The sequence below is a fragment of the Aquila chrysaetos genome, chromosome 1, assembly GCF_900496995.4.
Source record: "Aquila chrysaetos chrysaetos chromosome 1, bAquChr1.4, whole genome shotgun sequence".
NCBI classification, from domain to species: Eukaryota; Metazoa; Chordata; class Aves; order Accipitriformes; family Accipitridae; genus Aquila; species Aquila chrysaetos.
Window position 1 is genome coordinate 23,591,829 of NC_044004.1, and position 144,179 is coordinate 23,736,007.

Sequence of the window (144,179 nt, forward strand, 5' to 3'; positions counted from 1 at the left end):
TGATCATGTTAAAAAGGAAGAGGACCATCAGCCCCCAACTGATGGTGTTAAAGAGGAAAATGACAATCAAAATTAAACAATAACCAGTGAATACTAAAGACGCTGTTGAAACAAACAAGGACTAAACCTGAAAGGCAGCATAAAAGAAATATGAAAAACAGTAATGTGGGAGTAGAGACCATGTAGAGGAAAAAGCAGTAGTGGGAACTACTGATTTGATACTGCCAGAACTTCTGCCTAGGCTAGAGAGAGCAACCTCTCCATCAGATGCTGTGAGAAGCCTGCGCCTGTTCCTGAAGTGACAGGAGTGAGTGCAGCATGTGGAGACCCACAGCCTGGGGGGAGTGGGGGACGCCTTGTGGGGGGCTTTGTCATTGACATTCACATTACCAAGTTATAGGAAGCAGCACAGGTACATCTAAAGTTGGAACATGCACATCTCCAACACAGGTGTGTGCTAGTAGGGGACCCCACAGTGCCAGGAGAGGGATATCAGCTTGTAGTCCGCATGTCCTGTGAGAGCGTGTGCAGCCACATAACTGTGAATGACTATTTAGATAGGTTTAGAATTCACTGGGATTGTTTATAGAAGGCTGTTAAGAAATCTATAGGTGTTTATTAACATTTTGTAGGTGGCTAGTATTGTGGTGTATCTTTTACTGCTGATACTGATCTTTCTCATGTGGTTCACTGATTGCTGGTTAATTATGGATTGTTAATAAATATATAAAATGCTTTGATTTTAATTCGACTTAAACTACCTAAACTGAGCAGTTTTTCTTTGGGACATGAATAAGAAGGATATGGCAAAAATACCAGTGTGTCACCTCCTCATAGGTGAAAGGAAATGGATGGAATTGAAGGTATAGTATAACAGTTTATGGAATTGATTTTCCACTGTAGTGCAAAATTAAAGCAAATAACTGATAGAGTCAGTTCATGCTCCCTGATATTCCCTTTTATTTTCAGCAGAATCAAATTTAATAGTGAAAACTAAGTTAAGGGCAAAATCTTGAAAACTACTGAGGTGCCCAGCCCATTTGAAATTATCAAAGTTTAACAAGCTCCTAAAAGAAATATGTACTTAGATTCATATGGCCCATATAGTTGTTATTTTATTTATGCTCAATATGTTTTTTCTGCAAGACATCTAGCTCAGCAACATGTCTTAAAATACATGCATTCTCAGGATTTCACTTTTGAATGTGTTAACTTCACATCTGCTCTCAAGTTTAAAGACTACTGTCAAACTTCGTGAATTTCCACAATTGTTTTCAGCAAGTTTCTAGATATTTGAAAGTATTTCATCAAATGAGTGGCTGATAACTAAGGGACTTGATGACCCAAAAACTGTACAAAGGTTTTCTGTAGGTTTTTAAATGTAAGTAAGTTTTTGAATACTTGCAACCCAAGATTATAATCAGTTTTCCTGAGTATATTAGTGTTCACTTAAATAGCTACATAACTTCAATTTTTTAACAAGTTTTTGATAACTGGAAACTTCCAGTGCTAGAATAATAACAACATTTTCTAAGGGGATGTTGCATATACTATTGTTCAGTCCCTGTCATGAATTTTCCTAAATATCAGCTATATGATGTAGCATGAGACAGTTTGTCAGTGTCAAATTTTGTGTTTCTTATTGTAAGGGTCTTGAGACGCTTTCTGCCGTGCGCTTGTGTGCCAGGGCTGGGGGCCAGCTCAGCACCAGCATGGCCATGGGCAGCCCCATCCTGCTGATTGTTGAGGGCAGAGGCTCCCAGGTCCCCAAAGGGGTAGGCTGTGGCCAGGACTGACCCCCTGCCGATGGGGGCCAGCCCTGCTCTCTGGCTGGGGCTGTGGGACCAGCCTTGGCTGGTAAGGTCCTGCCCTGCCACCCCTGGGAGCATCCCCCATGGCTCCCAGCACCCTGGCCCCAGGGAACCTCTAGCTCTTGCTGTGCACTGACAACTATTTGCTATATCTTTTCCCAAAAGTCCTCCTTTAAGTGGTGTTCTCAAGAAATTGATGGCAGCAATGCTTCATTCCACAGCTTCCACTTACATTAATATTCATTTTGTGACATGGCTCTGACCTTGTGAAATGCCCTTCAGAAGGTTAATATGAATCTCCAAAGCCTCTTTGGGTTTAAGTCCAAAACCTCAGATTATCCCAGTCTAAATCAAGGCTGTGGATTAATGAACATAATTTAAAGTTATTTGTTTAATTGCAACATTCTGGCATCTGTTCTGTTTGAATTTAAGTTTACTATTTTAAAAAAACTTTTTTTCATTTGGTATATTTAAACTTAAAAAAAAATATACTTTTTGCATTATGAGTACATCATTGAAAACTACCCATGCAAAAGGAAAATAAATAAAGTATGATACATTTAGCTTTTCCTTTCTCCCTCTTTTTTTTTTTTTTTTTCATTTGTGTTTGAACAGCTTGCATGATCTTTCCAGCATTGTTTTCATTCATTTAATGTAATGATGTTTTTAATATAACAAAACTACCATTTTCATATTCTGGTCATCTCAGGAAGAGTTTCACTGCAAATGAAATTTCAGTTCCAATTTACTGTACTCAGCAAATTAGATACTTTCTTGGCCTTTTGAATTCCCATTCTGAAATGCGTGAGGGAATGGGGTGTGGAAGTGGGACACATTGTGTCCTCACTGACATTGCAAGAGATATGCAAAAAATAAACCGAAGGTCAAAGAGGAAACAATGGATCAAAAAAAAAAAAAGCATAATTTTAAATAACTATCTGAAAACGAAATAAGATTATTAAAGAAAAAAGTAGGGGAAAAATTATAAATCTATGATAGCTTTTATCAGCAAACTCTGAAATAATAATAATACTAAATAGCAATACAACTAAGAATACATGTTTCTATTAAGTATTTCCAGAGGAATGGCTTCCAGATGAAGAAAAACTAAAAGTAGTTTAGAATTCTTCACCTTGTAAAAAGGCCAAATAAAGACTAGATGTACCAGAAGTGCATTAAACTGTGAACAGAAAAGGAGGTAAATAAAAACTTTTTCAAGAACTAGTTAAAGAACATTTCTGTTTGGTGAAATTATTAGACATTAGCTTAGAAATAAAATTAAAAAAAATGCAAAGAAATATTCTGATCTGGGAACTGTTTGCCATAGGTAATTTTAAAAAATCTTTGAGAATATTTCATTTAGCAATGGTGAAACACAATAGTCTGATGAAACCTTCAGCTCAGGAAATCCCTAGACCACTGGCTAGTGCACTCTGGGATGTTATCTCTGGGAAAACTATAATCCTATTCGTACTCTTTTTTTTTTTTTTTTTTAATTGTCTTCCTCCAAGCTTTTGTTACTGGCCACAGTCAAGAGTCACTGGGTTAAATGGTCTTTTGAGTAGTATCTGTAGAAACATTAAACTAAGGAGAGTGAGCTTGAGTCTGTAGCCTTAGTGTGAAGGTGTACAGTTTTCTCCCTGATTATAGCACCTATGCTGAGCTGGTGTATTTAAACAAAGTCAGGTACTTTAATAATTTGACTAGCAATCAGTAATGTTCAGCTCAGCTAATATGCAGATACTCAATGAGAAAGGAAATAACTCAGAGGAGAACTGAAAGTGTATACAGGTATACACAAACTTGCTCATGATATAGATCATCCTCCAGAATTCACTGACAGATAACCAGGATATGCTCAAATCCTTCACACAGAAGGAATGCAAAGTGGAGCTACTTCCTCATGGGAAAATAATAGCTTGTGGCATATTGGTTAGAAAGGAGACAGAATCTTGTCAGGCTTCCATTTGTGAGAAAAAGCTAAATGTGGCTAACATTATAAGAACTCAGAGCCCTGATAAAGTTTGGTATTTACCCAAAGTCTAGAGAAAGGCCACTAAGCCTCAAAAAGGGACTGGATTTGAGATGTAGCTTCCTGTTTACGGTTTTCTATTCAATAGCTGAAGCAACACTCCTATATTCCTGCAGGTTTTTTTTGGTGTTCTGCACACACACAATAAGGGGGAAGATCCCTTTAGGTAGTTAGCTGCCTAGAAAGTACAGATTGTGAAGACTGTGGCTCTTAAACACATTTTTTTTTCAATCTAGCCATAACAATTTTGAATATAGACACATAAGAGTAAGCAAATACATTTTTTCATCATCCACAAAACTGTTATTTGATGGTCAAGCAATTGGTATTGCAATAAACGCACATAAAAATAGTACAGGAATCTAGACAAAAAAAGAATAATGTAAACAGAAAAGCTCTTTGAAGACAATTTTTACCCATAATTCATTTTTATAAAGTGTTTATAATGTTTATGAGGATAATGGGATATTTAAAACAATTTCAATAGAAACATTTCTAAAAGTACATTGATACAGTTCTTTCTGTTTTAATGGAATAAAAGGCATATGTCATAAGAAACTAAAAAAAATTAAGCTAATATATAAATGTAGATTTTAATGTAATTCAAAATGCATAATTTTAAAAAGTGATATCAAATACTAATTGTAAATGAGGTTCACTGTGGTTAAAAGCCATCTTTCTCCCAGCTGCAAAATTACTCTATGCACAAGAAATATCTCTTTACCTTCCCCATTTAGAAAGAACAGAGCAACCTTTTTTTTTTTTTTTTTTTTTTTTTTTAAATCACAGAATACCCAGCAGAAAATAAAAGGAGATTGTACTCAGGGAAAATTCAGTATTAGCATAGAATTCTGATTAGGATGTTGAAAACGCGTTATCATGTATACATTGTTGAAATTGTTAAGTCATTAAAGAATAGTCATGATTATTTGCTGATTCAGAATATGTTCTCCAGAGACGTGGAGTCTCCCACCTTGGAGATACTCAAAAGCCATCTGTACGTGGTCCTGGGCAACTGGCTCTACGTGGCTCTGCATGAGCAGAGAGGTTGCACAAGATGACCTGTAGAGGTCCCTTCCAACCTCAACTACTCTGTGATTCAGTGAAAATATAACCTCAGCGAACTCAAAGATTAACAGAATGTATTTAATCCTTGAGAAGACAAATTCAGTTAAAGAAAATCTATGTGCTTGAAGTAGTAAATTTCTGGCTTACATTGAAGCACATCCTAAATGTTTTGCCTAAACATGTCATATATTTCATGTGTTCAGTTCTGTAGTTGGTTGTTTAAATTTATTTAAAACTCCACTCTGTTTTTCCCATGTTGGAAATTAAGTATTTTAGACAAGCTGTGTTATCACAGAGACTACCCTACGAGCACTGTACTTCTGAATAAAATTTCTTAGATTACGTAAGTTTGGTGTCAAGCCATATATATTCTTTTGAACGTTCTTCCTGTTTTACACAGGTGCATGAAATACCCATTCCATTTTAAGCATGTGTTCCTCTCACTTTTCTTTAAGGAAATTTAGGATAAATTTAATGGTGAGCAAGTGCTTAAATACTTCCCTTAATAAAAATAAAATAAAATAAAATAAAATAATAATTTAAAAAATCTACTATGAAAGGTTATGACCAAGTTTCAGCAATCCATCAGTCTGGTGTGGAGAACTTTGTGTTTCCTATTAACTAGCTGAATGCACAGAGAAAAACGGTTTTAGTTTGATTATGTTACAAGTGCCTTCATTTTCACAGCCTCTATGGGCAAAAATTCAAGACAAATTCAGAGGTGATTTCAAGCATTCACCCCTGAACTGTTGGAAGCACATCTGACCTGGTCCGTCACTACACTCTTTAGACTCAATAGAAAGATGATGAGTAAGTGAAAAACCTCAGTATGAAACACTTTTTTTAAACCTTTATTTTCTTTATAGTGAAATTCTATGGTCTGTGGTCTTTATGGTGAATTCTCTATATCTTTTTTTTTTTTCTTTTTGTAGTTGAACAGCCTCAGAGAGATAGGAAAAAGACAACTGTTGTATCCACCCCCCATCCCCCCACCCCTGAGCCTAGTAGCACTGAAACTGGGTTACAGGATACTGTTAAATTAACAGCTAATAGTCTGGAAACTCCAAAATTTGCATTAGTTCCATATTTAATTGGGATTTTTATCATTTTTATCATGGATTTGTTATTAGCTTTGTTCTAGGAGGTCACAGGTCAATGAGATTTCATTGTAATAAAGGATGATTAAGTATATTTTGTAATCTAAGTTTCATTGTGCTAACAGCTATTCAGTACACATTATGTACACCATGGTCTCCATAGAAACATCCATTACCTAGTATATTTGTCATTACTTAGTTTCCAGAATACAACATTCATTATGTGCCCAACAGCACAACAATAATTCAGGATCTGACAGTACTTCCATTATAAAACTCTATTACTAGAGGATTTTTAATACTTCCATAAAATTTCAATCTTGCTGAAATTTACCACAGAATGTTTCAGCCTGAGTATGAATATGTATTCACTGAGTTTGTTAAAATTCCAATAATTAAAAATAAATAATTCAGAAATAATAAAAAAATCTTAGCCCCTTTGTTGGGGAGGAATAATGAAAAATTTCCATTTTGAATAAACTAGTTTTGTGAGAAATTATGAAGGTTGGATAAGAGCAGTTTATGTCAACCACATGTTTCATGACAGTGTTGAATTAATTAGGTTTGATACAGAATCTGAGTCTGCTTTCTTTCTAATCCAGCAGGCAAATCCTTTTTTTTTAACAAGTAAATTTATTTTTCACTAAGCAATTGGTATAATTTCAGCATGTTCTAGTTTTTATTAATTCATGTTTTGCAGTGAAAATGTTTTACATATTTAATTGATACTTTTTATTGGTTGTATACTCAACAATATTTTTGGAGAATTTAGCTTTTTAATTGATGAGATGAAGGAAGGTCAACCACTTTGTCAGCCAGACAAATAAAGTAAACAAAACAGCCAACCAATATAAAAACCCCAATTAAAATAACAAATCACCCTACTTCCCTTTTGCTTTTTTAAAATAGAATTTGAAGGACACAAGCAATCAGCAATTTCAGGTTTTTTGAAGGACAGTAAGAATTAATGGAATCGTTTAAGTTTTCAGCATGATTTGGGATTATGAGACCAAAAGGTGATAAAAGGACCTTTATATTGCAAAAGGACAAAACTGAACTAGGAAGGTGGTGCATTTATATCAGCATTAAGAATGCATCCCATTAGTTCTAAAGTTTGTGAAATCAGTTTCCTCTCAATCTCTCAGGGAAAATTCAGCTAAATTAGCATTAGCTTTAGGAGGGAGCTGTGATCTGAATGCTGCTCTCTTAGTTTACTCGAAGAGAAAAAACTAAATTTAATTTGTTTAGTGACCTTTGTAGATTTCAGACTTGAATGATTTTCTTTCATTTCAGTCCTTGGTAGACTCTAGGCAGGAACTACCACTTGTAAATGGTGATTGCCTTATTCACAGCAATAGACATAGAGCCTTGGGGCTCTTTTGTGCTTCTCTTACAGTGTAAGTATAAGCATAGGATAAAATGTTTAAAAAGATGGTGGTGTTGAAAAATCCAAGTTAGCTAATGATTAGGCTGACTACAATTACACTTAGCCTCTGTTTTTGAAAAAAGGACTAAATTTGGGAGGAGATAAAGGTGGAAAGTCTTTTAAAATAAATCTGTTCTGTGTTAAACAGGTTTGATTTTAGAGAAGCAGGACAGAACATATTTCAAAAAGCGACATGGACACCTAAATTCAAAATGATGATCCCCCAAATTCCAATTTACTTTGGAGATCACCTACATTTACCTTGGGAGCTTCTGTACTGCACAGGGATGTTAATGTGTAAAAAGACTCTAATCACAGAAGGTTCTGCTTGTGAACAGGAGTATTAACACACCTCAGCAACATAATGTTTTACGCATGCCAAATATTCGTTAGATTCTTGAAATAAGTATTCCTCTATCTGTATTTTCTAAAACATTTGATGTAATGAGTGTTCAAGGAAGCTTAATGAGTTGGACCCATGAAAAATGCAATGGTAGCTGTCAAGTTCTTTTAAAATGATTCTGGGAGAGAAGATAATGATGACATTTCCAGTTCTGAAGACCTGTATTTAATTAATTTATTCCTGCTTTAAAGAAAAATGCAGAAATAGTCTTTGGTTTAGAATATTGTTGTCCTCATGCTGCAGGCTAAAGATCCTGTGACTAAGCCTGAAGTTGATCTTTGTTCTCAAGCTTGCTTGTCTCAACAAATTAACCATGAATTCTTTTTATGACAAATGTTTACAAGTGTCAAGTGGTGGATATAATCCTTTCAGAAAGAAACAGGACATATGTCTCTAGTCTTCTTGTAGACTCCCTCTTTAACTTCTGATAATAATGAGTAAAAAGGCAATGCCTTTTCCTGTCAGCCAGGTTAAAAAAGGGTAGAAGAAGGATCTAAAACACAGTACTTCATATTTCCTTACTAGTCAAGACTTACACAACTCATTATTTGCATGATGGCTTGTAAGGCTCTCTTCTTAGTGTTTGTTTGTTTTTATTTTATTTGTCAAGTCCAAACTTTGGTACTAGGCTTTGATAAGGCTTTGATAAAGGCTTTACTCAGATCTGTGAACTATGCTAAAAGATAAACATTTCAGGGCTCAGGATTATGGCACAAAAATCCCCTTTTGGACTGGAATGGAGCAATTAGAAAAAAAATCTAACTAGAGGTGAATTGAACTATAATAAGAAGTCTGGATCCTATAGAGAGGTGTTCTAGAGTTGCAGACATATAAGAGTGTAAGTAGCAAATGACTCAGAAACCCAAGAGAGTATATAATGAACTTACTTTTTTCCTGCATGTAGGATTTGTTAAGCTAATATATATAGATACATGTAATGAGCTGCTAATATAGGAAATAGAACGGAACACAGCTGTAAATATTAATTCTGAATATATGCAATGAAGTGCAACAAGTGTGATGAAACTCAGCACATTTTATTGTATATGAAGTACAGTAACAGAGGGACAACGAAAGCTTTATTTTTTACTCATTTTTCATGATTATAAGTGGATCAAAGTTCTCGTATTTTGATAAATAAATAGCAACTATATAATGAAACAGAAAACCCAGAGATTATACATTAGTAAGGACAAGGAATAAAAACAATCCAAGTTAATTTACTACTAAACAGAAAACTGTATGTTTTAGCCACTTACAGAATATTAAAGACTTCTCACCTGTTAAATCTTGCTTTTTGTTTAATCACAAATTCTCTAATTAAAATTTTATTAAATAGTTCAAATCAAATAGTAAGTCACAAAAAGTAAGAAACAACCCACTGGAGACTTTGTTCAGTAATCAGTTAAAGTTTGTAATTATCAAAAAGTAAGCAATTAACTTATTTTCTATTACCTCAGTTATTGTTCCACAAAACTAGTTTTCTTTGATTTTTCCTTTTTGATTTCTTAAACCAAAGCTTTTTTTAAGATGACAAGATTCTTTAAGTTTAAGATTCCTGTCTCCACTTGATTACCAAATCTGTGTGTGGTTTCTAGATCACATCCTTTCTCTCTTACATCTGAACTCAGTCTGTAAATGGTTTTTTCTGCCTTTCCCCACACCCCACCAACATGATTGGCTTTATCTGCAGTACCAATAAATAAACCTACTTGCTTGAATATGACAATGCCCTTGTTTAGGCAATGCATGTTATATGTGATACACTTAATTGCAACAGTCCAACAATCTTTGGAAAAGTGAGTCTGTCTATGTTTATTTGACAATATGACAATATGATAATGCTATAGTTTTCAATCTTTTCTATATTAGGGAAAGGATTCAGTGAAGGCAAAATACAACTATGGCATCTGAGTTTCAAAAGTCTTTTTCAAATAATTGGCTTTTAGCAAACTTTTGCCCAAGTTTTCTTCAAAAGATTCAGAGTGAACTTCATCAGATTGAATTATTTTACTTTTCATATAGGAGTGTTCTCAAAACTAAATCAAGATTCTTTTGAGTCTGCCTAACTTTCTCTAGTAGATAACAGGAATTATACAAAGATGACACAGAGATAGTAAATGCAATCCAAGAAAAAAAAAGTTTGATGCTTCAATGCCTTGACAAAATGTATTCTGCAGACAGCTGTGTGTGAAACTTCACAGTTTTGTTTCACAGATGTTGGTGTGAATATTTTCTTAGGGTTTGATCCATGTGGGTTGGCACCTTCTATTTCACCCTTTCTTCAAGGTTCACTTTGAGTTTCTGGTTCAGAGAGAAGTAAAAATGTGAAATGAAAATCACTCAAAATCACTGAGTTTCATCTGGTTGCATGGCAAAACTGTGAAGTTTGCATGATGTTTTCCTGCAACCACACATCATCTCACTTTATCTCAAAACTGGAAGTAACAACACATGAAATATCAATGAAATTCAACAAATCCCTAAATAAATAAACCCAATTTACATTTCATACTGCAACCAGATCTAAGATTCTGTTTCCAAATGTTTACATATCCATATGATTGCAGTGGCACCTTAAAGGCCCCAACCATATGTCCTTCAAAAATAACCCTTTAATAACACAGATTCAGAAAGTATGTGATAAACATTCAGCAAGGATTTAAAAAAAAAAAATCTACAAAGAAAAAATCAGCGTCTAATGAATAAATTGTCAGTTGTATACCCAATGCCAGGGGAAAGAGAAGATCTTAACATGCCACTGATCTTAAATCAGTGACTGCTTTGAAATATTCTGTTCTTGCCAAATAACATGGAAAAAGGTGGTTCAGGTTACTAAATAATTTTCTGCTGAACTCTGAAGCCCAACATAGCTTAGATAGACACTGGGATTTTTTTGTTTTGTGTTTGTTTTCGGGAAGTGAGCCTCTTTCTCATTCTACACCCCATCAATGAACTTTTTCCTCGGTCTGATAAATGTTAAGTTTTAATAAATGTATTACAATCCATGGTTTATTACAAAGAAATTCCTCTATAAAACTTATATGTATAAGTAATTATGTAGTATATATAATTGTACTAATAACCTGTAATACTTCAGAGCTTTTAGTTTTTAATTTTAGGTAGTCATTATGATTAAACAATTCCAGATTTTCAAATAGAAGATGAAAATTACAATTATTTTTTTTATAGCAGTCTTTCCCTGTCATTATTATGCTGTGCTAATCTTGTCTGCAATTTCAGTTACCTTCAGTTTATATATACTTGGCTTAAAGAAGTTATTGTTCTTATATCCCAGATAATTTTATGTCAAAGTTAGAATGTTATAGTCTGGATGGGTGGACTGCTAAATGGGTAAAAAATAGTTTAGAGGACTTGGCTCAGAGGATAATGGTTAATGGGTCTCATTCTACCTAAACATCTTAAAAAATTGGAGGGATCTGTCTTTATCAGTGACCTGGAAGAAGTAACAGTGTGCACTCTCATCATTTGCAGATGACACAAAACTGGCAGGGGAAAGGGGAAGGGGAAGGAGAAGGAGGGGAACGAGTCAATAGTCTCTATGGCAGGGCTGCCATGTTGGTGGACCTAGTCAGTCTGAAGGAATGGGCTTCCAGGAACCTCATGAAATTCAGCAAAGACTGCTACTAAGTCCTGCTCCTGGGGAGGCAGAAATTCCCTTGCAATGTCACAAGCAGGGGCCTGACTGGCTGGGGAGCAGCTCTGTTGAGAAGGACCTGGTGATGCTGGGCATGAGCCAGCAGTATGCTCTGGCAGCAAAGGCCAAGAGGTTCCTGGGCTGTACTAACAGCAACACAGTCAGGAGGTCAAGACCAGTGATTACCGCACTTTCCTCTTTGCTCCTTAGGCTGCATCTAGAGTCCTGTGCCCAGTTTTGGGGCACCCCATTCAAGAATGACATTGATAGACTGGGGAAATGTAGCAAAGGGTTATCAGGAGAGGCTGAGAGAGGTGGGTTTGTTTAGCCTGGAGAAGAGACAGCTTTGAGGGGACCTAACAGCAGACCCACAGCACCTATGGAGGGGCCATCAAAAAGACAGAACCAGGCTCCTTCACAGTGATGACAGAAGGATGTGAGGCATTGGCATAAATTGAAACAAGCAGACAGACCAACTGGATACAAGGAAAAACATTTTCCTCAAGAGAACAGGCAAGCAGTTGAACAGGCTGCTCAAAGAGGTTGTTCAGTCTCCATCCTTGGGGGGTTTTGAGATCCAGCTGGACCAAGCCCTGAGTAACACTGTGGGATATAAGAGCTGGTCCTGCTTTATGCTGGAGGCTGAACAAGAGATGTCCTGAGCTCTCTTCCAACCTCAGCTCCCTTCCAACCTTAAGGCCTCATTCTGAAAGCCTTGTTCGGATGGAAACCTCTGCCAAATATTTTATTCAGCAAGCAGGTAATCAAAGTTTTAGGATTGCTAAGACAGGCAGGGTAAAGTATCTAACAGGCATCTTCTACAAGTGATTACTAGATCTTATAAACGGTCCGTAATCAACTGGTGAAGGACACGTTAAATTTGAATATCAAGCACAGTACTTCATTAAGGGTGACAAGAATTAATTTTATTCCCATCACACAAAAGCTCATGACAGATACTGTATATAACAGACTCAATGCTATCTATGTGTAAATGGCATTTAAAAAAAAAAAAAGGTAAGAAAGAGTCTCCTCAACAAGAAGGATGAATACTTGTCACAACAGCTGTCACCAGAGTCCTGAGTTTTGTGATTTTCCCTGAGATTTTCTTTTCATAGCCATGACTTCTGGCATTCTGTGATTTTTGCTTTGGTTTGTGGAATGAGCTAGTATACAGTTGTACACTGCAGGCTTTACAAGGAGCTTTAAGATAACAACCCTTAAGACTGAAATGAAGGTGAGCAGAGAGCAGGGTATCAGCTTCAATGACAAGACAGCAGAGGCATGATGGGTCAGGTCAGTGGTTTCCTGAGACAGGTTCAATATAGTAGACCACTGTGGTAAACAGGAACAACTAGACAATATAAAGGATGTAGGCACATAACACATATTAAAATCCAAAACCACTGTTTACTATTACAAGATTTAAAAAAAAAATCAAAACCATCCTGACTTCATGATTCAGGCTATATAAATGAGTGAAAGAAGTAAAAAACTTGTGAAATCAATAGATTAAACCAGATTTGCAAAGCTGGGTCTGAAGCTGAATTATATATTGAATTATTTCTAATACTTTAGTCATGATTGCCTTGACATTGTTACTTCTGTTCTAAATTGCAGTCATAGACCTTCACTTCAGCATTGTCGTGGTTTAACCCCAGCCAGCAACTAAGCACCACGCAGCTGCTCACTCACTTCCTCCCCCACCCAGTGGGATGGGGGAGAGAATTGGGAAAAAAAAGTAAAAATCCTGTGTTGAGATAAGAACTGTTTAATAGAACAGAAAAGAAGAAACTAATAATGATAATGATAATAATAAAATTACAATAATAATAATAAAACAATAGGAACATACAAGTGATGCACAGTGCAATTGCTCACCACCTGCCTATCAATCCCCCATTAGTCCCTGAGCGGTGATCCCCCAGCCCCCACTCCCCCCAGTTTGTATACTAGACATGACATCACATGGTATGGAATACCCCGTTGGCCACTTTGGGTCAGCTGCCCTGGCTGTGTCCCCTTCCAACTTCTTGTGCCCTTCCAGCCTTCTTGCTAGCTGGGCGTGAGAAGCTGAAAAATCCCTGACTTTAGACTAAACACTACTTAGCAACAACTGAAAACATCAGTGTTACCAACATTCTTCTCATACCGAACTCCAAACATAGCACTATACCAGTTACTAGGGAGACAATTAACTCTATCCCAGCTGAAACCAGGACAAGCATATAACTTATTTTCAGTTTTGCTTGTCTGTATTGATGAATACTCTAGCTCTGTGCACTTTTTAAATTGATAGGTTTGAAGATATATGACCACCTTAAAGTTTTAAAAAATGAACATATTTTATTTTGGAATAAAATAGATTCAAGATCCCAGATCTTGTTTTAAGAAGCCCCTAATATTCAGAGGTTTTTAAAAAGTCTATGTATCACTACATTAAGTAAAACATTAATATTCCAGTACTTCTGGTCACATGTGTAATTTGATTTCCTCAAAGCTGTCTTTATTCAGCTATTCATAAATAAATGCAAAGGTTACGCTTTTAAAATTTTGTTCCACTGTTACAAATAGACTACATCATGAATTTCAAACATTAGCATTATGTTGGCATTAAAACTTATTTCATATTAAGCAGATTAAATGAACTGAAAAGCAGCTATCTTTAATCATTCTTAAAACTAGAATGCTGAACCTCTCACAGAATGCCCAATATTTCAGAGTATACAAATGGTATTGGGATACCTCAAGTACTTTATGTTCAGGAGCTGGAGATAGAGTGGTTTTAATATGCTATTATGTTTAATAACAGATATTAACGAGGAAATTATCTAGCATGTAGCAAAGTTTGAGTTCAGTAGCACACTAAAAGAAGTCTTAAGACTTACACTCAGGCTAGCTGTGACTGAGTTCTGAGCACTAACTTGGGAAAGAAATCCTATTTCTCTCCAAAAGGTTTAAGTATATCAGACATGAAGGATCAGTTTATTTATTTGATGTTTGTGGGCTGATTTATTAAACTTTTATTTAAAAAAAAACTGAGCCAATTTTACAGTGCTGAATAATCTCTGTATTTTTATCATATGTACAGTTTGTCAATGAGTTAAAATCATATTATTGTGCAATTTATTTATTTTTCAAGGGTTATTTGTTTGTTTTTTTAAACTCAGATGCAGTTAACATTTGTAACTTGTTCAATGAGAAACTCCAGTGAACTGTACCAACACACACAATTAATGGTTGATCAGCCTACAATAAATGAAAATGCCATCACGGCTTAGCAATTAATGTATGGATCATCTTCAAAAACTTACGCTCTTTTCTGTCTGCAGCATTTAACTTTGCTCTGTGATTTAAATTGTATTCAAAGTGAATGGCAATATTCAGTTACTGTGGTAGTGTATTATGGGAAATTGTCACAATCATGATTAATAGCCATATGGAAAACAATTAATTTGGTGTCCTGTTGCTAGGTCAAGTATAAAAGCTAATTTCCTGGAGGAAAGAAATATGTTTATCAGCATATGTTTTTTGATGTGTTAATCTGAAACACTAAGTGCTTCATTCACTGTAGAAAGTTTTCTTCCATATATTAAAAATGCATTTATGATATAAAAAAAGAGATAGTAAAGAAAGTTTCATTGACAACATGTGTGAGGAGGACAAGAAGGACCAGTACAACAAAAAGGACGGTTCTCTCAAGTTTTATCACAGGAAACTTTTCATACATGCTTTGGCAGTGACAACACTAGTCAAAACTGGTTGAACTACACTATTTTAGTGAAACAGAAGAACAGTTGAACATACCAATAGTGACACAAACAGCTCATTCTCCCTTCCTTTAAAACACGTGCCAAAATAAAGTTCTTTCCTCTGCCAACAAGCACTAAAATGAAAGGCATTTTTTTCTGTCATTAAGTCCCAAGAGGAAGAAGAAAGAGCATTCATTCTCTACCACCATGCTACACCACTGCTTTGTAGCTTGTTGTCTTTAATTTCTTTCTGTATTCTCATTTTCATTCCTTCTTGAAGAAAGAGGTATTTTGCTGTATTTTTATCCCTAGATTTCATATTAAGCCACTAATCTCTGTTAGCATTTTCAAATGGGTAAGGGGGTGTGTAATATCTCTAAGTTACAATACTCACAGGTTTTTTTGAGACTCATATTACTTTAATACATTACACATTTTGTTTTCTTTAATGTTTATAAATCATTTGTTCTAAAAATATGAAGATGGAGGGTGATATATTTACAGGATGAATATGTTCATGAATATTTGTACAACATAATTCCAGACATCTATGTTATGTGCCTGAGTTAGGAGAAAAATTGCTAAACAAGCCCTTTTTAATCAGTTGAACAGAGCAGGACCTTAACATAAGCATTCTTAATAGCCTCTACATCTCCCTCTCTCCTTTTCCCTCACTGCTGTGTATCTAAGCACTCTAAATGAGCTAGCTTCCTACACCAAATTATATCATTGAAGCTATCAGTCTTAACCATTCAGTCTTTTCTACCTTTTTCCTTAATTGTATTTCTATGAATATTACTTTTATCTTAATTTCAAACACTATTGACAAATAAAAGTAATTATTACTCTTTTATTGATTTTTGCCAACAGCATAAGCATAGAATAATCTTATTTTACCATATTTCAAGTTTCTATTAATAAAATCCCAAACAATGAAGTGAATAATGAAAAATTGTTAATAAAACGCAGCAGATCTCACAAATAATAATAATGTTCATCTATTTAGCCAGAACTATTTTTCACTAAAATTGTTCACAAAAGAAAACAAACAAGCAAACAAACAAACAATGGCATTAGGAAAGGGGGAAAAAAACAACTTCTCTGTTTATAAACTTGCTATTTATAATTAGGGTTATAATGCAGCTATTATAGCTATGGTTATTAAGTTTATACTGTAGTGACTGTTCTGATATATTTTAGAATTATGACATGCTTAAGAAGCGGGTTTTTTTTTCTTTTTTTTTTAATATATTTTTAGAGCAGAATGAAACTCATGAAATTTAATGATAACAGACCATGTCCCTCTGGGACACTCCTGCAAAGGAGAATTTTTTTTAAGACTCTTTCAATGATACAGTGTTAGTAAAATCCAGTTAGTACTATTTATGTAACTCACCCATCCAAAACAGACATTGAAGGAAGGAAAATTACTTCTTTATTTGTTATTTTATGGATATTTTTTGAAATAAACAATGATAAAAACAGTCTTATTTAACAGTCTCAATTTAGCTATTCTAACAACATATACTAAAAACACTTTGCTGCAAGGATATTTGTAATTCTTTTGTGATTTTTTTCCTTTTATCCATTACTGGGCTAATAATACTACCTTAAGACATTTACACATAGCATCCTGGAACTTAGAATGTTAGTAATGAAGACATGTTACCACTAAAGAGTATTCTAAATTGCCCATTAAAATCCAAAGTTATGTCTTTAATAACATCACAGGAAAGTTATCATGTTTGGGAACTAAATTAATGACTACTTCCTCTTCTCTTTCTTTTATTTCTTTTAACTGATTTATAGGAGTATGTAGTAGATAATCACATCAACATGAGCACTGAAAAAATTCTCTAAACAAGAATAGATTGAGAAAAGCCTACTAGAGGTTGGAAATGTATTTAGGCTCTAAGTTATCATTGCTGACTGATAAAAGAGTACTCTCTCTACTTTTGTGTGTGCCTGTCTTCAAGTTCAGTGAGTAAATTCGAAGGAAGAATAAAAAGAGAGATTGTAAAACAAAACATTTTAATGAGAAGACTGTGTTAAAAGAAGTACATTGAAACAAATGTAGGGAGTGAATTGATAATTATTATTTTTATATTGAAAAGTATTTGATATGAGGGCAGAGTTGTCCAAGCATTTGTGACAAAAGCATAACAAAATCCAAAGACTGGAAAGTGAAATTAAATAGTTCAACATTGATATCAAATAATTTCTGGCCCCTAAAAAAATTTCACTACAAAACAGCTTTCCCTGGAGAATGTGGAATCCACATTGTCTGGAGCGCAAACACAATTAGCTATATTTCAAAATACATGACTGACAGCAGCTTCCAGTTAGTGGAAGGCAAGGAAAGACAAAATTATTATCAAATATTATTATCAAATAGTTAAAGTTAGAAAGAGTATTTCTCCCATTTTAAATTACCAGAGGCTGAATGACAGGGAAAATGAGTTTCAATACCTGGATGAAACCCCACAGTTACGACATAACAATGATATTATGATCTGAGATGTTTAGGTCAACCTTAATTTAATGATCTCCTTTCTCCTCAGGATCTTTGAAACTGTAGAATCTATGTTTAGATTCTTTTCTGTTATATGCACGTGTTGTTATAAATTATTTTTGCATTCTTTTAGTTTATTATGACATCTCTTGTTCTAAAATTGTGACACCAAACTTGGTCTGAATGCACAGATATGAGTTTCAGGGACTTGGAGGTCAGACAAGAACTAATCAAAATAGAATTGACAAAATAAACTTATTTATTCTATGATATTTGGCATAACTAAAACAAGAATTAAAGTGACAAGAATTAGTGTCTAGAAGTGGGATCTCTAAATAGAGAGATTCAGCATTTCTATAACCACATTCTTTCTCTTTTGAATTTGACATATTCAAGTTTAACCAATGTAATAAAGCAGTCACTGCCAATATTACCTGGTTTCATTTTCATATGCACCTGCATACTGGGAAATTTGTGCTTATTCTTAAAAGCACATAGAATCCAACTACGTAGGGTCTGCTTGGATGCCTATGGTGTCAGAATTTTATTCTAGAATGGAATGTAAAATGATTTTCATATTTCAAATAGATTTTTCTGTCACTGTTTTTACTGCTAGAATAGACACTTGAAATTGTTATACTGCCAAGGGACACAATATCAAATGTTATTTTGCAACTTTGCCTGCCCATCTTGAAGTTCATCTACGTCCTTTAATGTCCCCTAATCAATATAATAAATGTTTTAAAATAAAAATAAACAATAATAATTATTATTAATAATAGTATCTCATCAAAACTATAAAATGTAATTTTATTTTATTAGTTACATATAATAAAAGTTAACTTTTCTTATTGCTGAGAGGAACTCTTGTTGATTCATAGTATACCATAGGAAAAAAAACCACATTTTTTTCAAAACTGGCCAGCTATGATTCAAGCACAGACTTCATGTGGATTCAGTTTTTCTCTTTGTGGATTAAGGTAACCCAATTTTCTGTTTTCTGTATAACATCATTGCTTCTTGTAAGTTTTACTGAAAGTGCACAATTTTCTAAGCAGAGTTTCCTTTGGCTCCAGAAATTATATGTTTCAGTAAAAAAAAATGTTTGACACTAGAAAGTTCTTTACTTCATGTTTATGGTTTTTTTGGACTATAAATGCTATAACAATCTTTATTGCTATGAATCTGCATTTCTTTTAAAAAGCAGGAATTTATAACAGAAGAGTAGTTAAAATTTAGATGTAATGGTCACATAATCTTTTTGTTCTTCTTCCTCCTAATATATATTTATCCAAAAAGGAAAAAAAATTCCAAAAGCTTTGAATGTGTGTTGTAGAAGAATTGAACTTTAAACAATACATGTTATTCCTTTGAAATATAGGTACTGCAATAAAATTTTGTATCCTGAGTTAGCCTATGTTAGCAGAATAGAAGTGATGAATAATGCATTATTCTTCATGTATAGTATTGTTAGTAAGGCTCAGAAAATATGTAACCATTTTATTATTATTCATTTATGCATACAGTTAATCATAAACTACAAAGGATTGTTAGTTTTGAACCCTTAAGCAAAATTTATGAGGTCAATTTTAAAGAATTATTCCTCTGGGCTGTAATTAGTATTTTGTAGCATATGCAACCTGATGTTATTGTAGGAGGCAATTTGAACATCTGTGTGTATTATTTGAAAGATTTAATCCCGAAGAACCTTCTTACTTTGTGATGTTAGGGTGCACATCAGAGAAAAAATGACTAAAGCAGAAGGACTCATTGCCATAATTTTTGAATGCTGAGAAATATACAATAGCTTTGCTTTTTGCTTTGCTTCTTAACATGTTTGAGCATATAGGGCCATAGATTGAGGCTTTAAATTGAACCCTCATTTACTTCAGAAGCCGATTCATCTATTCCATGAGTTCTGCATAGCTGTGGAAGGATATAATACAGATTTTTTTAAACAGGTACATATATCCCACACATAAATTTGTGCAAAGATACTCATATACGCTTTACATTCAGAATTCAACATATTGTGCATTGCAGCTGTAAAACACTGGAAGTTGATTTATTTTCATCTAAGTGGATTCTGGAATTAAAGAAGATTGAAGAAACTGGGATAGTACATTTCAGTAATTATTCCTTTGAATAAACTGGGGAAAAGTGTTATTCATTTTTTGTTTACCCTAGGAAGTTTAATTAATATTAATGGTAAGAGAATAATAATAACAATAATAATAACAATAATAATAATAATAAAATCATCATCTATTCTACTAAAATTATCAGGGAAGTCCAGCAGCATGAAACTTGTACTCAACCAGAGTGACTCTTTGATATTATCTCACCTGTAAAAGTACAGATCCTCAGAATACACAGTATTAGTGAGAAACAAGTTGTCCTTCATGACCACTTCTGTGACTCCTCAGTAGGAGATTTCATATAGCAAAACAGAACTCAAATATTTGATCCTTGGAGATATAATTCTGGGATTCCATACTTATGTCCCCGCAGAAAAGCAATGTAGTCACAGTCCCTAGTCCTGCACTATCTCTGGTTATCCCAGTTTTTAACAGCTTAAATGTTCCTCTAAGTTATTTTTGTTTAAATTATTTCCTTAAGTTATATAATTACATTTAATTTATATAATCAAGATATTTCTTTGTTTAATTTAAATAATTAACAGCTGTGGTGGGTTAACCCTGGCTGGATGCCAGGTGCCCACCAAAGCCATTCTATCGCCCCCACCCTTCCCCCCGCCTCAGCTGGACAAGGGAGAGAAAATATAACAAAGGGCTCGTGGGTCGAGATAATGACGGGGAGAGATCACTCAACCAATTACCACAATGGGCAAAACAGACTCAACTTGGGGAAAATAAACTTAATTTATTGCCAATTAACCAGAGTAGGGGAATGAGAAATAAAACCAAATCTCAAACCACCTTCCCTCCACCCCTCCTTTCTTCCTGGGCACAGCTTCACTCCTGGATTCTCCACCTAACCCCCCAGCAGCACAGGGAGACAGGTAACAGGGGTTACAGTCAGTTTATCACATGTTGTCTCTGCCGCTTCATCCTCTTCAGGAGCAGGACTCATCACACTCTTCCCCTGCTCCAGCGTGGGGTCCCTCCCACGGGAGACAGTCCTCCACGAACTTCTCCAATGTGGGTGCTTCCCACGGGCTGCAGTTCTTCACGAACTGCTCTAGCATGGGTCCCTTCCATGGGCTGCAGTCCTTCAGACACAGACTGCTCCAGCGCGGGCTTCCCACGGGGTCAGAGCCTCCTTCGGGCATCTACCTGCTCCAGTGTGGGGTCCTCCATGGGCTGCAGCTGGATATCTGCTCCATCATGGTCTTCCCCACGGGCTGCAGGGGGACAGCCTGCCTCACCACGGTCTTCCCCATGGGCTGCAGGGGAATCTCTGCTTTGGCACCTGGAGCACCTCCTCCCCCTCCTTCTTCACTGACCTGGGGGTCTGCAGGGTTGTTTCCCTTATATGTTCTCACTCCGCTCTCCAGCTGCCATTTCTGTGTCCCCTGCAACTTTTTTTCCTTCATAAATACGTTATCATAGAGGCGCTACCACTATCGCTGATGGGCTTGGCCTTGGCCGGCGGCGGGTCCCTCTTAGAGCTGGCTGGTATTGGCTCTGTTGGACACAGGGGAAGCTTCCATCAGCTTCTCACAGAAGCCACCCCTGTAACCCCCCTGCTACCAAAACCTTGCCACGCAAACCCCATACAACAGGTTTTCTATTTTTTTCCATTAAATTCAGAGAAAATATTAAGAGTTGCAGGATGCCTTCTTTCAGTATGCAAATGATAAAATATTAACCAGATTTCATTTTTCATCTATATGTATTTCATTAGAATAATTTTCCAAAGCCCTGGAATCCCTTTACCTCAACAGAGAGGGGAGATAGAAATGAAACTTAACGGACTGTCAGGTGTCTCATGGACTTGATAGAACCAAAAATTGTTGTAGCTGTGAAAAAAGGTACTTAAGGTATTTGCATATGCAATGCCTGCAATTTGAAACAAGTGTCAAATAAATAACAATGGCATGGAATATACTGCTTTTTATTTCATAGTTATTAAAAAAAAAGAGAAGAATTGTTTATTTTGGTTGAGGACTTTTTTAGTGTGTATAACTTTTTAACCAAAGAAACAATGAAAAAATTGAAACCAATATATCACAGGAATAGACTTGTTTTTGTGATAAACACTTCATATTTGGATTAGATATTTTTATAGTAAAAATAAAAAAGTTATTTCATTTATAAAGAGGTGCTTTTTTTGGAACACCTAAACCAGTACAACACTAAGTACTACGGTTTTGCTCCAAAGACAAACAAGAACTTCCATTGCCTTGAAAAAGATTTTTTAAAAAATTTATAGCAGACAGTAATTACAGTAGTTAACTGTAAGGAATAATAATGGATTATAGCATTTAACTAGCAAATTTACAGATTTTGAGAAGAGTATAACTCTAAAATTTTTACATATTATATATGAAGATTAACATACAGATATATTTCATATTTAAACTATTTACACATGACAGGTCATGTTCTACAGAAACTTTAATATCCATCTCATATTTAATATCCTGCAGGATTTAACAATTGGAAGTTTGCAATACTACAGACTAAACTATTCATGTAATTAATCCTTCCGAAGAGAAGTACTTCTGTCTTCAACTTTCCCATGGAATTATTTTAAAATAAGAAATCCATAGATCAGTGTTAGGAGAAATACTCTGAATTCTTCTTTTCTGGGAAAAGCCAATTATCAATGTAGAATAAAAAGGGTTTGGACTTCAAATTGCACTTATCCCATGAAATAGCAGAAAATTTTGTGAAAATTATAGAATTCACAAGCTTTTTTTTTTTTTTTAGAAGCTGTCCCTCTTAATATACTCACTCTTCATACCTGCTTGCAAATACTGTCAGCAGATGGTGAAGTTCCTGGCTGCTGTTGGGACATTTTAAAATTAACTATTTAATGTGACTAACATATGTTGAAAAACTGTTTATTCCAGTACCTCTTCTCCCTTCCTCCTCAACGTTTTTTCCTACTCCCTGCCACAAAGTTAAGAAAACACAATGCTGTCAAAATTCCCACACATCTGAGGCAAGCACTATGGACTGTGTTGTGATGAGAGTGCGTATTTAAACACAAACCTCTGTATACTTATATAGAAGGAGATGTTTGTGTGTGTGACAAATAAAAATCCTTTAAAAGATTGATCAAATATTTGGTACTTGGAAGATAGGCTCCACATGTCCACTTTGTTAGAATGTGTTGATTACTAAGTGGCATATGGCAAAAGCAAGCAGAAAGGTGCTGCTTACACACTGACTTGTATTTCCTAGGCTAGGTTGCAGAGAACAGTTTTATGGCCTAAATCCTTCTAAGGAGCCAAGGTTTACATCCTTCAATGAAAGCTGCTCATCCATGTGTAAAAGAGCTGTGCATTTAAGTTATGTAAGTGAAGTTCTGGTTTAGTTTTGTCTGCTTGCTCTCTTCTTCACTGAGGGAAGAATTCAGTTTGGGGTGAACTGATTGTCTGTGAAAACACATAAACAAAGGGCAAGAGTTCAGGTTTATAAATAAAGAATCTGGGAGCCAGATTTTCCAGAGTATTCATTACTAGCTGCAGTTACTTTTCTCAGAGAGACTTTGAGTAGCCAGTCTCAAAACCTATTCACATGTCTAGCAGAAATTACAAAGAAGTTGTATGTTGAGAGTTCAGATATTTTCTGCCTGGTTGTAGGATATATCAGGACAAGCATATCCTCCCTGTGAACCTAGAAATGAGTTCTAGTTATTTTACTTGCTTTTAATTAGATATATGATTTCATTTGATTCACTCCTGTTTTTTTCCAGTGGAATCTCAGTGGAGCACTGCTGTTAGCTGACATGATTGCCCATAATATCTCTATTGTACCTGTTATATCTTATCATGTCAAAGATTTCCTAGGGAGTCCTTAATTTGTGAATCATTGACAAAATAGTCCATAACAGCACCTTGAAGTGTTGAGCTATTATAGGAGGCAGTAGTCTTTATCCTTAGAAGACAAACCAGAAGACTGAAGGTCAAAAAGCTTTTTCAGATTTCCAGTGAGGAATACAAGTTGTTCTTATTTTTGCCATTAGATGGAAGTCTTCCAAAATATTTAAAATTAAAATAGGAATGAGACTTCATAGTAAGGAATTACCAGGACAATTTAGAAAAGAAAACAAAGCAAAGATATTAATTATTTTAGAAGGCTGGTTGGAAAGTTATTACAATATATCACCTTTAGCAATGACCAATAGCTGTAGAATGAATTTCCTCACTTTGTAAAGTATAATCAAGGGATATGCCTGGGAGAGTGCAAGGTTAGGATGAGAGGAAATCCAGGACTTCCCAATCCACCAAAACATCCTAACCACTAGACTGCGTAATGATATTCTCTCTTGGTAACTCTTGCCTGACATTTAGAATGAATATGGTAAATGGCCACAAAACATGCTATTCAGTGAGTAGCTGGATTACAAATATGTGAATTAGTAAATATTTTAAGAAGTTATTTTACCTGTTATGTTTTGTTGATTTAAAAAGTTCTCATTTGGTTTCATTTCTTCTTCTTTTTATTTTGAAATCGTTTGGGGGGTTATTGCTTTTTTAAATATAAAAATCATAGAAAAGTCAGTTTCTACCTGTTTCTACTATGTTTTATTGAGCTAACTATTTCATTTCCAAGTAGCTAAAGAAAATATTTCCTCACAAAAAACTTTTAAAATTTCTGATGCACTGAAGTAACTTTTCTGAAATAAATCACATATTCATTGGCAATGATGGAAATATCAAAAGCCATGGAAGTATGACAGGGTTCAAGTGAGCGTAAATTGAATGTTCTGTTAAGGTTTTCTGCAAGCCTCAAAACCAAACATTTAATAAATTAGCAAGATAAGAACTGAAAGTACCTTCCAGAAAGGTAGAACAGAAAGTAAATAATAAGCTGAAAACAATGAAAGTAAATTACCTATTTTTCAGGTAGAGGAACTATCCAATATGTTTTATGCAAAAGTGTAGAAAAGCCATCTATACTTTCTGTAAAAGGTTATAGATATATTTGTATTTTGTTCTTAAATACCTCCCTTCAAATTTGTGGGCTAATACAAAGAAGTAGAAATTAGTAACTCTGTTGAATATAACAAAGTCCTTGCACTTTTATACTGGCCATGGAAGACTCCACAACCTCTCTGGGAAACCTGTGCCAGTGCTCGGTAACCCTCACACTAAAAAAGTGTCTCCTGATGTTCAGATGGAACCTCCTATGTTTCAGTTTGAGCCCATTGCCTCTTGCCTTGTCACTGGGCACCACTGAAAAGAGCCTGGCTTCATCTTTACACCCTCCCATCAGGTATTTGCATACATTGATGAGATCTCCCCTGAGCCTTCTCTTCTCTAGGCTAAACAGTCCTGGCTCTCTCAGCCTCTCTTCATACAATAGATGCTCCAGTCCCTTCATCATCTTAGTGGCCCTTTGCTGGACTCCCTCCAGCATGGCCATGTCTCTCTCATTCTGGGGAACCCAGAACTGGACACAGCACTCCAGGTGTGGCCTTACTAGTGCTGAGTAGAGGGGAAGGATCACCCCCCTCGACATGCTGGCAAAAATGCTCCTAAGGCAGCCCAGGATACTGTTAGCCACCTTTGCAGCAAGGGCGGATTGCTGGCCCATGTTCAGCTCAGTGTTCACTAGAATCCCCAGGTACTTTTCTACAAAGTTGCTTTCCAGCTGGTCAGCCCCCAGCATATGTTGGTGCATAGGGTTTTTCCTCTCTGGGTGCAGGACTTTGCACTTCCCCTTACTGAACTTCATGAGGTTCTTGTCAGCCCATTTCTCCAACCTGTCTCTGGATGGCAGCATGACCCTCTGGTGTATCAGCCGCTCACCCCAGTTTCATGTCATGAGCAAATTTGTTCAGGGTACACTCTGCCCCATTATCCAGCTCATTAATGAAAATGTTGAATGGGTTTGCACCCAGTATTTAACTCTGAGGTACACCGCTAGTTACTGGCCTCCAATTAGACTTCACATCACTGATGCCCACCCTCTGCACCTAGCCATTCAGCCAATTTTCAATCCACCTCACTTGTCTGCTCATCCAGCCCATACTTTATCAGCTTCTCTATAACAATGTTATGGGATGCAGTGCTGAAAGCTTTACTGAAATCAAGGTAGACAATATCCACTGCTCTCTCCTCATCTACTGAGCGAAAGATTTCATTGTAGAAGGATACCAGGTTGGTCAAGCATGACTTCCTCTTTCTGAATCCATGCTCACCTTCTTGTCCTTCATGTACCTGGAACTGGTTTCAAGGATTAGTTACACTATCACCTTCACAGGGATTGAGGTGAGGCTGAATAGTCTGTAGTTGCATAGGTCTTCCTTCTTGCCCTTCTTGAAGATAGGTGTGACTTTTGCTTTCCTCCATGTGGTGGATTAACCTTGGCTGAATGCCAGGTGCCCACTAAGCCTATCACTCCCCCTTCTCAGCAGGACAGAGGAGAGAAAATATAACAAAAACTCATGGGTCAAGATAAGGACAGGAGATCACCCACCAATTACCATCATGGGCAAAACAAACTTGGGGAAAATTATTTTAACTTATTGCCAATCAAAAGTCTGAGTATGATAATGAGACATTAAAAAAAATCTTAAAACACCTTCCCCTCACCCTTCTCTTCTTCCTGGGCTCAACTTCACTCCCAGCTTCTCTACCTCCTCCCCTCAAGTGTCACAGGGGTATGGGGAACAGAGGTTGTGGTCAGTTCATCACACATTGTCTCTGCTGCTCCTTCCTCCTCACACTCTTCCCTGGCTCCAGCATGAGGTCCCACCCATGGGAAACGGTCCTCCATGAACTTCTCCAATGTGGGTCCTTCCCATGGGCTGCAGTCACAAGTCCTGCCAGCAAACCTGCTCCAGTGTGCGCTCCTCTCTGCAGGGTCACAGGTCCTGCCAGGAGCCTGCTCCAGCGTAGGTTCTCCACAGAGTCACGGCCTCCTTCAGGGGCATCCACCCACTCCAGCGTGGGGTCCTCCACGGGCTGCAGCTGAATATCTGCTCCACCGTGGACCTCCATGGGCTGCAGGGGGACAGCCTGCCTCACCATGGTCTTCACCACGGGCTGCAGGGGAGTCTCTGCTCCGGTGCTTGGAGCACCTCCTCCCCCTCCTTCTTCACTGACCTGGGGGTCTGCAGGGCTGTTTCTCCCCCATGTTCTTACTCCTTTCTTCCAGCTGCTGTTGTGCAGCAGTTTTTTTCCTCTACTCAAGTATGTTATCACAGAGGTGCTACCACCATCGTTGATTGGCTCAGCTTTGGCCGGTGGCAGGTCCATCTTGGAGCTGGCTGGCATAGGCTTTATTGGACCTGGGGGAAACTTCTGGCATTTTCTCACAGAAGGCACGCCTGTAGTCCGCCTCTCCCCCCCAAACAAAACCTTGCCACGCAAACCCAATACACTTCAGTCCTCAGGCACATCTCCTGACTGCCATGATCATTCAGGGATTATTGAGAATGGCCTCAGAATGACATCAGCCAGCTCTCTGTCTAGCACAGTGGACACATGGCAATCTCTGGTGGAAAGTAATTTTTGCATTAAGAAACCACCAACTTTGTGTAGTAGAAAAAGAGGTGTAACAGTGAATTAATTAGCAGGTCAATGTTTAATAAATGGAAATGCCAGAATGATCGAAGAATGTGTGCTGAAGACTGAAGAGTTCAACTGACACACAGAAACCAGGTATTTGTGATTGCCATGTGTTCATCATGAGATGATCCCTACTACTACCTACTGCATTTTGCTGAAGACTGGATTGATGCTATCTAACATAAGCCTATTCAGTTCAAGTGCTTCTGTACTGTTTTTCTCCTTCTTGACTTAATGGATAATATGAGGGATTCACTTTCTTAAGAAATTGATCTATTTTTTAGTCCCTTGGTTGCACATATTGCTGTATCAGCAACAGAAGGTTGTCTGGGGAAATAAGTAGAAATAAAAGGCAAAGGGAACTTGGGAGATGGGGAAATGGAGAGTGAAAACAAATTACTGCATAAGTGATAGGCATTGACCTGATAATGTGGGTCCCTTGCTGAAACCAGTCTAAAATCCCTGTGACTGTAAGGTGTTCTTAGCTTTAGACAACATGGTAACCTTTACACAGTGTACTTTTTGAAGCCAAAACAATTTGATCTTTGATGTATATACGTGGGAAATTTTGAATTAGGTTGTCCATCATTTGACATGACTCACTGATCAGGAGAGAATGAAAACCACTCCAAATATTAAGTGTCATTTAATGCAGTTAACATAGCTGTGATCATCTCTGAATCACTTGGCAAGTTTATTCAGTCTGCTCAGGACAATCTTTGGGCATCCCAATCCATAAAAATGAAAAAAAAAAAAAACCAAAACCAAAACAACCCAAAGTTGGTTTCTACAGTCTGATGAACACTTTGGCCTAGTTCCTAAACAAGTGTTATTATAGCTGAAATATTGAACAGAAGATAGCAAAACTGCAAATCAGCAATAATTCTGCTCTAGATGAACAATTTCTGTAAAATTTAGTTACCTGAAAGTAATAGCTAATTTAAATAAATATTTTTCCATATTTCTATCAAAAAGTTGCATACAAGTCTTTTTTTGTCTCAGACTAAAAAATGTCAGGATGCTGCAGGTGTAACTCTGCCCTTATGATCTCTCTACATGGACTTCATGAATCCATTACTGGAGTTATATAGTCAAGATTTCAATTAACAGCATCTAACTTGAGAGTAGCCTCAAGGAAACTAAATAGTGTTACAGTGCATATGGCCCAATACATGGCTAAATTTTTGTAGGCAATGACAGTGATATACAAACTTGCTAGAATAAGCCACTAAAGACTAAAAAATAACTTTTGTATTTTTCTTTTAGCTAAAAAAATAGCACTTTCTTAATATATCAGCAACAAATCTTCAACCACTTAACAATTCAGGAGTGTTTTACAGCTTTTCTGTAATGAAGAAATTCTTGCAAATTAAAAAAGAAGTTAATTATGTAGTAAGACTTACAGTACTGAATCTGTTAGCAACATAAATCGTTTATTAGCACATTGATAAACATTAGTTTTGTACTGGATTTTTTAGAGAGAGATTTATTTATATATCAGATTCTTTGTCCAATAGGATTATTTGCACATTGCTAAGGTTTAAGGGGTCATGTGCAAATTGAGCTGATGAATTTGCTCATTTTCTTGAAAAATAAAGGATTTTACAATTTTACTTTGAAGAAAAATATTTTATATTTTATTATTTTATATACTTAGAGAGTTATGTATTCCCATTCTTCTTCCTCAGGGGAAAGTATATTAATTAATGGTATTTACCTACCTTGGATAAATATGAACATCCAACAGTCAAAAAACCAACAACTGAGAAGTAGTGTTACTACATGCATGGTGAATACCATAATTCTTAATGGTCAAAATCTATTATCCTTCTTACTTAGGAGTTTTGTTTGTTTTCTTTTGTAGGGTTTGTTTGGTTTGGTTTTTTTTAATATCAAGCATCACTTTCTGTTCTTCTAATTCCAAGCCATTATTTTTGTAAAGAATTTAAAGCTACAATATCGCACTGATCACACAAGATGAAGAGCTTCATATCACAATACTGCCTTTCTCTAGCTATCACTGGTACTGAGCCCAATAAGGTATGTTTTGCTACAGCTTCCAGAAAAATGCTCACATTTTTTTTAATATATGGAACAATGAAGTTGCTATTCTATTAATATTTGATTTCACTTTATTTTCATTGTTCAGTACTTAAAATGTATGACAAATTTTACACGAAAATTAGTTTGGGTTCTTCCTCCATACGAAGTTTAATGTATTTCAGGTTTTTTTCTGGAGCAAAAGGTATTTAAAGGCCCTGTTCATATCCAAAGTGTTTCTTTTACTGTATAAATAGATTTGTTATCAAACCTTTGATAAGCTAATTTTTTTTTGTCTTTTTAAGTCTTACACATTTTTTTCAGCTCATGAGTCAGTTTTTGTGGGTCTTTTGGGGGTCTGACTTTCAAAATACTATAAAATAGGATAACATAAAAAAACTTTCTTCCTAGCTACTTCCTAACTACTGATTCCCTCAGAGCTCTACTTAAAGCATCCTATTGAGATGTTGTCCCCTATTAATCACTATTTTAAAGGTAAGTCTGTAAACCTGCTATTAATCTGTTTAATATATTTTTAACAACATTAAATAGCATATATTTTAATGAATCTGTCAGGGATTATTACATGTGTGTCTTTTAGTGTATCTATACTTACCATTACCAACTTAGCCTATATAATGAATGTAACATTTGATCAGATTTATTTTCTTCACACATCTTGTTATCCAAATAATCACAATGATTTATGCTTTTTTTTCCTCTCTCTTTTGTCTTTTTTCTCATCAACTTATATTGGAAAAAAACAAAAAAATGCCTTCTCTTCTACATGGGATCAGGACTGATGTTTGACACCGACCATATAGCAGCAGTATGAAATGATTCTGTTATCAAAACTAACTACACAGTTAGTGGCATTTTGTTTATTCTTGATAAATACTATTATGTTAGTTTTGCTGGAAACATATTTATGCATGAATGTGATTTAATGGGCAGATAGGTGACTTCAGATCACAAACTTTTTTTTTTTTCATTTTACAGGGAAGACTGCCTTTATAGAGTTGTAAAATCACCAAAAATATTTTAAATATATGCAGGTGGTTAGGTAACTCTCTGTGGAAGCATCTTAACTTGTACCTCTACCAGTGAGAAGGGGAAAAAAACCCTTGTAATTTTACTTACCTAAATTCTTCGTGAACAGCTTGAGGACCTCCCACAGACAGCCAACTGCAACAGCTTGTAGACCTTCTGCAAGAAATAAAATAAACTAACCAGGGTGCTGTAAAGGAAGACATGTTGTAGGGTTTTTTGAGATATTTTCCTCTATTTCTGCTTTATTTATACTGTTTATAAAAGTAAATTACTTGTCTGGAGTGCTGCTCTTGGAGCAGACTGATTCTCTACAGGGAAGAAGCCTACCAAAGCATTTTACTTTTATAGAAAACAGTTGAGCTTTAACTCAGGGGATGAGATCTGCAAGGTTAAAAAGCTTTGCTTTCTAAAAGGAGAATCAATCTAATTTAAGAATAGTGACAAACAAGCTGAAATAAATCAGACACTGTGGAAATTACCTGGTCTAACACTGACTTGGAATAAATAGGCATACCTAGAGTAGCTGTGGTTTTGTAAACAATGGTAAGCTTCCTTTTTTAAGCTATAACAATCACAGGGGAAAAAAAAAATAAAAAGCAGCTCAAAATTACACCCCTTGGTGAACTGTTCTGTGACATATCAGAGATGTGAAAGGGTGCTGCACTCAGTAAATATTTTCATGTAAACTCTAACTTGTTGCTTCTTTAGGTCCTCAGCTACTACAAGCTCATTACTAATTAGTGAGATAAAGCTTAATTCTTTTTTGGAGGGGGATAAGGGGGTGGTAATAATAAATTACTTAAAGGTTTTGAACAAACATATACATATAATACATTCAATCTCTTCTCCTTTATGCCTCTGGATGTATACAAACAGAATAGTATAATTTATATACTATACCTTGGCTACTAGAGTTATTTTATTCAATATTTAAATTTCCAATTAAATTAATTCTTAAAAAAACCCAAAACATTTTGGATCATGAAAAAAAGTTAAAGTATTTTATTTTTTTATTTTTCAGATTGGAAATCACCCATTCCTCTCAAACTCATATGTTGACACAGATCACTTTTCACAGGGAAATCAACTTTCTTAAATCTAAGTGCTACATTTTAATTACTTGAACAAGTAATTTAATTCTATCTGTACTTGTTTCAAAAATACTATATATATCCCCTCAGTTGCCAAGATGCCCCAGGAAATTGTTGCTTGTAATCATCATACCTTTCTAACTGGTAATATCTATCTGATTGCAGTAAAACTTTTCAACCAAATCCAAGCATTCAATGTCTGAGCATCAGTTTTAGTAATCTAATAAAATCCAATCCAGGAACCCAGCCTACAGACTTCCCTGCCAATCTTAAATGAGAATCTTGACCATTTGTAAGTATGAGACATGAAAGAAAAGTGATAGATATTTTTTGGAGCCTTTCTGACTGTACAATACTCCAGCATAAATTAGGGTTGCTGGAATGATACACTAACATACGCAGTTTTTTTCTCAAACAACATCACATTCTTTTCTCAAATAGCATCACATTAAAGTCAATGCTCAAGGATTTGTTTTCCACCATATCCTTACCTCCCCTTCTGACTGCTAACTATGATCACCTTCACTCTTTCTCTCTACTATATTCATATTATTAATGATTTGCTCCGTAAGGGGAAAATTTCATCTACTTTGCTCACTGGGATCTAGAAGACTGAAAATTTAAACCTAAATTTAGAGAAAATATTGTTCTTGGCATGCTTACTCACTCTTCCGGATTTTGCTGAAAAATATTCAATATGGAGAAGAGATACACAAATCATAGATACTATGAAATAAATCGGCCCCTCTTCCCTTAGATAAAATCTAGTTTTAAAATTTTAAACATTTTTTTTAGTATCAATGGATATTCAGTTTTTTGAAAGACAACGGATATAAGTGAAATTAACAGTAGAAATAATAATGCCATCTGAAAACATACTTTAAAATACAAACTCTTATGGCATAGAATCCAGTGTAAAAACAAAGCAGTGCACATCCTAACTAGCTGAAAATCTTCAGACTAGTACTTGTGTTTCCAACTGTTTTCAAAACTGCTGCTCTTCTAGTTTGTATTCAGGGTGTTCGATGAATAGAACTCAGTTGAAATCCTGAGAGTTAAGCTTGAAAAGGATTGCTAGATAGGGGACTATTTAAACGCAGCGGATGGTAATTTAATCTGCTTAGAATGGGAAAATCTTTGTAAAAAATATATAATGAGTATATTTTTCTTTTAATAACTGAGGATTCCCTGTTTTGTAGCTTGGTTGATGAAAAATCAGTCAGATTGTCACAGCATGTTAGCAGTCGCAAATGCCACAGATGTTTTTCCTTAAACACACTGTCCTGGTTTCGGCTGGAATAAAGTTCATTTTCTTCTTAGTAGCTGGTATAGTGCTGTGGTTTGGATTTAGGATGAGAATAATGTTGATAACACACTGATGTTTTATTTGTTGCTAAGCAGTGTTTATACTAAGTCAAGGACTATTCAGCTTTTCATACTGCCCTGCCAGCGGAGGCTGGGAGTGCACAAGAAACTGGGAGGGAACACAGCCAGGACAGCTGACCCAAATGAGCCAAAGGGATATTCCATACCATATGATGTTATGCCCAGTATATAAACTGAGGGGAGTTGGCCGGGGGGCAGCGCGGCTTGGGGATTGGCTGGGCATCGGTCAGCAGGTGGTGAGCAATTGTATTGTGTATCCCTTGTTTTGTAGTATATTCTATTATTATTCTTTTTTTTTTTCCCCTTCCTTTTCTGTCCTATTAAACTGTCTTTCTCTCAACTCACGAGTTTTACTTTTTTTGCCCGATTCTCTCCCCCATCCCACTGCAGTGTGGGGAGTGAGTGAGCTGCTGCATGGTGATTAATTGCTGGCTGGGGTTAAACCATGACACACTCTATGCCTGCATCTCTATGGAGCAGTAGTACAGCACAGAGTCATTCTGTCATTCCAGGTTTGTTCAAAGGCTCTCAAGGCAATGGTGCACAATCTTTGCTATAACAGATGGCTTTAGCTGTAGTTTCCCACTTTGTGGAGCTGGTACCACACAGCTGAGGATTTGCCTTGATCATGTCTTTACAAGACTTCAATAGCCTACCTGTCAGCCATTCACCATGCTTTTAATGGGCATAAAAAAATCACTTAAAGCATTCATGTTGTTCATCATATGTGCCAGATGTCCACAGCAACAGAGCTGAGCCTGCAGGAACCTTGCTGTAATATTGAGCATTTGATACTGATGTAAGATAACAGTATCTTAGATTCAGAAATTGTTCAAAGACGGAATTTATTAAATATATCATCAACCACTTTTTATCAACAAGATTCATTTAACATTTTAAAATAAGAATATGGATAAATATACCCATACTGAGCTATTGTTACTTTGAAGAAGAAAACATTATTTGTATAAATATTAGATATTCCATACACACTTTTATTCAAATATCAATTTCTAGCAATAGTAAGAGGTAGATAACATTATACATTTGATGCACAGAATACAAGTATAACAGTATTCACTGAAAAATATATTGTATATAATTTTTATACCTGTCTATATTGCCAGATTTTAGGGCATATTTTAGCAATATTACATTTTCCTCTGAATGACCCAGATTAAAAAAATTATATTTTGAGATTCCTACTTAAAACTGAAATTAAAATTCCAATTTTCTTATTCTTTTACTTCTTCTACTTCAGTTGTTAAGCAGTTGTGTTAGCAATTAACAATTTTAGCGACAGTGTACTACCCTATTTCTTTATTACCTATTTCTGATAGTCTTGGGCACCTTAAAGGTTTAAAAACTCAGTGTAGTTGGAAGGAAACAAGTTCTAATTTTAATGACTGATTTAATAAATGGGTGAAACAATTTCTGATTGTGACCATGTGTTCTGCACCAGGACGTTGGGCAGGGTGCAGGGTTCTTTCCAGACCTCAATAAGAAAAGCTTGACAGCAAACAGAAAATCAGAATTGTGTTAATAATAAAATGGAAATAGGAAAAAAAATATAGATAGGGAGTAAATCATGTGCCATCAGTTGCTGGGAGCCCCACTGTTGTGCAGCATCAGACAGAATTTGAATGAATTCCCAGGGCCCACTGCACAAAGCCCATCCATGGAGAGGTTCTATCTCTCTCCTGTGCCATGGTGCCTTTTATCTTATGTGACAAACCAAACTATGTATCTTCTCCTGACAGGTAGGAATGCTATCACTTTCATGTTACCCACTAGAGCGCAGCACAGACCAGTATGGGGCATCCCAGCATGTTCCCTTATAGTGTTGCACACATGGAGTTAAACAGCAGCTACTCACGCTAACATATGGGCTTCTCAAGCCTTAAGTACAGGGCCCAATAGAGCAGACATGACTTGACCAAAGACACTAACTCCTCAAATACAGTGTCTTCTTCAAGGTTCCCAATACGCCATGGATCATAGAATAATCACCTCCCTGTCCTTCGTGAGCCTGGAAATGGGTTATATGAGGACTTCCTCCATAGTCTTCCCAGGTTCTGAGATAAGACTGACCCGCCTACAGATCTCTGGATCCTCCTTCTTGTCTTTCCTTAAGACAGCTGATACATTTGTCTTTTTCTGGACTTTGGAGACCTCTGCCATTCACATAACCTTTCAGAGTTGATATACAGCAACCTTGCCATGATATTGGCCATCTCCTTCAGCACTTTTGGATACATTCCTTTCACCCTCTGGACTGGTGTATGTTCAATTTACATAAGTCATCCCTAATTTAATCCTCTTCTCTCATGAATAGTACTCCTGTCCCTCAAATTTTGTGACCAGGTAAAGAGACTTGGGAGGTCTGAAAGGAGACTTTGCTAGTTAAGACCAGGGCAAAGCAGGCACTGAGAACCTCCAACTTTTCCAGTTCCTTTGTCTTTAGATTACTTGCTCTATCCAGCAATGAGACAACATTTTCCTTGGTCTTCCTTCTGCAGCTGACATATCGGTAAATGCTTTTGTTGTTACAACTAACATACCTCTCCAGTTTCAGCTTCAGCAGACCTTTGGCTGGAATTTCATCCTACATGTTTGAGATTGCATCTGTACTCATCCTAGATAGTTTGCCCCGGCTACTACCTCCTATATGCATAATTTTTGTGTTTGAGTACAGGGAGGACTTCCCTGTTTAGCCAAGCTGGCCTACTCTTCTTCATAGATCAGGGTGAATTGTTCTTGTGCTTGGAGGAACTTGTCTTCAAATACTAACCAATTCTCCTGGCCTCCTTTGTTCTTTAGAGCTGCCATGCACATGATCTTGATTGCCACTTCCCTGAACAAGTGGAAATCCACCCTCATAAAGCCAGGGGTCTTCGCTTAGGGCTTTAGACTACTTGCTCTCTTCACTTCAAGATCTTAAATACTGCAGGATCTCGAACCATCCTGTCTTATGGTAATTGCAGCCAAGGCTCCACCCCCTCTACTTGTCTATTATCCCAATCATTAAGGAAGATGTTGAATGGGATTGGACCCAACATTGGCCTCTGGGGTACACCACTAGTTCTTGGCCTCTGACTAGACTTCGTATCACTGATTAGCACCCTCTGGCCCCAGCCTGGTCTACCTCATTGTCTGCAGATGGGTTTGCTGGCTTTTTTAGGTTTTTTTTGAGTTCTGTGGCAACTGGGGGAAAGAATCTTAGAAGAGTTACAATTCATAATGGGGAAAATATTGCCTATGTTTTGGTTAGCATCTGTATTTATTTTCTTATTCTTCACCAATATCAATGTCAGCTTTTTGTTTGTTAGTCATATTTAATTTGACTTACTGTTCTTCTAACAGAGCATAAATTATCTGTAAAGATTAAAAATTTTTATGGTTAGGACTTAGCCATATATCTTCAGCAAACACCACTTTAGGCTGTTTACAAATTATTCAGAATAAATGTGTAAAATTTATTTTCTTTTGGGACAGAAAAATAACCTTAGTATTTCACTTCCTTTTTCCCCTGAAACTGCCCATGTCAACTGCATAGACTGTCAATTGTGCAGATACATGGGTAACTCCTCTCACTGAAAAACTATGCATTTATACATGGACTGTTTAAAGTAAAATCAAGTTTTTCCAGTTTTGAATTAACAGTAGTTACCTGTGAGCTTTTAAACTGTATTTTAGGAAATTTCTGAGGTGAAGTATATATTCGTTGTATTTATGAATTTTTACCAGTAATAAATGTGGCATTAGTGTTCTTTGGAAACCTTCCCTGCCACCATCAGTTTTTCCATATCTCTAAATACCTAGTTTCACTCTGGCCTTACACATTAAATCTTCCCTCTCAGCTCCTACATGAAAACTTACCAGCTTATCAGATTTGCTTTCTTGCCCTTAAAGTCCCTCTTTAATACACATATCTGCTAATATGGCTAGGAAAAATCCCAAAACTCACAACAGGTATTTGACTATGGAAAAAAAGGACAAAATCATAGTTATACACAAAGAATAAAACATATACATACTGCACAAAATTTTTGCATTTCCTTCTTCCTATGGATGCAAACCTCTCAGCAATTTTTTAATATACTTGTACATTACTATCGGGAAACAATGTTATCAAATGAGTAGACATTAATGTTGCCAACATGTATTTTCTGTTTTATAATTTTAAGTAAGTTTTAAAACAGACTAACCAATTTAAATTTTAAAGGTATTCAGGAACAAATAAAACTTTACAATTAAGAAACGCTAATTCAAACTTGACTGTAATTAGATGTCCCTTGGTTTAAGTAAAGCCATTTTTTTGGAGAAAAAAAAACAACAAAGAACAAAAAGCTATCTTAACAGTCACTGCATTTTCATTTTCAACAATAATGTTATTATTTCAAAAAATTTAGTTACAAGACTGAAAATATTAAATAATTTTTCCTTGGCCTAGACAAACTGGAAATGAGAAAAATATTTAAGACTATTTAAATAAAATTTAATGATAGAAGATTCACAGAGGACACAAAAAAAAAGGGCAAGAAATATTTTTTTTTTAAATGTTTAAAAATTAAAAGGGGTGTTTTCTAAATGAATTCACATTTTTTGAAATATTCATTCAATACTAACCAGTCTTCTGAAGGTTGTTAATATTCATTAACTTAAGCAAACTTCAAAATAAAAGCTGAAAAAGCTAAGTGGTGTGTCTTAACATGCTTAATTTTTACCTACTTTTGAGATGCAATTAAATAAAGATATTGAATAATATTATCAAATATGATCTGAAAGTCTCTTATTTCTCTGCCAAAGAAAGTCTATAATTTAAACCTTGTACTGAAGAATCTGACTAATATATTTTTCAGAAAGAACTGTGACCACATCCACTTAAAGAGAGTCATCTTCTGAAATTCCTTGGGAACATGTATAGCAGTTATTTCATCTTGCAAGAACACTGTTCTTAGGCTTTGGTCTTGCAAGCCAGTGGGGGGCTAGTTACATGAAAAAAACTTGCAGGATCATCTTCAAACTACTTTTATAATTCTGTTACAAACTTAACCTTAAAGAGTGATGTAATTTTGCAGAGAGGAGTGGAAAACTGTGTGTCACACTTTTAAACAGCTGAAGGCTGACTCCTAGCAAGAACTGGGATCAGAAACGTTTGACAGGCTCAGTGGTTAGGGAACATTTGCTAAACTCTGTTTGCTTCCTTCAGTGTTGTGTTTCAGTATTCATGAAGTGACGATGCAGAGGTGGCTGTGGGAGAGTGTCCTGGGTTCAGCTGGGATAGAGTTAATTTTTACAGGAACCTGGGAAGTGGGGGGGCATAGCCGGGGCAGCTGACCTGAACTAGCCAAGGAGCTATTCCATACCATGTGACATCATGCCCAGTATATATATGGGGAGTGGGCCGGGGGGAGGGACCTCCTGCTCTCTCTCTCGACTTTCGGTGGGGGAAGTGGCGGAGCGTCGGCATCTGGGTGGTGAGCAGTTGCACTGTGCATCGCTTTTTTTTTTTTGTGTACTCTTTCATTAGTACCGTTGTTGTTGTTGTAACTTTTTTTTGCGTTGTCCCAGTAAACTGCCCTTATCTCAACCCTCGAGGTTCCAGGTTTTTTTCTCTTTTCTCTCCTCCGTCTCCCCCCTATCCCACCGGAGGGGGGCGGGAGGAGTGAGCGAGCGGCTGCGTGGTCCTTTGTTACCGGCTGGGCTGAAACCACAACAGTCCTTTTTGGCGCCCAACGTGGGGCAGGAAGGGTTGAGATAACGACAGATCTGGCTAGAGCGTGTTGAAACAAATTTGTCATACGCATTCCTTATATTAGATAAATAGATGTTAGTCACAATGTTGATTAATTTGTTTACATGGTGGCATTTTGTAAGTCCTTATATGCTCTATGTATTGCCTGTAGTTACGTTTCTCACCTCTGGGAGAGTGATTGGGATTATCATTTTGCTGTACTGGGCAATGTCGACTTGTGAAATGATTACATCACTGGTCATGAGGTTAAGCTGGTATCTGTATGAGGCAGTGATATCATTTCCATACTTCGGGCACCTTCTATCGGATTTTATTGGTAATTACAGCCAATCCATGGGGAAGTTAGGGGGGGGATACTCCCCCCCGTCCGTTCGCCTCCCTTCTCTCCTTCCGACTAATTACAACAGCTTTTGAGAACTTTGTATATCCTTGGGATGCACAAGCCAGTGTGCTGTTAGTGCTATGCCTCCTGAATATGTTTCAGGTCTTGTTTAGGGCTACAAAAAGGCTCTTTAAGAGTACCACCCAGAGATCTGCCCCGAAGCTGGATATTCATGGGTGGCACGGCATGTGGGAGGATATGGGCAGGTATCTAGAGAACTTCTCACCCCCAGTGGCTTGGAAGTTCACTCCCGAACAACTACAGAACCCTCATGAAGTTGTAGAATATTTGAAAGAAAAATGCTGTGGCTATTCCAAAGACGTACAACTCGCTGCACTGTGCTGTGCCCTGGCCAGTATCTACCAAACACTGCTTGATATTAGGCAGCACCCTCAGGGAGAAAAGGGGGAAAAGATGGAAAACAGGACAGCAGGCACCGTGGCTACCCCAACCCCGGCAACAGGCACCGTGGCTACCCCTACCCCGGCAACAGGCAGCATGGCTACCCCAACCCCGGTGACAGATACTGCAGCTAAACCAGAGAACCAACCTGTGCCAGTATCAGTCGCCCTTGTACAGAAAAAGAAACACACAAAGAAATCAGCTTGCTCAGTGAGAGATGAAGATGAACCAGGGTCATCACGAGAACAGGAGGAAGAGGCAGAACCTGAAATAATCACCCGATCTCTATCCCTGAGTGAATTGCGTGACATGCGAAAAGATTTTAGCCGCCACCCAGGTGAGCACATTGTTACCTGGCTGCTCCGATGCTGGGATAATAGGGCTAGTAGTGTGGAATTAGAGGGTAAGGAAGCCAAACAGTTGGGATCTCTATCTAGGGAAGGGGGCATCGACAAGGCGATTGGGAGAAAAACACAAGTCCTCAGCCTCTGGAGGCGACTTCTGTTAGGTGTAAAGGAAAGATACCCCTTCAAGGATGAATTTACATGTCACCAAGGCAAGTGGACCACCATGGAGAGAGGTATCCAGTACCTGAGGGAATTAGCTGCGCTGGAGGTGATTTATAGTGATCCAGAAAATGCGCAGTCACCCATAGACCCAGATGAAGTCCAATGCACACAACCCATGTGGCGGAAGTTTCTACGAAGTGCACCACCAACCTATGCCAACTCATTGTCAGTAATGTCCTGGAAAGAAGGCCATGGACAAACGGTGGATGAATTGGCTGTCCAACTCCGGCAATACGAAGGAAGTCTCTCTTCCTCCCTATGGGCCTGTGTCTCGGCTGTAGAGGAATTGTCCCGAGAGTTCCAGCAATTCAAAGTGGATATGTCTTCTTCCCCACCTGTACAGGCCCGCATCGCAGCTATTGGGAGTAAGCATTCCTCTGCCCAAGAGAGAGGAGAGAGAAAGTACACACAACAGACTAACCTGTGGTTTTACCTGCGTGACCATGGAGAGGACATGAGGAAGTGGGATGGAAAACCTACCTCAGTCCTGGATGCATGGGTACGGGAGTTGCGAGAAAAAGCAACCAGAAAAGAGGATTCTTCTTGGAAAACTGCTGCTCCAGTTTCCTGTGAGCAGTCCCCCAGATGCAGTAGATGGGCTGATCTCATTTCTGATCCTCTTGAAGGGACTTCTGATTCACGTGTGCAAAAAGTGAGTAACGAATATTCTAACCAGGATTAGAGGGGCCCTGCCTCCAGCCAGGTGGAGGAGAGGGACAACCGAGTCTACTGGACAGTGTGGATTCGATGGCCTGGCACATCAGACCCACAGGAATATAAGGCTCTAGTAGACACTGGTGCACAATGCACCCTAATGCCATCAAGTTATAATATAAAGGGGCAGAACCCGTCTTTATCTCTGGTGTGACAGGGGGATCCCAAGAGCTAACCGTATTGGAAGCTGAAATGAGTCTAACCGGGAATGACTGGCATAAACACCCCATTGCAACTGGCCCAGAGGCCCCGTGCATCGTCGGTATAGATTATCTCAGGAGGGGGTATTTCAAGGACCCAAAAGGGTACCGTTGGGCTTTTGGTATAGCTGCATTGGAGACGGAGGAGATTGAACAGCTGTCTACCCTGCCTGGTCTCTCTCAAGACCCTTCGGTTGTGGGGTTGCTGAAGGTTGAAGAACAACAGGTGCCAATTGCTACCACGATGGTGCACCGGCGGCAATATCGCACCAACCGAGATTCCCTGATCCTCATCCATAAGCTGATTTGCCAATTGGAGAGTCAAGGAGTGATCAGCAAGACTCACTCACCCTTTAATAGTCCCATATGGCCCGTGCGGAAATCTAATGGGGAATGGAGACTAACAGTAGATTATCGTGGGCTGAATGAAGTCACGCCACCGCTGAGCGCTGCTGTGCCAGATATGTTAGAGCTTCAATATGAACTGGAATCAAAGGCAGCTAAGTGGTATGCCACAACTGACATTGCTAATGCATTTTTTTCCATCCCTTTGGCAGCGGAGTGCAGGCCACAGTTTGCCTTCACTTGGAGGGGTGTCCAGTACACCTGGAATCGACTGCCCCAGGGGTAGAAACACAGCCCCACTATTTGCCATGGACTGATCCAGGCTGCACTAGAAAAAGGTGAAGCTCCAGAGCACCTGCAATACATTGATGACATCATCGTATGGGGCAACACAGCAGAAGAAGTTTTTGAGAAAGGGAAAAAATAATCCAAATCCTTTTGAAGGCTGCTTTTGCCATAAAAGAAAGTAAGGTCAAGGGACCTGCAGAGGAGATCCAGTTCTTAGGAGTAAAATGGCAAGACGGGCGTCGTCAGATCCCTATGGATGTGATCAACAAAATAGCAGCTATGTCCCCACCGACTAACAAAAAGGAAACACAGGCTTTCTTAGGTGTTGTGGGCTTTTGGAGAATGCATATTCCAAATTACAGTCAAATTGTAAGTCCTCTCTACCAAGTTACCCGGAAGAAGAATGATTTTAAATGGGGGCCTGAGCAATGACAAGCTTTTGAACAAATTAAGCGGGAGATTGTTCATGCAGTAGCTCTTGGGCCAGTCCGGGCAGGACAAGATGTTAAAAATGTGCTCTATACTGCAGCTGGGGAGAATGGCCCTACCTGGAGCCTCTGGCAGAAAGCACCTGGGGAGACCCGAGGCCGACCCCTGGGGTTTTGGAGTCGGGGATACAGAGGATCCGAGGCTCGCTACACTCCAACTGAAAAAGAGATATTGGCAGCATATGAAGGAGTTCGAGCCGCCTCAGAAGTGGTTGGTACTGAAACACAGCTCCTCTTAGCACCCCTACTGCCAGTGCTGGGCTGGATCTTCAAAGGGAGGGTCTCCTCTACACATCATGCAACTGATGCCACGTGGAGTAAGTGGGCCGCACTGATCACACCACGGGCTCGCATGGGAAGCCCCTGTCACCCAGGAATTGTGGAAGTGATCATGGACTGGCCAGAAGGCAAAAATTTTGGAATGTCGCCAGAGGAGGAGGTGACACGGGCTGAAGAGGCCCCGCTGTATAATAAACTGCCAGAAAATGAGAGGCAATATGCTCTGTTCACTGATGGGTCCTGTCGCATTGTGGGAAAACATCGGAGGTGGAAGGCTGCTGTATGGAGTCCTACACGGCTAGTCGCAGAAACTGCTGAAGGAGAAGGTGAATCGAGTCAGTTTGCAGAGGTGAAAGCCATCCAGCTAGTGTTAGACATTGCTGAAAGAGAGAAGTGGCCAGTGCTCTATCTCTATACCGACTCATGGATGGTGGCAAATGCCCTGTGGGGCAATGGAAGAAGAGCAACTGGCAGCGCAGAGGTAAACTCATCTGGGCTGCCGCACTGTGGCAAGATATTGCTGTTCGGATAGAGAAGCTAGTGGTAAAAGTACATCATGTAGATGCTCATGTACCCAAGAGTCGGGCCACTGAAGAACATCAAAACAACCAGCAGGCAGATCAGGCCGCCAAGATTGAAGTGTCTCAGGTGGACCTGGACTGGCAATGTAGGGGTGAGCTATTTATGGCTCAGTGGGCCCATGATACCTCGGGCCATCAGGGAAGAGATGCAACATATAGATGGGCTCGTGATCGAGGGGTGGACTTAACCATGGACACTATCGCACAGGTTATCCATGAATGTGAAACATGTGCTGCAATTAAGCAAGCCAAGCGGCTGAAACCCCTGTCGTATGGAGGGCGATGGCTGAAATATAAACAGTGGGAGGCCTGGCAGATTGACTATATCACACTCCCACAAACCCGCCAAGGCAAGTCCCATGTGCTTACAATGGTGGAAGCAACCACTGGATGGCTGGAAACATATCCTGTGTCCCACGCCACTGCTCAGAACACTATCCTGGGCCTTGAAGAGAAAGTTTTATGGCAACACGGCACCCCAGAAAGAATCGAGTCAGACAACGGGACCCACTTCCGAAACAACCTCATAGACACCTGGGCCAAAGAACATGGCATTGAGTGGGTATATCACATCCCTTATCACGCACCAGCCTCCGGAAAAATCGAACGATACAATGGACTGCTGAAAACTACATTGAGAGCAATGGGGGGTGGAACTTTCAAACATTGGGATACACATTTAACAAAAGCCACCTGGTTAGTTAATACCAGAGGATCCACCAGTCGGGCGGGCCCCGCCCAACCAAGACTTCCACATACTATAGAAGGGGATAAAGTTCCTGTAGTGCACATGAGGAGTATGTTAGGAAAGACAGTCTGGGTTAGTCCTCCCTCACGCAGAGATAAACCCATCCAAGGGGTTGTTTTTGCTCAGGGACCTGGGTACACCTGGTGGGTGATGCAGAAGGATGGGGAAGTTCGATGTGTACCTCAGGGAGATTTGATTTGGGAGAGAATAGCCAGTGAATTAGGCTGTATGATATTTAACTGCTAAATAACCTGCCAATGTATGTCATTGTATCTATAGTGTCTATATGCCATATCAAGGGTATTACTGTAAGAATTACCCAAATGACTGAAGGATGGACTTTGAAACTGAGCCAAGAACAACAGTGATAGAACTTGAACTGGCACCCAGCAATTTCCTCAAGATCAACATCTTCGACCTGCAGACCAAGGGTGTGGGTTGCATCAAATGTACCAGCCAGAAGTTCCAGAGACAGCATACAACAACCCAACACCTCACACCATCTCTCTTATCCTGAAGAAGTGTTACAACAGATGGAGCCCCAAAGTCATGGACTAAATAAAATTGATGGACACATTGGAGGGATAACCCATTGACTAAGGGAATACTATTTGTATGTGTGTGTGTGGGGGGGTGTCCATATACATATATATATATATATATATATATATAAGACAAGGAAAGTGGTAGTGGTTGATTGGAAAATGTAAGATCTGGGCATGATGTAAATGGTATAGAATAAGGGGTGGATAATGTCCTGGGTTCAGCTGGGATAGAGTTAATTTTTACAGGAACCTAGGAGGTGGGGGGGCATAGCCGGGGCAGCTGACCTGAACTAGCCAAGGAGCTATTCCATACCATGTGACATCATGCCCAGTATATATATGGGGAGTGGACCGGGGGGAGGGACCTCCTGCTCTCTCTCTCGACTTTCGGTGGGGGAAGTGGCGGAGCGTCGGCATCCGGGTGGTGAGCAGTTGCACTGTGCATCGCTCTTTTTTTTTTGTGTACTCTTTCATTAGTACCGTTGTTGTTGTTGTAACTTTTTTTTGCGTTGTCCCAGTAAACTGCCCTTATCTCAACCCTCGAGGTTCCAGGTTTTTTTCTCTTTTCTCTCCTCCGTCTCCCCCCTATCCCACCGGAGGGGGGCGGGAGGAGTGAGCGAGCGGCTGCGTGGTCCTTTGTTACCGGCTGGGCTGAAACCACAACAGTCCTTTTTGGCGCCCAACGTGGGGCAGGAAGGGTTGAGATAACGACAGATCTGGCTAGAGCGTGTTGAAACAAATTTGTCATACGCATTCCTTATATTAGATAAATAGATGTTAGTCACAATGTTGATTAATTTGTTTACATGGTGGCATTTTGTAAGTCCTTATATGCTCTATGTATTGCCTGTAGTTACGTTTCTCACCTCTGGGAGAGTGATTGGGATTATCATTTTGCTGTACTGGGCAATGTCGACTTGTGAAATGATTACATCACTGGTCATGAGGTTAAGCTGGTATCTGTATGAGGCAGTGATATCATTTCCATACTTCGGGCACCTTCTATCGGATTTTATTGGTAATTACAGCCAATCCATGGGGAAGTTAGGGGGGGGATACTCCCCCCCGTCCGTTCGCCTCCCTTCTCTCCTTCCGACTAATTACAACAGCTTTTGAGAACTTTGTATATCCTTGGGATGCACAAGCCAGTGTGCTGTTAGTGCTATGCCTCCTGAATATGTTTCAGGTCTTGTTTAGGGCTACAAAAAGGCTCTTTAAGAGTACCACCCAGAGATCTGCCCCGAAGCTGGATATTCATGGGTGGCACGGCATGTGGGAGGATATGGGCAGGTATCTAGAGAACTTCTCACCCCCAGTGGCTTGGAAGTTCACTCCCGAACAACTACAGAACCCTCATGAAGTTGTAGAATATTTGAAAGAAAAATGCTGTGGCTATTCCAAAGACGTACAACTCGCTGCACTGTGCTGTGCCCTGGCCAGTATCTACCAAACACTGCTTGATATTAGGCAGCACCCTCAGGGAGAAAAGGGGGAAAAGATGGAAAACAGGACAGCAGGCACCATGGCTACCCCAACCCCGGCAACAGGCACCGTGGCTACCCCTACCCCGGCAACAGGCAGCATGGCTACCCCAACCCCGGTGACAGATACTGCAGCTAAACCAGAGAACCAACCTGTGCCAGTATCAGTCGCCCTTGTACAGAAAAAGAAACACACAAAGAAATCAGCTTGCTCAGTGAGAGATGAAGATGAACCAGGGTCATCACGAGAACAGGAGGAAGAGGCAGAACCTGAAATAATCACCCGATCTCTATCCCTGAGTGAATTGCGTGACATGCGAAAAGATTTTAGCCGCCACCCAGGTGAGCACATTGTTACCTGGCTGCTCCGATGCTGGGATAATAGGGCTAGTAGTGTGGAATTAGAGGGTAAGGAAGCCAAACAGTTGGGATCTCTATCTAGGGAAGGGGGCATCGACAAGGCGATTGGGAGAAAAACACAAGTCCTCAGCCTCTGGAGGCGACTTCTGTTAGGTGTAAAGGAAAGATACCCCTTCAAGGATGAATTTACATGTCACCAAGGCAAGTGGACCACCATGGAGAGAGGTATCCAGTACCTGAGGGAATTAGCTGCGCTGGAGGTGATTTATAGTGATCCAGAAAATGCGCAGTCACCCATAGACCCAGATGAAGTCCAATGCACACAACCCATGTGGCGGAAGTTTCTACGAAGTGCACCACCAACCTATGCCAACTCATTGTCAGTAATGTCCTGGAAAGAAGGCCATGGACAAACGGTGGATGAATTGGCTGTCCAACTCCGGCAATACGAAGGAAGTCTCTCTTCCTCCCTATGGGCCTGTGTCTCGGCTGTAGAGGAATTGTCCCGAGAGTTCCAGCAATTCAAAGTGGATATGTCTTCTTCCCCACCTGTACAGGCCCGCATCGCAGCTATTGGGAGTAAGCATTCCTCTGCCCAAGAGAGAGGAGAGAGAAAGTACACACAACAGACTAACCTGTGGTTTTACCTGCGTGACCATGGAGAGGACATGAGGAAGTGGGATGGAAAACCTACCTCAGTCCTGGATGCATGGGTACGGGAGTTGCGAGAAAAAGCAACCAGAAAAGAGGATTCTTCTTGGAAAACTGCTGCTCCAGTTTCCTGTGAGCAGTCCCCCAGATGCAGTAGATGGGCTGATCTCATTTCTGATCCTCTTGAAGGGACTTCTGATTCACGTGTGCAAAAAGTGAGTAACGAATATTCTAACCAGGATTAGAGGGGCCCTGCCTCCAGCCAGGTGGAGGAGAGGGACAACCGAGTCTACTGGACAGTGTGGATTCGATGGCCTGGCACATCAGACCCACAGGAATATAAGGCTCTAGTAGACACTGGTGCACAATGCACCCTAATGCCATCAAGTTATAATATAAAGGGGCAGAACCCGTCTTTATCTCTGGTGTGACAGGGGGATCCCAAGAGCTAACCGTATTGGAAGCTGAAATGAGTCTAACCGGGAATGACTGGCATAAACACCCCATTGCAACTGGCCCAGAGGCCCCGTGCATCGTCGGTATAGATTATCTCAGGAGGGGGTATTTCAAGGACCCAAAAGGGTACCGTTGGGCTTTTGGTATAGCTGCATTGGAGACGGAGGAGATTGAACAGCTGTCTACCCTGCCTGGTCTCTCTCAAGACCCTTCGGTTGTGGGGTTGCTGAAGGTTGAAGAACAACAGGTGCCAATTGCTACCACGATGGTGCACCGGCGGCAATATCGCACCAACCGAGATTCCCTGATCCTCATCCATAAGCTGATTTGCCAATTGGAGAGTCAAGGAGTGATCAGCAAGACTCACTCACCCTTTAATAGTCCCATATGGCCCGTGCGGAAATCTAATGGGGAATGGAGACTAACAGTAGATTATCGTGGGCTGAATGAAGTCACGCCACCGCTGAGCGCTGCTGTGCCAGATATGTTAGAGCTTCAATATGAACTGGAATCAAAGGCAGCTAAGTGGTATGCCACAACTGACATTGCTAATGCATTTTTTTCCATCCCTTTGGCAGCGGAGTGCAGGCCACAGTTTGCCTTCACTTGGAGGGGTGTCCAGTACACCTGGAATCGACTGCCCCAGGGGTAGAAACACAGCCCCACTATTTGCCATGGACTGATCCAGGCTGCACTAGAAAAAGGTGAAGCTCCAGAGCACCTGCAATACATTGATGACATCATCGTATGGGGCAACACAGCAGAAGAAGTTTTTGAGAAAGGGAAAAAATAATCCAAATCCTTTTGAAGGCTGCTTTTGCCATAAAAGAAAGTAAGGTCAAGGGACCTGCAGAGGAGATCCAGTTCTTAGGAGTAAAATGGCAAGACGGGCGTCGTCAGATCCCTATGGATGTGATCAACAAAATAGCAGCTATGTCCCCACCGACTAACAAAAAGGAAACACAGGCTTTCTTAGGTGTTGTGGGCTTTTGGAGAATGCATATTCCAAATTACAGTCAAATTGTAAGTCCTCTCTACCAAGTTACCCGGAAGAAGAATGATTTTAAATGGGGGCCTGAGCAATGACAAGCTTTTGAACAAATTAAGCGGGAGATTGTTCATGCAGTAGCTCTTGGGCCAGTCCGGGCAGGACAAGATGTTAAAAATGTGCTCTATACTGCAGCTGGGGAGAATGGCCCTACCTGGAGCCTCTGGCAGAAAGCACCTGGGGAGACCCGAGGCCGACCCCTGGGGTTTTGGAGTCGGGGATACAGAGGATCCGAGGCTCGCTACACTCCAACTGAAAAAGAGATATTGGCAGCATATGAAGGAGTTCGAGCCGCCTCAGAAGTGGTTGGTACTGAAACACAGCTCCTCTTAGCACCCCTACTGCCAGTGCTGGGCTGGATCTTCAAAGGGAGGGTCTCCTCTACACATCATGCAACTGATGCCACGTGGAGTAAGTGGGCCGCACTGATCACACCACGGGCTCGCATGGGAAGCCCCTGTCACCCAGGAATTGTGGAAGTGATCATGGACTGGCCAGAAGGCAAAAATTTTGGAATGTCGCCAGAGGAGGAGGTGACACGGGCTGAAGAGGCCCCGCTGTATAATAAACTGCCAGAAAATGAGAGGCAATATGCTCTGTTCACTGATGGGTCCTGTCGCATTGTGGGAAAACATCGGAGGTGGAAGGCTGCTGTATGGAGTCCTACACGGCTAGTCGCAGAAACTGCTGAAGGAGAAGGTGAATCGAGTCAGTTTGCAGAGGTGAAAGCCATCCAGCTAGTGTTAGACATTGCTGAAAGAGAGAAGTGGCCAGTGCTCTATCTCTATACCGACTCATGGATGGTGGCAAATGCCCTGTGGGGCAATGGAAGAAGAGCAACTGGCAGCGCAGAGGTAAACTCATCTGGGCTGCCGCACTGTGGCAAGATATTGCTGTTCGGATAGAGAAGCTAGTGGTAAAAGTACATCATGTAGATGCTCATGTACCCAAGAGTCGGGCCACTGAAGAACATCAAAACAACCAGCAGGCAGATCAGGCCGCCAAGATTGAAGTGTCTCAGGTGGACCTGGACTGGCAATGTAGGGGTGAGCTATTTATGGCTCAGTGGGCCCATGATACCTCGGGCCATCAGGGAAGAGATGCAACATATAGATGGGCTCGTGATCGAGGGGTGGACTTAACCATGGACACTATCGCACAGGGTATCCATGAATGTGAAACATGTGCTGCAATTAAGCAAGCCAAGCGGCTGAAACCCCTGTCGTATGGAGGGCGATGGCTGAAATATAAACAGTGGGAGGCCTGGCAGATTGACTATATCACACTCCCACAAACCCGCCAAGGCAAGTCCCATGTGCTTACAATGGTGGAAGCAACCACTGGATGGCTGGAAACATATCCTGTGTCCCACGCCACTGCTCAGAACACTATCCTGGGCCTTGAAGAGAAAGTTTTATGGCAACACGGCACCCCAGAAAGAATCGAGTCAGACAACGGGACCCACTTCCGAAACAACCTCATAGACACCTGGGCCAAAGAACATGGCATTGAGTGGGTATATCACATCCCTTATCACGCACCAGCCTCCGGAAAAATCGAACGATACAATGGACTGCTGAAAACTACATTGAGAGCAATGGGGGGTGGAACTTTCAAACATTGGGATACACATTTAACAAAAGCCACCTGGTTAGTTAATACCAGAGGATCCACCAGTCGGGCGGGCCCCGCCCAACCAAGACTTCCACATACTATAGAAGGGGATAAAGTTCCTGTAGTGCACATGAGGAGTATGTTAGGAAAGACAGTCTGGGTTAGTCCTCCCTCACGCAGAGATAAACCCATCCAAGGGGTTGTTTTTGCTCAGGGACCTGGGTACACCTGGTGGGTGATGCAGAAGGATGGGGAAGTTCGATGTGTACCTCAGGGAGATTTGATTTTGGGAGAGAATAGCCAGTGAATTAGGCTGTATGATATTTAACTGCTAAATAACCTGCCAATGTATGTCATTGTATCTATAGTGTCTATATGCCATATCAAGGGTATTACTGTAAGAATTACCCAAATGACTGAAGGATGGACTTTGAAACTGAGCCAAGAACAACAGTGATAGAACTTGAACTGGCGCCCAGCAATTTCCTCAAGATCAACATCTTCGACCTGCAGACCAAGGGTGTGGGTTGCATCAAATGTACCAGCCAGAAGTTCCAGAGACAGCATACAACAACCCAACACCTCACACCATCTCTCTTATCCTGAAGAAGTGTTACAACAGATGGAGCCCCAAAGTCATGGACTAAATAAAATTGATGGACACATTGGAGGGATAACCCATTGACTAAGGGAATACTATTTGTATGTGTGTGTGTGGGGGGGTGTCCATATACATATATATATATATATATATATAAGACAAGGAAAGTGGTAGTGGTTGATTGGAAAATGTAAGATCTGGGCATGATGTAAATGGTATAGAATAAGGGGTGGATAATGTCCTGGGTTCAGCTGGGATAGAGTTAATTTTTACAGGAACCTAGGAGGTGGGGGGGCATAGCCGGGGCAGCTGACCTGAACTAGCCAAGGAGCTATTCCACACCATGTGACATCATGCCCAGTATATATATGGGGAGTGGACCGGGGGGAGGGACCTCCTGCTCTCTCTCTCGACTTTCGGTGGGGGAAGTGGCGGAGCGTCGGCATCCGGGTGGTGAGCAGTTGCACTGTGCATCGCTCTTTTTTTTTTGTGTACTCTTTCATTAGTACCGTTGTTGTTGTTGTAACTTTTTTTTGCGTTGTCCCAGTAAACTGCCCTTATCTCAACCCTCGAGGTTCCAGGTTTTTTTCTCTTTTCTCTCCTCCGTCTCCCCCCTATCCCACCGGAGGGGGGCGGGAGGAGTGAGCGAGCGGCTGCGTGGTCCTTTGTTACCGGCTGGGCTGAAACCACGACAGAGAGAAAAAATTACAGAAAAAAGACAGTGAGTTCTAACAACACAAAATGTAAGAGAGGTTCTATACTTACTTGTACAAGAAACAGATTTAAATTTATACACATTTCTGTCTCCTTGCTATAATCAATACTGTGCTGAGAAGCTATTAGTAAATTAGCTAAATATTTCAGGTGAGCGATCTAGTAACATTAACAATATCTCATCATAAAGAATTATATTTATAGATAAAACATTAAACCAAAAATATATTTAAATAATATTTATTTGTATATGGGATTAATATAAGAACCATAATGCAGTACACTCTGAACTAATACTGAGAAAAGACAAAATATTGTACTAATGCATTTTCATGTTACACTAGGTTTGGAGGTATTATATTACTTTATTGTATAGTACAGTAATACATTATTAATTAGTTGCTTACTTAAACAAAAATTATGGTACCTTACTTTCAATATCTTTCTGTGGAGCTCACAAGCTTATGAATCTTTTAACCTCTTCCTTGTCATTGACGAACAATGGGCACCAGACAGCTATGCTGTCTTCAATTTAGTCATGCAGGTAGACAGTAAGTAATCATTGCCACACAGGCTGTTGTGGGTAGTTTTGCTATTAAAAATCTCTGCAGTAAGGTGGAATAGTAAGAAGAAAGTAAAATAATAAGACGAATTTTTAATGACAAGTTTTAAAGGCACATCTACTTTGTGGTGTTGTAGAACTACTGCACTTATTTTCATAACATACTTGATTTCTTTTGAGTTCCTTTTGTTTTCACCCTCAGGCATATGGAGGAGGGTCCCCTCTGCACCCTCCCTTCCTGGTGTCTTCCCCCCCCCCCCCCATTTTGAAGTGGTATCCTATTCTATGAAGGAGTATGGTGTTTAACATGTCTGGACTGGAATCTAAAAGAGTGGCAAAAGTATCTGGATAGTTTGGACTAGATTTGGGGAGAGTTAAGCAACTCATGATGGAAACACACATCATTCAGCACACATGGTAGTGGGCTGCCTGTGCTTACACAATAAGGAGGGTGAAGTAAAGCAGACTCCTGAAGACTGGGGATCTTCTATTTAAGGTAGATCTATGTGTTATTTTGCGAGCAGAAGAAAGCTGGGTCTAGACTTACAAAGCAAACTGTGTCTGCATGTAAAATTGGTAGTAAGTCTGTGCAATTATATTCTGTCTCTCAGTAGGGCTTGTTATTGTAAGCTTAGAGTTGCACCGACCGCAGTTATATTGTGCTGATGTACCCTGAAGCTCCAAGGTACCAAGCTCCTGTCCATTTAGAATTCATAGCGTAGAATGGTCTCCTGAGGATGTCTCTGAAGTAATTGTTAGCATGTATCAGGTTGCTTTGATCAATTTGCCTTCAGATATTGTTAAAAAGGAGAAGGCTGACTAGTTTTTTTTGCCAGATGGGAATGTGTCCTTATGTGAAAAATACCCTGCTTTTTGTAGTGCTATTTTATTGCTAAACAGATAGAGAAGAGAAATAGTTTTAGGTATAGCAATCAGAGCTATTTCATTGAGTAAAAAGATAACAGAAACTTAAGGAAAAGCAATGAAATGAAAACAGGAGCTGTAGAAAGGGAACAGTTCCTGTTAGATTTATTTTGGCAACCTGAAGTAGATCTTGATAATTCATTTTTCATATTAGTTTGAAGTGCTTAAGTTAGCTAGTATTGTTTGAGGCAAATGTTAGTATATGTGGAAAACCTAAGATTTCAATTCTGGAGCAAAGCAAGCAAAATGAGGAAGATTTTCAGTGAAGGAGAAAACCTTATATATATTTTGTCAGCACATTTTTCAACAATCCCTGAATTAGTTTTTGGAAGATAAAGTGGATATCTTTGCAAAACATCCTTAAATTCTGGCTTATTTAGCTTCTGTACTGGATGGTACATGTTATGCCTGGGATACTCTTGACATAAATTTTGTGGGGATTTTATGGCCCTGTTTGGTTTATATGTTTATTCAAGGCTAAATGGTAACTGTAATACTTTATGTAGAGATGGAAAGCTGTATACTTACCCTTTGTACATTGACATAAAATACAGGGTTTATTTGATGTGTAAAGCATAACAGAATGTCTTTGGTTTCTTCTTTCTTTCAGCTGTACTTCTAAATGTTTTTATGTTTGTTCTCTGTTCATAGCATGACATCAGCAATGAATTATTCTCTCTCCTTGTTTCATCTCATAAATTGCAAAACAATTTATTTATTTTGTTGGAGTTCATAGTAAGAAGAAATACAGGTATTGCTTATAGCTCTCTTTAAGAACATGTTTTCTAAAAGACCAGCAGATTAACTTATAATCAGAATAGTTATGTAACTCCTAAAACTAAAATGATAACATTTAAAAGACATACAGATTTTATATGAGAAATAAATTTGAAAAATGTCACATGGAAATAGTAGTTTACCTGTTTTCTTTTTTGGGGGTCACATTGCTTTTTAACTCATGTCATTCTTTTGGATGATATTTGACAAGATATTCACCTTGCACCTTGGAGAAAATTATACAGGAAGCAAGTAAGTGTTAAATTTCAGATTATTTCAGTTCTAAACCCTTTTGGTGCACCAGGATGTATTGGCTTTACATAGAAGTATTTTGTCTTCTGTGTTATTAATTTCATGCATAGTTTATATCAAAAGGAAAAAAAAAAAAAAAAAAAGACAGGCTCCCAAAGATTAAAATTGGTGCACAAATACTAATTTTTATGTCATGCTTTTATTTTTAACAGCTGAATCTGCATATAGAAACATAATATGCAATAAGATCTATTAGATGCACAGCTTCTTCAATGTTTAGGAACTGGTAAAAATATATTAATACAGTGATATATGTACTAGCTGGTCTACTGTCAGTTCAGGAAGTTTGGTTTTTTTTTTTAATATTGGAAACATTCTAATCTATTTATATTCTTTAAATATTTATATTCATGTTTGGTTTCTTTGACAGGTTGGAACATTGTAGCTGGTCTCCTAAAAATATCATAAACATCTCTCCAAAGGTCAGCATGTCATGTTTATTCTTTTTGTATACCAAGTGTCTGTGTGTACGTTCACTTAAGGGCCGGTTCTCATTTCTTTTCCTGTAACTTACCAGTGCTTTTTTTGCAGCATAGATATTCTATATATGATCAAAACATCAACTGAAAAAATCAAGTGAACTGAACATTACATGGGTTTCCTGCATCTAATTTCTTCAGGAGAAAGGAACAGAAGAAGGAAGTATAACTAGAGAGACAAGCCTTTCACCAAAGTAACCATTTTCCTCAGCAGTTCATAGAGAAAAAAACAGCATGTCATGGACCTAGTTTTATACAAGCCAGGTTCTCTGAGGTCATCTGAGGAAAATCTCTGCTGGCCGTATGTTGAAAGTTCCAAAACAGGACAGCAAACTAAAAGCAAAACACACTTACTCTTGATCGAGTGCTCAAGAACAGCTAAATCAGGCAATTCTTAAAACCTCCTTTTTAATGGATTTTTGATTTATGAGTAACTGTTTGATTTATTAGCAATATGTTTTTGCAAAGGCAGTGCCAGCTCAGCTGAGGGGCTCAGCTGTGCCCTGTGCCAGGTCCATTGGAACCGGCTGGAACTGGCTGGAACCGGCTGTGTCCAGCATGGGGCAGCCCTGGCCTCTCCTCACAGAGACCACCCCTGCAGCCCCCTACCACCAAGGACACCCAATACACCACTTCATACTGTCTTGCATGTGTTCTTTACATAACATCTGTCTATATTAAAACTAGGCTGGTTTTCTATAATTGCTACTGCAGTTTTCTGTGACATAAGATTTTTCATTCATGTTATATTTGACTTTCACATGCATTATTTTTAACAGCTGGTTTAAACAACCAGCAGTGTGTTTTCTACACATTTATTCCAAATGCTTACTGAGTTTTTCCAAAGCATTATCAAGTTACTGAGGTCGTAGGGAGAGATTGGATTCTCTCTAACCAACATGGAATACCAAAACCGTGGTCTTACCAAAACTTTGAGGAAAGATTTGCAGTTTTGTGACTCAGTCACTGCTGCCTTTCTGTCACATCCAGAACCCAGAAGGTAGCTGAAGTGCAGTCTTGGAGAAAAGACACTTAAAGCCATCATTAATACATGTGAGAAGCTTTCCATTAGAAAGTACGGCAAAAGGTCAGCAATGTTAGAAATGTTATAGGATCTTAGGAAAGGTAAAGGATCTGCTGCAGATTATTTATTTACTTATTTATTTATTGGTTTCTAACAAGAATATTAACTCCTCAAGCCTTCTTAGGTGTGGAGAATTGACTCATTACAACCTACTCATTAGCACTCTTCTTTTGCTATGGAAAATTCATAATCTTTTGCTAATTTGCTAATTTATAAACCTTGGGGGGGGGGGGGTATTTTGCAATGTTACTCCATGCATGTTCCCACAGATGAAGAAGATGGAGAGGTTGAATGTATGATAGGTTTGGTCTTCGAACACTCAACAAGCAATATATTTCCATATTAGTCGATGCCAGGCTGTAATGCATGCCATACTAATCATATCATTGTATAGCTGAAAATGTTACCATTTTAACATCAAAACTGTATTTCTGACTTCTAACATTCTTATTTATCACATGAAGAATGAAGACTTGTGGCTTACCAAACATAACAAATGAGTCTTGTCATAAGATTGTGTACACTCAAAACAACAAGGCAAGACTGAACAGAGCTAGGTTAAGGCCTAGCCTGAAAGAAAGAGGATAATGAAAATGAGATTATTAATCATGAGTGATTGTTTTAAAGTGTCTGATTTCTGGGTGGTGGTTTTGTTTTTTTTTTTAAAGTACTATAATGCAATTTATATAGAAACTTAAAAAAAAAATATCTCAAAACCTTGGTTTAAAAAAAAAATCCTGTGTCTGAATTAAATTTGCATTGTTATTATTAAACCAGGTCAACTTAAGTTTCTCCCTTTCCCTCATACTATCGGCTAAATTTAGTACATTTATTTCATTCCTATGCCTATAGTAAAATGTGAAGTGTAACTGCTCTGTTAAATAGATCATGTCTCAGAGTGGGAAATCCTGCTTTCAGTGTGGGTAATATACCAGCTATTTACAGGAATTATAATACTGATAAAAACTCATAAGATTAGAAGTACTGATAAATGCAATGTTATTTACTGAAAGTCTATTTTAAAAACAACAGATCTGTGATTCCTAGATCCTGCTGCATTGGGTATTCCTGCTACCTTTACATCTTTCTTTCAAAGAAAATTAAAAAATCTTAGAGATATAAATTTAAGCTGAATATATTGAATATCTGAAATTCATGTCCAAAATAACCAGAAATTTCTTTTAATATAATAGGTTTTGATTCTTTAAGATTTTTGCTTATGAAAAAATCCTAGTACTTGTTTGCAGCCACATCTGTACATCAAGTCTAAGTACCATCCTTTTGTCCATATTAAGATGTGCTTGCAGACAGCGTGTTCTGTGGTATTCTTGGACTGTGTTTTGTTCACCCACGAGCTTAGCCTTGATTGAACACAATCATTCTTGCTCACATGGACCTGGGCCAGGGTGCATCAGAGGCTAACCAAATTTGTCCAATTTAGTCGAAGTGATTTGATTTAACTAGCAGTTGTTACCTTTGTTCTTTCTCTTGACAGGCAGATTTAGAGCCTTATAAAATACACAGGCTGAAAGCCAAGGCATCACTGACCTACACTATGCTGGATCACCCTGTGAAAGCCCTAGCAAAACAAACAAATTAGCATTTCATACTCAAAATGGTCATCTCTGGGATAACTTGAAGGGACAGACTTTAAATAAGCATGGTCTTTCCTACACTTAATAATAATAATATAGCTGCCTTGAATGCATACAAATTTCCTCTACAGGAATGTTGACCAGAAGCCAACCAACAGAATACACCTCTGATAATTTTTAAAAAACAAATTTCAAAGCAGACACAGTTAAACTATTACAATCAACAATGCAAATGTAGTCCCAAAATAATAATCATTAATGAGTTGTTCTTTAACTATTCAACAGTTCTGCTGGCTGATGATGGCACCTATAATCAACTAACAGGAAAACGGGCAAATGGAGCTTTGATTCAACAGTGGCCATGGGATACCAGACCTGGTCTGGTGATCTGAAGGATGCTACTAACTAAGCACTTTGGAAGCTCCTTGGACTTCAGGCAGAAGCAAATGAGAAAGCATGGAAGATAAAAAGGTCTCTGAAAACATCTAGATTGCCTATAACTGAGGAAAAAAAAAGCTGCCTAAAATTGAACAAACGAAGTTTTCAGATTATCTAGCAGGTTTACAAACAAAAAAAAAACCCCAACAGATTAACTAATTCCAGTGGTATCTTTTTTTTGTAGTAAGCGAACCAGTGCAAATAGAATAAAATATGTACTAATGAGAATGACTGAAGACTACTTATAAGTGATTGGACAGGCCTTAAAAAAAACCAAAACTGCTTTAAAACAAACAAAAATTTACACTTCCCCTGCCCCACCTCCCCCCCAAAAAACTTGTCTAACCTCAGATGACAGAGATTTTTTAGTTAATTCACAGTGTCTATCTATTTAAGAGAAAAACAGCTGTTTAGCTTTGGAGTGCATTGACTCCCTTCACCCTTACATGGAGTTCCTCTCTAATTTCTGCTTTCCATTCTCACTTAAAAAAACCTGTAACTGGTTTTCAAAAATGTAATCACATGTGAAATACTATTTAATATGTGTTCTACTTCTGAAAAAAAAAAGTCCACCACAAACTACATCTAAAGCATGTCTATTCTCCTACCCTTGAAAATATTATACATTTAATGCGAGTGTAATGCTCTCTTTGTCTTGCAACAATTGTAAATTAACCTGACATGAGATCAGTTTGAGAATTATTAAAAAATCCCTTCCAGTTAAGCATTATTAGGATCCTTTTGAAAAGGGTCAATTTCACCCTTAATAAATTACCAGTTATTTTCCTATAATGATGCTTGCCATCTCTTCCTTGTAGGCTATCTGGAAGGGGACATTCAAGAATAATAAGCTGCATTTATTGTCATTGGAGCTAAACATAGGTCTTTTGCAGCATTCTGGGTATTCCAAGCTTCTGGTAGGGTTTCTTATTTGTTCAGGACAACATTAATATGAAAGCCAGAAAAAAAAGATTCAGTGTGTGCTGCTAGTCTCATAAAAGCAAACTATTGGTTTTGTTTTGTTTTTCTTCATTGCTGCAAAAGTTAAAATGTACAGGAGATTCTACTGTGAGGAAAAGTTAGAAGAATGTTAGCAACTGATAATAAGAAAGGGATGTATAAACTCATGTATTCTGCTAGTTTAAACTTACTTCCAATAGCTTTAGCATAATGTCAGAAAACTGTTGCAGTCAATAGTCATCTGTAGCACAAGTGCACAAAATATATGATGCAAGGAAAGCCAAACAAAACAGTCAAATAGGAAGATGCCCTGTTCATTTTTTATTTGCTGATTTTCAAGAAAATGGAAACTCCACAAAGAGGAACAGCCTAACGTTTTCAGACACATACCTATGTGAAACTTCATGGACACTAGTAAAATTGTCAAAATAGATAGATAGAGCAAAACTTCATTTAAAGTATTTCCCATAAACATTTTTTTTCTGTGAGAGGTTCAGTGAATACAGAGGCAGAGCTGTTTTCAATGGCTGTGGACAGTTTCTACAATATTTGTGTAACAGCTCTTGATAGCATTCTACATTGTAATACATGAAGTTCAAGACTAAAAGCAGTGTAAAATAAGAAGAATGGGAAAGATAGGATTATTAATATCTAACATTGTGATCTAATTTGTTGCTGTATGTGAGAATCCTGACATAATCACGTGGATAATTTCACTGACTGTAAAAATATAATGAAAGACCTGGATTCTATTAGTGTTCTGATATTGGTACTGGTGGAAATTTCTGTCACTGATAACCCTTTTGTTGTTGTAACATAATTAGTATTTTCTTTCAAGAAAAAAAAACCAAAAAACAACAAAGCAACAAAGCCTTAGGGTATTGCATACTAGGGGAAAAGGATTTACTTCTATACAGGGAATAGTTCTAGAAATGTACTGTATCCAAACTGTACTGCTTTATGAGTTTAAAATATTTAAACAATATATAATAAAGCATCTTACAACAGAGATTGTATGCTGTCTGGACAATGTGAATTCCAAATTTCTATTTGTTGTGAAAACCACTATTGTCAAGTATTTGATCCTCAGCTATGTAACATTAGCTCTGATTTACTTGAATGACAAATGTCTGATTCTGGTATTATTCACCGAAAAAGAAATATTTTTAATTTTTATTTAAGTTTATTGTTAATTAAATCCATGGAATTAGGTCTGTGGAAAGTGAAACAAGCCTAAGTTAAGTGTTACAAACTCATTTTCTATGAAATAGTCTCAAATTCATCATAAACACATTGTAATCAGGATTACAATGCCATGAAAAAAAAGCCAGTATTGTCAAGTGAAAGTAGTTTTCAGCCTTGTTCTAACTGTCTTTATTGGACTATTTCATTCTCCTTGTACCTGAAGGATTGGATTTTATCCTGGAAATTGTTACAAAAACCTCATTGATGTTAGTCAAGTCACTCAAGGCTTTTTTAATTGTGTAGTCTTCATTTTCTTGTTTGTTTGTGAGGTTATAATTTAGAATTTGATTTATTGAAGTGATGAGAAAACAAGCTCTAAGTTTCTTCACAAATTCTTCATGTACTGCAAGTGAAAAATGGCAGAGCTTGTATCTGAAACCCATTGCTTAGAGCTGTAACTTTTAAGCGTTTATTTAAATCAATGCTAGCAAATGCTTTTAAAAATATCACTTCCTAATATGTACTGTTTCTAATGGCATGTTAATAAACTTTCTAAGCCAAAAAAACCCTAACAATCAACACTGCTCCCCCCAAAAAAAAAGAAAAACAAACCCAACCCCAACCCCAAACTGAAAATGCAGTTTGGTTGGTTGTTTTTTGTTTGTTTTCTTCTTTCCCTACTGATCTGCATTAAAATGTATGTAGCCTGGAGCATTAAAGCACATTCACTCTGTGTGCTTTCTTAATTATAACCCTGACTGGAAACAGAAAAACATTCACTATCCTCTTCTGACTAGTAAATGTAAGAAAGTTGCCAGAAAAAGACACTGAAAGGTCTTTTTGGGGGATTTTTGTTGTCTTTGAGGTTTTTTTGTTTGTTTTAAATTCCTTTAAGAAAAAAATAAAACAAACAACAACAACAAAACAGCAGGTTTAGGGAGACTGTGCTCTGAAAGTTTTTCCCTCACATATTTATGTATGGAACTTACTTCACTTTATGTTCCAGAATTCAGAATTTAACATGGGAATACACATAACTAAGCTAAAAGAGAAAATTCCTATGTCCACAGTCTATAAATGAAATCAAGTCTAAATGAGCTGCATAAAGGGGAAGAGGTTGGCTGTGGCTCAGCAGGAACTTGAACTTTGGAGAAAACACTTCGTGATTAATAGGGAAGCCTGTTATATTTACTAATCTTTTTTTATAAATTGATTTGACCACTTAAGAACATCTGTCCAATCTCTGTACCTATAGTCTATCATTAGATACTTTGTTTGTTTGGTTTTTTAGCTAATAATATTTGAATTTTTAATTAAAAACTATATCCTGCAAGTAAAAAATGGCCACTGGATTGCTCTGGTGCAAAGCTCCACACTAAATTATTACAGCTGTCCACCTATTTATTTGATCACCTCTGTTTATGATCTGGAACATTCTGTCTTTAAAATAATTTGAATGTGAGGAAAAACAGACTGAGCCTGAATTTTGATCTGTTCATGACCAAGAGGAGTATCATTGCTGTTAAGCAAGTAAAGTTTAGGTTGAGTAAAAATGTTAAAAAAGAAATAACTTCTGTCTTTTGCAAAACTATTGTTCTAAGTATGGGAACACGACATTGTGGAAAAGTTTCCACGATATACAATTCTAAAACCAGTAAGAGAGTTTCACTGTGTCCAAGTTCAAGATATATGGTACATTATATTTTCTATGAGCATTCTGATTGACTTTTTCTCACCATTTAAAGGACAGAGTCTGTTCAGCTCGTTTGAAAATTCATTTTCCTGGATGGCATTTAGAGTCAGAATGTTAAAAATCCAGCTCTATATAGTTCTCTACTTGGAAACTTTAAAATAGCTCATTTCATTCTGCTGCTGCCATTAGGACTTTCATACTTTGAAAACAAAGAGCTATCCTCATCGATCCTGAGTTGATTAAACTAAGAGAGCGGAATTTGTTCACCTAGCTCTTATTCATGACAGTGCCTTCCTCTTCCACAAGTGCTTTCCACAACAAAAGCAGAAGTTTCTTATGGAGTGTTAAAGCACCTGCATCTAGCAAAAGGGACTTGGAGATTTAGCTTTGATTTCCACTTAAATATATAGTTTCATGGTGGTTTGGGGTTCTTTTTAATATTCTTCAAGGACTATTGTAGGTGACATCAGAGGAAAGGTCAAATCTCATATGCTATCATTGTGATTGTCAGAAGTAGGAACAAGGGAGGTTTTGGCAGCAAATTGTCCAAAGACCTCTAAAGAATATAAACATAGTAGATACAAGCTTTGATATGGGAAGCACAGTTCAGTGAACATGCCTCACAATATAGATTTTTTTTTAGGATACCTTTACTGGGGGGGAGACAAACAAAAAGACCTTTCTCAGATTAAATGCTTTTTGCGACACTTCTATTTATTTTCGTACGTCATAGCTAGAAGGTCTTTAGAAACAACCAAAAGAAAATATTAATTCAAAATGCTAGAGATACTGGATCAGAAGGCAACTAGGTTAATTGTTTTGATTTGTTTTTCAGGTTTATTTATTAAATTGTTTTAGAACTGCCAATTTAAATAAAGATTTTATTATATAAGTGTGCAGGATCTGCCTGGGATGGAGTTAATTTTCTTCATAGGAGCCTGTATGGTACTATGTTTTGGATTTATGACCAAAAGAGTGTTGGTAACACAACAATGTTTTGGCTGTTCCTGAGCAGGGCCTGCACAGCATCAAGGTCTTCTCTTTTTCTCACTCTGCCTCCCCTGCTGATATCACAGAGCCTGGCCATTGTGCTTCCACTCTTCTCCACCCTCCGTATTGTTTCTCAAGAGTCAGCATACCAAGCTCCCCTGGTGTTGCTAACATCTAAGGTTGCAGGTTATGTTGCTTAGGGAATTATTATGGAACAGACTTCTTGTATGTGCACCGCATTCCACCCTGGAGGTTTACCTTCCCTTAAGAGGGGGACATATCAATAAGTCACCTCCAGCAATTATTCCACACCACCTTTGCATCACTTGTTTTTTTTTTTTTTTCTCTTTCCTTCACTGATTAAACTGTCTTTATCTCAATCTATAAACTATTTGATATAATACTTGTATTAGTTTTCCACCTCTCCCTCCTCTCAAATAACTTTACCAAAGATTTAAAATATTATTTTAGGAAAAGTATTGCCACTAAAATAGATTTAATCCCAAATTGTATTATTGCCTGGTAAAAAGGTACATTTAAATTGCATGCTGCGCTACTAAAATTGCAAAGTATTTCCTTCCAAGGGAAGTATAAAAGACAGCTAGATATGTTGCAGTTCTCTGTCTTTAGTTTGAATTTTCCATCCTAAAAGGCTTCAAAGAAAAATGTACCCCTCTTTTTCCAATGCAGCGTGTTTTCAGGCTGCATGCTGAAACATCATCAGTGATGTGTGTCCATTTACAATCAAGTTTTTTTGCAAAAGTTTATAGTTTTTTCTTTCTCCAAATTTCTTATGTAGCTATTGACCAAATAATTGCCTTTGTTTCTTTGATGCGACTTGGTGTTTATGGAGATTATAGATTGCAGAATTAATTTTGAAAAAATTATCTAAGTAAGTAATCTAACTCCTTAGATTCATGTTTTTCTATTTTTACCTGAACTAAAAGGCATTTAAACTCTCTTTTACTGAAACTGAAAAATATTGCAAGCCCATTTACTTTTCCTACAATAGCACATGAAGAATTTAACAGATTCCTGTTGAGTCACTTCAAAACATCTTGGACTTTCTTTTTAGGACTGTACAGTCCAAAATTGAGGATTTCCAGTAATTTACAGTATTTTACATGTTTTCAGCCAAGTATAGATTCTGCTGCCTGGTGTCATACATCCTGTTTACATTTGGGGGGGGGAGGGGGAGGGTTGAGCAGTGATACACTGTTGACTAATACAAGAAATTAGAATACTGATTCACAAAATAGAGTGAGCTTTTTATTTCAGACCTATGGAATGTGAGTCAATGCCATGCAATGGAGAATGATTAAAGGTTGGGTGTGTCAGACAGGGCAAGTCATGTCAAGATGATAATCCTGCATAATTTATGTGAAAAATTGCAAGACAGGTTTTTCTGTGTATGCATAAACTAGTTAGTTCAATCTATCAAAACAATTGTATTCCCATTCATCAGAGGTGACACAATGAACATACACCCAGCTCTACTCTGCAGGAGGGCACTGGTGATCATGATTTTAAATACCTACATCTTTCATTGATGTAGCAGGGCTGGCAGAAACATCTTGTGTAAATGCAGTTAATGTAGAGGAGTTGTACAAGAAGTGATTTGGGGAGCATGAGAAAAACTACTTGACTTAAAAACCCAAAACTTGTTCACGGAACAAGTTAAGCTATAGGATGGGCAAAATCTCAGAATCGACAGTCCTGTTCAAACAACGTAAAACAAAACAATCACAAAGGAAAAAGTAGTTTATATGAACAAAGGCTGCATATTCATCTGGTTTTCTGTTTTGCTTTATGAAGGTGACATTGTAAGAGAGCCCTTACATCTTGAATTCATCCTTTTTTCTCCTTGGCTGGTAAGCCCTTGCCAACACAAGAATAATTACAAAATCTGATTTAATGTTTCAGGTTGTCCATAAATAGTATTTCTTATGTAGTCGGAAGAGCAATAGCAGGATTTCTATTTAGCTAGTGGCTATTTTACACAAAATATTGATTCCTGGTTTTTAGGGGGTTTTGTATTTTGCTATATCAAAATTATCTTTTGCATTTTGTGGCAGAGTCTGTATTTAATCTTCAGTTTACCTCCTAGATAGCCATCCTTTCCTTGGTAATGGAAATGTCCATGTGGGAATTTTGTAAAACCAGATGAACAAAAAGAACCTTCAAACAGGCCAGAGTGTTATTTAGAGTGGTCCCCACTTTAACATACATTCAGAGAAGACATAGAGAGAAATGGACAGTTCTGACGCATTTGAGTCCTCTCTGTTTTGTTTTACAATTGTGACTGCTTTTTCCCCCCTCCTTCCCAACACTAGCTACTGTAAGGGGTTTTTTTTGCTGGTATGCCACAGGTTACATCACTCATATCATGCTGTAGCTGCTTATGAAGCATCTAGAGTTTCATGATCTACAAACAATCTTAGGCACAGTGTCATGTAGGGCAATATATAGCTATTGTAGTCCATGACAAAGGGGTCAGATGTCAGTGTACCTTCAGAGTGCTACAGCACTTTGTTATCTGCCTCACTCACTTTCCAACCTTAGTAGACCGTAGACCAGCAGAGAAATATTTGGCATCCACTATTATGGACTAACTGCAATCCATCGTTCTCCTTTCCCCTGCACTGCTTGGGACAGGGGGAGGAGGCAGAAGGGTTGGGAATGAAGTGAAGTTGAGCCTGGGATGAAGAGGTGGGGGATGGGGAAAGTGTTGGAGTTTTTGCCTTTGTTTCTCACCATTCTAGTCTGGTTTTAATTGGCAAGAAATTAAACTTGTTTTGCCCAAGATGAGTCTGTTTTGCCCATGATAGTAATTGGCAAGTGATCTCCCTGTCTTTATCTTGACCCATTTGCTTTTCCATCTTATTTTCTTCCTCTGTGCTGTTGAGGTGGGGAGTGAGAGAGCAGATGGGTGGGTGTCTGGAAGCAGGAAAAGTTCAACCCACCACCAGTACTTTTATGTACTGCAGAGCAGGTACCATCTGTAATGTGTACACTATCCCAATCCCATAGTTGTCCTGGTGGGAAATAATTGACTCCCTCTCTGCCTGCACATCTAGTTGTCTTTCCAAACTAAATGCAATTACATGAAGTGAAGGATATGCACCTATAATTCCTTCCAGATGTGTAGTTAAAAATGGTAAATTACAAACACAGAAGGCAACACTCAGGGCACCTGGTGTGGCTATAATCTGTGAAGTGGACATAGGCACTGAGATCCATTATTACTCTTTTGATGTTCTTATTTACCTAAACTACGAAAGATGTTTCTCTTCACTATTGTGATGTTTAATCTCAAAAAGAGGAACAACATAAAACTACTCTTTCTCATTGCAGAGGTGCTAGAAGGAATAACTACAAGAATGCAACCTTTCTGCAGGAAGAAGTCTTTGTTCACTGTCACTTCTAATGCAGAATTTTGAAGCATAAAATGAAATTATAAGGAGGCAGGATCAGAAAAAAACAAAGAAAGGTATCCATCACGTAAAATGTGAGGCTGTGAAACAACTTGAGGTATTACCGTAGACTGACCATCCTGTAATATACCATACAATACTGTGAATGCAAAAGTTTGCACGTATATTTAGAAATCTACGGGATAAATTAACAAAATAAAACACTCTCAGGGACTAGCAAATGCACACATACAACTTCTGACTTGGAAAATGTCTGAACTGCGACCTATTAGGGACTGGGAAAGCATTTTGGGAAAGAATCCAGCATGGTTTTTTGTTATTCCATAGTTGCCCTGGCATTTTTCCAAGGCCACTGCCAGACGATGGATGAGCATACTCAACTAAGTAGATCTTTGGTCTGACTTAAGTTAGCTCCTCTTATGTTTCTCCCCTTATTATACCACAGAAAGTTCTCCATTTATCACCTTCATGTAAATTTTTTGCACAGCAATAAAATATTAAAATGGACATTGCTGCACAAATGAACATAGATATGAGTTCAGAAGTAGGAAGATATCGCCAATTTTTTTTATAAACATGCAAGTATGATGTGCTGCACAATTCAGTAAGCTCTTCTCAAAAGTGGAGTAGAATTAAACCAAGAGTCACAAAATCCTCTTCTGACAAACATTTTAACCATTAAGAGGAAGAGGTGTACGTTCTTTCTTTCTCTATTCATCCTGGTTTTGGATGTGGACCAGTGTAATTTAAATATTCCATATAAAGTTGATAATTTTCAAAAGGAAAAGAGATTCCTTCCAAGGACACCAAGTATCTGGTGATTTGGAGATGATTCTTCAGTTATTTACCGTGATCTCCAGCAAGATCTGCTTGCTGCAGAAGTTTGTGTGTGTATATGTGTGTGTAGAAGAGGCAGTGAACCCTCAGCTAATAAATTATTCTGTACTTTCTTCTTTCAGTAGTTTTCACCTAGTTTTTGTCACCTCACTTAATGCTTTCGCCTCTCCAAAAATCATCTGATTATTCTTGATTATAATTGATCAAAAATCGTATCTCAATGAGGCTGATTATATATTACATTCAGATGTAGTGACATTGCTTTGTCTAATGTACAAATGGTTGTAATTGACATCTTACGTTGTAATTATGCTATTTCCAGTGCTTTTTTGAAATAGCTGAGAGACAGTGTTAATGACTATTGTTGAAAAACGGTTGGGGAGGATGTGATTTATTTCTTTATTTATTTTTAAGTATGGATTCAGAGAGATAGAAAAATACAATGCAACAATAAAACAACATACCTCACCATGAACTACCAGAGTACCAGCAGCCTAAGTGTTGCCAAATTTACTGTAGGTATCACACCCATAACAATTTTTAAGAAAAAAAAAGAAAAAAAGATGATTGTATGGAAGCCTTATGGATACATAAAAAGAGCTTTGAAAAATTATGGTGAACATGGGCAGTGTATCTTCAGAGAGGGGAAAGGGAAATGCAAGAAGGAAAGGGTTTGAAAAGCTTAAAGATGAAAGAAACATAGAAAAGATTTTTCGTTTAACTTCAAAATGCTTAATAATTTTCTTGTAAAATAATAGCAGATAAGGTGTTTTCATTTTACTTCAAAATTAATTTGCAAATATTGATTTTGTGAAATTTGAAAAAAAAAAAAACACTTATTCCTTTAAAGTTATTGTCTTTAAGACTTCTAATGACTAAATCCCCAGTAAGATAAATAATGTGCATTCCACATGAAACATACACGTTTTTCTTTTTTTTCCCTTTAAAATAGTATTGAGCACTTATCCCAAAAGATTCTATGACCCATAGTAGGACATAATTACACGATTCCTGAGGTAGTGAAATTAGTCATAGAAACTTGATCAATTTTTTAAAAAATGCTGCTATGGCTACCTCAAGCAAAATCAAACTGCAAGCAGGTCAAGAAAAGCTCAAACAGCAAGCCTGACAAGCCTCAGACCTGAGGTCTTGCAAACTCAGTGTGAAGCTTACGGACTGTTACTAGCAATGGCAATATAAGAGCTACAAGGTAACAGAATATGGGTTGCCCAATGCAAGCTGTATAAATAAAAGGAAAAAAGTGATAAAATATAGTAGGCATTTGCCAATGCTTGACCATGCCCAAGAAGAGTGGTGAATGATTTTCTAGAAAAGAATCAATTATGTCTCAGAATCTTTGTATTGGTTTTGCTGGCAAGGTTTTGGTAGCGGGGGGGGGTTACAGGGGTGGCTTCTGTAAGAAGCTGCTAGAAGCTTCCCCTGTGTTCAAGAGAAAGCCAATACCAGCTCTGAGACGGACCCGCCGCCGGCCAAGGCCAAGCCAATCAGCGATAGCGGTGACGCCTCTGTGATAACATTTTTAAGAAGGGAAAAAAGTTGCTGGGACAGACAGAAACGGCAGCCGGAGAGAGGATTAAGAACATGTAAGAGAAACAACCCTGCAGACACCAAGGTCAGTGAAGAAGGAGGGGGAGGAGATGCTCCAAGCACCGGAGCAGAGACTCCCCTGCGGCCCGTGGTGAAGACCATGGTGAGGCAGGCTGTCCCCCTGCAGTCCATGGAGGTCCACGGTGGAGCAGATATCCACCTGTAGCCCGTGGAGGACCCCACGCCGGAGCAGGTGGGTTTCCCGAAGGAGGCTGTGACCCTGTGGGAACCCTGCGCTGGAGCAGGTTCCTGGCAGGACCTGCGGATCTGTGGAGAGAGGAGCCCACGGAGCAGGTTTTCTGGCAGGACTTGTGACCCCGTGGGGGACCCACGCTGGAGCAGTGTGCTCCTGAAGGACTGCACACCGTGGAAAGGACCCATGCTGGAGCAGTTCGTGAAGAACTGCAGCCCGTGGGAAGGGCCCACGTTGGAGAAGTTCGTGGAGGACTGTCTCCCGTGGGTGGGACCCCACGCTGGAGCAGGGAAGAGTGTGATGAGTCCTCCCCCTGAGGAGGATGAAGCGGCAGAAAACAACGTGTGATGAACTGACCGTAAACCCCATTCCCCGTCCCCCTGTGCCGCTGGGGGGGGTTGGTAGAGAAGCCGGGAGTGAAGTTGTGCCCGGGAAGAAGGGAGGGGTGGAGGGAAGGTGTTCTGAGATTTGGTTTTATTTCTCATTACCCTACTCTGGTTGATTTGTAATAAAGTGAGTTAATTTCCCCAAGTTGAGTCTGTTTTGCCCGTGACGGTAAGTGATGAGTGATATCTCTCCTGTCCTTATCTCGACCCACAAGCTCTTTGTTATATTTTCTCTCCCCTGTCCAGCTGAGGAGGGGGAGTGATAGAACGGCTTTGGTGGGCACCCGGCAACCAGCCAGGGTCAACCCATCACAGTCTTAGTAAACACTTGATAAAATGCAGGGGAAACCCAAAGGTGATGATAAAGATGAGATACGCAGGGGAACTTTAAGGTTCTGGTCAGAGAGACCTCACAATAACTAGGACCAAATGGGAAAGTACTGATATGGAAGAATCCTTATTGTGTGGTCCTCAAAGATCATGTTGGGGCTGGGCCAAGGCCAGCTGGGACATCAGACCACAAGTGGGGGGCAGGGTCAGGCCTGGTGAGGGGAACCAGGGTCAGACACAGCCCCAGGATGGCCAGTCAGGGCCATGCTGACTGGCCAAGGCTGGGCTAGGGTGTCGGACGACGTGTGGGCCCAGCTCAGCGTGGCCCATGGACGGGCAGGGCAGGGCTGTGGGGAGCTGGAGACCAGCCATGCTGCAGTGTCGCTGGGGCAGGGACTGATGGTCCTGGGGGACTGAAATGGGGTCCTGGGCCATGGGCAGGGTGTGGGGAGCCCTGGGGCTGGGCAGGGACAGTCAGGGCTGGCAGTACCTTCAGGCCCCTGACATTTTGTCACTCAGCTCATATTCAACAGAAACTGAAGGGAATACTTCTATATTTCAAATTTTGTTCACTGTTTTATACATTGAGACAATGGATTTCAAGTCTGAGTTATACTCAGGAGTCAAAAACTAGGTGAATTATGTGCTTATTACTTGTTTTTATAGAAATTCATGATATCTTAATGGAAATAAACAAGCAAACAAAAAAATACCTTATATAAGATACTGTTACAACTTATTCCTGGTTTAATACTGGCTTTGGTTGACTGTCTGAATTACTTTTTTATTTTTAATTTTTCATTGGGTAATTGTCCTTCTACAAAGCTTGCTATAGTTTTGGGGCTAATAAGGAATTGCATTTTCCTTTTGACTTTTATTCCTGCATATGAGATTATTTAAAATTGTTGGTAGTCAACTTTTCTTTTCCTTTTTGGAGTCTTTTCATCTTTCATTATCCAGGCTATTATCCAGAAAACAAAAGTAGAACACAGTCTTTAAGGAAACCTTGATGAGCTAAATTTTACAAAAATCATATAGTTAAACTGTAATTCCAGAGAGACTCCTGCATTAAGTGAGACAGCCTAACACACATTCTTAAATATGTATATTCTGGTTTAGAATTAATTATCTTAATTATCTTCTGAATAAGAGGTCTATTTTAATTTTTACATTTTAAACTATTTTTAAAATTAATTATCTTTTTTTATTGTACTTTGCTAAGATCATGTGTCATATTATGTCTTATTGCTCTTTTAGGGACTGAAATGCATGACAAACCTTTAAAAATGGAGTCTGCTTGAATGCTTGCTTCCAACCTTTCTTCTCAAGTACTATTAAAAATACCTAATAATAAACATTTTTACAGTAAACTACTCTTTGAAGGAAAATTATTCCCAAGAATTCCCCTCTCCTCAGTAAAGTCAGCTAACGTTTTGAAAGTAGATCCATGAATAAAAAATGTGAAAAAGATAACCTTTTAATGCTGTTCAGTTTTAACTTTTTTCTAGACACTTTAGAAAACCTCACTAAACCCCTATGTCAGCAGTCTGTATAATAACCAGAAGTGCCACCACTAAAAAATGAATTTCAAGCATAGATAAAACATAAGATATATAGGCAGCTTGCTACTTACATTCCTTTCTTCAGCTTTTGCACACATACTGATAAACAGAAACCTGTCAACAGGGAGTCTTTACTTCCATATCTCGTCAGACAGGGTTTCCAGAAATTGAGCAATAATGATGTTTGATATTTAGAAGTAAGCAAATCATTTCCTAAGATGGAACAGCAGTAGATTAACAACATAAGTGTTAATTCACAGAAGATTTCATAGGTCTTAGTATGAAACAAGAGGAAGTTCTGTCGTTCCTGTAACCAGCCTCTTGTCTAGAGAACTGAAATATAAACATCATAAGACAAGTAGAAAAGAGAAGAAACTGGTAAGAAAAACTATGATTTTACAGTAGCATCTCTACTATAATTATCAATAATTTTTAGTTTTATATTTCCCAATAAATTATATTATTTCTCAAGCAAGCCAGGATTTCCAAGAAAATCAAGTTTCTGTCTTTTTCTAAAACATTTGTCTCTCTTCTTGGCTTTTTTCATCAGCATGATAAACCTCTAAGAAATTATTTCTCCTTCCACTCTCAGATGGTTAAGATTTGTTTTCCTTGAGGTCCAGCTACCTTTTTTCCTACCTTGCCATTTAGAAGGATTATTATTGTTTAGAACAAATGGCTTGGATTTTATTCCTGATATTCAACTGCTTATCCATTGTTTCTTAATGCCACCACATGTGTCCTGTTTCTTTAGATGCCTCAAGGAAACTCCAAGATCTGTTTAACCTGTTGAGACTGCTAGAAACTGCATGGGTAATCCAGATACCCAGTCTGGAATAGTTGGTTGAACAATAAGGTCCCTTCATGAACAGAATTAGTGACCAGACTTCTCACTTGAAATATGTTCAGGCATCTGGAACAAAGACTCAGAAAGAACAGCCTGCCAAGTGACCATGACTGATATCATATGAGTTTAGTGTTTCTTCTGAAATTTGGATATTTCTGCTTCCTAAGAGAAACACGTAAAACTAAATAAATAAAAAGAAGAAGACGACTCAGGTGTTACTTTAAAAGCTTCCAACTTTGACTTCCTTTCAGGTCATATGGTATCTGTATCCTTCTGTGACTGCTCAGTTTTCCTTAAAATTGGGGCTGTTCCATGTAAACTGTGACTGTGAAAAATCCATGTCTGCCTTTTGCTCGAAGACTGTGAATAGTGTCCTGACAATTTCTGTCAACACAGTGTTTGCACAGACTGAATCTACATGCTGAGGATCTTTTCAAATGTCACCAGAAATTATTTGTCATTTAAACTCAGAATCAGAACTTCCTCTCATTGCACTCAACTTCAGTGGGAGCAAAACTGTTACTTCAGATCAATGTAAGTGAGGTCAAAATCACCCTCGAAGGCCTGGAGCTCATCTTTTTTAACTTTAGAGTTTAAATATTCCTATAAATACCTAGTTAATATTCTCCAAGACAAATTTTAAAATGACTGATTAATACCATTGTTCTAATATGTTGGATCATAAAAGCTGTTGCCTGAATTATTAAAAATGCTTTGCTCTGAATTGAAATTTAATCTGGCAGTATACCTCACCTGCTTGAGTAGTGATCCATTTGCCATCCTCTTGTTTTCAGTTTGTGAACATTTATGCAAAGGAGATGATAATAGAAAGTGGTTCATCTCTCTCTAGAAAGATAAGGCTGAGTTTCAACTCAAAATGATAATGGCTTTCTGCATTTTATTTCAAGTCTCTTAAATGGTACTAAATTACAAATTATTGGTACTCTTTGAAAAAGAGAGAATCTTTAAGAGTTTAAAGCTTTACTGTCTATACTCTTTTTTATATTGTTGACAATTTTTTGAAAAAATAACAACTGAAATGAATAATATTCATGAACCATAAAGTATCAGTATTACATGCCATATTTTTTTTATTGAATATCTACAAAAAATGTGAGCTTATAGAAATGATCCATGACTTTCCTCAAGGTAATATGTATATAATAAACCATCTGAAAAGCTTAAAAGAAATCTGCTTTAGATGGTTTACACAGAAACATTAGCCTCTCCTAAATTTCAGATTTGGCTCTGAGGGATAGGTACTCCTAAACTTTAAAAGGTTCATTGCAGGTTGCCAAAAATCTCACAGTATGCTGTGTTACACGGTAGCGATCACATCCTGTTCTGAATTATCTAGTTCCTGTCACCCAAAAAAGAAAAAAGGAAAAAACAACCAGAAAAAAAGTCCTTCCTACAAGTTTAATCTTAAATTTCCTGTGATGTGTTGAACCACTTTTAAGACATTGTTTAGATACAACAGTTCACGGTGTGTTACTCCTAAAAGAGAGTAGGTATGATTTTTTTTTTTTTTTTTTTTTTAAACTTACAGTTTTAAAACAACAGAAGCTGATTTTTAAGGATTTTTAAATTTGGAATGGGGTTTCTTCAGTTAATTTCATAATTCACTTAATGTCAGTATTCCAAAGAGTTTGATAACAGCTAGTATCTGGTTTCCTCTGAAACCTGCTTTTAAGTTGCAGGGTAACATTTCATCTGATTCTGTAGGGTGCTAAACCAGGTGTACATATCTTCCTGGATGGACAAACATGTTTGTACAAAACCTGGAGAACACTTTTTATTTTTGATTACCTGGGGAAGGGAGCATACACTGAAATTTCTAAGTTTATGATGAAACTAAGCTTTTTTGCATGGTCAAATATGATGCCAATGATAAGGAATTCTCACAAGACCTGACAGTGTTGAATCAGTGGGCAAGTGAGCTTCAGAGTAGATAATTGTAACTTAATGCAGCCAGGAAAAATAATAAAAACCACTTATGTGTGATGCTGAATAGGGAACTGGCGGGAACAGATCAGGAAATAAATCTTTGTGTCATTGCTGACAGATATCTAAAATGTCAGTTCTGTACCTGGCAAGAGCAAAAACAAAAGCCAGCAAAATATTGAGAATCATTGGGAAGGGCATTGAGAACAAGGAAAAGTACATTTTTCTGTAGAAAACCTTGGCACACACACATCTTCAATTATTACAAAAAGTTCTGGTCTCTGCATCTGAAGAAAGAAGTAGTAGAATTCAAGTATGTACAGAGAAAGACAATTGAAAAAGTGAATGCAGTAGCTGCTCTACAAGGAGATACTAACAGGCTTGTGACTATTCAATGCAAGGAGGAGAAAGATAGGGTGAGGATATGATTGAGATTAACAGAATCAAACAAGTGATAGACAAGCTGAGTTTAGAACACAATCCCACAATACTGGAGCTAGGAGACAGTCATTAAAGTAGTACAAGATCAGTTTAAAACACTTAAGATAGCACTTTTTTACACAGTACTTAGTGAATTTTTTGAATTGGTTGCTGCAGGAAGACTATGGAAGCAGATAGTATCTGCAGGAGCAAAAAGGAATTAAACAAATTCATAGACAAAAGATCTAGAAGAAGATAAGAAAGAGAATTTGTCCTAATTCAGCTATTGTGCACTGTTTGGCGAGGGAGTGGAGAGGGAGTGGTAATGAGAGGAACAGACCTCAGTTAGTGGACAGGATTGCACGTTCTTCTTAAAGAGCATCTGCCACCATAGCAGGCAGAATAACAGGAAAGTACAATATATTTGACACAATCACAATATAGCATCTTTTTTAGTTTTTTGTATGGTTCTTCTCATGCCACATGACTACAAATGATAATCATGCAGACTGTAGTGCAGTTAATGAGTTGGCCTGTTGCCTAAATTGGCCAATTTTTTTCAGGGCTCATTAAACAACAAGCCATTTCTTAAATAAACATGAAACCATACTTTACAATATTTATCTCCACTGCAATAGTTGAAATGTTCCTCATAACATGAATAGGAAATAACAAATATACTTAACTTGAATTGCAGCGGGAAGTTTGTCACTTTTACATAATGTTACTCTATGTATTCTTTTTCAAATTAAAATTAGAATATTACAGAATTACAATTTAAGATAATTACTAATGTGTTTCTATCACTATTACACATAGAAAGAGAAAATTAAATTTTCTACAAAAAAATAATTTGCTGAAATACATCAGTTAAAACTGAAATAAAAATGAGGTTTTATTTACTCTTACTAAGCACCACAAACTCAGATAAGCTTTCCTGAGAAACATAAAGGAAATGTCAGAAAAGAGAGGAGAAATGATGCATATGTAGATATGTACAACAGTGGGAATAAGATCAAACTTAATTAATTTGAATTTTGCAACCTCAAAAAGATGATCAAATAGATGATAACCTTGTGAAAGTTCGAGTTTAATCTAGAAGAAAGACCTTTAACTGCCTAAGACTGCTTTGAAAACTTGAACAAAAGTATGTTGGATTGAATAGATTTAATGTGAGCATATATATTTTTAGTAACACTATTTCCCTTATTTTTCTATATTATTTGTTAATTTAAACTTTACCTTAAAAATCTAGTAAAAAGTTTGCAAAGTGTTTGTTACGGATGCACAACTAACCAAATCCAACAGGTGTTAAAACTCAGATTTATTCTTCAACAAAAGTTAGTTAGAAGTCCAGTAACATTTTATAAAACCACAGGCTCAATGATGTAAAAAGAATTAATACTACATGGCCGACTTAAGAATCCCCAAGATTTAAAGTGATGGCTCAAAATGTGCATATCACTCACCTAAAAGCTGAGGGCTCTCTGCCTCAAGGAGTTACCTCAGGCGGTGCCCCAGCTCGTGGGGGAGTCCCTGACTGCAGACCTGCTGCTCCGAGGAGGACTGCATCCCACATGTCCTCCGGCAGGACCCTGTTTATACCCCTGTCGAATCTGACCTGTGGTCATTTAATCTTATTGGCTAGGAGGGTCACCTCGGGGTACCTGGTGCATCTCAACTGGCCAGTTCAAATTTCAATGTGCAGCCTCCAGGGTTTCCTTCCCCTTCTCCTTTCCTGGAGAAGTTTTGTTCCCTGCTGGCAGGATGGGAGGGTGGGTGGGGGAAATGTACTGCCACAGTGTTTAAGGTGAAAAAATAATAATACTGCTTTTACTTGGGTAGTACGATGCTGTGGTGTTAAATGAGAGATCGGAGCATCACAATTGATTTGGAAATGGAGTTGAGATTGAATCTATTGCAGTGTACTGTGTTGTTTCATTTTTTATAATGTTTATTTTTTGTTCACGTGCAAAAGTACAAGTGATATGGATATGGTAGAATACTAGTAGGAATATAAAACATGAATTACTGAGATCAAGAAAATCTTACACACTACAGCTGAAAAAATGCAATGTTCAGTAAATTTTTTATAGGTCATAGATATATTATCTTTTGAAAAACAATCATAAATTATTCATCACATGAGATGGTCTTCCTCTTGAATGTGATACATTGTACTTGAATCAGTTGTATTTCTTATTGAAACATACGTGCTGACTATCAGAACATATACTACATGCTTCATCTGCTCAAACCTGCAAATAAGAAAGATTTCATATTGAGACAGATACCATGTATCAACTAGCAAACCACAGTAATTTCTCATCAAATTAGAAATGTCACTTGTTGAAACAGGTTCTTCACTTTTTTGATATAGACATATTGGCTATTCTATATATGTTGTCTCTGAGATTAGATGCATTGCTTACTGAAAAAGATGGATTTCTCTTTGCAATAAATTTATTGTCTTTTTAACAACAGCAAAGAATGCACTATATTTCTACCCAAATATGTTGTCTAGTTTTAACAACTTGTCTCCTGATAAAGGAATTTGTGAGTGAATTCACTCTCTGACCATCTAGAGAAATGTATCATAAAAGTGCAGAGAGATCAACAAACATTCATTGTATCAAATGTAGTTTTCTGCCCCACACTTACAGTCTCAAAAAGTCACTTACTAGGGATAAATCAAGCCTACATTCTGTCATTTTCAAAGCACATGACTACACTTACATCAATAATGTCGATGTGCTAAATACCCTTCAATATATTATTGATGGAAGTGAATTGAAAAAAAATGTAATAAGGGTCTGATTCTCACATGACAGTAAACTGGAAGCAATTTCACTGAAGTCAGTGAGTTTTCTCTACATGAAAACAGATTAAAGGCTAAATTGTGTCCTTGGGCATCAAAATTCATTCAAAAGTGCCACCCTAAGTGCTGGCTATTTTATGTGGTAGTAAAAACCTATTAGCTCCATAAAACATAAATATTTTTTTTTAAATTGTTTTTACTAGGCATGTTGGATAAGTACAGTCCTAAGTTGTTGTCCTTCAGAGGTTTGTGACAAACCTTCCTAGATGCATAGTATTGAAATCATAGATGAACAGCTGCTGGAGTAGTCATGATTAGCATTTCTGCATTTGTAGACTACCACTTCTCATTATTTAATGACTTTTCTTGTAAGCATTTTTTACTTACTAGTGGCATTGTGAATTTCATAGTTTTCCAGAGTACCCATTCTCCAGAGGAAGATGAACTTGCAGAACAGTGCTACAGTGGATTAACCCTGACAGGCAGCCAAGCACTCACCCCGCTGCTCGCTTATACCCCTCACCTCAGCTGGAAAGGAGAGAGATTAGGAAGAACAGGGATGAGAAAGCTTGTGGGTCAAGAAAAAGATGGGGAGATTGCTTACCAGTTACTATGGTGGGCAAACCAGACTTGATTTAGAGAAAAATAACTTCATTTGTTGCCAATTAATATTCAGAGAAATTACATATAATATTAGTAATGGTTTCAGTTACCCTAGCGGTGGCTAATGTCTCTAGGACTAGATGTGGCAATCTCCAGAATTAAAACAATATATTAATGCTGCCTGTGCTGAAAAACCAGTCTTAAGCTGAGATTTGTCACTGACCCATACCTTTTCCATATTGAGTACAGAAGGTGATTGGTGATTTTGGCTAACCTCTATCTAGGATAGTCTCTCCAAATTAGAGTACTTCCATAAATACAGCTCAAAATATGAAGCATTGTAAATGTTGTGGTTTAAGCCCAGACAGTAACAAAGCACCACATAGCCACTCGCTCACTCCCTGCCTCCCGTGGCCACAGTGGGATGAGGAGAAAATATAAAGAAAGGCTCGTGGGTCGAGATAAGGACTGAGAGGGATCACTGACCACTTATGGTCACGGGCAAAAGACAGGCTCAACTTTGGGAAGAAACAAAATCAATTTAATTTACTACCAATCAGAACAAAACAAGGATATTAGGAAGTAAAACCAAACCTTAGAACACCTTCCCCCCACCCCTCCCTCCTTCCCGGCTCAGCTCCACTCCCGGTTCTCTCTCCCTCCTCCCCCCGGCGGCGCAGGGGAACAGGGGATGGGGGTTGGGGTCAGCTCCACACACCTTGTCTCTGCCGCTCCTTCCTCCTCAGGGGGAGGAGGACTCCTCACACTCCTCCCCTGCTCCAGCGTGGGGTCCCTCCCACAGGAGACAGTCCTCCACAAACTGCTCCAATGTGAGTCCTGTCCACGGGCTTCAACTCTTCCCGAACTTCCCTGGCGTAGGTCCTTTCCGCGGGCCGATCTTTAGTCACAGCTGGCTCCAGCGTGGGCTTTCCCATGGAGTCACGGCCATCTTGGGGGGCCTCTGCTCCCCCGCTCCCCCGCTCCCCTCCACGGGCTGGGGGGGACAGCCTGCCGTCTCACCACGGGCTGCAGGGGCATCCCCTCCTCTGGCCCACCTCCTCCCCCGCCTTCCTCACTGACCTCGGTGTCTGCAGAGGGGTTCCTCTCACATTCCAATCCCCCCAACTCACTGCAGGTTCCCCCTCTTAAATCTGTTCTCCCAGAGGTGCTACCACAGACACTGATGGGCTCGGCCTTGGCCAGAGGTGGGTCCGACTTGGAGCCGCGGAAGCTTCTAGCAGCTTCTCACAGGAGCCACCCCTGCAGCCCATCCTCTGCTACCAATAAAACGTGCCACATAAACCCATAATAGTAAACCACTAATAACTTCATAAAATCTAGATCAGAAGAATATCCTTAAATATTATGAGAAAGAAAACTATTTCTGTATGCCTATGCTTATTCATGGGTGGGGAGGTAGCTGAGCCTGCTTCCCTAGAAAGAAATGACCCACATAGGTGGCAAGAGAAAAGCCTTTTTTATTTTCCTCCTGTCTTTACCCTTTTGAGATTTTATTAGAATGTGTATATATATATATATTTTCCCGGTATCTCTTAATAGTGTTTTCAAAATGGAAACATGTGGTATTACTTTAAATTAGTAAACTATTATTCTAGTGACATTTTATCTTTATCTTTATGTAGCAATCCTACATTCCTTCTATTCTTCATCCTTTTTTTTCTCATGTATTTTCTGGCATGTATCTGCTCTATCCTTCTTTCACTTCCAGAATCATAACTGGAGCTTACATATATTATGGTACTTTCAGTTATTCTTCTATCAGATACATTATTTAGCCAGCAAAACTGTTTTCAGAATTGTAAATTATGTACATTATAGTAAAATCCCTTTTTACAATGTATGTTGTCAGAACTGTATCTTTTATCTATATTATTCTAATAAATAATTAATTGCAATTTTCCTGAGATAAAGCGACATAGTACTTTCTCTTCCTATGCTTAATTTCAATTGACTGAAAATAATATTTACATGTAAGAATTTTAATTATTTTCAAACCTTCAGCTATTGCAGTAATCATAACATTTAGAGTTACTTTGCATTCCAGTGTAAAGAAATGTCTAACTTCCAAAAGGAAAGAAAAAAAAAAAAAAAGGATGCCCCTGCAAAGTGGCTTATTTATTTTTCTTCTGGTTGGTACTCAAGCAAAATAAAAGCCCTTATTCTAACTGGTTCTAATTAGAACTTTTAATTATTTTTCACCTAAATAGATGCATTGAATCTATTCACTTAGGTCATTAGCCTTGTAGGTTTAAGGCAATAACTTCAAGACTCTCTGGCCAGTATCACCCACGGTGTCTTTTACTTCTGAGTAGATTTGATAAATTGAGACAAACTGAAATTTTACGTAAATCCCCCCCCCCCCCCTTTTTTTTTTTTTCTTTATGTAATTCTAGGGAGATCACAAATGCATTATTTTACAAGGTAAATTTCTTTCTCTGGAACATTACAAATGTCAGTGCTGAGGATACTGGTTGATGGCAACTAGGAAAGCCCAAGAACAAGCTTTAGTGTGACATGCATTTTGGCTGCTGGAGAGGAGGACCTAATATTTGGGGGCTTGTGTGAATTATTTAAGGAAGCTTGCTGTACCTGAGTACTGGTCCACAGTATAACTTCACTGACTGAACTTAAAATATATCTTCACTCTTCTGACAGGGCCATTGCAAGCAAGGCAAGATATTTGTGAAAAGGTGAAAAAAAAAGTTATATTAATTATTGCATGAAGTAGTAAGGAAAATGGATTTGAAATCTTACTGCCGATTAAGTTCTGCAGTGCCTAAGGCCAATAGAAACTTTGAATGTTATTCTTTTTAGTTCTAAGAAAACATCATTCTGCTGGGAGAATTTTTTTTTGGAAGGTACCTGCAGCATACTGAGAACTAGTCCAATTTAGCATAAGGATTTTCTCATCCATTTCACCTACCCCAAGTTGTATAAATTAACCATTAAACTCTTCCAGTTTCTACAGGGTTTCTTTAAAGGGAGACAAACTAATAAAAGCCATACCTATGAAACACATTTCCCTCATTGTATCTTCTAAAGTAAGCAACAGAACCAATAAATATTACAGCAGAAATTAAGTCCCCACAGATGGGCCTTACCTAATAAAGCACGTTAGGAATTTGCATCTAGGTAGCACTTTTAATTAGTGTAAGCCTGCAATGTACCTGAATATCCCTTCTCAAATTGATTTCAATGGTTTTGTAAATGCAGTGACACCAGGAATAAGTCTGACATTCCAGGTTTAATTCCTACCATATTGAATCATAGAATCATGTACTTTAGAAAGGAAACCCAGCAGTTATCTAGTTTTACCTCCAGCACAAAGCACATCCCGTTAGAACAGGTTGCTCAGAGCAATGTCTAGTCAAGTTCTGAAAATCTCCAAGGACAGAGATTCACAACAACTTCAGGAAACCTGTTCCTGTATGTGACCACTATCACAGTAGATCTTTTTTTCCTTTTATAAACCAAGATTTTCTCATGTTCCAAGCCTAATTTCTAGGCTTATTCATCCTGTGTTCCAGCCCTCTGACCACCTTGGTGGCCCTCCACTGACCTTGCTCCTGTATGTTAGTGTCTTTCCTGTACTGGGGAGGCCAAAACTGGACACAGCACTCTGCATACAGTTTCTCAAGTGATGAACAGAGATGAATACACTCTTTCTAAAATAGACCCTTATGTGATTGGCCTTTCTAGCTGCAGGGGCATGCTACTGATTCATATTCAACATGTTCACAAAAATCTTCAGAACTTTTTCTGCAAAGCTGCTTTCTAGTTACTCATCTCCAGGCCTACACTGTTTCAAAGGGTTAGTCCATCCCAGAATAACGCAATTTACATTTATCTTTGTTGCATTCTGTATATCCATTACCAGAATATATCTCAGGAAATGTCTTCTATATTTTATTTACATAGAATGGTTTATTCTACTTAGAAATGGGATTCTGAACTATATTTTGTGGGTTTTTTTTCTAACATTTTATCTTAAATTATTTTTTAAACAATCAAGCTGAAGCGTGAAAGCAAGTATTTTAAACAGCTCACATTGCAAATAATAATTTGTTGTGATATTCCTGAAAGATATTCCTGTGGCAAAGTCAAGTATATGACAACAATTTATCCATAATGAAGTTATAAACCAAAAATGCTTATTGAGAAATATTACTTGTAGAAATGGAATAATGTATATTCTTACTTTCAAATTATTTTCTCTGTGAACTAGGGTGAAAGAAATAATCATCAGATGAACTGGCAGAAAGATATTTTTAGAATAAATTAACTGGTAGACCTTGTTGACATGTTACACGATGTATTTTATCACTGTCAACACAATTTTCTTGGGCTTTGAATATTTTAATTAAGCATAAGATGTTCATATTATGTGTGACCTTTTGGGTGTTTATCCAAGGTGAGAATTATTCTGTAGTGTCATGAAGCCGTTTAAAGAGCATCATGAAGATTATAAACATAACAAAACAGTATTGTTTTTGCTAATATGATATAGTGGCAATTTCTCTTCAATTAAAATGTCTGACTACCCTAGCGCATGTTCTTCTCTGCTATGCTCATAGGGAGAGAATTATTTCTGGACAGTCTTTTTTTATTCTTTCCTTCTTTTTCTTTCTTTCTTTCTTTCTTTCTATCTTTTTTATTTTTCTTTCAACCTCCTCTATTTTTCTTGATAGTATATCAGAATTTTTTTACCAGCTGTATAGTACTGTTTTAGCAAAGTTGAATCTTTGAGATTAACAATATTTCTTTTGCTTCTCAAAAACAAAGCCCTGATTAGGTCTCAAATGCCATCCATCAGTGTCTTCAAATAGCATTTTTTTAGACCAAATCGAGAAAAAAAAAGTACTGGGTGCTGGGCTTTTGCTTCCTTATGTTAGCTGAGATTTCAGATCTTTAAAGTCTTTTCTGCAGAGACAGGGCTCCTGAACAAGAATCCAGTACCTTCTCAGGGCTCTCTAGCCTCACTTCTCTTTCTTTTTCAGGGAACATAATAATTTTTCACAAAATCCAGTGATCTTTTTCCCCTCACAAAGCTTTTTGATCCTGCCCTGCGGTATCTCCCTCTAGCCTTTATCTATTTTTAAAACAGTCTATTCAAAAACTTATGCTTAGGTGTCTTCATAAACCTTAGACAAATACTATGTCAGAGACACTGGCTTCTGCATATTTTTGTTTTAACTCTGTTTATCCTTTTCAAGAAAACTGACAGCTCATTTAACATACATTCCAGTTATGATTCCAAACACTTTTGGTATATTATCCAACTCCAGCCTGTAGTAGAACTTTCATTGACATCAAACACAGCTGTATGTGTGGACTGAAAACAGATAGCAGTCTTTTTCAGGATAAATTAACCACCTGAACTTTATCGTGAAGTTAGTGCCTCTTCTAATACCACTTATAGTGGATTTAAGAAATTTTATTCAAATTTTGCAAGAAGTGATGATAACTAGGCCTGGTCATTAAGGTCAGATGAATGTATCCATTGACTTACCAGCAGCTGAGCTATGTAAGTACTCTTACAGAATTATTAGTAAGTTACAGAATTATGAATAAAAGAATGTCTTAAAAAAATGTTTTCAGGTCTAGAATGTATATAAAATAAGTAAAAGTTAGTAACTGGAATACAAGCATACCTCCACATAGTCCAATATAGTAAGTAGTCTATTGCCTGTTTGTGATTGAGCATCCTTAAGCTATTTATGTCTTTAATACTCTCCAATAATGCGCAGCAGCCCTCTACAACAATAAGAAATGTCAAGAGCTATTCTATCTACACAGAATACCAAGAAAATGAAGTAAAAGATGAAAAATACATAAAATATGTTATAATATTCTGTATGAACAGGCATTTAACTTCTGAAGGAATAGAAAATTAGTAAAATAAACATAAAATAAGTACATAGCTTTCTCAAGGCTAGATTCTGCAGCTCACATTTTATATTATTTGTGTTACACTGCTAGGCAACATGAGAGTATTTCAGACTATCAGCTCCCTGATGGGAGGGAGTAAGGAAGATCGAGCCAGACTCTTCTCAGTGGTGTTCAGTGGCAGGACAAGAGGCAATGGGCACAAACTGAAAAACAGAAAATTCCACTTAAACATAAAAGAACTTTTTCACTGTAGGGGTGGTCAAACACTGGCACAGGTTTCCCAGAAAGGATGTGGAGTGTCCATCTATGGAGATATCCAAAACCCAACTGGACTTGGCCCTCAGCAGCCTCTTCTAGCTGACCCTCCTTTGAGCAGGGGATTTGAACTAGATGGGACTTTTCCAGAGGTCCCTTCCTACTGCAACCATTCTGTGATTCTATGATACCTCATAAAGAAAAAAAGGGAATTAAAGCATAGAGACACTACCTCACTTCAAAATATAACTCTATCCTAACTTCAAGGTAACGAATGAATCCATAACTGTATCCATGATTGAATTTGGAGGTACATGGTATTTTAATAGAGATTTAGTTCCAACGAGATCTTCAAATAGGTATTTGAAATTAAGTAAGCAGCTATACAGTGTATCTTATCTTTGTTCAGGACATTCAGCTTGTTGTGTTTTGACATATAAATTATATATTTCATACATAATCTCCTTGGGAGCTTAATATGTTTCACTTGTGTTTTCTGTAAGCCTTTAAGGAAGATATTCACTAAAGATTTGATGCAAGTTGTTTAGTACTGATAAGTTGTTTTAGCGTAAAAAGCGTAACAAGCTACGCATTTGACTACATGAATCAGACCAACATTTACATTCTTCATCATTATAATGCCTTTAGGTATTTTTATCAATAATACAGATTAAATGTTACCCAGTAACTAGCAGAAATAATTCAAGCCTCAGTAAACTATATTTTGTAAATAAGAAATGTTGAGATGGGAGATATACCAAATGGTTCTGAAATAACTCTGGTAATGGTGAAGTTTCAGAAAATTCATGTTGCTGAGCATTCAGTCATTCAGATACTTTTTCAATGTTCTCCTGTTAAAGAATAAGGGCACTGCTTCTCTTGTTTGAAGTGGAGAGCAGGATGGAATTACTTTCTCTTTATGTTTAGTGTATAATGGTTATTGGAGTTTCCCTACATTCTATAAGTATTAATCCTTTTTTATACTTAAATATATTTCTCTTCTACTTGATAAAAAATACTGTGATACACAAAATTATAGCATATGTAGGGTATAAGCATGGTAGAAAAAGACAGGTTGAAGATTTAACTATAAGTAGGCTACATTTTATAATTTATAAGGCTAAGACACCTAAACCCCTCAGACTTTGACAGTAATTAAATCCTGAATCCTTTTAACCTAAAGGACACATTCATGTGGTTGGGACTCACTTTTTACATTTATTCTCATTCATTAACTTAAAAATCAAAAGCTTCTGTTAAAGTTTACCACTTTAAAGTCCAGGGTATTACTTTTAGGCTTCTCAGATTGAGAGGTAAAAACATGTAGAATTGCTTAAAAAGAATATGAACCTATAGATAAAAATATAAGAAAATCCATAAACATTATATATGATTTTATTTCTGGAAAAGTTTTTTTTATTATTGTTTTCCTGTTGATGGTAAATAGAAACCGTAGTATGAAAATGTAAACAATCCCACTAAAATTAAGATGGTAAAATATAACTCAGCAAAATATGAGTTAAAACTTATAAAGTTTTTTTTTTGAATCTGAGTTCAACTGTAAGTTTGCCATGATCCTTGAATATGTGATGATGCAGTCTTGCTATGTATGGTCTGTGACTCAAACCTTCACAAAAATACACCCTTCCATTAGCAATTTTCTTGCTGGGAAGGAGCATTTTGCAGCACCATTCTGGTCAGTCTGCAAGTATGTCTCTCATTTTTTTCAGGTCACTCATAATTTGCAGTAAACTGAATAACTGAAGTAAAATATCTGCACACTGTAACACCTCTGCTTCCACCCCAACTCGAAAGACAAAAGAGAGATAAACAGACTGGGCCATCATCCAGTTCTGTAAGAACAACAGTAACTCTGTCTGTAAAACCTGGTCCAGTGGAAGGTGTCCCTGCCCATGGCAGGGGGGAACTAGATGATCTTTAAGCACGGCACTTCACGACATGGTTTAGTGGGCATGGCGGTGTTTGGTTAACGGTTGGATTTGATGATCTTAAAGGTCTTTTCCAACCTAAATGATTCTATGATTCTATGATTAAGGTCCCTTCCAACCCAAACCATTCTATTCTATGATTCTAAAAAATGAAATTAGACAACTAATCCCATTTACAGATAATTATCTGACACTGGAGCAACAGGATTCTTCCTTTCATGGAAAGAATGTTTGAATTTTTTATATAATCACTGATACATCAATTTTGACATATTTAAAAAAAGTCATGTGAGACTACTTCTGTAAAAACAAATAATTGAATGTGGTATTCATACTACTAAAACACCTTTCAAATCATAACAGTATAAAAACATTTAGAATGTAAGAGAGTACATTGGTTAATTTATCTGTCATTTAACAAAAAACTGATAAATTACTCATTTTAATAATACAATAAAACATAATGTATGTTATCCTAAGAGGAAAAAATAAACAATTTTACTATGTTTCCCTGATAACCTACACAAATATGGAATATTAATGCAGTTTTATTCTCAGCTTTGTGTAAGAGTATGAACTTATTGGAACTCAAGATATTTAGAAAAAAGGAAAAAAAAAAAATGTTACCACTAACTGTCTGGATATCAAGGCCCACTGGATAGTGGGGAATTGATACTCATTTGGTCAGTAGCTAAGTACCAATTCACATAGTGGGTAATTTGTTAATGCTGTATTACAAAAGCAAGGCTAGTCTGTTTTATCTTTGTCCTTAGATCAGAAGGAGTGAGCAGCTTGCTTTTTTCCTTCCCTGGGATTTCTTCTACCAAACTGAAATGTTCTCGTGTAGAGGAGGAGACAATAAACTACAATACACTGAGAGGGCAAAAGTGATAATAAACATGTGCAAGCATACTTGAGTATAATGTTTCCACTTCTTTTTTTCTCCAGTAATCTGGGGGGGTAAAAAAACAGAGAATGCAACAGCATAACCCTTTGCTGAACTGAGCCTGTACAGTTCAGAAGGAAAATGCATATGATATAAAATAGTCATGGTTATGACACTAGAATTATCTAAAATAATAATTTAGGTTAGCGTACAATCTTCCTTAGGCAACAGGCTGTTTGTACCAGCTCTTGTAAAAAATCAGGATTAATTTATACATTTTTGATTAGTGACACATATTAAGGTTTCATTTTATTCTTTGTACTTAAATTGCATTTTGCCTAGGGCAGTCATTTAAGATAGAGTTCATTAAAGTATGTTATTCCATTTTAGTTTTTGTGTAGAGAGCAAAAAGAAAAAAAAACGCTATGCTGAGAAGTGAAAGACTTTGATACGTAATTTATTTTGACATCTATGCTGTTATAGCAGCAAGGTGAGAAAAATTACTATAACAGGAGTTACACACAAAATACTATTTTTCCATTTGTATTACAACAAAGGGGAAAAATCTGAAAATATTTTGTTCTATCCTATATCAAAACTATTAGTATAACACTTGGTCATATATTTTTCTAAAATTTTTCAATTCAACTGGATCATCTTTCAATTCACATTATTTTTAAATACCCAGTTAAAATTTTTGGTCTTAACTCTTAAGAGGGTTAAATTAAATTATATATTTTTCAAATTGTAAAATTTCTTAAATTTGGCCAAAACTGATGTGCAGTGCAAGTTGCATACTCAAAGAAAATAAACATATGAAATGGTTCTGAAAGGCAGAAAATTTATGTTTGTGAAGCAAGGTGGCTTTTATTTTTTAAATGTAAAATCTCCTGCAGCTCGTGTAATTTGATTCTTAATGACCTGAACAACCATTGTGAGGTTACAGCCCAATCACCACACTGAAATGTGGAATTAAGTGCCAGTATTCAAAGCCTCAATGCTAAATTCCTTTCGGGAATTCAGGAATAGGAATACCTATAGTTTGAGATCTATTTTGAGGCTTTTGAATTATTAAGAGACTTTGAAAAAAATTTTTTTTTTTAGGTGCTTTTCTTAAAATCTCTAAACTGATAGGCTGGTAGACAGCTATCTGACAGACTGAGCAGCTATCATACTGGAGAAAAATGCAAAGACTACAATTCTAGATATTGTAACTTCAAGTGAGAGATATTAGAGAGCCCCTGGGGGAAGGAAGAACTCTTCACTAGCACTCAGGCCTAGTTCAAAGTGTTAGATTTCAAGAGCTATTCTGAAACAGTGACCACAATGTATGTGGGATAAACATTTGTCAGGGTCAAAACAGGCAAAAAAGGGAACAAAAAAAAAAGGTAAATGTCATATCTGAATGGTTAGGGGCTTTCAGCACATCACTTAAAAGTAGAGTTTGAGAGCGCTGGCCTTGCCTAATCAGGAGATGAGGTTAAGGGGTACACTGTTAACAGCCTACAGATACATGAGGAGGAATTACAAACAGCACAGTTTTAGCAACGGGAAATAACCACAGGTTGCAGCTTGGGAGGCTCAGTTACCTCTTAGGAAAAGATGTATTTTTACTGGCATGGTAGTCCAGCACTAGAACAGGTTGACACAGGGTAGTGTAGAATCTGCATCTTTTGAGGATTTTAAGACTCAGCTAGCCAAAGTCACAGTGACCAGATCTCATGTTGGCAACAGTCCTATTTCAGGCTGGACATTGGATCAGATGACTTCTGAGATTTCTTCCAAGCAATATTGCTGTGATTCTATGAAGTGAAGGAAACCAAGACCAAGACAAAAAAAAAACCAAACATGAATGGACAACTTAGATATAAATCAAAACAAAGGAGACCTCCCTCCCTGCATCACTCTCTTCTACCCCCCAGCTCCTGGCCCAAAAGGAATTTCAGGAACAAATTTTAGACGTCACAGAAAGCGGCAAGAATATAGCCCTGTAAATATGATTTTGGCCATTACTAGTCAAAACCCACAGGCCTTGTACTAACCTGACAGTGCAGGGTCTCAGGGCTGTTCTGGGCTTGCCTTGGTCTGAGCTGGTTTTATGTTGTTTGAACAGCTGGCTGGTGGCCAAGTGACCAGTGAGGCCAGCATTTTCAACATTTGATCTATAAACTTCTAAGGTCCTTAGACTATTTCTTTTGAATCCCAAAAAGGTGATGGAGAAAAGCAACTAACAGCACTATCTATTCTGTATCTGTGCTGGGCTGCAGGCATTGATTTTCAGACACTGGCTGTCTCTTCTATACTGACAGTTATGGAATGCACACTAGAGTAGCACTATCATTAAAATTATTAACTTCTGTAAGATCTACCAGGATTATCTTTTGTTTTTAATGACTTTCACCTTTTTTCTGGCAATTTAACACCACTCATTGCATCCCTTCAGCACTGATTCTTGCTTACTACGTTAATCATTGCAACGGTAAGAAAAGAATTGTTATAATTACATTTGCTACTCCTTTTCCTACTTACTGAGGATCTTGTTTGCTCTCTGATCACCCATGGGTCAATGGCTTTAGACAGGAAACATGAAGTCTCCATTCAAACTTATTATGTGACAAAATTACTCATTTGAATGAAGAGACAGAGTCTCAAAATGAGCTCAGCACAAGCAGTTGGTAAAAAGCAACCATGTAGCCTGTCCATCTGGCTGGAAAAAAAAAAAGTGAACCTTGTAACAGCATTTATATCTGATTTAGATCCAGGTGGACTTCCCTTGTATTGCATTAAGTAGTAACTAACAATTTTAAATATATACATAAACAAAAGTCTTAACTAGTGATTTTAAAACCACTCAGCCTGCGTTACTTCCTCCAAGCATAGCACCATCATTTCAAAGATAAAAGTATAGAGTACTTCAAGCATGAAATGAGTGAACTCACATCAAGAAATAAAATTTTCCATTCAACTGCTACTGTGAATAATAAAGTGATTGAATATCTTTTGATGTAAGCCACCAAACTGCAAGACTGAAAAGCCTTACACAGTCATGGAGGTACCATTTCTATCTATAGCAAAAGACAGGATTATCAGAAATACTGAGTAAAATGCAGCTGAGCAAGTTTATTGAACACCTTACTCAAATACTGTTATGGTCCACCAAAATCAAAGAATGGTCAGACACCTATATCAGCTTTAATTTATAAATCAATTTTTATTTATTTTAATTTATAAATAACTTATCATGACATCACAGCCACCTTTTAAAACTCTAAAGAAATAAGGGACAACAGTCAATATACTTAGAGTGGGGAAAAAAGGGGCAGGGGGGAAAGCCTCTATTGAGAAGTTTTAACTGCAAATCTGTTTGATAAGAGAAAATTATTTTGTCTAAAATTGTATTGATGTGTAATAGAGATATAAAAAGGAAAACAGGCACTTTTTAGTTTTCTCCCTACTCATTACGAAAATATGATTATTGAAGCACTATGTTCAAGTCTTATTGCGAGAAGTTGATAACTTTGATTAAAACAGTGAAGAAAGCAGAGAAGTTTTCTGAATTATCCAGCAATGATTAGCTGAAATATGAATTCTAGACAGGCTCTTATTTGATCCTAGTAAGAGGAAAGAAAGCATAGCATGAACTGGAAAAGAACTCCACCGTCTCAACAGCTGTAAGCTAACTATGAACTTATATGAATATTGCTCTTCAAAGAAATCTTTAGTATTAATGTAATTAATATAATTATGTAAGTAGAAACTCGATGCTAAAGAAAAGTCTTCAAGTTTTGTTAAAAAATACTTCAGTGTAACTCATCCTATTAGAAGCAAAACACAAAATTGTAAATAAACAGAACATAACCCCCCCTTTTCCTTATTAGTTAAAATTCAGAGACATCTCTGTGTCAGATTGAAAATGCACTCTGTACCTACAAAAAATTTGGGGTTGGAAAATTTAAATACACTGAAAATGGTTCTTTTAGGGAATACTCAATTGACAATGTCTCTAAAGCATCACAAATTTTATCAAAACTTATAGACATCTCTTTCTACAGTCATCTTACTTAGGCTGTTGTAAAACACCTAACACCAATGACTGCAGTGGGGCATCCACACTTGGTGTTCTTCCGAAGTCGCCAATCTTTACCCATGGGCACATCAACATTTCTTCAGTCTGCTAGTCCATGCGATTACATTTGTTGGTTTGTTTGGCTACTCTTTAAAAGCTCAGTGTCTCTAGGAAGGTTTAGTTCTTCAGGAGTATTAATGTCAAATGTTTCATGTGTGTCAATCAGAAGCCCAGCTGACTGCTTCAGTCTGTGAGGCACTTTGAGATTCACTGCAACTCTAATGACCATGATCCTTCATGGTAGATTCAGCAAGAGGAATAAGGGCAATTTATTCCCCTGCTCTTCACCCCTAAGAGGCCTTTCCTTTGATTCTTCTTTTGAGTCTCACCAGGGGGCCCTCATAACCTAAGAGGAGTTGACTTCAAAACCACTTTTTGTCAAATTTATTGAGAAAGGTGTATTTTGACAATCTTCAACTTTTTTAATATACATGTCTTGAGATACTCTGTCCAGTAAAAATAAATAAAACTGATTTTATTATTTTAATAAAAAATCATTCTTTATTCCACACACACAAAACAAAAAATAACATATTCTCAGAAAGGAAAAAAATTATGAAGGACCGCTATTTCCAGGGAAAAAAAAAAGGTCCATTTTTTCTCTGCCAGTCCTACCTTAGTTATTTAGATACTTATACCTAGGCACCGTAATGAACTGGTTTAACCCCAGTAGGCAGCCAAGCACCACACAGCTGCTCACTCACTCCCCCTCAGTGGGATGGCAGAGAAAGTTGGAAGGGTAAAAGTAAGAAAATTCATGAACTGAGATAAAGACAGTTTAGTAGGTAAAACAAAAGCTGTGTAAGCAAAGCAAAATAATAAATTCATTCAATACTTCCCATCGACAGGCAAATGTTCAACCATCTCCACGAAAGCAGGGCTCCATCACATGTAGCAGTTACTTGGGAAGACAAATGCCATAACCATGGTTTAGCGGTGGACTTGGTAGTGTTAGGTTAATGGCTGGACTTTATGATCTTAAGTGTGTTTTCCAACCTAAATGATTCTATGATTGTGTAACTCTGAATGCCACCCCCTTTCTCCTTCTTCCTCCAACTTTTATTGCTGATCATGACATCACATGGTCTGGAATATCCCTTTGGTCAGTTGGGGTCAGCTGCACCAGCTGTGTCCCCTCCCAACTTCTTGTGCACGCTCAGCCTGCTCGCTGGCGGGGCAGTGTGAGAAGCAGAAAAGGCCTTGACAGTGTGTAAGTGCTGCTCAGCAAAAACTAAAAGATCATTGTGTTATCAACACTGTTTTCAGCACAAATCCAAAAAATAGCCCCATGCAAGCTACTATGAAGAAATTTAACTCTATCACAGCCAGATTTATGAACATGACTAAAATCAAATATTTCATATGTGTATACTATATATCTCAGGGTTTTTTTACTAAATACATTTCAGTCAGCTAACATGTAAGTAAATTCCAATATTTATTTGAAAACAAAATGAGAAGCACTGGTCTTCATCTGTTCTATTAATAATAAGAAAAGCTGAATATAGACTCATGAAAAACCTTTATTCCAAACACATGACATGCTGTCTCACACTATTTGCATAAACCATTCTTGATAAAGATCAATATTGCAATGTTAATCTGTTTTTTCACTTGTGTCAAAGTAATAATAAAAATTTAATACCAGCCCCCAAATTAAAAAAAATATTTTTTCTATAAAGATAAAATCCCTGAAGTTGGCAGTGCTTGAAATATTCTGAAAAATAACAAATCAAAACTGACAGAGTTAATGCAAAGAAAAGAGGCCAATGTGGACTATGCAATCTCTTTTTTTGCTGACTTGTACAGAAGCAAACATCAGTCTGTAATGATGCATTATGACACAAAATAACAGGGGATGAGAAAGAGGTAGGGGGCAAATGCTGGGCTAGAAATCTTCCTGCAGCATTACTAAAAGATTCAAAGCCACTTATAGACCTTTTTTTGCAAGGAAAAGCACGAATCAGCTTAACAGCTCAATTGCCAGTGTTACTGAACTTGGAAATTATGAAGTAATATTTATTAGTACTATGAAGAATCCTGAGGTAAATGAGAAATTAATATATACAAGTGCTGAAAAAAAAAAGCAGATTTATTTGCATAAGTGTGCTAGATTGGTGAGTAAGAAATATAAGTAAAAATGTACTGAAAATAACTAATCTCCAAAGCCAAAAATAACTTCATTTTAATGGATTTTTAATCTATGTATTCAGGAATTAAAATTTTTTAAAGAACTTTCAGTAGAAATTTGGTCACAATTAGAAGTATGAATTAGGTGGATGTGTTCCTGGAAGTCCTTCTTTGCATGCTGTTTAATTATATTTTACAAGACTGTGAAGTGACTTATATGAAAGAATATTTTCTTAGCAGAATAGTTTCTTTTCATAATTTGGAGGAGATAGTTAAGGACATTTGTTTGTAGTTTTTCAAAGTAGCAGAAAATACTAGGGTTTTGCATCCTTTCCTTACTTGGATTCAGCTTAGACTCTCATCTAAACTTTAAGATGTACACCATCAGTAAACAACAGACAGCAAAGTGACTATATTGTACTATATAGATATAGGAGCTATCCAGATCAGCTGCTGTGATTCCATGAGGATCAGGTTAGCTTCCTACATGTATACAGTGCACAGGAACTTTCCTCTTATGTCCTCTATGGAGGTGGGTCCAAACTCCCCAAATATGGTTTTCTTTTGTATTCACTTAGATGGATGAAATAGTCTTGGACGAAAACATATATGACAACGACATTAGAAAGATTTTAGACCTAGAAAGAGGGGCTGTTAGTTACAGAGGTATCCTGTGGGCTCCTAAGATGACATATGAGCCCTACCTTAAGTTCAAAGCTGATCAGAAAAAAAAAAAAAAAAAGAAAAAAAAAAAGAGGGATACCTGTTCAGAAATTAAACATAAAGGCTCCATCCAAATTATTCAATTTCAATGTACATCAGTTCTGGAAAGCATGCCATCAGGACATGTTAATGTTTAAAACCATAATGAATTATTAAAAATATTTTTGCATTTTGAGATTTTTTTCCCAAGAAAGAAGGCTTAACAGAAGCTTTTTTAATTCATAAATTTAACAGAACTTATGAAGTAAATATCCTTAAATCCCTGAAATTTCCCCCACAAAATTTTATCACTTCAAATGAGTATCATATTCATCAAGAATAAAAATGACATTTTAAAATAATTTTTGGTAGATTAAATTTAGTAGAAAGTTACTTGGAACTATAAAAAATTAATTATGAACATGTTAGATCATTTTATTGGTTCATAGAATCACAATATCAGAGAATGGTTGAGGTAGGAAGGGATGTCTGCAGATCATATAGGACAAACCCGCAGCTCAAAGGAGGGTCAGCTGGCATAAGCTGGCGAGGACCAAGTCCAGTTAGGTTTTTAATATCTTCACAGGTGCAGACTCCATGTCCTCTCTGGGAAACCTGTGCCAGTGTTTCATCACCCTTAAGTGAAAAAAGAGTGGGTTTATGTTTAAGGGGAATTTAGCGTGCCTGTTGCCTCTTGACCTGTCACTAAACACCATTGAGAAGAATCTGGCTCCATCTTCCTTACTCCCTCTCAACAGGCATTTGTACACATTGATAAGATCCCCTCTTAGCCTTCTTTTTGCTAGGCTAAACAGTCTCAGCTCTCTCAGCCTTTCGATCTAGGAAAGATGCTTCAGGCCCTTCATCATTTTAGTGGCCCTATGCTGGACTGTCTCCAGTACAGCCATGTCTCTCTTGTACTGGGGAGCCCAGAACTGGACACAGAACTCCAGGTGTGGTCTCACCAGTGCTGAGTAGAGAAGAAGGATCACCCACCTCCACCTGCAGGCAACACTCCTCCTAATGCAGCCTGGGAGGCTGTTGGCCGCCTTTGCAGCAAGGGCACATTTCTGGCTCATGTTCAACTTGGTGTCCACCAGAGTTGAATTAGAACATACTGTAATAACTTGCAATCAATAATATTCTCAAAGGTTATAATTATTGTTATATTTTTGGTAAAATCATGATCCTTACAGATCCTCATCAATGTCTGAATTACAGTTTCTGTAGGTGCTCCGATTCCACACCCCTTGTTTTATCCATTTTGGTTTGGGTTGTGGTAAGGGGAATAGACTGAAGTGAAAGCTCTCTGAAAGGCAAATTTCTTTCAAAGTAGAACAACCTTGAGGAATTTCTCCAGGTATAGATTTCTTATTAATCTGTCCTCATCTTTCGATGTAGTAAAAAACTCCTAAAGCCTAAATTATTTACTGAGTCCTGAAACTGTATTAACATGATACAAATACTTTAGAAAGCACTGTCCTTTTCCTGACTAAAAGTGGGCATTCATGAAATTGTTTGTCATTCAACTGATCAAAGCATTTTGTGGCAGAAGTGAAAAAGAAATGAATGAAATATGCTGTGTAAAGTTAGAAATAAATAAGAGTGATGAAGATGTCTTTGTTTAGGTGCCTGTAGGGAATAATCACAATGAAGAATATGTTAGAACAAACACCACATAAAATATATAACACATAATTAGCAATTCTAGAGATACAGTAATAAAGGCAACCTGTCTAGTCAAATCCTCATCTACTTTAAATGGGATAAATGTTGAAATTGTACTGGTTTGGATCAGTTGTACAGGATCAATTTCCCTGGTCGTCTAAATAAATTCATTCCTAATCTAGAAAAAATTGATATTCAACACTTAGAATATTATTCTAAAGATTATCTTAAGAGTCCATTTTTAATGAAGGCAAAAGGTCAATTTAGCAATCTTGAATTAGAAGAATAAATGAGACAATGAATGAATGCCTGGAGTTTCCATGCTTCACCAGATACATGTTACAGTGATAAAGGTTACCTTCAGTGGAAATAAACCAAAGTAATTGTGAAATCATTGGCAATTTAAGGGAGAAAAAAGACAATAATAAAAGGCCTTTCATTTACCTTTGACATCTGCATTGATTATCTATTGAAAACACTACAAAGTACCTAGGGGAAGGAGGGAGGAGGCTTGTTTTCTTCTTGTTTTTTATTCATGAAAGTCTTTCACTGGGAGTCAAGACTTCAGATACTACATTCAGCAGCAGACATAACTCTGTTACTACCTCTGCTCACACTTCAAAATTTAAACTTAAATAAAATACATTTTCAGTTTTGTCGTAGTTTAAGCCCAGCCTGTAGTAAAGCACCACGAAGCTGCTCACTCACTCTTCCCCCCTCCCAGTGGGATGATGAGGAAAAAATATAAAGAAATGCTCATGGGTTGCGACAAGGACAGGGGAAGATCACTCACCACTTATGGCCACAGGCAAAAAACAGACTCAACTTGGGGAAAAAAACAAAATCAATTTAATTTACTGCCAATCAAATCAAAACAAGGACAATGGGAAGTAAACCCAAACCTTAGAACAGCTTCCCCCCACCCCTCCCTCCTTCCCGGCTCAGCTCCACTCCCAGTTCTCTCTCCCTCCTCCCCCCGGCGGCGCAGGGGAACAGGGGATGGGGGTTGGGGTCAGCTTGACACACCTTGTCTCTGACGCTCCTTCCTCCTCAGGGGGAGGATGACTTAATCCTCCCCTGCTCCAGTATGGGGTCCCTTCCATGGGAGACAGTCCTTCACGAACTGCTCCAACCTGAGTCCTTCCGACAGACTGCAGTTCTTCATGAACTGCTCCAGCATGGGTCCTTTCTGCAGCCTGCAGTCGTTCAGTCACAGACTGCTCCAGCGTGGGCTTTCCCATGGAGTCACGGCCATCTTGGGGGGCACCCCCTGCTCCGGCGTGGGCTCCTACCTGGGCTGCAGGTAGGCATCTGCTCCCCTGCTCCTCTCCACGGGCTGGGGGGGACAGCCTGCCGTCTCACCACGGGCTGCAGGGGCATCCCCTCCTCCGGCCCACCTCCTCCCCCTGCCCTCCTCATTGACCTTGGTGTCTGCAGAGGGGTTCCTCTCACATTCTAATGTCCTCCCCTGCTGCAGGCTCCCCTTCTTAAATCTGTTATCCCAGAGGTGCTACCACTGTCACTGATGGGCTCTGCCTTGGCCAGAGGTGGGTCCGACTTGGAGCCGCGGAAGCTTCTAGCAGCTTCTCACAGGAGCCAACCCTGTAGCCCCTCCCCTGCTACCAAAACCCCGCCACACACACACACAAAACAGGTTTGTTCAGTAATGGTTTTTGCACAGATAAAAACTCAATTTGCATGGAAAAGGAAGCCCAGTAAATGAATTAATAACGATGAAAAAAACCCTTGTCATTAATATTTTGTAATGAAATTCCTATAGATAACTCAGTTGTGAAAATATACGTGTAGGAATACATTACTAAATTACAGAAAAAAAATCCCTTTTAAAACTCACACTTATTTGCCTACAGAGCATCAGGGTTCTAATTTGGCCACCACTGAGCTGAATGTAATGAACGGACTATAAAAACAGTGTAATGACAAAAGGATTCTATGTGGGTTCATGGGCAGAATACAATTCATAAAATAAATGCATTTGTAAGCTTCTATTCTGATGCTTACAGGCACTTGGGATAAGTTCACATATTAAAGAATCCATTTGTCTGTAGCCATTTAATTTCCACCACACAGTAATCTAAATGTTGATTAGAAAATTCAAATATAGCAGAATATTTTTTTTCTATTTTCATAGGTCCAGGTAAAATAAAATATTACAAGCTAAACTGTGAGAAAAAAGGTTTTGAATATACAGTTTTCATTTTTTTAGCTGAATATTTTGCATTTTTCTGTTCCTTACCCAAAAAAATCCCACTTTTCCAAAGTTTATTTTCAGCAAGTTCATTAATTCTATCTGTGTGCATCAGAGTTGTTAAAACCCTTCATAACTGAGTGGGTTATCTCTGTTTCAGTAAATGAAGACTCACCACAAACCTTTTTGATCTTATTGGTATGCTTCCCATGACTTAAGAGGGTAATGAAATCAACTCCTAAATGTTTCACTGCAATCAGCAGAAACAGTGCAAATTTCATCTAGAAACTAAGGCTTTGTATTAGAAGAAATATTTATAATTTCTATTAATATTACAGTATGTTTGAATTAGATATCACCAACATGACAGAAAAATTATGTGTAAACATTTATATTTTTCATTAACTAAGACAGATATATTGTGCCTTTAACCATGGAATGTTTCTTTCCTCCTTGAAGAAATTAGAAGATGTTTTTCAGATATAGCAACAAAGCTTATTTATAATTGTTATCATGTGCCTGTATGAGCTCATAATGTTTACAATAAAGGTACTTTTCTGCAAGATATCATTATAAAGTCATGATATCAAATAGCTTAAAATTTATGGAATATTTTTATGCAGCGTTAGGAAATATCTTATTTTACAATCCAATAAAAAATAACTAGGTAGCATCTCTTTTATAGATATAATGTTGAATCTTTATTGTAATATCATTACCCCAAAGCATCTAAATTGAATTTTACTACCAAAGTTTGGACATAGTCCAGAACAATTATACTTCTTGGATACATGGTATTGAAATTGTCTCTGACTTCCTGTAGCTATTCTCTTCTGATTTACAATTCCAGTGTAAAACATGCAAAGCACTACTAATAAACACCATATTTGATAGTTGCCCAGATGTTGGTGTTTAGTTAAGCTTTTGTTTCCCTTGTTTTTCAGTGGTTGAAATTTTGCCTCACCTACTGGTACTCTAGGTAAGTGAACTAGAAGTGACCCATCCAAATGGTTGCAGTATTTAGGCTCTGTATCACAAAAATATGGGTCTAGAATCTTTTCTCTCTGCCTTTATTTGATTTTTTATTTTTTTTAATTAAAATCTCCCTCTTTAAGAATAGAAAGGAGCAAAGCTGTCATCTCAGCAGGATTTTGCTCCTTTGTTAAAACTGTACAGCATAATATAGAAGATTTTACAGACATGCAGTAGCAAATGATTTTCTTTTAATGGCAACTATAACATATCAAAATGAGTATCATGCAAGAAGATGGAGAAAGAAGCATAACAACAGCTACATCTATAGAATCAGGAGCTATATCAAACCACACAAGGACTATATTTAAAGTTACAGAAAACCAATAAATATTAGTAGGGATCTCTTCGATATGATACATTGTAAAGAGGTCCCACTGTTTCAGAAAACTTTACATGTGGGCTTCATTTTGTAGAATTTTCCTATTCCTGGTCATCAAGTTCCTAATTTGTTAACAGCTGGTATTCTTATGAGAATAACAGATTATGAGAGCTAAAATTCTGCAGCAAATTTAATTTCATTCCCTTGTTGCATTGCAATATGATATATGTATGTCAAATGAAAATCTGATAGCTGTAGACTAGTCTGTAGACTTAGCTCTTCAGGATTTTGTACAGTACTCTGCAGCAGTTCACAAAAGTTTAATAACATGACATTTCAAAAGTGCCACACAACTTACTACTAGATTAATGATTAATAAAAGTTTGCTAAAATACCTCAAAAATAAAAAGACAATATCATTTAGATATTGTTTTGAATTGCAGTACTGTAATGTCTTCTTGTTGTTATTATACAGTGTCACAGTAAATGATACTGTTATCAAGAATGATTACACTCCTTGCAGAGTTGATTCCGCTAAAAATATTTATTGATTAACAGCAAGGAGCTGGAAGAAAATGTCAGTAAAAAAAAAAAGAAAAAAGCAATGAGATGTTTCAAAGTTTCATATAAAAAAAGATAGAGGGAAATATTTGTTCATTTGTCAGAGATATTTTTTTCTTAAAAACTTCTTTAAAATGAATGTCTTTTAAAATCCTGGATTTCTAAAAAAATAGACATTTCCTGCAGCAATGAGTGGGGCATGATATTCTGAATCTCATTTGCAATGAGGATACTCCTTAGGCCTATGGACTCAGGGAAGATTCTATTTTAGATTTTATTGTAGCTTCATATTTGCAAAGTGAAGGTTAAGAAACTCTCAGGCTTATGAATTGCTGCTTTTCAGTGTTGGAAGTAATAGCTTCATATATTCTTAAATGTTCTTAGGAATTTTATAAATATGCAAATGGACCAAATTCTTCAAATAAAAAAAAAAGAAAATGTTACTAGTAGTTAATGCTAACTATAGAAAATAAAGATACTGTCTCAACACAGATACTATAGAAACTGTAGAACTCCTACATGATGTTGACTTGCTTTTTACTTGTATACCTTTTTTCATCCTTTTCCTAAGAAAGATATCACTAAAAAGTTTAATTTTGCAAGATCAAAAAAAAATGCTAAGTACCATCATCTCAGCATTAATTTTATTTCAAATGTTCTTGGAATTCTTCAGAACCACAGGACCAAAAAAATACAGTTATCTACAAAGAGAAACCAAAATTTTGACACTAGTTGTGCCTCTGTAATCCAGAATTTTAGGATTTGGATCTATTTCATCTGGTCCCTCTTACTACAACACTGATGTTAACTCATCCCTAGTGCATAAATTCCACACTGCAATTCTGAGGATCCATGATACCTATAAAATCCATAAAACTAAGATAATAAAGACAGTTTCCAGGATACTGCTGTTTGCATAAGTTTCTTAACACTTTGTATTTCCATGTTTGGAGTATTGGCTTCTCTTTTGATACTATGCTGTACTGGGTTTGCATTGCAAGGTTTTGGTAGCAGGGGGGCTAGGGGGTGGCTTCTGTGAGAAGCTGCTAGGGTCAATGGCAGCTGGCTCCAATTCAGACCTGCCTCTGGCCAAGGCTGAGCCCATCAGCAATAGTAGTAGCACCTCTGTGATAACATACTTAAGGGGCAAACCTGCTGCACAATAACAGCTGCAAGAGAGGAGTGAGAATATGTGAGAGCAACAACCCTGCAGACACCAAGTTCAGTGAAGAAGGAGGGGGAGGAGGTGCTCCAGGCGCCGGAGCAGAGATTCCCCTGCAGCCTGTGGTGAAGACCATGGTGAGGCAGGCTGTCCCCCTGCAGCCCATGGAGGTCCACGGTGGAGCAGATAGCCACCTGCAGCCCATGGAGGACCCCATGCCGGAGCAGGTGGATGCCCGAAGGAGGCTGTGACCCTGTGGGATGCCTGCGCTGGAGCAGGCTGCTGGCAGGACCTATGAACCCATGGAGAGAGAGGAGGCCACGCTGGAGCAGGTTTTCTGGCAGGACTTGTGACCCCGTGGGGGACCCATGCTGGAGCAGTCTGTGCCTGAAGCACTGCACCCCATGGAAGGGACCCATGCTGGAACAGTTCATGAAGAACTGTAGCTTGTGGGAAGGACTCACATTGGAGAAGTTCATGGAGAATTGTCTCCCGTGGGAGGGACCCCACGGTGGAGCAGGGGAAGACTGTGAAGAGGAAGGAGTGGCAGAGACAACGTGTGATGAACTGACCACAACCCCCATTCCCCATCCCCCTGTGCCTCTTAGGGGGAGGAGGTAGAGAACTTGGGAGTGAATTTGAGCCCAGGAAGAAGAGAGGGGTGAGGGGAAGGTGTTTTAAGATTTAGTTTTTATTTCTCATTACCCCAGTCTGATTTGATTGGTAATAAATTAAATTAATTTTCCCGAAGTCAAGTCTTTTTTGCTCATGATGGTAATTTCTAAGTGATCTCCCTGCCTTTATCAAAATGATGAGCCTTTCATTATATTTACTCTCCCCTGTCCATCTGAGGAGGGGAAGTGATAGAGCGGCTTGGTGGGCACCTGGCATCCACCCAAGGTCAACCTACCACATATGCATAATTAAATGATAAATGATCCATCCAAATGTTTGCAGTCTTTAGTCACTCTGTCATAAAAATCTGAGTCAGGAATACTCCTGTATCTGAATTATAATTTTAAAAATTTATAAATATATAACGTTATAAGTAGTAATAGTAAGTATTATCATGACTTATTAACATGAAATTAAATTGAAAAACTTAAAAAAAAAAACCAATAAGAAATTTAAGAAAATACAGGTAATGGCAGACTTCATTGTCTTTGGGCAGAATCACAAATTTATGACTACTCTTGCCAGACCTGATCCTGACCCTGATTTTCTGGCTCCTCATCCTGGATCCTTGCAGGTGAGGCTACTTCTCTGGCCTGTCTTGCTGTGACTCTTGGCACTCAGCTTACCTTCCCATACGGAGCAGCCAGCCCTTGCTTCTTGCTTCCAGTTACAACAAACTGTCATCATCACTCCTGCATTCTTCACTGGAAGAGGAGGATGGTGTTTATGGAGCAGGTTTCTTGGTCCTTAGTCCTGGGGTCCACCTGAAGCTATTTTATGTTTTCTCATCAGTCTGCTTCCTTCTCACCATCTGTCAGCTAGACTGACATAAATCTTTACCATGGATGGCATTCATAGAGCTTCAGCTGAAGCAGGTGAGGCCTCATTGGTCACTTGGCCACCAGCCAGCTGTTCAAACAACGTAAAACCAGCTCAGACCAAGGCAAACCCAGACCAACCCTGAGACCCTGCACTGTCAGGTCAGTACAATGAGGGAGGTCTCCTTTGTTTTGATTTATATCTAAGTTGTCCATTCATGTTTGGTTTTTTTTTTGTCTTGGTCTTGGTTTCCTTCACTTCATAGAATCACAGCAATATTGCTTGGAAGAAATCTCAGAAGTCATCTGATCCAATGTCCAGCCTGAAATAGGACTGTTGCCAACATGAGATCTGGTCACTGTGACTTTGGCTAGCTGAGTCTTAAAATCCTCAAAAGATGCAGATTCTACACTACCCTGTGTCAACCTGTTCTAGTGCTGGACTACCATGCCAGTAAAAATACATCTTTTCCTAAGAGGTAACTGAGCCTCCCAAGCTGCAACCTGTGGTTATTTCCCGTTGCTAAAACTGTGCTGTTTGTAATTCCTCCTCATGTATCTGTAGGCTGTTAACAGTGTACCCCTTAACCTCATCTCCTGATTAGGCAAGGCCAGCGCTCTCAAACTCTACTTTTAAGTGATGTGCTGAAAGCCCCTAACCATTCAGATATGACATTTACCTTTTTTTTTGTTCCCTTTTTTGCCTGTTTTGACCCTGACAAATGTTTATCCCACATACATTGTGGTCACTGTTTCAGAATAGCTCTTGAAATCTAACACTTTGAATTAGAATGAATGAATCAAAGCCCCTGAACACCTTGGTAGCCCTCCACTGGACACTCAAGTGTCTTGAAATTCTTCTTAAAGTAGAGGTTCAAATCTTTTCCAGGTGTGGCCTCACCTATACAGTGCAGAAGGGGATAATCAATTCCCTCATTTGTTGGCTACATGTCTTCTAATGTAGTCCAGTTTGGGGCAGTTGGGGCATTTTGATTTATTTGCAGTGAGAACGCAGCACTGGCTTATGGTCCCTTCAGTCATTTTCATCAGGGCTATTATTCAACCAGTTTGTCCCAAGTTGTACTGATGCATGCAGTTATTTCACTCCAGGTACAGAACTTTGTAACTTACCTTCTTAAACTAATGCAAAACGGAAATAAGGAATTTCTTGGTTTTAGATGGGTACTTTTAAAATCTCATTGCCTACTCAGGAGTGATGTGGGATATTTATTTCTCATTCTGTTTTTTCATGTGAACATACCTCATGAAGAACATTTGTGTTCTGTGTCTTTATAAATAATTTCTTTCATTTCTTGATCTTCTAACTAACATATATTTGACACTTTGTGTGCATCTTCACCTTGGACAGATCAAGCCTAAAAATGTTCTGCTACTATGGATAGTGGTCACCAATGCCTGAGTTTTAATGAGCATTACTGCAATGAGCAACCAACAGCAATTTTATGTAATTTCAAAATGTGTTCTAAAGGAACTTCACATTTATAAGAAATACTAATTTAAAGGAAATAGGTTATGCAATAGTGTTTAAGTTATCTATGAAACTCACATAAATTTATATTGTAGTACAGTGACTGCATGTAAAACTGATGACATTAGTTAAGTTCTGTTTATGCGGGGTTTTTTAATTTGTGTGTCTGAACTTTGCTAATACTTTTTATTTGAGCTGCTAAACAGAACAAATGTCCTTCCTCCTTTTTTTTTTTTCCACTAAGTAACTGTTCAGTTTTCCTCTACACCCATGAGCAGTAAATTAAAAAAGAGTATCTGGATGTAAGTTATATATATATGTATCTTTTATCTATATATAAGATATAAGATATAAGTTTTATCTGCATTTTGAATTTGAATATCCAGATCCTTACAATTTGCTCCCACTGCTTTCATAGAAGAAAATAACACAGATTCCTGTTAGACTAGTTGCTTTAAGTGTTCACTATAAAAAAAACCCAACATTGAATATCTGGGGTTTATTTCAGTATTTTAAACTTGATTATATTTTCCCAGACTTTATTATATAGAAGAAAAATATCATAAAGAAAGCTTTCAGGGCCTGCTCCAAAACCAGCTGCAGTCAGGTAAGCAGGATTCATGAGTCTCAAAACTTAATAATAACCAAAGTTCTCTTAAAGAATAGCTTTCTGCTAAGTGCATCAACTTCTCTTTCAGTTTTGTACTTCAAGACCAAAACATAATGGGATCTTATAAAATTACTGGTAGCACAATGACACATTGCTTAAATAGATTAATACATGAAAAAATTCTGCGGACAGGAAGAGAAGGTCTCCCTTCTCTTACCTGGGTCACACAGTTTTTCAGTATGGCCACAGTAGATCTTTTACAAGGTTTTTCCTTCACTAGGATAGTACAGTTCAGTCTTACACAGGCTATTATTAGAAACCTGAAAAAAAGTTGTCTTTAACTGTTATTTTCTAATAGAAAACCTAATCAACCTTAAAAAAAATATAATAATGTAAAAAGTGTCTTGTTTTCTTGAGGACAGAAGACAATTACAGAATCTGACTTGTTAAAAAATTTGCCTGAAGTAACTTGCTATGCTGCCTTGTCCTGGAACTGTATCAGGGACTGTAGTGAAGAGTTCTATTTTATTGATTTGGCATTATCATTGCTGTAGAGATGCCCAGAGGAGTCAACTGTGTTCATTCAATTCTTGCAAAGGCTAATGTTCAGCAATATTTAAATGGGACTTTTGCATGAATATTGTCCCTTTACTTTCTCATGTTTGGGTCTCTCTATACTAGAAAATGCAATTTATAAAATACTATATTCCTCTATTTAAAGTAATTGCTACTTTTATTACTAAGCTGCTGTGGTGGATTGTCGTCACCCAGCAGCCAAGCATCCACAGAATGACTCGCTCACTCCCCTCTCCTGTGGGTTGAAGAGAAAATTGAAAGAAGGCAAGACAGCTCATGACTTGACATAAATGCAGTTTAGAAGGTGAAGCAAAAGCTACATGTGCAAGCAAAGCAAAGAAGGAATTTATTCATCACTTTCATCAGCAGGCAGATGTTAGCCACATCCTGGAAAGCAGGACCTCAGTACACGTAACAGTTACTTGGGAAGAAAAATGTGATAACTGTGAACGTCCCCACTTACTCCTTGCTTCCTCAGACTTTTACTACTGAGCATAACATATGATATGAAATATCCCTTTGCTCATTTTAGATGAGCTGTCCTGGCTGTTTCTCCTCCCAGTTCTTGCTCACCCCCAGCCTACTTACTGGAGGGTTTTGGGGGAGCAAAGTGGGAAAACCAAAAAGCATTGACATTGTGAAAACACTGCTCAACAATCACCAAAACATTGATTTGTTATCAACACTTTTACTAACAAATCCAAACCACAGTGCCATATAGGCTGCTAAGAAGAAAGCTGACTCCATCCCAGTCAGATCCAGTACAATTCGCACCTTTTATTCTATACCATTTGTATCATTCTCAGGGCCTCCACTGTCCAATACATGCTTTGATGTGGTATCATTTCCTTTGTCTGTGGGCTACCCCTATTGAATGAACATCCATCAAATGTCCATAAAAGTCTATCGAGTTAATTTAATCTATGACTTGGGCTCCATCTGTTATGATGGTCACTCAGGACAGGAGAAGCAGCACACTGTGCTGAGTTTTTGGGTGTCAAAAGACAGCTCATGTTGAGTCATCACTGCACTTGCCTGGTGTCTTGCAAGGTTCATGCTCCTTTGGTTTGAGTGGATCCTAGTATAGTACATCCTATAATGTACAAGCCCAGTCATGGGTTACAACAGTTTAAACATTTATCCATTACAACTGCAAATGACGAAATAATGTGAAATATGCACAGGAACTGCAAAAATTGGAGAGGATGTATTAAAATAATATAATTAAATTACTGAAGTTATAACTTGTCATAGGAGTTCTGAATGCGCAATGTCAGCTTAAGCACTTCTTAATGCTGTTATGCCAGTTTTTCATCTCACTGTTTGTGTTGAGGAATTGCATAATGTTAACTGTAACTGCTTAAAACCAGTTTGGTTCATTGAGTTCAGCTCCCTAGGTAGACAGTTTTCATATGAGCAGGGTTTTTTTTCTTATTGTTTCATACTTATAACCAATTAACCTGTACTGAAATATGGGGTCCACATGATCCCTCAAATCAGTGGCTTAAACCTATAGTGGTTTAAAAATCCATCTTCAATTATTCTGATGCATGTCTCTGGAAACAATAAGCTTTCGTGAACTTCACTAACATCTTAGCTATTTTCAGATTTCTTTCTTTTCCCCAAGAAAGTAGCTACAGAATATATAAATTATAAAGCAATGAACAGTTCTGAAAGTCAGGAATCAAGTTTGTTTTCTGTTTTGCAGGGGTCTTAGATCCAGTCATGTGGTCAATAGGTCTGACAATCTGCAGAAAGTTTTGAAAGGGGACAACCAGTTTTCAGGAGTCAAATGAGTAATGACAAAAACAATCTGAAAGATCTTCCATGCAGATATTGGAAAACCTATCTGACTATTTATCTTTTTGTGACTCTCCCTACAAATAAAAAAAAAAAAAACAAACACAAACAAACAAAACATTAATGTGTAGAAAAATTCTTTTGAATAAAGAGAGACACTGGGAAAAAAATCATAGGCATAACAGACAGCTTAAATGTAAGAGAAAAAAAGGCCTCTAATTTAGGACAAGGCACAAACAAGAATTAAAAAGAGGGTATATAAAAATACTTGAAAGAGGGATTGGAACAATGTAGCTATATCAATGTTACATTTAGGACATAAAAAATAAAATTGAATTTTTTTTTCCCCAAACTAACTGATATTATAACTTCTAAAGTAATAAAGACTGATACTGTAAAGTGCATCAGTTTTTGGCTAATCAGTTTAACATCAAAAAGTGTCCTCGTTCCTTCTGGTAAGCAGGTCCTTCCAAGCCACCTGTACTGAGGTATGTAAAAATTACATCAAAGTGATCAGTAATCATTAAGCATTTTCAGTAGTCATGTTCTCCTGTATTTGTAGACTATTAATACACAGAATAATGGTAATTATCATTTTAATATAGTGTATGCATTTGATAAACACAGTGCTTCAAGATTAGAAGAGTATAATCTGCAATTCCACATCCCAGTGTGCCAGTTTACATCTCAGAGTAGAACTCAAATCTTTATCTTTCCTCTACTTTTTTATTTGTTTGTTTGTGGTTTGTCTGTTTGTTTGGGGTTTTTTGTTTTGCTTTTGTCTTCATAGTACATCTGTCTTCACAGTATACCTTACCTTTTGTAAGAAAGCATTACTGACACTGGTCAAGGACTGCTTCAGTTTCTGAAATTATCTGTGCGTACAAGCAACTTTCTGTTAGAAACAATTAGCTGTTTCTCTGTTAGGTATTTTCTTTCCTTACAAACCTAGTACTTACACAAATGGAGGAAACAAAATAACAACTGTACTGACAAAACTGTGACATGTCATCTTTTATTATTATAGACCTCAATGATTCAAAACTTAAAATAATTATTACAGGCAGACAACCTTGCTAAGCAAATAGTTTTTAAGGTATAAACTAGTAAATGCTGTTGGTCTTTTATAAAGACTGTAAGTAACATCTGCTAATGATACATTTTATCTCACATTTCAGTTTTTAAGTCATATTAATGCTGTGTTACATTTGTTGTTTTACAGAAATAGCAGAACTTCAACCAAGAAAATCTGTAATCTTTTAGGTCTTCTAGTAGCAACAAAACAAAACCACAATAGGAAAAAAAATAAAACCACACTTCGAACTGTATATCATATTTATGTTCTGAAACTCTTTGCTGAGTTATTTCGCAATTTGCTTTTGGAGTCAATTACATTTTACATTTATTCCTTCGGGATAGAAAAGTACTCACAAATGTTCCCACTGGACAGCTGAAATACTTCAGTTTTGCATAGTTCAATGACTGAGGTCAATAGTGAAGAGACCTAGTCTTGGACTGGATTCAACCATTTAATACCAGCTTGAAGTTTCCTGAACTATTGAGGTCCAATGCATTTGAAATGCTGCATGTGGCATTCTGTCAATGGCAAAAGAAAATAATTTTCTGTTCTGTGTAGTGTTCTATAAAAGAGATTCTGAAGTACATGCTGCTGTAGGAAAATTCTGTCTCAGTATACCTTTTAAGCTGTTCCCTCCTCAACAACTGTCATTTGACTGCTTACTGCCTTTTTCTACAAAGTAAGTTCATAGGTAAATTTTTGTAATTCTCTGCCACAGACATTGTTGTTAGGTCTGCTGAAGGAAAAAATACATAGTACCTTGCTGCAAAAAGATAGTAAAGACTATAAAAAGCTAGCAGAAAATTTGTAAGTCAGTAGCTAGCAAACAAGAAATCACCTTTTTAAAAATAGTGAATTTTACCTGGTATTATAAATAACAAATACAACAAGTTGGGAAGGAATAAAAAGATTTTGCTAAACATATATCTTTTTTTCCTTTATGCAGCCTTCCAAAATTATTTTACCATTTTGCTCTTTACACACTATCTTATAATTGTGTTTGAGCTCTTAAGTGAAAAGGAATCTTTTGGTAAAAAAAAAAAACAACTGTAATAATTGCATTTTTTTAACCATATAAAAACTGTTTTCTACAGCTGTGTTCATTTCTTAGACTAGCTTGATATTTTTAAGTGGCACTAGTAATTATGCTGATATATTCTCCTCCTGCTAATTAAAGACTTTATTGCTGTGCTGAAAGTTGAACAACAGAATCATCTCACAGAAAGGTAGTGCCCATAGTTAATTCTTTTCATCAGGATTAAATGAATGAACAGGATTGTTTTGAAAGGTGTTGTTTTGTTGGCTTGGTTTTGGGGGGGGGGTGTTTTTTTTTGGGGGGGGTTGAGATAGATGGCTATAAAATGGAAAAGTACTGCCCAAATATCAACTTGTATATGAGTCTTCAGATTCAAAATCTCACCTAATGTACAGATTGCTATGTGGAGTAATGCTTTAATTGTGTGACTAAAAGAATGGAAAAGAAGCAGTGGTAATTCCAAAGGAGAAAAAAAAAAAAATGGTGATTGAGATAGATACAGACATTCAACCATGCCCTCAAGAAACATAAGGAAAGTGAGCTGCTAGTTAAAAGCAGTAAGGAGGGAAGTTTCCTGATTTTTGATGCATCCACTCGGTAGATGCTTTGGAGTTTCAGAATTTCTGTGTGTGGCACCCAAAATTTCTAATGGAAAAATATTTAAAGTTACTTCATTCTCCTGAGCAATTAGATCTCCAAATTGGCTGACTACCTTTTAGTCACAGAGTAGTTTCTTAAACTGTGTGTCTCTACCCTCAAAGCCTTAGACAGATATGCCTGTGTTCCATTGATGCATTGTGGTTTTGTCTTGCAGTCGACAGTCTAGATTGAGCGCAAATTTATATGTTGTTCTTGTGCTTGCCTTATTCTCTCTAAGTGTGTTTCTGTAGAACACATCATTAATTCATTCACTAGCTCCTAATGCAAAACAAATGAACAGAAAATCTTGGCACTGAGCTGCTTTCTCCTTTGCTGTTGACTCAGCATTACTTACTCTATTTACAGTGCACACTGGACCACGTCCATGGAACCTTCTCTGTATTTTCTCAAAGTCCATTCATGGAAGTTTCTCCTGAATGCTGTCAGTATTCTGGACCTGCTGTTCAAAGATATAGATGCCCTGACATTTAAATTATTTAAATTTATTTAAATTAATGGAAAGTACCATTATCTAGTGCTGTCATACATGAGAATGTAAAAAAAGCACAGATAAGAGAGTAAAATTTGTTTAAAGGTGATTGGATAGGCTAAGGATTCTTCTCAGTACTGTCAGTAGTCACACAGCTTTGCTTGAAACTTAGCTGTCCTCTAATTTCTTGCCCTACAAATAAAAAATATTGGGGTCTTTTTTTACATCATCAACCCTTTCTTTTCTCCTAGGCTTGATAATTCTCAGGTGTTTAGGCTCACTACATTGTAACTGGTGTTATATTCAAAACTGTTCTACAGCCAAAAGAGAACACACCATATACATAGACCAAAGAATATACTGATAGTCTAGAAAACGTTCTAACAGTGTAGTAGACTATATCTCATTAATACAGAAAACCACCATTAATACAGCCATCAAAATGTTTATACTAAAGCTTCTTACTATCTGTGTTGGAATCTTCCTTGCAAATATCTCTCTGGGTCCTCCAGTCTTTCTGCAGGCACTGTCAGGTCACTGCAAAGCCTGTAGCTTTTACTAGTAGTGGCAAAAATCAGGTTCCCTGGGCTACACCAGAACCAGCCTTACCTCAAAGACAGCAGTAGCTTCACATTAACCCCAGGGGAAAGGATCAGGTGGGAATCAAAAACCAGAGCATGATCCAAAGTATGCAAATGAAAAGGGGTTTCAAATAAGTATGACCCAATATGGAATAAAAAGTGAATCATCAATATGAAACATACCAGTTTACTCCTTACTGGTTTAAAATTGACTTGTCAAGTTTCTATTTAATTTAGCTAATATTGTATTTGGTACAGTGACTGCTGTTGTGCCTCTGTGTTGTCTATATTCTGTTTTCTGCTTTGTTGGAGTTGTTGTTTGTTTCCTTGAAGATGACTAGGAAAAAAAAAAGAGGAAAACATATTTGTGAAACCTTAATTTTCAAGACTCTTGCATTGATGAAAGGAGAACTCAGATAAATACCTTAAAAAAAAAAAAAAAGAAGAAGAAATATCATTTGAATGGTCTTTAACATCAGTGGCCTTTGTTCATAATTAATGTTTGTTGGAGATTCTATGTGGGCATTAGATATGATTTTAGAGGGCATTATCTTGTAGATATAGCACATAATCTTTACCATTTTCTCTGTACTAATGATTTAAAATATATGGGAGTCAATCTTGCTGTTTAACCTTCCAGAGATTTATGAATCTATATGACCAGTAGAGAATTTACATGTGAGCTGACACATTGGAAAAATACTCAGTAATGCAGTAGAAAAATGCACTAGAAAACACATGTACTTAATTTCAATGTATTAGTAAGTACTACTGAAATCTGTGTGACTATTTACATGCCTAAATCTATTGCATACTGTTAGCATTTTCATGTTGCAATTTGTGTAACAGTATTATTCTATGGCTCAGCATCTAAAATTTTTGGTTGTTTGGTTTTTTTTTTTCAACAATAAAAAGAACAAAGAAACCATAATATACCTCCAAAGAGGTGTTTGTCTTTTTAACTCAAATTCTTTTATTTACATTGAAAAGCATATATATATATATATATATATGATAACTTGTTATCAAAACTCAATAGCTTACAAAGGAAACTACCTCAATATGCTTATTAAAAAAAATTATAAAATATAATGTTTCTGTTTATGTGATTAAAGACCTGTACACACGAACAAAAAAAAACCCAAACCCCAAACCCACAAAAAAACCCCCAAATATGCAAAAGAACAATAGCAGATGGGAGAAACCAAAAAGCCTAATCAGAGCAATAGGGGCATCATATTGGAACCATGAGCCCCATGGGCTGGAAGTGAGACCCACAGGGTGACTCAAGGGGAGCAGCTCTCAAGGTCTCCTTTCAAACTGAGGGGGGTCACTACCTGGTGGTGTGGGACTTTTTATGAGATGCAAGGGAAAAGCCTCCCAGGATTGCACAAGACTTATTATAGGATGTTTAGAGGATGAATCAAAGGTGGGGTAAAGGAGGTATCAAAGTGGTTCAAGGACGAACAAACATGGTGAAACAGATGGATAAGGAGATAAAAGGGACTGGGTTACATGTAGATGTTGCTGATCAGAATGCCTACACCTTTCATCACAGTATGTCCTCGATTATTAACTGTTTTCCTGGATGAGGGGATCTTTTTTGTGTATGCACATGCATGTATGGAGGTCTGAGTGCTACCGACAGGAGTCAGACCACAGGTAAGAGGGCCTGTGCGTCTGTGGTGCCAGAGACCAGAGTACGTGCATACTGTATAGGTAGATGTTAGTGTGTAATCATGAGCAAAATTCAAGCTGGGGTAGCTGGCAAGTAGGATAAGAGGCTTAGGAGCCATTGTATTGAAGTGGCTATAAATCTGGGCCGGATACTGGAGAGAACAGAGTCTGGGAGTTGGCTACTAGAGTGGCCCGGAGGTCCAAGTCAGACCACTGGTCTGGGGGTCAATAGAGAGACCTGTTTGCATGTGTGTCTTTGCACCTGATGCATCTAGGGATGATAATATAGGAGGCATCTATGGAAAATATGTTTTTACAGCTAAACACCTATGCATGCCACACAGAGAAATGGAAAGAATATGATTTCTACATACACTGTCAGTCTCCAGCTGTGAAATAGAAGTTTTTCTAGTATTAAAAATGGAACCCTAAACTCTCTGTGTATGTATGTTGGATATGCATTGCATCAGGATAAAAAATACAATTTTTACATCATTTATCATATCCTAAGACATACATCTCAGGAAGCTGAGATGGCTCTTTCAGAGCATATTCTTCTCTCTTCACTCCTTTTTTCACCAAATACAGACAAAAGCCAGGCCACAGGCTGGTCACACCTGGTCACCCACAGCCTTGGCTAAACTGGAGGTCTAACTGTTAGACTGCTAAAGCAGATCATACGTTGGTGTAAGGTAGATCATACCTTGGTGTATGCTTTAATTTTGTTCACACATTTTTATTATCAATTTAAGGCTTATGGACTTGTAAATAGTACAGAATTTTTTAAAACCCAGAAAATTTGTGCATGCTTTCTATAATTAATTCTTTACATGAACATAAATATATGTAATAGTTAATACTGATGGTCTGAAACTGTTGTACTAATAAAGGATATTTTCATTGTTTTGTTTTCTTATTCTCAGAATTGATTTCTGAAGGCCCTTCCAAGAGATCGAAAGCATTTGGTTAAGTTTGTGCTTTTCTTTATGAATCAGGTATCTTATCTGTATCCTACTGGTCTTTAAAGATCCATAAATCCTTAGAATACTTTCTTAAGAACGGAGTCCTAAAATAACATCAGTCCTCTGGAGTCATAATTACCTGGTAGAGAGCTGGGCAAAAGATTCATAAAAAGGAAAGAGTTGAAGAATACCCTGCAGTTTTTCAGGGTAAGAACTACCAAAGTCAAACAACTTGCTTTTTTTCTTTGCGTTTCCAGGAATGGGGTGGAGTTGCGCGGGGGGTGTATTTATCTGTTTTTCTTCTATGGTATCTTTCTACTGTAAATTCACAGAAAGCTTTGATGTGATTTTAGTGAACTGTGATGATGTGTACTTGGATTACAGGGGTTTTGTGGTAGCACAATATTTGGAAGAATTGCTATTAAAAATAAAGATTTTTATTATGTATATGTCACAAAATAATGTAAAGCAAAAATAATTCAATATCTACTACATCTAGGGACAGATGCAACATTTATCTGAATGAAGATGCTGCATAGCTAGCAAATGCATCATTTAATATAAAAACATTCACTGCACTCATGGGCACAAAAGGAGACTTACGCTTTCTTGTATCTTTTTTTCCTGGTATCATGAATCAGATCACTGGGTCCTGACGATGATATCAGACAGCACATAAAAATGTAAACATATGCAAGGAGAGGATAAGGGGAGAGAGAGCGCAGAATTTTTGTTGTTTGTTTGTTTGTTTGTGGTCTTTTTTCTTCCAAAAGCATTTAACAAAGAATTTGGGGATTATCTTACTGTGAATTTATTAAGAATTTTCAGGATATGTTGTATACAAGTTGATGAAACATAGTTTTCAAAAATGAGAAAAAAATATACTTTGTCATAACTAGAGCTTAAAAGCATTATAAGCATTTTTCTTAAGTCCACAATTAATAATGTTTAAAATAAAATACTCATTTTTATGAGATGTAATATTATATAGTATGTACTCTTGTTTATATATTTTAGATATGTACATACACATACATATGCATAGCAATGCTTGTTTGTAACTCTGTGTGCATATAAGTATACATATTTGAGAAACAGTCTTGGAGAAACATAATTTAGTTATACAGTCCAGGAAATTTGGCCCTGTTATCACCCTGGGGCAGTGGCTCCATATCTCCTTAAAAATACTAAAAATTGATCAGTTCTTAAAATCATAAAATAATTCCCTTTGGAAGGGACTTCAGGAGGTACTGTAGTATAACCTGGTGCTCAAAGCAGGATATTCAGTCTTGTAACAATGGTTTGCTGAACAAAAATTAGACTATGAATATGATCCACACTTGAAAAATAATAGAGGATAATGGATCCATCTTTAGTATGAAGTCCTTCAGGAAAAAAAACACTATAAAACAAAAAAAAATCCAGAGTATGCTGTTGAACAAACATTTGTAGGTATGCTTTGGTCTAAACATCTCATTGTCATCTGAGAAAATGCTAGTGTGAGAGGAAGACACTCATTTTCTTATACCCAGCAACATTTAGCATGTTAGAATTACAAATCATAGAATAGTTTGGGTTGGAAGGGACTTTTAAAGGTTATGTAGCCCAACCCCCCTGCAATTAGCAGAGACATCTTCAACTAGATCAGGTTGCTCAAAGCCCCATCCAACCTGACCTTGAATGTTTCCAGGGACGGGGCATCTACCACCTCTCTGGGCAATCTGTTCCAGTGTTTCACCACTCTCACCGTAAAAAATTTCTTCCTTGTATCTAGTCTAAATCTACTTTCTTTAAGTTTAAAACCATTACCCCTTGTCCTACCACTACAGGCCCTCCTAAAAAGTTTGTCCCCATCTTTCTTATAAGCCCCCTTTAAGTATTGAAAGGCCACAATAAGGTCTCCCCAGAGCCTTCTTTTCTCCAGGCTGAACAACCCCAACCCTCTCAGTCTCTCTCCTCCATCATACCCAACTGATCTCAGGGGGCTTGGACTTTGATTCAGCATTTAAGTTAATTGTCACATAATCTTGCTCTTTCTGTCTTTCTTGTAAATCCTTCCTTGATTTCTTCTGTGAATGAGTGAATGAGTAAGGACAGCAAGGTAGCTGAGACAGCTGGGTGAATAGGGAAGGGGTGAAAAAGTCCAGAGAAAACCTCAGTGTTTTTGTCTTGAACAGTATTACATCACGTTCTCTGAAATTCTGTAAAATTACATGTTGTAACTTATGGAACTAACTTATTCCCTGAGTCTTTTTCTGCTAAAAGTATTTATATATTCTTGCATGCTTGGTAAAATATGGCCTTTTAGCTTTGAGGAAGAACTTTCCTTGATGTCCAGAGTCATCTGAAATACTCACCCTAGCCTGTGGCACCATACTCTTATCTTTAAAGAGCAATGATGATAACGTTCTTAGCAATCTAATGCCTTTTAATCTTGTTAACTGGTTTCAGCTTTCAAGATACTGGTGACCTGGGGGTTAGTTGTTTGTTTATTATTTCTAATTAATTTATTTATGGCATTAAGGTATTTTTTGGAAAGTGCTTGCTATCATCATTCTCAATCAAAACAAAGGCGAAACAAGAGAAAAAATAATATTATCTGCATTTAGATTTATTCAGAGGCATAGGTTTTTAAATATTGTATTAGATATTCAGTGCCACACTTGTCAAAAAAACAACTGCAATTTAAATCATCCTATCTCTTTTAAAGATAGGTTGGAGCTTGAAGGTATGAATGGAAATCTGGAACTGTTGCTGGACAGTTCAGTCAATCCATGTTCTCACTGATAAGCTTCTGAAAGTAAGTATTTTGTCAAAAGCTGTTTTACTTCATGCTAAGTCTGTTATGAATGGACTGAATAATTAGGAGTAATAGAACTACTACTAATAAGAAGAATGATAATATGGAAACTTTTCCATTTACATAAAAATGTAAATGAAAAGTAGAGACATGACATATTTTGTTCAATGATTGAATAATCACAGTAAAGCTTTGAGAAGGAAGTAAATTATGCTTGCTGTATGTTCCATATGACTGTGTTACAAATCATGTTTAGAAGGTGAAAATAAGGATTGACTGTGATATAGAGAGCTTTGCCATGACAAGCATCCAAAATATGATGTATATCCTAAAATCATTACATAAGCTTCAAAGTCATAAAAGTATGTACATTTTTTTTTTAAAAAATACACTGGAAATATTGGGAGATTTTAGGATTTACAAACCCACAATTTTAAGTTACCTTCAACAAACATAATGCCTAAAATCTTACACAGACTTTCTCAAACCACTTGATTTCAAGAATGACACATAAAGTAGAAGATTTTCTGACTGTGTGTCATGACCCATCCTGGACAGACCAGGGAGGGGTCGTGGTGAGTCCAGAATTCCCTCGAGCTAAATTAAGGTGAAGTGACACCAAACGATCAGTTAAACATTTTATTTATGGCAGAAACATCCTGAACTTGGGAGGTGTTAACAGTAGGTAGCAGGGTTTCTCACAACAGGAATTGGCACGAAACTACCTCAGTAAACCTTATAACAAGTGGTAACCATGCCTCCTGTCGGCGTTTAACCCCAGCCAGCAACTAAGCACCACGCAGCTGCTCACTCACTCCCCCCCCACCCAGTGGGATGGGGGAGAAAATCGGGAAAAGAAGTAAAACTCGTGGGTTGAGATAAGAACTGTTGAATAGAACAAAAAAGAAGAAACGAATAATGATAATGATAACACTAATAAAATGACAACAGCAATGATGAAAGGATTGGAATATACAAATGATGTGCAGTGCAATTGCTCACTACCCGCCGACCGACACCCAGCTAGTCCCTGAGTGGCGATCCCCCGCCCCACTACCCCCAGTTCCTATACTAGATATGATGTCACATGGTATGGAATACCCTGTTGGCCACTTTGGGTCAGGTGCCCTGGCTGTGTCCTGTGCCAACTTCTTGTGCCCCTCCAGCTTTCTCGCTGGCTGGGCATGAGAAGCTGAAAAATCCTTGACTTCAGACTAAACAGTACTTAGCAACAACTGAAAACATCGGTGTTATCAACATTCTTCACATACTGAACTCAAAACATAGCACTGTACCAGCTGCTAGGAAGACAATTAACTCTATCCCAGCTGAAACCAGGACACTGCAAACATATACTACTAGCCTTGCTTATTTGGGGATCAGTTTAGGGAATACAATAAGGAGAGCCTTCTTGTTAAGTCATGAGGTTCAGAGCAGACCCCCTTGCTTTCTAGACTCCTTCTCAGAGAAGAGCCCACAGGCGGCTGGATCCACTCCTAGTCCTAGACTTGGTCAACGGTTTATGTCTAAAGGGATGAGGTGTAGGGTTTATGAAAAAGAAGAGAGAAAGAAAGAGCAAAACAGAGAGAGAAAGAAGAAAAGAGAAAAATTTCACCAGTCCTCGGTCCAGCATTGGTCCAGTCAGTCTAAAGGTCCAGTTCCGGAGGGTGAACGCGTGTGGGGCTTTAGTTTGTGTCCTTTTATCATCTCCTTGCCCCTCCTTCTGGCGGGCACTCAAACTCATTAGGCTAATAAGGTGTCATGCGTGGTTTGTGCTTTCAAACGTGATCGGCCGCACAGGCGACGATGGAGCTTGCGCAAGCGATTAAGGTATTAAAGGTGTTAGCTTATGAGGTGGGTGCCCGCGGTTCGATTAGGAGGGGCCCCACGGGTGAATGCATCCAATGGATGCTGCGCCGGGGGGACATTGAGTTTCCTAGATAAGTTTTGAGCCCCCCAAATTGGGGAGAGATTCGGGAGTCCTTGCTCCGATCCGAGCGCGGAGCTGCTGAACGATCACAGAGTTGGGGGAAGGTGGAGCAGGTGGTCGCGGCGGGACGGGAGGCTGAGGCGTGCTGGCTGGCGGCGCGAGCTGCTGTGTCTGCGGGGACAGCGCCCTCGGGGACAGCGGGGACAGCGCCCTCGGGAGCAGCGGGTCGGACTCAGACGGAGCGGGCGGCCGTGGAGCGGGGCTCGCAGAGTGGGCCGTCTTTGATCGCGGACATGGGCACGGAGGGTGCGGCGGAGACGGAGGTTTTTCCTGCAGAGGCGGCACCAGCGGGACCTGATGCGCCCCCCCCCCCCCCCCCAGTATCCATGAGAGGAGTTGCGGCGGGTGCTTCGGCAGCTCATGGGGAGGGACGGTTTGCAACGCCTCAGGCACAGGCACAGGGCATACGCGGGCGTGACTTTACGGCAGTTGCAACAACTGCCTTGGCCGCACTTGGGCGTGTCGCGGCCATGGATAGAGCGGACCCTCCTTGCGTGAAAGTTCCGCAGGGGATTGCCGAGAGGTTTACTGCCTTTTTAGATCGGCTTCAGTTTGCTGTGTAGGCGGCAAACCTCCCGGAGGCGGCTAAAGAGGCGATTGTGCTTGAATGTGCTAGGGCTCAAGCTAACCCACAGAGCGCAGCGCTTGTCTCTCATTTGCCAGCGGGTTCGTCCCTAGGTAACATGATACGCCATGTACTGGAGAGAGAGCAACAACAAGAAGCACGTCCGATAGTGGCGGCCTTGCAACAAGTTTTGCAGGCGGGTACAACCTGATACTGCTTTTGAGGAGGCAGTCTGTAAGCAGGCCGCTAATGAGCAGGATTCTGATTCTGATAATAATTCTTTTGTATCAGGCAGGGTGGACTCTGAAAAAGAGCCGGATTTATATCCCTCATTATCTCCACCGCTGCCTGCCGCGGCCGTCCCGCCGCTGCCTCCCACGGCCTCTGCGCGGCCGGGACCGCTGCCGTGCCGCCGCCGGCCCCCACCCCCCGACCCCAATCGCCTGGTACTCCCTCTCCAGGGTCTGCAGAACTTACAACAGAACCTGGCTTTGCTGCACTGCCTGTATCTCCTTCTCCTGCTACTCCCTCTAACTCTGTGCCTCTGTCTAATCCATCACGATTCACTTAATAATTTGGGAAAAAATACACATAGTTTGATGCAATGCTGTGAAGGAAAAGCTCTACAGCAAGGAGATACCATGTTTACTTTTCGTGTTGTATGCACACCTGCCTCAAGAAATGCAAGAACCTCAAGAGTTAGAGTTCTTAGGATCAGTCATCATGAATCCCTGTGTGATGTTTAATTACACCCATAACACCACTCGAAAGGGTCAGAATGTAAATGCTATTTTGCCTGTATATAGAAATGCTACAGCTTGGTGTAACTATATCTATTCCAGAATATCACACTCTTTTTTCTATTCCAGCTGCTTTACCTATGCGGATGTTTTTAATTTGTGGGAATAGAGCGTGGGAGAGGAATTCCATCACAACTTAACAGGAGGCCATGTAGCCTCGGACAACTTACGTTGCTAACACCCGATATCAATATGATTCACAGTAAAAGGCTCACGATAACTGACACAGCTTTAAGTGGATGGCTAACAAGTTTGGGAATTATGGGATGATTAAAAGATTTGCTTATGCATGGCTTAGTTATTTTAATTGTAATATTAGCTGTTGTAATGATTGTACCACGTATCATAAAATAGTTGAATGTATGATTGCAAAAGCATTTCATGTAACTTGGCACTCAAAAAAAAAAAAAAAAAGAGAGAGAGGAAGAGACAGGAAAAAAAAAGATTAATGAAAACAAACGGCTGGAAAGGGGGAAGAGAGATGCGGTTGCGGAACACACAGACATGGCAGCTGAAGAGTGAGAACATCTAAGAGAAATAACCCTGCAGACACCAAGGTCAGTGCAGAAGGAGGGGGAGGAGATGCTCCAGGCGCCGGAGCAGAGATTCCCCTCCAGCCCGTGGTGAAGACCATGGTGAGACGGGTCGTTCCCCTGCGGTCTATGGAGGTCCACACTGGAGCAGTGTGCTCCTGAAGGACTGCACGCTGTGGAGGGGACCCATGCTGAAGATCTTCGTGGAGGACTGTCTCCCGTGGGAGAGATCCCACGCTGGAACAGGGGAAGAGTGTGATGAGTGCTGCCACTGAGGAGGATGAAGTGACAGAGATCATGTGTGATGAACTAACCGCAAAACCTCATTTCCCGTTCCCCTGTCCAGCTGTGGAGGAGAGAGTGATAGGATAGCTATGGTAGGTAACTGGTGTCCAGCCAGGATCAACCCATCACATAGACAAAATGCATTATAAAATAGAATGAAATTACATTGCAATTGGGAATTTCAAAAACAAGGGCTCTGTGTAACTCCTTTACAAGGGAATGAAAGTGTATGTGATTGGAATTAGGTGAAGGCACATTTGCAAGGTGCATTTGCTACTAATATTGCAGGAGAGACCTAAGACCTTGCACAGATATTACAAGATCAAATGGGAAATATACGAAATTAGCAGAATAAGGTGTTTTTCAAAGAATTGTCTAATACTGTTGAATGCTTAAATCCAAAAACATGATTTGAAGGTTTAAATTTGTGTATCTGAATTTATATTGCTATTGGAGAATTATTAATCATTTGTGTGTTTGCAGCAATCAGAATCACCTGAGGAGCAGTACGAGGATTGCGTCAGTTCGAAGCTAGAGTCCTCGCTGCCTTCCTCGTGAATCTGATGTTCCTAAACAAAAAAGGGGGCGATGTGGGAGCAGCTCGGAACACCTGGCATTTGTTTTCAAGAGTGACCGTTAGAATTTGTTATGCTACATGTTTGCCAAGCCTTGAATAACTAGTTTTACAAGGTCATGTTGGAGGATGGCCTTGTGTAGGCCTGGGAAGATGTGGCTGAAGACAGTCACGAGTATGTCTATGGAATGTTTTTATCTTTAACTGTTCTGAGGACTGGCAAACATCCCAGCTGGGTCAGATATGCCCTCCTGTGCTAGTAGTATTGGCTGTGAGTCGTTAGTACTTTCTGGATCTTTGTTGAAACATATATAAGTTGGATTCTTTTGTGAAATAAAGGGAATCTTGCACGGAAAAAAAAAAAAAAAGAAAAGAAAAGAAAAAGAAAAGGGCAAATTGTGGGAGATTTCATAGAAAATGGGGGAACATTTCTTTGAGCCTGATTATTTAGAGTTAGCATAAGTAGCCCGCAGTCAACATGAGTGGACCGGAGTACGCTCCCTTTAAGCCACTACAGTATTTGCATGTTACCGTAGACACCTATAGTAAATATATTCTCGCTACAGCGCACAGGAAGCAGAATAGCTTGGCGGTTGTACAACACTGGCGTGCTTGCATAGCCCAACTGGGGATTCCACGACAGATCAAGACGGATAATGGTACAGCTTATACTGCGGAAAAGGTGAAATGATTTTGTGCAATCTGGGGTATAGCCCTTGTACATGGCATTCCTTATAACAGCACCGGCCAGGCCATTGTAGAACGCCCTGCTAGATCGTCTTAGGGAGGGGGACCAGGCGGAGCCCTCCTGCTTACGGGATAATTCACCTGTTCTCCGTACACGGTGTCTCCTGTTAACTGCGTTAACTTCATTAAATCAGACAATTCGGGGGGACCTGGACCAGATGACGGCGCAACGACATTTTATGAGTACGGAAGAGAAAGGCCCCTACCCGTTGGTCCGTGTGCGTGATCCCCAGACACGCCAATGGGACGGACCGTTTGAGCTGCGTTGCCTCGGGTGGGGGTACGCCTGTGTACAGACACCTGAAGGGCTACTGAAATGGGTCCCTAGTCGCATGGTTCGTCCTGCCCTAACCTTGTAGTGTTTGAGTGTTTTTCTTTACAGATTGCTGTTATCCTTTCCTGGCTTGTGACGTCTTGGGTATCTGCTACAAATTTCTGATGCTGGAGCAATTAATAAACAAGATAACAGAACTGCAGAAGCAAGAAGGCGCTGCAAGACCTTTATAGCAATTACGAAAAATGTCATTTTGGCTTGGAGCATTTAGCTGCGGGATGGGGACTTAGGAGTTGGTTTGTATCTTTGTTAAAAATCGGGGTTTCTTTTATTCTTGTGTATTTTATTAGGTATAATGTTGCTTTTACTGTGTTTAATTAATTGTGTTCATATATCTTGTAGGTCACCTTAGCCGACATAACAGGTCAAGATTCTCTGTGCACTGCAACCACATCACAAAGCCCGTGAACCAATAGACAGGATGGCTATGACTCGTGCGGCACGTCTGGCCAGCGACCGCATGTGCCGTAGGCTCCCTATGTTTCAACTGAGGCGAATTTTGGCACCCGCTGGCCACGCGTGCTAAAATCTGTTCCTCTGCAAATGTACAAATACTGGGATTCTCCGAAGAGCATCGGGCTGGTGTACAGCAAGGCCATCGTTGCCTCTGTGGGGACGCCCACGTAAAGCTGGCACCTACCAATTGCTGAGCTGAGTTCACGGATGGTGGTGACTAGATCTGTTAATACTCTTCTAATAGAAAAAGGGAGGGGGAATTGTTGTGGGAACATATTTAGCTAACGGTCACAAGAGCATTCCAGATGCCTTTAGAAGACCTTGAACAGAATAAACAAGACGACAAAAAAGAAGAAAGATGATAATAAAGCCAATTAGAAGAACACAAGTGCGCAATCCACGATAAAGGGAACTTGGCACAAAGAACCTCAATTTGGCAGTTTATCTTGACCAATTAGACTGAGATAAGTCTCGTATGTTTAGTTAGTATGACCAATTATATTTTATGTTTATGCGCGTGTGCAGTGTTGATGCAGCCGATCATTGAGTGCAACTGGACACGTGGACAGTGCATGAATAGTGGGTGTAACCAATGGGAGCTAGTTGGACATGAGGAGGGGGAGATGTAGGGAACACCGTTCGGAAGATCTCGCGATGTCACGGAAAGGTAGAAGGCTAGTCGTTGCCCCCCTATGACATATCAGTAATCCCACCTACCGTTGTTAGTATAAAAGGAATTAACTGCACAATAAAGGACGGAGTTGGCACTCACACCATGTGTGTTATCTGTCTCTTCCCTGGTCCAGGCCGACCAGTGATCTAATCGCGGCACCTTGATATGTAGCACTGCTACACCAGGCTCTGGTTCAGATTCATGTCTACTTTAGTTCCACTAGTCTGAAAGAAGAAAGTTCTCTCATACAATCTAGGACCTCAGGAACATGATGAACTGCTGCAGTTTATTCTGCAATGCTATTGCAATTCATCTCACTGAAAGGAAGACACAATCATTCTCATTCCTACTTTCTTTTCCTCCTAAAATAGTACTAGGAGAGTCTGTTCATTCAATGCATTCCAAGGAAAGCTACTGGAAAAAAACATAGGCTCATAGAAAAATCCAAGTTGGAAGGGAACTCAGGATTTCCAAAACAGTCATCTGTGAGGTCAGATCAGGCTGCTTCAGGTTTGATATGGCTGGATCTCAAAAACCTTCAAAGATGGAGAGTGCACAAATGTTTTGGAAGCCTGTTCTAGTGGCTCACTGTCCTCATAGAGAAAAAGTTTCTCTTTGAACCCAGTCTCAATTTCTCTCGTTTCAATTTATTACTGTTATTTCTCATCTTTTCACCATGCACCAATGTAGAGAGCCTTTCTCTGTCTTCTTGATAAGGTCTTCTTGATAAGGTCCTCCCCAGCTGGAGGGCTGCTGTTAGATCCACCCAAAACTATCTTTTCTCCAGGCTGAACAAGCCCAGCTCCATGTGCCTTTCCTCACAGGGCAAGTGCTCTGGTCCCTGACCAGCTTGATGGCCCTCCACTGAATTCACCTATGTTCATCAGCATCTTTTCTGTATCGGGGGCCCCCAAAGCTGGATGCAGGAGTCTAAACGTGGTCTCACAAGTGCTGAGGAGAGAGGAATGAACACTCCCCTTGATCTACTGCCCATGTTCCTATTACTGCAGCCCAGGTTGCTCTTGGCCTTCTTTACTGCCAGGGCATACTGCTGGCTCATGCCCAGTTTGTAATCTGCTTGCAATCCTGGTGGCTCATTCCATCAGCTTGCTTAGTTCCCTCTGGATGGCAGCCCTGCCCTCAAATGTTTTGACTGGTCTGCCCTTCAATTTGTAGTCCTCTAGAAGCTTGGCTGCAGAAGTTAATTTGCTTCCAATTATGTTTTTCTGAGTCCCTTAACTGGTTTTGTAATAAATATTAAAGTACGTGATTTATGAAACAGAGAGATTTGTATTCCCAGTACTTTGAATAAAGAAACTGAGAAACCTTCTATTTTGGAAACAGGGTGAGAAAAGATACAAGCAACAGAAAAGCTACAACAACAAGGTTATGTGTTACTCAAAGCAAAAGGAGTTTAGTTAGAATAGTAACAAATACAAAAGACACCCCCCCTGCCCCCAAAGCTGCCAGTTATATTCATTTGTTATTTATCTTAATTCTAAACTAAGAAAACTAGGATTATGTAACTCAACTTGTAATTAGTTTGGGGATTTTTTCAGCTATTAGACAACAAATTCAGTTTGGAAGGGTAAACATTTTTCAATGTGCACATGCTCATTGATAAAGACCTCTGTATTTGCTAGCAGAGTAAATTTATTTCACTTGTAGTAGGACCATTCTTCAGTCTGTATTCTGAAACTTTCATTGACTGTGCAGTGATCAGTTGCTAAGACAGAAAAAAAGCAGACTTCTGCAACGGCTGTGACAAATACAATATTGGATCGACTGCTTTTAGAAATAATGGATTAAAAAGCAAAGGATGATTCCTTTTTACATTCATAACTGCACTGCTATTATTATTCTCAGGTTTCTATTCAATACTTGTGAACATAAAGTAATTTAAGGAAAAAAGAAAAGATAAATAACCCAGATGGAAGTGGAAGATAGAGAGACTACATTCCAATCAGTTCATACTTCATGTTATTTTAAGACTACAGTGCAATATTCATCTGCAAAGGTGGACAAAGAACATGTATAGTCACATCTATATATAGTCACCTAAATTCAGAACAAATAATAAATGTTGTAGATTGTAGTTTTAGAATAACATACAGTGTCTGAATTTTCTCACTTACAAGATCAAACTAATAACAAAGAATCAAGATGCTCACTGTAATGATACACTCTTGGGAATCTTTCTATTCCATAGCTAAAGATTTCAGCATGTTTTAATCTCTCTCAGTGTTAAAGCCACTGTGTGAGTCAGAATACCAAATACAGTCTCTGTTTGGCTTCAAGGTGTCTCTTTCTCATATTGACACACCATATATATCATCTGTGTGTGTTACATTTCAACGTGGGAGCCACACTGCCATCTTTAGAACATGCAAGGAAAGTAATTCACCTCATATTTCATATGGAAACAACCAGCCAGCACATTACTCTCAAGAAGGTAGTATGTACTGCTATATATAATATGTATTTTATACTATACATTATATATGATATATATACTACATACTGTATACTATACTATTTATACTGTTTTTCAGGGTGGAAGAAGGGAGGGGGAATCAGTTGATGTGTGTGCTAGATAGAGGGAAATGAGCAAACCTATACATTTAGCTGCATGAGTCTGTAAGAGACAGAGCAAGAAAAAGAGGATCTGGTGGAAAATGCTCTTCTCCTACCACCTCTATGGGATTCCTTGAGAAGGTCGATCTTAGCATGTATTTTTATGTGTACAAAAAACTTATTAGATGATCTTTTAAAATTATTTTCTGCTATGGAAATATTCAAGTCTGGAGTATCTGAGGTGGGGTTATTAACATGAAACTTTCATCTCCATGATGATAGATTTTAATATTCAGTTATCTGCTAGAGTAAACACGCTATTTGGCAGAGTACGAGACATATAGTCATTACTTTATACCCTTCATCAAAGATCCAATAAGGAAAAATTTGGAAAGCATTGAATAGTTCAACAAGGATAATATTTCAATACTTGCTGAGAAATGAAAACATAAAGTTAGAACTAATTGCTTAGTTCCTAATCTTCTTAAGGATCTTATTAAGAATCTATTGTGATAGGGAGCTAAAGTCCAGCTATAAAAGAGATTACGGGTGCCATAAGAAGTTTTAAAAATAGTATTGCAGACAGCAAAAATGTTTTTAAATAAAACACACAATTCTAAATGAGAATATGGAATTTTCTAAATAAGAAATTGAGATTTCACTTTCCAGAATATTGAGAACCGAGGCATTAGAACTAATAATTTTGCTCTGTCATTAAAATGGGTTCCATTTGGTTGGATAGTAGACAAAAGCTTAAACATGATCTAAGACAAAGGACAAATTCTTAGTATATTAGCCCAAATATATGAAGGATTTGGCCACAAAAGAAAAGTCTATTCTGATTTTGAATTAGTCTTCAGTGTATATTTTTGACACATAAAATCCATTTTATAATTTAAATGCAACCTTATTTAGCTGATGGAAAGGTTCACAATAAGAAAAATTTAGCTGGTACCTAATAAAATTATTAGAAAGGTGTTGGGAAGACTGAATACAGAATTATTATTGCATGCCATTTCTTGAACTTTTTAAAATGTGTTGAGAACTATATGACTGTACATTATAATGTATCATTTTAATGTATCATTTTAATACTGTTAAAAATGTAAGGTATGATATATTATATAACAGTTTTTTTTGGTTTTGTTTTTGTTTTTTTACAACCAGGTACTTCTCCCAAACAAATCAATAAGCTCACTACGTATTAACTATCCCATTTGTGATATTAATTTTTCTATTTGTCATTTTGGTACATTTTTTCTGTATCTTGACGTATTCTTCAAGATCTATTTATGAATACTGGATTTTTAGATTACAGTTATCTGTAGGGGAAAAATAAACAACTGTGATGGGAATATCTGTCGGAGAATACATCTATTTTGTGAAGATTTCTATCTTATTCAGTAATAGTTCTGTCACAATCTTCTATTCTTTCTTACAATATTTTGTAAATGCTTGTACTTTTCTCAGACACACATTCAGTAATATATTGTAAATTCTTACTTTTAATAGAACTTTTCATTCACTTCACACCTGGCTGTTTTTAATGATTTTGCTGAATTAGGGATCTTTGCATCTTAGGAGAATTCTTTGCTTTGTGTAAATTGCCATAGTTCCACATTCAATTCAATAGAGCTCTGACTTTGATGCCCATTTATGGGTTCGCATTTTTACAAGGCTAGTTTCACACTATTGCTTGATAATATGGAAAATTATGTGTGGCCTAACCAACTACTATGAAATTACATTATGATCATAAATATTACAGCAAAATATAGACTATTTTATACAAACAAGAAGGAAGAATGCAACTGAGATACCTGCTGCCTGGAGAAAATAATTTTTATCATTTTTTGCATTCATCACATATTGTAAGATTTGAAAATGGTGCTAGCCTACTGATATGTGGTACTATTATTCTTTTTTCCTGTTCTTTTTATTGGGATTGGTGTAATTCATTCCTTCAAAAGCTCTGTTACAAGCTGCTTGTAAAGGTAATGTAATGAGAAGTCACTTAATATATCCCATTTTTCTCATGGCTCAAGGCCACTTGCTGTAAAAATATACTACCAGTTCACAAGCTCTGTATCTCAGAAAAAAATGACGGAGAAAAGCAGGACAGTAAGATCCTCTGTATTTGAATTTACAAACATTCCTTCAGAATGAGACATAATTCCCGAAGAAGATAGTCTTATTTATAAGTTGTAGCTTTGACAAGGTTACATTTTACTACACAATTGCAAATACTTTTTTGTCTAAACTGATTGAATGTGTAGTTTAGTGAATATTCTTAATGACTTAGACTTTAAATGGCAAAAGAATAAGACATTTTTACCTTTTTTGTTAACTGAAACTCCATTTTAAATTACTTCGATGGGAATCTTCCAAACACATCTCTGGAGTGGTTAAAGTCTGCTCTCCTGAAATCCAGCATTGTTGTCCTGCTTTTTGCCCTGCTCCCTGCTTTCAATATCTTGAATTCCATGGTCACTGCATCCAAAGGTGCCTCTGACTTTCACATTCATGTCCAGTTCTTCCTTATTAGTGTCTGGTCCAACAAAGTACCTTTCCTTTTTGGCTCCTCAATCACCTCTGTCAGGAAGTTGTTGTCAGAATACTCCATAAATTTCCTAGATTGTTAGTACCCTGCTATGTTGTCCTTCCAGCAGATATCAGGGTGGTTAAAGTCCCCTATGAGGAGGACAACCTGTGAACATGAGGCTTTTTCAGTTGTTTGAAGAAGGCCTCATCTCCTTTTACTCCTGATGAGGGATGGCAGCCCATGGGCGACCCATACCAGAACAGAGGAGCAGCAAGAAGCAAGTAGCAGTCGCAAACACCTAAGAAGCAGGGAGCAGCAGAAAGAAACCACTGGAGTACAATATTGTCCTGGGTTCAGCTGGGATAGAGTTAATTTTTACAGGAACCTGGGAGGTGGGGGGGCATAGCCGGGGCAGCTGACCTGAACTAGCCAAGGAGCTATTCCATACCATGTGACATCATGCTGAGTATATAAATGGGGAGTGGGCTGGGGGAGCTCTCTCGACTTTTGGTGGGGGAAGTGGCGGAGTCTCGGTTTCCGGGTGGTGAGCAGTTGCACTGTGCATCACTCCTTTTGTATATTCTTTTATTAGTACCATTGTTGTTGTTGTTGTAACTTCTCTTTTTTTTTTTTTATGTTGTCCCAGTAAACTGCCATTATCTCAACCCTCGAGGTTCCGTTTTTTTTTTCCTTTTCTCTCCACTGATTCTCCTCCCTATCCCACCAGAGGGGGGCAGGAGGAGTAAGCGAGCGGCTGCGTGGTCCTTTGTTACCGGCTGGGCTGAAACCACAACAAATATCAACCTTCTGCATCTCTCATTGTTCCCCTAAGGAACTGGGAGGGACTGAGCATAAGATGTGATGAAAACAAGGGAAGTTCAGACTAAGAAGAGAGGAGGAGATGTGTTGCACTGAGCTGGACCTGGCAGAAGGAGAAGAAAGGTGTCACCTTCAGTATTTGTTTAAATGACTTCTTTTTCCCTTCAATACCCAAACCATAAATGAAAAGTTTGCTAAGTCACTGTGATGGTCTGACAAATTATAGTCAATGTCTCAAACATTCATTAAAGAACTTTGGTGGAGAAAACAGCCTCTGTAAAAATGCTGGAGTTTTGTGAACAGGACAACGTGGCCGGAGGAAAGGGCCCCACGGAGGGTGGGAACGCACTTCTCCAAAGCCCCAATTCCTTATCTTAAGTGACCAGGAGAAGGAGCACAGCATATGTGCCTGGAGGAGGAGGCCCCATGGAAGATGGGACTGTGCTTCTATCTTAAGCGGTCATGCTGGCAGAAAAAGAGAGGTAACTTTGCAATGAACCCCCCCCCCAAAGCTCACCAACCGATTCCAGAGAACCCTGGGAATGGGACTGCGCATGTCGAGACCATCGACTAACACACTATAAAAGAAGGGAGAACGAGTTCTCAGTGCGCGCCCTTCGGAACTGGATCTCTACGCTGGCTGGACCAGCGCTGGACCCAGGACTGGTGAAACCCTTCTCTTCTTTCTTTCTTTCTTTCTCTCATTCTCTCTCTCTCCCCCTTTTCCTTCTCTCTTTTCCACAGTCCCTATACCTCATCCTTTTAAACATAAACCATTGACCAAGTCTGAGACTAGGAGTGGATCCAGATGCCCCTGGGCTCCTCTTTGAGAAGGAGTCCAGAAAGCAAGGGGGTCTGCTCTGAACCTCGTGACTCAATGGGAGGGCTCTCCTTCTGATACAGTTTCATGTTCCTTTTTCCATTTCTTTTTCTACACCTCCCTTCTCTTCTCAAACAGTGGCTTAACGACATGTTGCAAGGTTCATATTGATAAGTTCACTTGTACTTGGGCAAGGTTAGCTAGGTTGAATAAATGTTGATTGTTGTTTGAACTCCCCTGGTGTCGTTTCACCTTAATTCTGACAAAGGAAATCCACGAACCTGAGTTGCTCCAACTTTGGGACGGGACAGTGGCAATAAATTAAATTATCTGAAACTCCATGAATTGAGGTGGGTTTTCACACTGGATTTCATGGGGTGTGGCTGGGGGGAAGTATGGAAGAGGGCATGTTAAATAAATGTAATCACTGAGCAAAGCATCATCTCTCTTATATTTTCCTCTCTATTCTTGTTATAGAATTCACAATAATTTTGTAAAGAATCAAATGCATTCCTTTGTTTATTACAGTTTTTCTTTTTTTTCCTCATAAAAATATATATTCTAAGTGGTTTGTAATCTCTTTTACAGATGTATCCTATTTACATCTACAATGACATACCATTATTTATGAGAACTAATGTAAAAATATGGAAACACATTGTCTATTGGAATTTTTATGTCATCTTTTATTACATTAATATATTCATTTTACATTTATATACTAGTATAAAAAACAATATGAAAGAAAAATCAGAATACAACCAATCAAATATAAAAGGAATTATAAAGTTGTGATAAAACAAAACTTAGAGATGCTTATGTGTGCACATGGAAAAAGAGAAATGTGGGTACATATGTCAGAACTATTCAAAGATGCTTATTTATTTTCTTTGCAAGATACCTTAGGTTGAGTTTAACAGTCCTTAGAAACTAAGACACTGACTGAATTCACTGATAATTTTATCAAGCACAGATCATATACATATTTGATTTATATATATAAAAAATACATTATAGTAAAATTAATTGTAATTTGTTTATTAATAAGTAAATTATACCTTATTATATTATATGTAGTATGAATAACATATAATATATTATATAATCAATATATATGTATATAAAAATGATTATCCAAGGTAGCTAAATTTTAATATTATACCAAAAATGTTGGTATAATATAAAAAATGGCTACCTTGGATAATTATAATTTTGACTTCCATAAGTCATAATTTCCTTACTAAAAGGTTAAACATTTCATGAGGTATTCCAGTGTCCTGGTTTCAGCTGGGATAGAGTTAGTTTTCTTCATAGTAGCTGGTATGGGGCTATGTTTGGATTTGTGCTGAAAACAGTGTTAACAATGCAGAGATGTTTTTGTTACTGCTGAGCAGTGCTTACACAGAGCCAAGGCCTTTTCTGTTTCTCACCCCACCCCACCAGCAAGTAGGCTGGGGGGGCACAAGAAATTGGGAGGGGACACAGCTGGAACAGCTGACCTCAACTGACCAAAGGGATATTCCAGAACATATGACATCATGCTCAGCATATAAAGCTGGGGGAAGAAGAAGGAAGGGGGGGGGATGTTCAGAGTTATGGCCTTTTGTCTTCCCAAGTAACCATTACACATGATGGAGCCCTGCTTTCCTGGAGATGGCTGAACACCTGCCTGCTGATGGGAAGTACTGAATGAATTCCTTGTTTGGCTTTGCTTGCATGTGTGGCTTTTGCTTTATTTACTAAGCTGTCTTTATCTCAACCCATGAGTTTTCCCACTTTTACCTTTCTGATTCTCTCCCCCATCCCACCGGAGAGGGAGTGAGTGAGCTGCTGTGTGGTCCTTAGTTGTTGGCTGGGGTTAAATCACAACAGTCCTTTTTGGCACCCAACGTGAGGATTGAAGGGTTCAAGATAATGACAGATTTGATTGGAATTTGCTAGATCAAATTTATAGCTGTTATTGCTGTTTAGCTATTAATTGACAGGCTCCTATGCTTGCCATGGGGCTTGCTTTCCTTACTGTATATTAGAGTCTAATGCTCGTTAGTGGCTGTTTTTTGCTTTCACTGCTTGCCGTACTGCTTATCATCTTACTCTGCTGTGCCTGGGAACATTTTGCTAACAGCAGTGGCAATGCGCCTGGGCTGGCAGATGGCCACGGCACCACTGCTGTTTCTGTGCTGCTGTACTGGACAGGCTGGAACTCCAGTGTGAACTCAAGCTGAAGGGACTGTGACCTGTGGATAAGTTTATGTGGGAGCAGGATACACTGAAACATCAGTGGCCATGGATGAGTCCACGCCAAAGCAGGTACATCTCTAAGCGTCTGTGTCTGTGGTTATGTCTGTGCCACAGCAGGTATACTTCTAAAGGTATTGCAGCCCAAGGGTAAGTCCACCCTTGAGAAGGTACACCTTGAAGCATCTGTGGCTGTGGATAAGTCCATGCTGCAGCAGGTACACCTTGAAGCATCAGTGGTTGTGCATGATGTCATGCTGGATCACCTCAAAGCGTGTAGCCATGGATAAGTCGACAACAGAGCAGGTACACCCCTGGAGGGACTGCAGCCATGGCTAATGCCATGTTGGACCAGGTTTATTTCTGAAGGGACTGTGGCTATGGGTAAGGCTACGCTGGAGCAGGTGTATCTCTGAAGGCATTGTGGCCCATAGATAAGGCCACGCTGGAACAGGTGCACCTCAAAGCAACTGTGGCTGAGGATAAGTCTATGCTGCAGCAAATATACCCCTGACGAGACTGTGGCTCATAGATAAGGCTCCACTTGGAGCAGGTATAACCCTGAAAACCTGCAGTCTCTGAATAAGCCCAAGCAGGAGCAGGGGCAAGGGGATGAGTTCATTGCAATGTTAAAACCTACGGTCTGGTCCAAAGGGACCAGGGGTGGAGATTGTAATGGAAATACCTTTAAATTGTTGTAACCAGCTATTTGAGTTGCATGTTATAGGAATTACTATAGTAGGAACCACCTGAACCAATGGTGGTTGCACTTACAAGAAGCAGTGCAAGTACAGCAGTGACCCAACCTGAGCTGGCTTAGGTGCCCAATAACTCCACACAACACACCACGTCTCCTGTCCTGAGTGACCACCATAACAGATGGAGCCTGAAGTCATGGACTAAATGAACTCAGTGGACATTTTGTGGACATTTGTGGGCATTTTATGGACATTTTATACAGGTGGTCCATAGACTAAGGGAATTATATCTGTGTATTATAACAAAGGATGGGAAGGGGGATGGTGGTTAACAAGATTGTACTGGACAGTGTGGGACCTGAGCATAATGTAAATGGTATGGAATAAGGGGTGGAGAATATGCTGGTTTGGGACTGGGCTGGAGTTAGTTTTCTTTATAACAGCTAGTATGGGGCTATGTTTTGGATTTGTGCTGAAAACCGTGTTGATAACACAGGGACGTTTTCATTATTGCTGAGCAGTGTTTACACAGTGTCAAGGCCTTTTCTGCTTCTCACACCACCCCACCAGCAAGTAGGTTGGGGGTCCACAAGAAGTTGGGAGGGGATACAGCTGGGACAGCTCACTCCAACTGACCATAGGGATATTCGTTGCCAGCTGGGGTTAAACCACGACATCTAGGAATTTAGATTCTGAGAGAACTGAATGTCTTGACCAATGATACAGAAAATTAGTCCTAGACAATTAGCATCAGTATAATCAGAACTCTGATTTCCTGACTCATAAGCATATTACTAACAGTTTCTAATTTGTCATGGGAATAGATTGTTTACTTTTCATCAGTCTATTTGAGATGCCTATATAAAACATTTTGCTGACATTGTGTACCTCTGCCTGGTAAAGAGCTTATGAAGCCAGCTACTTCATCATTCTTTACATTTGGGGTGGTAGGCCATGACTGGAGGATGGTGTACTCAGCATTACTCATTTGATAACCAATGCTGACTGACAGATTGAAGTAGCTAGAGCCCTATATAAGTAATTTGTTTATTAGATGGGGCTTAGGCTGAGACTAAACAAAGACAGAGATGGTTCTGAAGGTCCATTCTTCTTAGTCAAACTCCCTTGAAACAGAACATTAACTTGAAGCATACAGGGAAAAATATTCTTGCTTATTCCTACATCACTCACTAGTGTACTGGGTCTGTCTGGGATGGAGTTGACTTTCTTCATAACAGCCCTTACGGTGTTGTGCTTTGGATCTGTGGCTAAAATGGCGTTGATAATACACGAGTGCTTTGGTCATTGCTGAAGAGTGCTTGCAAAGCGTCGGCTTTCCACTACCACCACCACTCTTTTCAGCAAGCAGTCTGGGGGCAGACAAGAGGCTGGGAGGACAAGTAGCAAGGACAGCTGACCCAAAATGACCAAAGGGATATTCCATACTACATGACATTGTGCTCAGCCATAAAAGTTCAGGGAAAGAAAGAGAAAAGGGGGACATTCATGGTTATGGCATTTGTCTTCCTAAGCAACTGTTATGCATGGTGTGGCTCTGCTTTCCAGGAAGTGGCACATCTGCCTGCTCATGGGAAGTACTGAAGGAATTCCTCTTTTTGCTTTGGTTGTGTCCTAGTTTCAGCTGGGACAGAGTTAACTGTCTTCCTAGCAGCTGGTACGGTGCTATGTTTTGAGTTCAGTATGTGAAGAATGTTGATAACGCAGATGATTTCAGTTGTTGCTAAGTACTGTTTAGTCTGAAGTCAAGGATTTTTCAGCTTCTCATGCCCAGCCAGCGAGAAAGCTGGAGGGGCACAAGAAGTTGGCACAGGACACAGCCAGGGCACCTGACCCAAAGTGGCCAACAGGGTATTCCATACCATGTGACATCATATCTAGTATAGGAACTGGGGGTAGTGGGGCGGGGGATCGCCGCTCAGGGACTAGCTGGGTGTCGGTCGGCGGGTAGTGAGCAATTGCACTGCACATCATTTGTATATTCCAATCCTTTCATCATTGCTGTTGTCATTTTATTAGTGTTATCATTATCATTATTCGTTTCTTCTTTTTTGTTCTATTCAACAGTTCTTATCTCAACCCACGAGTTTTACTTCTTTTCCCGATTTTCTCCCCCATCCCACTGGGTGGGGGGGGAGTGAGTGAGCAGCTGCGTGGTGCTTAGTTGCTGGCTGGGGTTAAACCACAACAGCTTGCGCATACAACTTTTGTTTTTGTTATTAAACTGACTTTATCCTTATCCATGAGTCTTCTTGCCTTCCTTATATTCTCTCCTGGGCCTGCAGGACAGGGGAGTGAGTGAGAAGCTGGGTGGGTGTTTGGCTGTTGGTTAGAGTCAACCCACCACAGCCAGTGTATACACACTGCTTATTTTCAACCCTTTAGCTAACCATAACAACTATGTAGCTATCGAAGGAGAGGTTGTACCACACTTTCACTTACATCAGTGACACATGGTTTATATTTTCCCTGTGTGGGCTACTTTCATTTTTATGTAGTTGTGCTTATACTTGAGCATTATATATGAGTGTCATCTAGTTCTAGACCAGACTATACTTTTACCTGGATAATTATAAAGTTACACTTCTTAGAGTAGCTACTTAGAGTAGCTCATATACTTTTTAAAAATCAGAATATTTTATGAGTTCTAACTGCAGGAAACTCTTCAAAAGTAGGGAAAATTTAATGTTTTCCTGAGAAAGGCAAAAAGCATTTCTTATTTTTAAATAATTCTATTCTTTAAAGTTAAAGAAAAGGATAATAAACTGGTGAAGCCATAAGAAAGAAACTTCACCAATATAATTGCAAAATACTTTTTGTTCACCTGCTGTGATTGACTAAAATGCCCCTGTACCAGATGTATTAGTATTCCAAAATGCATCGATATTAACAGAGGAATTCTACCTACTGTGAACTTCATGAGCTCCATGGTGTGATAAAGATTTGTTTTCCTTTAATTTAATGGCTCTATTTACTAAATATTTGCATATTTCTTATACATTTTGGATGATGAAAAATTGAGCAATTTGCAAGCTGAAAATAATGCATGCATCCAACATCTACATTTTTCCTTATTTACATATGTTATTAAAACAATATGCCAAAAAAGCAATAAGCTTGTATAGCTTGACATTCAGAAGACATAAAATGGCAAAATTAAGGTTACATATACAAACTTTAAGTCATTGTCTTCATGACAGGTCCATAATTAAATGACAGACTATTGGTACTCAAATAATGGAATATAATATTCAGTCCTTATTTCCAAAACTGTGCGCATATGCATGGCATCTGATCTCTGAGAGCAGAGGCGTACTTGATCAAATTCCAGTATTAACATGGTGATCAAATAATTTGGACTGAGGCTGGGAAACCTTAGAATGCTCAGATTTATTAAGGATATATATATTCAGGGCTTAGATCATCCCCAGTGCTGAAGTGTGATGAGATTATTTTATGGCCATGGAGTCTAAACTGATGTTTGATCTGATAAACGTTAGATAGCAATACAAAAATAAAGCCAATGTGCTTAGATAGAAAAGGATTAACTCTGATTCATATGTAGCATAAATTTCAAGTCATGCTTACTGGAGGGCAATGGTAGCAGAAACAAACTATTAATCACAATAGAAAAGATAAGATTTTCTTTGTAAATACAGATTTTGGTGAGTTTTTTTCAGTTAAATTATGCCTTGAAACCTGAGGAAGTTTTTATGGGTACTGATTTAGTCTATGAAAGTTAGACCAAGGTAATATTGTTTTGTATTGCTCATGGTTTGGGGAACTTTAATACCAATGCAAAAATAGCTGTTAAAAATGTCTGTTCTTGTCAAAAATGTCCATTAATAGTCTATTGCTGATGGATTTATTAATTTTAAAGAGAGTTCAGCACTGATTCTTTTTTTTACCTGTGGTACTTGGAGAGATTAACAGTACACAGGCATATTTTATTTAATGAATTTTAATGAATTACCTATGCTGACTTGAAACCTCAAATGTAATTAATACTTTCTGTAACAATGATAGAGATGAGGACAACAGCATCAGAGGTTTTACCACCCTGAACAGGAAAAAGCATCTTTAAAACACCAAAAAGGCATTTAAGATTTCTATCTTTCAACCATTTTTGTTTATATTTTTGTTATTGTTATTTCTACTTTGTATATGATCTTTTATAGAGGTTGTAACCATGCTACCACCAACAGTCTTTAAAGCTAGAACTCTTTGATCAACATTCAAAGTAACAACACACGTCTTCTTCTGGAATTTAGGAGAGGTATAATGTTTTATCTGAAATACCAAAACCTACACATATGAAGACATATTGGGGTTTATGTGCCCCAGCATTATAAGAATGTAATCTATACTATCTAAAAAAAAGTGAATGTTATCAGAATTGTAAACTCTGTCAGAAAACATCTTTTTCTAAGAAAAATTATTATACTTTAAAACTACAGAATGATATTTCTTATTAGTTGTACTTCCACAAACACTTTCTAGCATTCATACTTAAGAAAAATACTGGAGACTGGAATTTGTTCTACAGATAAAACATCTTTTAAAAATCCTCTCTAATTCATGTTTCTCCTCATTGAGATACTAGTTTATGAAGCATTTGAAATGACTAACTCCTTGTTGGGTATATATTTGCAAATATTCAAGTAAGATGATACAGTTATTTCCAAACTGAGTTAAGTAGTAAATTTTGCAAACTTCTCAGATCTTGCATTGCTATATCTTATCGTTTCCGTGTATTGTTAGAAGCAAAGGCTTCTGTGACTCCATATTGTACATTCTAGAAAGGTGGAAACAAATGACAAGTAAGAATCAAGTAGAAAGTGGTGATATTCCAAGTCTTTATCACAGTGCTGAGTGAGGAGAGGGGCAGTACTGTGGGGGAAAAAAAATACACTTCTGTAAGAAGTGTTGTGTAAAGCAATTTTATTTAGTGTTCCTAATTTTGGACTAACAGTCTTGTGCATCAGTACCCAACTTTGAAAAGTCCAATATACTCTCATATTGGCATTCCAATCATATTATGTTGATGAAGTGCACGTGGGGAATAACTCTTTGCTACCCATCACTGTAGAATGTTCATTGTAGGCTACATCGGCAGTCTGGAGAGCCTTCTTTCAAGCTGGAGAAGTGAGTTACCCTTGCAGCACTTTCTCATACTGTGTTCCATAGCTTTTACAATGCAAAATTAAAGCAAAAGAAAATTACTATTTCAAATATATTATAATCCTAAATAGGTCAATATTAGAGTTTTGTGCGTTATACAAAATAACCTCATGTTCACATATATGAGTTCAGATAAACTAAAAGAGTCTCAGATGTGCATAAAACCTAGAGGTAGCTCTTCTGCTACATTTTATTTTAGAAGACTCGATAGCAGAAGTAGTTTTTCTGTATGAAATATTCATTCAGAGACTCATAGAAATTGCATTGTAGATATATCTTAAATGTTGGAATTTTGCTGATATTTGGGGCCAAGCATTAATATGTAATACAATATTTTAGTAAAACAAATGTGTATATAAGACTTAAGAGAAGCTGATCATTTATTTAGCATGTAAGTAATCAGAGGTTGGAAAACTTCATCTTAATCTCAAGTGGTCTCAGACGAATTACCCACTTGTTCTTATCTCTTGATGCTTCTGGTGCCATTTTAACCTAACTGCAGTTTAAGAAGTAGTTCAAAAAGACTGCATAATATAACATTTCATTTCATGTCTTTTTCACTATATGAAGTTCATACATTTTGAAACTGAATTGCATTTCGTTTCTGGGCTGGACCTTACAGTCTCTGGAAGTTATGCATAACTATGTTTAATCCTTTCCACTGCTGACTCAGTACTTTGTCAGTGTGGAGAGAGAGCTGCTTCTCCCGAGTTTGTTCTCCAGTCTTCACTTCTCTAGGAAGTGCAGGTGAGTAATCTATATTTCAAAGAAGGATGACCTTTGGTTGATTTAAATGGAATCTTTCTTTCAATATCTGAAATGAGAAAGTGATTAAAGTTTTGGTTGATAGGTAAGATGTATTTTGGGAGCAGATAAGCTTAAAGGTCAGACACTGTCAAATGAAGGATTTAATATTTAAATACTTCATAAGAATCATGGTTTATGCATGCCTGGAACTCTTTTTAAGTTCTAAAATAAAATTGTTCTACATTTTCATAAGATTCACCTTTCAATGTTAGCTACATTTTGATGATATTGGGTGAACAATTACTTTGCAGTATTTGGTCTTCCTGCTTAATCTGAGACAGGAAGGTTTCCTGGACATTCTGACAAATGATTTCAAAATAACATAAAATAACACCCGAATTAAAGCACCAGCTCTTCTTTCGTAGATTAAATTCTTTTATATCTACTGGTGACTTAAACTCAGGAATTTTTAATGTAACTAATAAATTACTGTCAAACATAAAGTGCAACTTTTGTTTCATAAAGAGTGCACTATTTTGAGGACTGTGACTTGTGTGTTTTTTCAACAGATTATATCTTTTTGAATGTACAACCTGGGATTAACAGAGGCCATCTGGGTTATGAAACCAAATTTTGTGGAATCACAAGCAAATAACTAATAGTTTTTGTCCTATGTAACATAAGAGACCACAAACTATCCAGAACTATAAGCCACAAGGAGATTCTTTAAAGATAAAAAATTAAAAGAAAAATACTAGTGATGTTTTCCTTAGTGTCACAGTATTCTAAATCTATAGGGTATTTCCTAAAATTATATTTGGAGGATGGTAGAAAGTAAGAAATCTGCTTTTGTCACTCTTTTTCAAACCACACTTCTTTTTTATTTTTATTTTTAATCTATAGCAATTTTATCGAATCTAAGGTACTGTAATATTATAGTTCTTTCTGGTGATTGTAACTGATGAAAACTAAAGGAAGATTTATCACCAAACTCCTGAAAAACATTCTTAGTGATACAAAGAAACAATTTGTCCTTCTTCCTTTATGCTCAGATACTATCATACATGTCAGAGGAAATAGGTATGCATTTCGAAAGGATTAAGACAGAAAACAGAACTGAAAGAATCTGACAGAAAAAAAAGTATGATTAATGTATGATGTACCAAAACCTCAAAGACCAGACCTCCTTTAATTTGAGAAAGAGAAACAGGTTTTGAAGCTTAATTTGCCCTGTTCTACCCCTTCCAAAAGGGATCATATTAATCAGTCTCCATTTCTATCAACCTCACTACATGTTTCCTCAAGTAATCTAAGTTTTCCTTTCTGCAACATTAGTAATAGATGTAATAAATTATAGATTTATTTTGGACTAAAATGAGAAGTTCAATATGATCACAACCACTACTGTTTTCAACTGTGGTATATGTGACTAGTGCTTTGATAGTATACTCTCTGCTAAGATTAAAATAGTAAGTCTTGCAGTTGATCTGTTTGTTATTTTGCAGAAAAAGGTGTTAATAATTTTTTTCCAGAACTATCAGTTTATGTCTAGGAAATTAGAGTTTTCCATTGTCACATATTTTCTGGTTTTGCTTCTTTCTTCCATAGATATCATTATTGGTAGCCAATACTGGAGATCTAGAGCAGATTTCCTGTCTTGGAAATGACAGTTTTTACTATCACATAATAGGTGCTTCACATAGTTTCTATTCTGTTCTTGTTACTTTTTTTTTTCTTTAACGCTGAGACACTTCTTTCATGTATTGTATTATTTAACTACTTTTTCCCCTATTTCTCTTCACCCTAAAGAGTTGAGCCTTCAGTAACTCTGGTCCAAGTGTAACTGCTGTTACTAGTATTTTCTGTGAAGTCTGGTTTCACGTCTTGTATCAAAATTTCTAATTCTCCATTTTATTTCCAAGGCTTCTCAAACTAGTATATAAACATTGTAGTTGTTTCTAATCTCACCTTGTCAATTTATTGGATGAAATACCTTCCCGATTTGTGTTGATCAGTTTCAGTTCTTTCCCTTAAAATTCTACTGCTTCTTCCTTTGTGGGTGTTGTCATTTACCTGCTGCATATTTATACCAGATCTGAAAATTCTGTGAGATACTCCTGCCATTCCTCCTTTTAAAGCTTAAACTTTTTTTTTTTTTTGCTAGTTTAAAGCCTAAACTTTTTTTTTCTTCCCTTTTTTTCTTCCCTGCTATCTTGATCCCTGAGGATATTGTTCCTGGCTACTCACTTGGAGTTCAGTACTTGATAAAATTAATGTCTTAAGGTTAAATACCTCAGGGGGCAAAAATAGGTAGCTTTGTTTTGTCAGCCATTTGTTATCTTCTGGATTTTGTCATACCCCCCTATCCTCCAATATCCCAAGGACAGGAAAAATCCCACTAAGATAATTTTATGTTCTCTGAGTATTTTCCCAGGTTGTGTAAAATTTATCCTGGATCCACATCAAACAAAGGATCTGAACTCATACTCTGAATGCAAAGTTGTTTTCTTTCTGCCACCAGGTTTCTTTACAACCATGGGAGAATACCATAAATAGCAAGTCCCATGAGACAAGTAATAGTAATTTCACCAAGTGTAAAATGTTGAAAACTTGATGTCGAAACAAAGTCATAACTTTGAACAATTAACTTCTTCACAATTAACAATTTTAATGGGTCTCTAATTCTGTCATTTCCCATATGATCTATTCAATTAACCCTTAACAAAAGAGACCAGCACTTCAGAGTCTCAGATAAACAGAGAAGGAAACAATATCTGGGTAAACTGTTTTCAAAGATGTTAAAAATGGCCTAAGTATCTAGTTCAAACTTAGCTAATAAACTTTGTTTTCAATTCTGAACATACATTCAAAGAGTAATGGTTAAAGTAGCTGCCCTTCAGATAGCAGGCTGAGAATAGCACTCTAGTCAAAAGGAGAGAGCATTATGCTTTAACAAGGGAAAATGTGCTAATGCATGATGTCTGAATTCTATTTATACTTCTGTGAAAACATAAATACCACTCTTTATCCATATTTTCCCCTGACTGCAGGTGAGTAGAGCTTTTAGTTTCCTAAAAAAAATTGGACCTGCTAAATTAGTGGCATTGGTAATAACCTGCATTTCAGGGCTTTAGGCTCCTCTAGAACTGCAGCATTAAACAGATATAGGATAAGACAAGGAAACACATGTTTCAAGTGGTGCACTTTAGAAATGTCCATGAAAAATGTGCTAAAACATGAAACCTCAAACTGTGGAATGAGTAGCATGTAGTACAAATAATGTGTTTCTGCCCCATTACCACGTAATCTTTTTTATAACCTTTCTTGTCTTTCTTTTCACCCTTTTTCAAGTTTTTAAAAATATTCACAATATACTAGCCTCTCTAAGCCTCCTATGTTGTTTTTTTTTATTTTTGGTTTGGTTTTTAGTTTGGTTTTTTTTGACTCTTCCCTCTGCCCCTCTGTTTTACACATGAGGTTGGAGTAATGCTCTTTGAACACCAATACCACTTGCTTCACCTTTCTCTTTGGTTATCTAATGTTTTGTAACACAGAAGAACACCGAAAAAACACCGCTATCCTTGGAAACATGTTGAATCTGTGTAACCCTAAGCAGTATTTAATGAGGCTCACACTCACTTTAACAGGGTTGGAACTTCATGCATACACAGCCAATGTAGAAGCAGTAACAAACAGAGACAAATGAGGGAAAAATATTGCAAATAGGGCAACTAATACTCAGATCTGAAGAGAATGGATAGTAAAATCATTGTCGTGGTTTAACCCCAGCCAGCAACTAAGCAGCACACAGCCCTCCGTCACTCCCCCTCTGGTGGGATGGGGGAGAGAATAAGAAAAGTGAGAAAACTCATGGGTTGAGATGAAGAGTTTAATAGGTAAAGCAAAAGCCATGCATGCAAGCAAAGCCAAACGAGGAATTCATTCACTACTTCCCATCGGCAGGCAGGTGTTCAGCCATCTCCAGGAAAGCAGGTCTCCGTCACACATGACGGTTACTTGAGAAGACAAGCACCATCATGTCAAATGCCCCCCCCCTTCCTTCTTCTTCCTCCAGCTTTTATTGTTAAGCATGATGTCATATGATCTGGAATATCCCTTTGGTCAGTTGGGGTCAGCTGTCCCAGCTGTGTCCCCTCCTAACTTCTTGTGCACGCTCAGCCTACTCACTGGCAGGGCAGTGTGAGAAGCAAAAAAGGCCTTGACTCTGTGTAAGCACTACCCAGCAATAATGAAAACATGTCTGCACTGTCAACACTGTTTTCAGCACAAATCCAAAACATAGCCCCATACCAGCTACTATGAAGAAAACTAACTCTATCCCAGCCCAAACCAGCAGAATTATTATATGACTCAGCTGTGCTTTTGAAAAATTCTGGTATGAAATACAACATATCTATGCCTAGCCCTTGAGGCAGAATAGTTTGGTGTATTTTCCCCTTGATCCAACTTTTGGCTATGGCTTTATATGCCTAAAGGAAAGGTAGGATAAATACAGCATGATGAGATGAACATTATCTGATATTTCATGAAGAGAACTGTCCCTAACACACAGTGTCATATGAGATGAAGAAGGATTGATCTGTATGGTTTTTATATTCTGTAGGAATTGAGTGAGTTTGGTTTGAAGTAATTAGATACATAAACTTATTCAAAAGATTATAAAAAATTATTTTCCTTAACTTGTTTGTTTGAAGTTCATCTAGTCTGGTTTTCATTTCATTTTCATGCTATTTTAGCAAATACAAACGAGGTTATTTAGAAGGGATTTTTACTGTGTTTTGTGCTTTTTAATATACTTTCTTGTCTCTAGAAGTAATAATGGAGTAATTGATCTACCTGTGTAGTATGATTATAAAGTACAAGCTGATTATTCAGTTTATAAATAGGAAAGTTATGTCTCTTAATCTGAGTCATTTTGCAACAGCTATCCCTGACTCGTATTTTTTTTCTTTTTTTTTAAATTCAAGCATCATGATTTCAAGAAATAGGTGAGAAATCTTTCAAGACAAAAAAAAATAAGAACAAGCTATGAGTCAAACAAATCTGCTTTACAAAGCCCCAACAAAAGAACAGCTGGTATAAATTAACAGCATGGAACAATTATCTCCTATGCTTCCAAAAAAATAAACAGTTTTTATTTACTAGCAAAACTACTACCAGATCAAGAAGAGAGGAGAACAAATCCTCTCTGTTCTTCTAGAGATTAAAGGCCAGGACTGCAAATTGTTCTTATTTTCTGTGTCACTTTAAGTAACACTAATGTTTTAAGACTTAAGACAGCTGTAGATTGGCTTCAATAGTCCATATAAAGAAATAAATACAGTGCAAGGAAGCTAAGGGTCCAACAGCAGGAAGATAAGTGTTTAAATTGACTCAAAATGTTATTTACTTGCAAATCATTTTTTGTAGGATGTGTAAGGAATAGTATACCCTTTGTTAAAAATATGTAAATATAGAATTGTAGAACCATAGAATGATTTGTATTGGAAGGGACCTTCAAAGATCATTTAGTTCCAACCCCATCTTCCACTAGATCAGGTTGCTCAAAGCCCCATCCAACCTGACCTTGAACACTTCCAGTGACGGAGCATCCACAACTTCTCTGAGCAACCTGTTCCAGTGTCTCAAAATATTTCTTCCTTATATCCAATCTAAATCTACCCTCTTTCAGTTTAAAACTGTTGCCCCTTGTCCTGTCACTACAGGCCTTGGTAAAAAGCCTTTCTTTGTCTTTCTTATAAACCCCCTTTAAGTATTGAAATGTCACAATAATGTGTCCCCAGAGCCTTCTCTTCTCCAGGCTGAACAACCCCAACTGTCCCAGTCTTTATTCACAGGAGACGTGTTCCAGCCCCCCAATCATCTCTTACGAGAGCAGAGTAGAGGGACAGAATCACCTCCCTCGACCTGCTAGCCATGCTTTTTTTTACACAGCCCAGGATACAGTTAGCTATCTGGGCTGCAAGCACACATTGTCAACTCATGTCCAATTTTTCAACCATCAGTATCCCCAAGTCCTTCTCCACAGCACTGCTCTCAATCCAGTCCTCACCCAGCCTGTACTGATACTGGGGTTTGCCCCAATCCAGGTGCAGGACCATACACTTGGCCTTGTTGAACTTCATGAGGGTCACATGGGCCCACTTCTCCAGCCTGTCAAGGTCCCTCTGGATGGCATCCC